This window comes from Neoarius graeffei, chromosome 27 (genome assembly GCF_027579695.1).
Source record: "Neoarius graeffei isolate fNeoGra1 chromosome 27, fNeoGra1.pri, whole genome shotgun sequence".
NCBI lineage: Eukaryota > Metazoa > Chordata > Actinopteri > Siluriformes > Ariidae > Neoarius > Neoarius graeffei.
The window spans coordinates 6920508-7064686 of NC_083595.1; the positions used below are offsets into that span (position 1 = coordinate 6920508).

A 144179-nucleotide genomic window follows, 5' to 3' on the forward strand; every position below is an offset into this window, starting at 1 on the left:
AAGATCCTGTTAGACTCCTGGAGGCCTGAGTGCTTCATCTCCATGTGTGGTTCTCCATTGCAGGTGGTATTTTGTTCTGCTAAGCTCTTGAGAGGGCCATCATCAGTGTTTGACATTTGATATCTAAACCTTCATCGCTCTGCATTTTGCTCACAACACTGGGCCAGTCTGTACATGAACACACTGCTAATCATAAGCACATTGTGTGGACGGGCAGCAGCTCCAGGCAGCTGGCAGTGCCAGTCGTGTTACATGGCAGCAGCTTGGCCACCAGCTTGGCACACTGCTCGTGTTTATTTCCACGGCAGCTACATTTCCATGCGCGGGTGGAAAGTTTTTGGAGCTTTCGCTGCTTGGCTGGTTTGTTTCAAAATGTGTGAAAAAGCTTCATCCAGCAACGTGTGTACGTTTTCCAGTGTGACTCCAGTGATTTTAGTCTGTTAGTCTATTTCTGCTCCACTTTCCAGCAGTGGCCGTAGTGTCATCGAAATCTTGTGTTCAGGCTGGAAGATTAACACTTTTCTCTCACTCATCAAGTGCGACTTCCATTTTTGGCTGCTCTTGTTGATTAGCCAAAAGATCATTCTTTCTTGGCCTTCTGTGAATGCAAATAATGACAGAAAGATTACTGGAGCAGTGTTTGTGTTAACAAACCGGGTTTCTGGGATCAGGACCATAAATGTGTGCTGTGCTGCCAAGTTTGGAGAAGCAAACACTTCCATGTGTAATAGACATTTGAAAGCTCGAAACCAGACTCACAATTACCCTGCTCAGTCTAGTCCAAAAAAACCCAACAACAACAGTTTGTTTCAAAAAGAGGTGTTAAAAGTCCCCAGATTCTCTAATCTAAATAAATCCTCTGGTAAAAGTTGAAGTCCAATTATGAATTCTTCACTAATGTCAAAGTAGAAATGGAGAAATTCTTCAATTTGCTTAAGAAAATTTCAGAAAAGAAAAATTTCAAATTGCAGTGATTTTAGTTCCTGATGTTAAATTAATGCAATGTTGATCAAGCAACCAAGGAACATGGAACATCTTTAGCTAAAACTTAAGACCAATTCATCATAGAGGCATCACGTCAAGAGTGAGTGTAGCATCACATCACATGGCGTGTTGCATCAAAACCTCATTCGTTTCCATTTTGTTCATGAATTTCCATTCACGCCAACTGCAAAACAAAATAATCACAAATACACCAGTTATTCACTCCCCTGTTGTTGTATGATACATTATTTGATAAAAATAATTAAATGTAATTACAGTTGACAGAATAGTCCTTAAAAAATACACTCAGTAATGAAAACTGTAAGCTCTTCTTCCTTTTCATTTTGGTTTTAGGTGCTTTACAACTTAGTGTCTGTTCCAACTTAGTGTTTTGCCAGCTTTTGCTATGTACAGTAGCTTCTCCAGGGAAAAAAATTGGGAAACTTGGCACATGAAACTTGTGGACATGGCACACACACACACACACACACACACACACACACACCCTTTTTCCCACCAAACATCTCCATTGCTTCATCTCCAGCCTTGCGCAGTTTCCGCAGCTCTGTGGCCTGTAATGAAACCCACACATGATGAGCTCATAATAACAGGAAAACCTCAGTCTTGTATCTCTTTAAAAACAAGGTACGATCATACTAAATGTGCAAGTGCATACTAAATGTACTGAAAAAAAATGGCAATGTCTTGCAAAAGAATTCACCTTCCTTGGTGTTTGTCCTGTTTTGTCGCATTACAAGCTGGAATTAAAATGGATTTTGGGGCGGTTAGCACTACACAACATGCCTACAACTTTAAAGGTGCAAATTGTTGTTTTATTGTGATGCAAACAATAATTAAGATGAAAAAACAGAAATCTGGAGTGTGCATAGGTATCCCCCCCCAAAGTCAATACTTTGTAGAGCCACCTTTTGCTGCAATTACAGCTGCAAGTCTCTTGGGGTATGTCTCTATTAGCTTAGCACATCTAGCCCCTGGGATTTTTGCCCATTCCTCAAGGCAAAACTGCTCCAACTCCTTCAAGTTAGATGGGTTGCGTTGGTGTACAGCAACCTTCAAGTTATGCCACAGATTCTCAATTGGATTGAGGTCTGGGCTTTGACTTGGCCATTTCAAGACATTTAAATGTTTCCCTTTAAACCACTCCAGTGTAGCTTTAGCAGTTTGTTTAGGGTCATTGTCCTGCTGGAACATGAACCTTCGTCCCAGTCTCAAACCTCTGGCTGACTCAGACAGGTTTTCCTCCAGAATTGCTCTTTAGTGCCATCCATCTTTCCTTTAGTCCTGACCAGCTTTCCTGTCCCTGCAGATGAAAAACATCCCCACAGCATGATGCTGCCACCACCATGCTTCACTGTAGGAATGGTGTTCTCAGGGTGTTGGGTTTGCGCCACACATGGCGTTTCCCATGACGGCCAAAAAGATCAATTTCAGTCTCATTTGACCAGACAATCTTCTTCCATGTGTTTGGGGAGTCTTCCACATGCTGTTGGGCAAACTCCAAATGTGTTTTCTTAAGTAATGGCTTTTTTTTCTGGCCACTCTTCCATAAAGTCCCACCCTGTGGAGTGTACGGCTTAAAGTGGTCCTATAGACAGATACAGTGCCACATGGGAGGTGTGGCGGGGCATACAAGACATCACAAACTTCAGAGACTGTGATGCATCAACTGGAGACTGGAGTGCGCCGCTTGGAGAGGAACTAAATTGCTTCTTTGCTTGCTTTGAAACATCTCAGCAGCACTCATCTGCTCCAGCCCTGCCCCCACCACCACACAGTTCCTACACCACTCCATTCACTGTACAGGAGCACGATGTCAGATGGGTGCTCCTGACAGTGAACCCCAAGAAAGCTGCCGGCCCAGATGGTGTACCTGGTAAGGTGCTCAGAGCATGCGCCCACCAGCTCGCCCCTACCTTCACCAGGATCTTTAACCTCTCCCTGGGTCAGGCAGTCATCCCGCCCTGCCTAAAATCAGCTACAATAATCCCAGTGCCGAAGAAGTCTCCCATCACCAGCCTGAATGATTACCGTCCTGTGGCCCTCACCCCGGTAATCATGAAGTGCTTCGAGAGACTAGTTCTTCAGCACATCAAGGACCACCTCCCCCCAGACTTTGACCCCTACCAGTTTGCATATCGAGTGAATAGATCCACAGAGGACGCTATCGCCGTAGGTCTCCACTCTGCGCTGAACCACCTGGAGCAGCAGCAGAGCTACGTCCGCATACTCTTTGTGGATTACAGTTCAGCTTTCAACACAATAATCCCGGACATCCTTATCAGTAAACTGGACACTCTTGGCCTCCCCCCTCTCACATGTGCCTGGATAAAGGACTTTCTTACCAACCGGCCCCAGACTGTGAGACTTGGCCCCCACTTCTCCTCCACCCGCATGTTAAGCACCAGCTCTCCACAGGGCTGTGTGCTGAGCCCCCTCCTGTACTGTCTCTACACCCACAACTGTAGTTCGACCCACAACAACAACCTTATCGTCAAGTTTGCTGACGACACCACAGTGGTCGGACTCATCTCAAAGGGAGACGAGGCAGCCTACAGAGAGGAGGTCCTGAAGTTGGCAGCCTGGTGTTCAGAGAATAACCTCGCTCTGAACATCAAGAAAACCAAAGAGCTTATTGTTGACTTCAGGAAGCACAGCACCGACCTAGCCCCCCTTTACATAAACAACGAGTATGTGGAGAGGGTCCATGCCTTCCGGTTTCTCGGTGTCCTCATCTCCGCCGACATCTCCTGGTCAGAGAACATTACAGCAGTCATTAAGAAGGCTCAGCAGTGGCTACATTTCCTGAGAGTCCTCAGGAAGCACAACCTGAGCTCCAACCTGCTGCTGACCTTCTACTGCTCATCCATCGAGAGCCTGCTGACATACTGCATCACAGTATGGTACGACAGCTGCACTGCTGCAGACAGGGAGAGGCTCCAGAGAGTAGTAAAGGCAGCACAGAAGGTCATTGGCTGCCCTCTCCCCTCCCTGATGGACATTTACACCTCCCGCTGCCTTAGCAGAGCTAAGAACATTATCAAGGACAGCTCCCACCCTGGCTTTGATCTGTTGCCCTCAGGGAGGCACAACAGGTGCATCAGGACAAAAACAAATAGATTCAAAAACAGCTTCTTTCCAAAAGCCATAACCACCCTGAACTTGAACGTGCTCTGAATTCATAGTCTAACCCCCCTGTGCAATACTTTATTTTATAATGTGACTCTCTTCGTGAAATAATTTATAATGTGCAATACTTTAAAAAATGACTCTCTTGTGCAATACTTATCATATGCAATACCTCATTCCATAATGTGAAACACAACACATACGCCTCAGGACTGTGCACCTTACACCCTGTGCAATACTTTATAATGTGCAATACCTCACTCTCATAATGTGAAACACAACACATACGCCTCAGGACTGTGCACCTTACACCCTCACTTTTTTTTTAATTAATTAATTTTTTTTATTATTATTATTTTTCCCCCTCTCTACACTCTGTTTGCACTGTTATTGGAGTTGCTTTTAATCTCATTGTACATAGGTATAGTGACAATAAAGGCATTCTATTCTATTCTAAAAAGTATTCATACCCCTTGAACTTTTTCACATTTTTCCACCTTACAACCATGAACTTAAAAGTTTTTTATTGAGATTTTATGTGATAGACCAACACAGAGTAGCACATAATTGTGAAGTGAAACGAAAATGATAAATGGTCTTCAAAATTTTAAACAAATAAAAATCTGAAAAATGTGGTATGCATTAGTATTCAGCCCCCTGTCCTCTGATACCTCTAAATACAACCCAGTGCAATCAATTGCCTTCAGAAGTCATCCAATTAGTTAATAGAGTCCTACTGTGTGTAATTTACTCTCAGCATAAATACGCTTGTTCTGTGAAGGCCTCAGTGGTTTGTTAGAGAACACTGAAGAACAAACAGCATCATGAAGACCAAAGAACTCACCAGACAGGTCAGGGATAAAGTTCTGGAAAAGTTTAAAGCAGGGTTAGGTTATAAAAAATATCCCAAGCTCTGAACATTTCAAGAAGCACTGTTCAATCCATCATTCAAAAATGGAAAAAGTATGGCACAACTGCAAACCTACCAAGACATGGCCGTCCACCTAAACTGACAGAGCGAGCAAGGAGAGCACTGGTCAGAGAAGCAGCCAAGAGGCCTATGATCACCCTGGAGGAGCTGCAGAAATCCACAGCTCAGGTGGGAGAATCTGTGCACAGGACAACTATAAGTCGTACACTCCACAAATCTGGCCTTTTTGGAAGAGTGGCAAGAAGAAAGCCATTGTTGAAAGACAGGCATAAGAAGTCCCATTTGCAGTTTGCCAGAAGCCATGTAGGGGACACAGCAAACATGTGGAAGAAGGTGCTTTGGTCAGATGAGACCAAAGTTGAACTTTTTGGCCTAAATGCAAAGCGCTATGTGTGGCGGAAAACTAATACTGCTCATCACCCTGCACACACCATCCCCACTGTGAAACATAGTGGTGGCAGCATCATGCTATGGGGATGCTTTTCTTCAGCAGGGACAGGGAAGCTGATCAGGGTTGATGGGAAGATGGATGGAGCTAAATACAGGGAAATCCTGGAAGAAAACCTGTTGGAGGCTGCAAAAGACTTGAGACTGGGAAGGAGATTCACCTTCCAGCAAGACAATGACCCTAAACATACAGCCAGAGCTACAATGGAATGGTTTAGATCAAAGAATATTCATGTGTTAGAATGGCCCAGTCAAAGTCCAGACCTAAATCCCATTGAGCATCTGTGGCAAGACTTGAAAATTGCTGTTCACAGACGCTCTCCATCCAATCTGGCTGAGCTTGAGCTATTTTGCAAAGAAGAATGGGCAAAAATTTCAGTGTCTAGATGTGCAAAGCTGGTAGAGACATACCACAAAAGACTTGCAGCTGTAATTGCAGCAAAAGGTGGCTCTACAAAGTATTGACGCAGGGGGGCTGAATACTAATGCACACCACATTTTTATTTGCTTAAAATTTTGAAGACCATTTATCATTTTCATTTCACTTCACAATTATATGCTACTCTGTGTTGGTCTATCACATAAAAGCTCAATAAAAAACTTTTAAGTTCGTGGTTGTAAGGTGGAAAAATGTGAAAAAGTTCAAAGGGTATAAATACTTTTTCAAGGCACTGTACTCCCATCTCCACTGTGGATCTTTGCAGCTCCTTCAGTGTTATCTTTGGTGTCTTTGTTGCATCTCTGATTAATGTCCTCCTTGCCCGGTCTGTGAGTTTTGGTCGCCTGGTCTGTGAGTTTTGGTCGGTGCCCTTCTCTTGTCAGGTTTGTAGTGGTGCCATATTCTTTCCATTTTGCTATAATGGATTTAATGGAGCTCCGTGGGATATTCAAAGTTTGGGATATTTTTTATAACCCAACCCTGATCTATACTTCTCCACAACTTTGTCTCTGACCTGTTTGGAGGCTCCTTGGTTTTCATGTTGCTTGCTTAATAGTGTTGCAGAGTCAGGGTCCTTCCAGAACAGGTTGATTTACATAGATATCATGTGATAGATCATGTGACACTTTGATTGCACACAGGTGGATCTTAATCAACTAATTATGTGACTTATGAAGTGAATTGGTTGGAGCAGCTCTTATTTACGGGTTTCATACGAAAGGGGGTGAATACCTATGCACACTCCAGATTTCTGTTTTTTTCATCTTAATTATTGTTTGTGTCACAATAAAACCACAATTTGCACCTTTAAAGTGGTAGGCATGTTGTGTAAATCAAATGGTGCTAACCCTCCAAAAATCCATTTTAATTCCAGCTTGTAATGCAACAAAACAGGACAAACACCAAGGGGGATGAATACTTTTGCAAGACACTGTAGCTGCTGGAGAATTAGCATCATGGTGAATAACGCCAAAATTATACCCAAACAAAGTACCTTCCTTCTGTAAAAGATACAGAACTTTCACTTCCATCCTACTAAACCAAAACCAGGAGAAAAATACATGTGCTCAAAAGAAATGGCACCCCATGGTGTCCGGGCAGGCAAGAATTGACCAGAGTTCAAAAACTAGCAAAATGCTGCATAAACAAAGTTCAAAGATTAGCTTCGAGTTTAGAAGGAGGGCCTGCTATTACCTCAGAATAATGTGGCTCAAATGCGCTACTCATCACCAGATTTCTCTGCTTTATACTCATGACGATGGCCTCTTCTCTGACCCTTTTCTGGGAAATCCGAAACATACTAGAAAGAGACAATGTCGTTGATATTTCTGGATTTTTTTTCTTGGGAAAATGCACTTGAAAGACAACTGGACTGTTCGGGCCTCCTGGTGAAAAACATGTAGATGTTCTCTCAGAGACGTATAACAATGAGACCAGCTGAGCAATAACTGGATCACGAAAAGTCCTTCCTGTCCTGTCTTTTCCAGCACAGATGAAATGAGATGCTATTGTTTGGAGCATTGTTGCCATTGAAACGCAGAGCTCATGCTTTTTTTTGTGGCTGTTAAGAGTTAATGTGCTGGATTATTATCGGGCTTGAATTCAATGCAGACCTCATGGTGGAACCAAAGCGAATAAAGCTCTTCGGTCACTGTCTCACTCTCTCTCACTCTCTCTTTTTTCCCCCAGTGGGACAGCAGGAATGGGATCATATGTGAAACTCCGTGTGTGTGTGGACGGCTGGGATTCTTTGTGGTATCCCTGCGTGCCTCAGCTGTGATCTCACTGTAGGCCCAAGCAGCTCCAGTGACGGCTGTCAAGGTCTCTGTGTTTTCTTTTTTTGTGTTTTTCCAGGGCTCGAGTGTCCCTTTATGTCACTTTGGAACCAGGATCATTATTGGAAAGCAGAAATGTTTAATGTGCGGTAATTAAGGTTGTAAGAAACCGAACAGTAGGACCAAAAATAAACGTACAAAAAGAAAAAAAATCCATATTTTTGTGTAAAGGAGCAAAATGTGCCATCGTGCCCGTAATGGTTCCTACAGACGGCTCTATAAACAGCACAGGCTCAACCGGTTGTAAAAACTGGCCTGCACTTTTTGCACCCTGAACTGTCAGGGAGGAATGAAAGATGAGTGAGAAAGAAGAAAAGAGAGAGGAAAAGGCAGAGAGAGAAAGAGAGATGGATGACGGTGTTGAGATTTTCTGTTAGGTTCATTATGAGCAGCGGAGTATCCTGTTTTCTGCCAAATCCGAGACTGTTTGTGTATCCACTTTGGAGACAGATGTGTATAGATCAGACCTCCATAAATACTGATGTTTCTCCTTTCTTTCCCTATTTCACTGATCTGGGATAACATTTAAAACAGAGATGTGTTCAGGTTTTGACCTAAAAACAACATGCCGCTTGCTGTCATTGGAAAATAATCAACGATGTACATTATAGCATGATAGCGTTATAGCAGCTGTAAACCGTTGTTCCATCACCAGTTTCTTTTTTTCTCTCAATAACAGGAGAGAGAAAAAAAACGCAACTTGTCGTATTACTAAGAAAACAGAAAGCATGAACTCCTCTGAGCAGCAGAGCACAAGTGAATATCTGGAATCCATTTAAAAAAAAAACCACCCCTCATTCTCATGCTCAATGCACTTTTATGAACTGGCATCAGCTCACTTGTACAGGTAATGTAGTAACAGGAAGATAAATCACCTTCTAATAACGCTGAAGAGAAAACCAGAATCTCACAGGTTCAGAGAACAACAGCTGAGAAAATACTAAATTCCTCCTCTGCCTCAAGAGCAAGGTGTTTTTGTTGGCGTTCGCGTTTTATGATATCGGTTAGCAGCTTGCGGCGAGCTGTGTTGCCATGGTGTGGTGTTAATATTGTACTGGTTTACCTTGAGTAAACCTTACAAACCACTTCTGTTGGACAGGAAACGCCAGTCGCACCAATTGAAGGTCATAAACTGTGAAAATTCAGTGCGGATTCAGAAACGGGTTCTTTCTAACCGCTAACGATAAGAAGGTTTAAGATGCGATCAGTTAAAGATATTTTTTGTTTGTATATTTAATAGTTATTCCATGAAATTGAGTCGTATATGAGCTGATAGCTATAAGTCATGTATGACGAGATTGAGTGGAATAACTTTAATTCTTTCTACATTGACTGGATTTTGAGAAACAGAGCATTTTTTTTTGCAAATTTGAAATAAAAACTTTATACAAAGCATCTGACAAAATCATTTCTGCTTAGAATGCAAACAAACCGGCGAAATGACAGGAGCAATTTGTGAAAAATGCTATCATAATAATTATTGAAAAATTAAAAAGATACGTTCTTACCCTCAAATACTTTTATTCCATATTCTGTTGCTTTTTTGTATTTTGGGGTTTCTTCTTCTTCTTCAGGTTTTTTTTTTTTTTGGCGGTTGGCAAACCAACTTAAAGGTGCATTACCGCCACCGACTGGGCTGGAGTGTGGAACAGGTGATAATGGGGGAAAAACTATATATATATTTTAGCTATTTCTGTTTCTTTTAAATATTTGATCACTTTTTTTGTGGTTTTGTTTTCCAGTAGAGTTTTTATTTCATCCTCAGTTGGTTCAGTAACATGCTCCGCCATTTTGTTTTTCTCTACTCACGGTATATGAGCTGACATCCCCATAGTAGAGTAGCCAATCAGAGCGTGCGATTGCTCATATCCAGTGAATGTGGATTGAATAAATTATATTATCACTTCTACTCACTGTATATGCTCTAATTTGGAACCTCAGCATCTCTGCAAAAGGTTTCTCACGCTTTCTCAAAACTGACTGAAAAAGAAGAGTTTTTTTTTTTTTTAATTTCCTGAACTGTCCATATTTGGTCCACTGACATTATTTATACATACACTTGTTTATGAGTTATTTATGGTTTGGATTAAATACATTCATTTCAATTAAAGAACCTAGTAACTTGGGAATTTGTTCTTACAATAAATTAATTTTCCTATAACAGCATGGTCCAAAGTGTTTCATTCCTCTTCGACCATATTTTTGCCAATGATTACAGATTTATTTTAAATTAAGGTCTGTCAGATTTTTATTCATTTATAGTTAAAAGCCATGAAACTATTTAGTTCCAATTCTCACTTACATTATAGCAGCTAGAAATAGTCTACATTTACCAGACACTCTTATCCAGAGCAACATACCCAGAGGAGCCTGGGGATTAGGTGTCTTGCTCAAAGGCACTCCAGCCATTCCTGTTGGTCCAGGGAATCAAACCAGCAACCTTCTGGTCCCAAAGCTACGTCTCGAACCTTTAGGCCATGGCCATCCACCAGCTCCCTTTATTTTTTCTGTCTCTTGAATATATTATGAATACAAAACATACAACTTAACTCATACACCTACAGTGGTGCTTGAAAGTTTGTGAACCCTTTAGAATTTTCTATATTTCTGCATAAATATGACCTAAAACATCATCAGATTTTCACACAAGTCCTAAAAGTAGATAAAGAGAACCCAGTTAAATAAATGAGACAAAAATATGATACTTGGTCATTTATTTATTGAGGAAAATGATCCAATATTACATATCTGTGAGTGGCAAAAGTATGTGAACCTCTAGGATTAGCAGTTAATTTGAAGGTGAAATTAGAGTCAGGTGTTTTCAGTCAATGGGATGACAATCAGGTGTGAGTGGGCATCCTGTTTTATTTAAAGAACAGGGATCTATCAAAGTCTGATCTTCACAACACATGTTTGTGGAAGTATATCATGGCATGAACAAAGGAGATTTCTGAGGACCTCAGAAAAAGCGTTGTTGATGCTCATCAGGTTGGAAAAGGTTACAAAACCATCTCTAAAGAGTTTGGACTTCACCAATCCACAGTCAGACAGATTGTGTACAAATGGAGGAGATTCAAGACCATTGTTACCCTCCCCAGGAGTGGGCGACCAACAAAGATCACTCCAAGAGCAAGGCGTGTAATAGTCGGCGAGGTCACAAAGGACCCCAGGGTAACTTCTAAGCAACTGAAGGCCTCTCTCACATTGGCTAATGTTAATATTCGTGAGTCCACCATCAGGAGAACACTGAACAACAATGGTGTGCATGGCAGGGTTGCAAGGAGAAAGCCACTGCTCTCCAAAAAGAACATTGCTGCTCATCTGCAGTTTGCTAAAGATCACGTGGACAAGCCAGAAGGCTATTGGAAAAATTTTGTGGACGGATGAGAACAAAATAGAACTTTTTGGTTTAAATGAGAAGCGTTATGTTTGGAGAAAGGAAAACACTGCATTCCAGCATAAGAACCTTATCCCATCTGTGAAACATGGTGGTGGTAGTATCATAGTTTGGGCCTGTTTTGCTGCATCTGAGCCAGGACGGCTTGCCATCATTGATGGAACAATGAATTCTGAATTATACCAGCGAATTCTAAAGGAAAATGTCAGGACATCTGTCCATGAACTGAATCTCAAGAGAAGGTGGGTCATGCAGCAAGACAACGACCCTAAGCACACAAGTCGTTCTACCAAAGAATGGTTAAAGAAGAATAAAGTTAATGTTTTGGAATGGCCAAGTCAAAGTCCTGACCTTAATCCAATGGAAATGTTGTGGAAGGACCTGAAGCGAGCAGTTCATGTGAGGAAACCCACCAACATCCCAGAGTTGAAGCTGTTCTGTACGGAGGAATGGGCTAAAATTCCTCCAAGCCGGTGTGCAGGACTGATCAACAGTTACTGCAAACGTTTAGTTGCAGTTATTGCTGCACAAGGGGGTCACACCAGATACTGAAAGCAAAGGTTCACATACTTTTGTCACTCACAGATATGTAATACTGGATCATTTTCCTCAATAAATAAATGACCAAGTATAATATTTTTTGTCTCATTTGTTTAACTGGGCTCTCTTTATCTACTTTTAGGACTTGTGTGAAAATCTGATGATGTTTTAGGTCATATTTATGCAGAAATATAGAAAATTCTAAAGGGTTCACAAACTTTCAAGCACCACTGTATCTCTAACATCTGTACTGCTTTTGTGTTCAATTTACTGGAAAATTCCTTAGAAAGAAATGTAGCAATCGTTCATTAAAGGAAAAGTCAAATTTGTACAAAATCACCACAAATAGATAGATAAATATATAAAGTAATCGATCATGGAATTTATAGAGAAAGAACAGACCGCATAACAGTATCTTTTAACTTTTAATAATATGGGCTTGCGCTGAGCTCAGTGAAGATGCGTTCCGCCATATTGATCTACTGCATGACGTCATGCGGCCCACCACTGAAAAGAACTCTTCAGTGCTTCATGGTAATAAGGTAAAAAACCAGTACAATCGCTTCTTCAAAGTTTCACCAAATGGTTTTATTTATGCAACTTAAAGCTCATAATACTGTAGAACTTTGGTTGAGTAAAAACACGGAGCAAAAACATGGCTGAATCCTGAATGACTCCTATTTGGATTTGTCCTACCAAGCCTACTGCGCATGCGTGAAGCGGCTCGGCTCGGTTTTCCCTTTCGGGCGCTCTCGTTTTCTGTTAGAATTTGGTAAAGAAAAAAATAAATAAATATTATTTACCAGCTTACCGGGTCCATGAACATAAATCTGACAGCTGACAAGGTCGGGATATAAACGAATCGAATACAAGCCACCCGCCGGGACTCCTAATCACAGTGATCTGCTTGTAAACACTGTTTTCATGGGCCCAGTGACGTCACAGATCAGAGGGAGGCGCATTAACGAAAGATTCTGATGGGTTTATAGTTGCCCACAATCTCAAAATGGCTGACTCCTCCAACTTCGACTCCTCTGTGTCAATTCATGATTTCAAAGTTAAAAATATTTTTTCATGTTCGATATATAATGGAAATAATTAACGGAATTGATTATGTATATGTTTTTCTCCTATTACACACCTGGTTTTGTACAAAAGTTGCCTTTTCCTTTAAAGGAGACATTCAGTATAAATGTGTGTGGGGTGATTATCTCCCAAAGCTTATGGATTCTTGCTGTTTCCCCAGAGGAGATGTTTCCCTGCAGATCTAAGATGAGTAATGTGAAGGATATCGCAGTGCTGACAGGAAATCTCATTAAGCACGGCTTCAGGATTAATGTCAAAGAGCAGATGTCAAACTGCAAGCCTGAAAGAAGCGAGAGTCTGTCTTTTCCTTTGTCTTTCTTCTCAATATCTGAATAGCGCAACAGTTCTGCAGCACTCTTAAGCCTCGGGAGCCTTTTCTTGGAAAAGTGAGATATTTCCTTTTGACTCTTCTTTCTGTTTTTGATCTAACTCTCCTCCCTCACTGTGGCTTGCATGCTAAAGTTTTCACGTATTCACATTATGTGTTCTTTTTTGCATTTTGTCATGGATCTAAAATAGACTTAATTGGGATTTTATGTTGGGAATCTGCACAAAATTCTGAAGAAACCAGACTTTGTTAGAGAACAGTGTCAATCAGGGCTATATCTATTAAAAAAAAAAAAAAAACTTTCTTAAACTAAATGTCTCATGGAGTACCATTAAATCCATTATTAAACAAGTCAAACATCTGCAGGTCTGCCTCGCGGAGGCCATCCAAAAGAAGGATTAGTCAGAGAAACAAACCAAGACTCCAAGGGTAACATTGAATGTAATGCTACCACCACCATGCTTCACAGTGGAGATCAAACCCTAGTGCCAAGGCCAAAAATTCAATTTTGGTCTCATTAGATCAAAGAACCATTTGCCTATAATACACCTTTTTTTTCAAACTCTGACCACTCTTTTATATTGTGTCCAGCTGCGCTTGTCCTGTGAATAGCTTCTCCTGAAGTCTGAACTCCTTCAGATATAACCTTTGGCCATTCCCTTGGTTACTCCTCCGACTAATCCACCAGGTTGGAACAATACAGATACATGTAAAGGTTCAAGGGGGTGAATACTTATGCAGGTTGCTGCATGTCTTTGGTGGTCATTGAGAGAGCGCCTTAGGCATCTGTGCTGTATTTCTGCTGCCGCTGCTGCTTTTGAAGGATTGTCATTGAAGAGGAATAAACCTAAGGATTAAATCAGATACAATACAGGAGTGTTTAGTTTGGACTTCACTCAAGCTTTTGGGTTATGACTCAGGCAATAGAACCTGAAAAGGTAGCTGGCTCTAATCCTAGGACAGCGAGTTCGAACATGACGCCTGCTGTCATGCTGAATCTCATGTAAAAGAACAAATCTAAACATTTACATATACATCTGTTATATACACATACAATGCCTTGCAAAAGTATTCATACTCCTTGATCTTTTTCACATTTTTCCACCTTACAACCATGCACTTAAAAGTTTTTTATTGAGATTTTATGTGATAGACCAACACAGAGTAGCACATAATTGTGAAGTGAAACGAAAATGATAAATGGTCTTCAAAATTTTAAACAAATAAAAATCTGAAAAATGTGGTGTGCATTAGTATTCAGCCCCCTGTCCTCTGATACCTCTAAATAAAATCCAGTGCAATCAATTGCCTTCAGAAGTCATCTAATTAGTTAATAGAGTCCTACTGTGTGTAATTTACTCTCAGCATAAATATGCTTGTTCTGTGAAGGCCTCAGTGGTTTGTTAGAGAACACTGAAGAACAAACAGCATCATGAAGACCAAAGAACTCACCAGACAGGTCAGGGATAAAGTTCTGGAGAATTTTAAAGCAGGGTTAGGTTATAAAAAAAATATCCCAAGCTCTGAACATCTCAGGAAGCACTGTTCAATCCATCATTCAAAAATGGAAAAAGTATAGCACAACTGCAAACCTACCAAGACATGGCCGTCCACCTAAACTGACAGAGCGAGCAAGGAGAGCACTGGTCAGAGAAGCAGCCAAGAGGCCCATGATCACTCTGGAGGAGCTGCAGAAATCCACAGCTCAGGTGGGAGAATCTGTGCACAGGACAACTATAAGTCGTACACTCCACAAATCTGGCCTTTTTGGAAGAGTGGCACGAAAAAAGCCATTGTTGAAAGACATGCATAAGAAGCCATGTAGGGGACAAAGCAAACATGTGGAAGAAGGTGCTTTGGTCAGATGAGACCAAAGTTGAACTTTTTGGCCTAAATGCAAAGCGCTATGTGTGGCGGAAAACTAACACTGCTCATCACCCTGCACACTGTGAAACATGGTGGTGGCAGCATCATGCTATGGGGATGCTTTTCTTCAGCAGGGACAGGGAAGCTGGTCAGAGTTGATGGGAAGATGGATGGAGCTAAATACAGGGAAATCCTGGAAGAAAACCTGTTGGAGGCTTGAGACTGGGAAGGAGATTCACCTTCCAGCAAGACAATGACCCTAAACATACAGCCAGAGCTACAATGGAATGGTTTAGATCAAAGAATATTCATGTGTTAGAATGGCCCAGTCAAAGTCCAGACCTAAATCCCATTGAGCATCTGTGGCAAGACTTGAAAATTGCTGTTCACAGACGCTTTCCATCCAATCTGGCTGAGCTTGAGCTATTTTGCAAAAAAGAATGGGCAAAAATTTCAGTGTCTAGATGTGCAAAGCTGGTAGAGACATACCACAAAAGACTTGCAGCTGTAATTGCAGCAAAAGGTGGCTCTACAAAGTATTGACGCAGGGGGGCTGAATACTAATGCACATCACATTTTTCAGATTTTTATTTGTTTAAAATTTTGAAAACCATTTATCATTTTTGTTTCACTTCACAATTATGTGCTGCTCTGTGTTGGTCTATGACATAAAATCTCAATAAAAAACTTTTAAGTTCATGGTTGTAAGGTGGAAAAATCTGAAAAAGTTCAAAGGGTATGAATACTTTTGCAAGGCACTGTAAATAACTTCCACTTCATTACATTTAGCTGTATTTTTCCAGCTACAAGTTTTCTCTGGTTAAATCCTAAATATTATCAAAATGCTGAAAAATTAGTTTTCCCTCTCGAGTGAGCGTATATCTCATTAATAAATATCCATGTAGATTTGGGCCTGATTGTGTTTTTGAGGGGACTCAAGTTAAAAAATAACTGTGTGAAATTAAATCTTGTAGTGGCAGCAGGCTAAGCAGGGTATTCCGGGTGTCCCACTCCCTAACAACGCTTTCCAGTTCCTCCTGGGGGATCCCAAGGTGCTCCCAGGCCAGATGAGATATATAATCTCTCCAGTGTGTTCTGGGTCTACCCCAAGGTCTCCTCTCAGTTGGATATGCCTGGAAAACCTCCAAAGGAAGGCACCCAGAAGGCATCCTAATCAGATGCTCGAACCACCTCAACTGACTCCTTTTGACATGAAGGAGCAGTGGCTCTACTCCGAGATCCCTGCGGATGTCTGAGCTCCTTACCCTGTCTCTAAGGCTGAGCCCAGCCACCCTACGGAGAAAGCTCATTTCAGCCACTTGTATCCGCGATCTCATCCTTTCGGTCACTACCCAAAGCTCATGACCATAGGTGAGGGTTGGAACGTAGATTGACTGGTAAATTGAAAGCTTTGCCTTCCGGCTCAGCTCCCTGTTCATCATGACGGACCGGTACAACGCCCGCATTACTGCTGACGCCGCCCCAACTTCGGATGAGTTGCAACCCGACTTTGGATAAGCGGAAGGAAATGGATGCATGGAAATTAAATCTGGTGGAATTCTCTGTGTAAATAAAAAAAAATCTGAAAGTTTCTGATAAAATTATAATAATTACAATACTCCTTCCTTTTATGTTTCATACCACAGCAATGTTAAGCTCTAAAATCTATATGGTGTTATGCTTTCTCTTTTTTTCATACTTTTTGTCTACTCTACTTGCTTCTACTTTCAAACAACTTATATTCTTATGAATTTGCAATCGTGGCACCATATTGACCCCATTGGCATGTCAACATTGCGACAGTCCTGTCCAATTATTCCTCTGTCATGATTCTGCAAATGTAAATCAGATAACAAAGATACAGGAAACTCCTTCATCATTGGCATTCTTCTTCAAATTGTATATTTTACGTATGAGCCAAATATCTGTTCTGTAAACGCCAGATCACAGAATTATCATGTTTTGAGAAATCTGATGTTGGTTGTACGCCATTTGGATTCAACCCCAGTCTCGGCATATGTTCTCCAGACTTTGTTCATTTTTTTTACACAACGCTCAGTGTCTTATGTATGAAGTACTGTATGCAGTCCAAAACTAAAGCCTGTGTAGCCACACAGAAGGGGCTCTGGCCAACATCTTTCATACATTCCTGCTTTTGTAAACCAGGTGAACAGCAACTTTAATGTGTAATAATTGGAGGCAAGGAAACGTCTACATTTGAAGACACCAAGGTCTGGTGTTCTTGGTAGTTTTGGAAGGTTTGTTTTACTTGTATAGACACAAAGGTAACCATGTGATTTGGCTGATTGGACAATTTCATTAAAAGAGGTGGTGTTCTTAATAAAGTAGCTGGTGAGTGTATACCTGAAATTTAATGGCATAAGGAATGAGCTAAATGGTTAAATGGTGTAATTTAACTGTTGGATAGTGCTGTTATTCACACTTTCACAGTTCAGAGCTATCAGTTAGCCACACGGTAGCATCAGTGCTTGGGTACCGCTGGAGTTCTGGAGTTTTTTGGTATCTCGTGTCACGGACTGGTTTCACTTTAGGTCTGGCTGCACACAGCGGTTGAAATGCTGTCAAGCCAAAGCTTGCCCAAGTTCAACTAAATGTTAAAAATAAATCTTTACTAGTATTATAATAAATGGTAATTTATCGAGGAACATTTTAATAAAAAATTTTTTAGACTTTACATCAAACAGCATTTTTTTTGTGTTGCGGATTACACTGGATTTATTTATGACTCAGAAACTTTATGTCTTCACAATGACAGTTGGAAAGGTTTTAATTTGCCATAACAGCATGCACAGACTCTTGTTAGAGATGCACGCATTGTAGATTTACATGGCAACAGGAAGAGTTTAGGCCGTTTTGTCCTTGGCGTTCTTATTTTTCATGGAACATCAATATAATGGCTTGTCATCACAAGTCTGCATGGCTGTGTTTGTTTGAACATCAAGTCCCACTCCTGGAAAACAGTCAGCTGTCCAGCTTTTCAGAAAGGAATGTACTGTTGATCTCCTTCAAGCGTCTTGAAAGTCATATATTGTGATAGAATACTGCTTACAGAACAAAATACTAGTATCGTCAGCTATCCATCACTAGCGATGATGACTGCTTCATTAGGATGCGCAGAAACGGAGATGAGCCACGAGGCCCGCACCAGAGCGCCTCTCCTAATGAAGCGCTTTGCACAGTAAGGTAAGACAAATGATGTCATGCCCCCATCATGTTGTCTCTCTGGACCTCCAGACCTGATGCCAAGTGGTGCACAAAAGTGCCACAGACCTGACAGGTATGGAAGTTGCCCCGCAGTGACAACTGACTTGCCAAGTGATGCCATCTGTTGGCCATTTGAGTGGCTCTTCTGCATGCCATCCGGTGGTGTGCCATTGACCCTGTTGGGTTCATCTGCCACATTGCACCGAAAAGCACCCTGCTGCCAGTGCCTTATTGGTGATGTACTATTTACCCCATAGCTGGAACCCAGGCAGGTGCTACCACTCCGGGTCAGAGTGGTATAGGCACTAAATACTAGTACATATATTCGTTTATTAACTCCAATCGCAGCCATGACGGCTGAATTACAGGGTATTGCGCAATTAATCATAACAATAAACAATTAAGCATAACAATAATCTAAATACTTGACAGTTACAAAATTCTTCAGCTGTTCAGTATTGCATACAGACTGTATAGCAGTCCTAGCCGATCTTAGATTATACCTTATATCATGTTCTACAATTCTGCTTTGTATCAGAGGAAAAAGGGGATTCCCGGGTTGTATCTTTTTCATAAAACGTTTGCAAGATTCAGTGCGACGGTCCGCAAGTGTAGATAGACCGGTTTGTGATAAAACATCGCTATAATGTACACCCGGTAGAATTATTGCCAACGCACGTTTTTGGACATCTTCTAGTGCCTCGGAGTGAAAATTAGGAAGAGCGGAATAAACGATGGATGCATGTTCTAATATAGATCTTATGAGTGAGCAATATATGGTAACAATATCAGTTACCTGAAAGCCAGAACGTTTTAGATTCCTTATTACATAAAGCCGCTTGTTGGCTTTCTTCAATACGTAGTCTACCGTACGTGGATGTCCCATGTCAAGTCATGAGAGATGTATACACCAAGTAGTTTAAATGACTTAACGCATTCCACAGTAGTGCAGCCGATGGCAATCGGGTGCCAAACGCAGCTGTTGTATTGAAGAAGGTCAACAACCATTTCCTTACACTTAGAAGGATTTAATTTCATGTCGTTAAGCTCAGCAAAATCTTGAATGTCCCTTACAATAAAGTTGGTCAGGGATGGAGAATTTCTTGGAACTACCTCAATGATAGATAAGTCATCAACAAACTTTATGCGGAGCGGCCACTGAGAAACTAGGCTATTGACCATAACCGCAAAGAGCAGTGGTCCCAATTTTGTACCTTGAGGAATTCCTCCATGAGGGTATTTGGTAGAAGATACACTGTTACCGATACGCACAAATTGGGATCTGCCCTGCAAAAAGGCTGCTACCCACTTTAATAGACTGGAATGAATATCAAAGGTTGCTAGCTTCTCAAGTAGAATATGGTGGTTTATAAGGTCAAAGCCCTTTTTAAAATCTGCAAAAAAATACCTAATGCTAGAGTTACCTTTATCAAGCACTTCTAATGTTAGGTGCAACAAGTAAACTATTGCTTGCTCAGCTGACCTACCAGAAACAGCGAATTGTTGGTTGTCTAAATTATTGAAAATTTTAGGGAGCAGTCGAACTAAAGTAAAACTTCCCACCACTTTAGCTAATTGTGAAGTAAGAGATATAGGTCTAATGTCATTCTCGATTGCCTTAGGTGGTCTCTGCTTAGGTATAGGGCAGACAGCAGCGCACTTCAGGAGACGTGGAACAAAACCATCCCTGAGAGAAGAGTTGTAGATGTTTGAGATGATTGGGGTGAGCTCAAATGCAAATGTTTTGAGAATGATATTTGGAATACCGTCGGGACCTGGCACCTTTTTTACGTGGATCTTGTGCAGCGCAACATACGTCTCGAACTCAGAAACCAAAAGACTCTCAGGTGGGGCGTCCGCAATGACGTTGTCAACATCCGATGGTTGCAGGGGCAGGAACTCAGCTGTTAATCCTACGAAGAAGTTATTGATTTTGTCACACAAACAGTCCAGAGAATCATCAGCATCGTCAATCAGCTGATCATACCACTTACGCTCATGATAAGACGCACCCGAAAGGCTTTTAACCTCTTTCCACCACTTTCCTATAGCTGTATCCCTCAAGTTCTTCACCTTTGCCTTGTAAAATGCCTTCTTACAGTCCTTGATCGCTCGCTGGACCTTATTGCGCCACAGATGAAACATGGGCGAGTCTTTACCTTCTCGGATAAAGTATTTTTGTCTTTTTTTAACCAAGCATTTTATCTTCTGAGTGATCCATGGTTTGTCATTGCTATATACCTTCTTCATTTTTAGTGGCATAAAATGATCCACGGCGTTACCAAGTGTTGTAATGAAAGTATCAAACTTATCCTGACATGACACAAGACGATAAACATGATCCCAATCATAACTTGTAATCCACTGCCCAAATGATCTCAAAGAGCTCTCCCTAGTGTCATGTGACGCCACAGATCTCTTGGAGGGTTTGGGACGATTCCAGTTTTCTTGTACAGTATCAAGACACAGAAATGGCCACTTGACCTTGGGGAGTTGTCGCGGATCAGAAAAGGCCTTGGGAGAATTTGTTAACATCCAATCCAGGATACCCGGTATCACGTGTCAGGACCTTAACAATTTGCGCAAGCCCACACATACGAGAGAATATGTTAGTTGATATTTTTGTGGAGTTGGGATTGAAATCTCCAGCTATGCAAATCAAGGCATCAGGGTGTTGCGATAGGAAGTTATCAACAGTGCATTGGATGTGGTGTATAAGTTATTATTGTCTTGAGCGGTGGCCTGGGGCGAGTAGTAGACAAGTCCAAGTAGAATGCAAGAAAATGCTCTAGGAAGGCGCTTAGGCCTTAACCGAACCCACATAGTTTCAGTGACTGAGAAGTCTGCCAGATCGAGCTGGGGTAGTCTTGTACAAGGGATGCAGCTTTTGACATAGACCACAACCCCACCCCCATGAGTAGCGCGGTCCTTGCGGAGCATGATGTATCTGTCCATTTGAACCGCACAATCAGGGATTTTGACCGTAAACCATAAAGTATAGGCAATGAGATACAGTATATGCCGTTTGTGTGTGTGTTTTAAGTTTTGAAGGATTTTTCAGACAGTCTGGTGGTTTTTGAGGTGGAAATGGAAATAACTAATTCACAGACCATTGAGAAGGGACATCACGAGGTTTGAAGAACTGCCTCTCGACCTGCAGTTGAAGTTTGTAGATCTCTACAAACTTCAACTGCCCAGCAGAAACTCAGCAGAAGCCCTCAGCTGGAATCAGTGTGACAAAACACACACTTTGAGAATCATGATTTAATTGCGCACTTTAACATATTTCCTTTGTAAGCTGGAAATCAGATTGGCAGGATGTTGAAGTACAACAGTGAAGACCCTTCTCCAGCTGTGGAGGATTACTCAACATTGCTTTCACCAACACTTATCCACTTTAACCATGGTGATATCCTCATCGCTGTGTTTTTGGAGTTATGCCATAGATGTTTGAGTTGAGGCTGTGCGTCAGGAGAGTCAATGGTGATGGAGAGCCTCAGGGTTGTCACTGGAAGACATCTGATGCATCAGAGTGGGAGATAAAATTCTTACACAGGAAGAAGCCCAGATGGTGTATCAAGATACTGTTGTATTCTCCATCAGTATGAAGTAGCAACATTCAGGATATGAACAGACTCAAGCTGAAAAAAGTTCTCAGGTGATACAGCCATCGTTGGACATGTGTCAGAGGGGGATGATCTGGAGTACAGAGGTCATCACCAACTTTGTTGCCTGGTGCGAACTGAACCACCTGCGCATCAACGCCAGCAAGACAAAGGAGGTGGTGATCGATTTCAGAAGGACGGTTCCTCAAATTGCACCAGTGAGCATCCAGGGTTTGGACATTGAGATCGTGGAGGAGTACAAATACCTGGGTGTTCACCTCAACAACAAACTGGACCGGACTAACAACACAGATGCCCTGTACAAGAAGGGCCAAAGTCATCTCCACCTCTTGAGAAGACTGAGGTCTTTTGGTGTGTGCAGGACACTGCTTAGGACTTTTTATGACTCTGTGGTAGCATCAGCAATTTTCTATGCTGAGGTCTGCTGGGGCTGTGGAAGTTCAGAGAGGGACAGGAAGAAACTTATGGCCCTTTTCCACTACCCTTTTTCAGCTCACTTCAGCCCGACATGGCTCGCATTTCGACTACCTTAGAGCAGCACAACTCAGCTTGCTTCAGCCCTGCTTAGCACCCAAAACTCGCACGGTTTTGGAGTGGGGCTGAAGCGAGCCAAACCGAGCCGAGTGGGGCTAGGGGCGTGAGGAGACACTCCCCTGTGCACTGATTGGTGAGGAGGAGTGTCCTCACATGCCCACACACGCCCCGCGAGCACGCTGGGATCTGTAAACACCGTAAACCCGGAAGAAGAAGAAGAAGAATTACGAATTACGAGAATTTCTGAAGCCTTATGCGCCTCGCCTCATCTATACGCTCTTGCCAGTATCTGTTGGCGTTGTCGGTGACAACAAGCCACAGCACCAAGACCAGCAACACTAACGACTCCATGTTTATTGTTTACTATCCGGGTCGTGAGACTACCGCTTAAAAGATCACTGATGTCACTGTTTGCGCCGCCTAACGACATCACGTGACATCCACCCACTTTCGCTAACTCCGCCCAATGTGTCCACCCACTTCCAGCCAGCACGGTTCAGCGCGGTTGTAGTCGAAATGCAACTCCAACAGTGCCACTCAGCTCGACTCAGCCCAACTCAGCACGGCACGGCTCAGCCCAACTCAGCTGCGTTGGTAGTGGAAAAGCGGCATTTATAAACTGGTCAGAAGGGCTGGCTCAGTCTTGGACTGTCCTCTGGACTCCATTGAGGTGGTGAGTGAGAGGAGGATGTTAGCCAAGTTGACCTCAATCATGGATAACCCCTCTCACCCCCTACATGAGGCTGTGGGGGCTTTAAGCAGCTTGTTTAGTAGTAGACTGCTACACCCACGGTGTAAGAAGGAGCGGTACCGCAGGTCATTCATACCTACTGCTGTCAGACTGTATAACACCCACAACTTGTAACGTAGCACCAATAACCTGTTTGTCGTGATATTTGCACTACTTCACCACTACTACCTCTGCCATCTCTCATCGATGCAATTATTACGTGCAATAATATAGGCCCTAAACTATTTTTATGCATACTTTATATATATATATATAAAATATTATTTATGTATATATGTGTGTATACAGTATATACAGATTCTACCTGTAATGTGCAGTTTTTCCAAGCCTCTCAATAAGGCAATTTTTCTATACTTTTTCATGGTAGATAATGCAAATAGCCCTCTGTATTTAATCCTTCGTTTGTCTAATTTTTATTTCAGTTTTATTTGTTATCTGTTTGACATTTTCTTGCTACTGTAACACATGAATTTCCCCGATGTGGGATGAATAAAGTGAATCTAATCTAATCTAATCTAATCTAATCTAATCTAATCTAATCTAATCTAATCTAATCTAATAAAACACTTACAAAAAAGAGGTCACATAACCACCAACTTACTCAACCACCAAGCAATGGTTGGAAAAGGGAGCCAAAAATTGGAAGTTTTCCTGGAAGTAATAAAGTGACAATCAAATTAAAATGAGAATATATCCAATTTTTTGGAGATATACCATCATGTTGGTTTCCATAACACACAAGTCAAAGTCCTTCCCATGCCAGGACCTGGTCTTCCCAGGCAGTCTCCCATCCCAATACTAACCAAGCCCTTAGGGAGCATTGGGCGGCGCCAATCTCCACTTCTATAGCCCTCGGCCTCTCGCCTATTATACAGCTAGGGTTACAGTGGGGGGCAGGTCCTCTGGTAACTGCGAGAGTTTGACTCCCCACTCGCATCTGTATTGCAGCGTGCCTTGCCAGACAACAATAGGTACCATTTTTATGATGGTCTTTGGTACGGCCCAACCGTGAGTAGACCTCGCGATCTTCTGATCGAGAGATGGACACGCTAACCACTAGGCCAGCTCACAGTACTCCATAACACTACATGTAAAAAAAACCCCACCAATTTTAATTTCAAGACCACTTCAAATAGCCATTTTATCTGTTTTAGTGATTCAATCAGACACTTTCAGTCCTGTGAAAATGACTATACATTGTGTTGTACAATTAGAAATGAAACCAAGGAAGTTATAACCTGACCTCGAATTTGAACAAGCAAAGGCAGTTTCAGATTTTTATCCGAATGAAGTCAAAAGAAAAGAAACAACTAGTAAAACAGCCAAAATACTAACAATTTGTAAACATGTTGCGAAATTAAGGAGCCAAAATAACAGGCCAATGAGTTTTAACCTTGTCATCAGGCTTGATGGTTTACAGCTTCCTCAGGAGCTACTACTTTTAAGGGAGGGAATGTTCTGGCAGAAGATTACAAATGGCCCTGTCAAAAGTAATGAAGAGGGATAAATATTAAGACTTTACATCATACTTAAGAAAAGATGTCCACTTGTCAAGAGTTAATGATGCTTTAGCTGTCTCTGATACTTGTGATACAGAAATCTTTTCAGGAATATGAAATGCTTCCATGTATATATTAAATAACACTTGAGTGTAGGATTCTAATCTGCCTTGGTATGTATTTTTATACAGATGTAAATTCAAGAAAATGGGAATTACAAATGACTAACTGTGTTCCTTAATTAGCATGATGACAAGCAGACCACTAACTAGGACAATCTGATCCAGGCGACGTTTAGCAGTCAAGATGGCAACCGAATGAACAAATATTTTCAAATCCAAATGAATCACAGAATCCTTCCTTTGATTCTTTGTCTTTCTACTGCCCAGAAGCACTAGTACACCAACTCTCACTCATATGCAGAACTCGCCAAAAGCTGAAGCCCGACTGGCTCGCTGACATGTCAATCAAGCAACTGCAAATGACTGTAGGAGCCTGAAGCAAGAGGACAAGATTTTGGCAACCGAGAACTGGACACAGCAACTACTGGTCTGATCTGGAAGTGCTATTAGAGAACAAATGAACAAACAGGGCGGCACGGTGGTGTAGTGGTTAGCGCTGTCGCCTCACAGCAAGAAGGTCCGGGTTCGAGCCCCGTGGCCAGCGAGGGCCTTTCTGTGTGGAGTTTGCATGTTCTCCCCATGTCTGCGTGGGTTTCCTCCGGGTGCTCCGGTTTCCCCCACAGTCCAAAGACATGCAGGTTAGGTTAACTGGTGACTCTAAATTGACCGTAGGTGTGAATGGTTGCCTGTGTCTATGTGTCAGCCCTGTGATGACCTGGCGACTTGTCCAGGGTGTACCCCGCCTTTCGCCCGTAGTCAGCTGGGATAGACTCCAGCTTGCCTGCGACCCTGTAGAACAGGATAAAGCGGCTAGAGATAATGAGAATGAGATGAGATGAACAAACAGTCTTGAATTTGCAGTTGTTTGGCATTTCGATGAACAAACCAGTTTTTTAAAGGCATAGCCTACTAAATGGAACCATAGTGCGCTATTTATATCGATGCTATTGTCCATAATAATTTCCTGTAAATAAAAGCAATTCAAATGCTTTCACAAAACAGTGTACATGGTGTCTTTTGTAGTTCTTGAAATCCAGGCTACTTCTCGGCTGTTTTCATGTATCATCTTGACAATATTGGCCGATAATTTATTTTAGTATCGGGCAAATTTTAAAACAATTTTGTAATTTTAAGTTTGATAACAATAAAATGAATGTAAGAGCTGAATGATTCAGAGGAACGAACTGTGACATATCGGTCTTTCCGAAAGTACAAGAAAGAACGAACAAACAGATGAAATGAACAAATCTTCTGAATGAATTGAACAAAAATGAACTCATGCACCTGTATGAATAAGAATTTCCTTGTCATTTCAGGTGAAGTTTAATGGAAACAGTATAAAATAGACATGTGCCACGTAAATCACAAATAAAAAAAAAAGACAATTTACGAGGGCGGCACGGTGGTGTAGTGGTTAGCGCTGTCGCCTCACAGCAAGAAGCTCCGGGTTTGAGCCCCGTGGCCGGCGAGGGCCTTTCTGTGTGGAGTTTGCATGTTCTCCCCATGTCTGCGTGGGTTTCCTCCGGGTGCTCCGGTTTCCCCCACAGTCCAAAGACATGCAGGTTAGGTTAACTGGTGACTCTAAATTGAGCGTAGGTGTGAATGTGAGTGTGAATGGTTGTCTGTGTCTATGTGTCAGCCCTGTGATGACCTGGCGACTTGTCCAGGGTGTACCCCGCCTTTCGCCCGTAGTCAGCTGGGATAGGCTCCAGCTTGCCTGCGACCCTGTAGAACAGGATAAAGTGGCTAGAGATAATGAGATGAGATGAGATTTATAGACCTGTCTATATTTGGTGTTTGGGTACAATTTGATTTTCCACATTGTCTTTATCTTTATATTAATCATCCTCAAAATTAAAATAAAATTATGATCCACTATTTATTAATCACTGTATTCTATAACAGCATGTCCTGGAATGTTTTGTTTCTTTCATACCACAGCAATTTGTGGAATATATGAAGCTAAAGATCCCCGTCACAGAGTCCATGTTTTGATGCCTCATTGTACCAGTGTAACTCTGAGTTTTGAAAAGACCTCTGTAGTTTCTCATCTTTCTCAACAAGCTTCGTCCAGCAATTGTAATTTCACAGCAGTCGTCCATAAACGAGTTAACGACCTTCTACTATGAAGTGGAAAAATCTCTGAACTCTTTTCTGCTCCATTCATCCAAATTGTGGATGGTGTAACTGGCGATGTGAGCTTGAGCTTGAGGCTAAGGGCTGGCCCATATGGGTTACATCTGCGAGAGCTTTTCAGATCACAAAACCCGCTGACCTAAATGGAATCTAGCCTTTACAATTTCATATTTGGAAACATTTACTAGAGCGCCACGTTTTGGTGTTATTTTTGCTTGTTTATTTTGCTGCGTTTTAAAGACACAAAAAAAGTGAAGAATTAAAGTAGAAAATAAGGTTACGAATTTAGCATGGCATACCTGGAGATTGACCACCTTGCCATGTTTAGCTGCATCAACATGTCCAAATGCTACTGAAGGTCATGATTAAATGTGAAAGGTAATAAATCCTCAAGTCTAAAATGAGCCAGTTGTGAATAAATGATAAAATAAATGGAAATTCCAAAGAACTGGATTGCTAAAGCAGAATGTATTGGAGCTCTGACCTATAATAGCCAGCGTTCATCTTTCAGCCTGCACACGCAGTGGAAAAAAAAAAAGAGATCCAGGCCGGACCCCTTGCTCCCGGGCCCAGTCCATAATTCTTTACTCGACTCCAGGTGGATATAAAGCCCCATTAACACACTCCTCTCTCTACTCTGTTGGCTGAGGTGCCTCCAGATCCACTTAGCTGTGAGGAATGGATACCATCTGTCTACAGGCACTTATAGTGCATATGTTTCTATAAAGTTCCTTTACATATACAACCAAGTTTACTAGCATTACTTTTTATATGCTCGTATTTGTACAACATTGTAACTGGACAAGCACATTAGAGTAGTTTTGATATGCTAGTTTAAGCAACGAGAAAGACAGTTGTCCATATCATTTTGATATGCTAGTTGTAAGTTCACTTGCAGAGAAGTACAGTAGAATACGTATTTAGATACAGTGTCTTGCAAAAGTATTCATCCCCCTTTGTGTTTGTCCTTTTTTTATTGCATTACAAGCTGGAATTAAAATGGATTTTTGGGGGGTTAGCACCATTTGATTTACACAACATGCCTACAACTTTAAAGGTGCAAATTGTTGTTTTATTGTGATGCAAACAATAATTAAGATGAAAAAACAGAAATCTGGAGTGTGCATAGGTATCCCCCCCCAAAGTCAATACTTTGTAGAGCCACCTTTTGCTGCAATTACAGCTGCAAGTCTCTTGGGGTATGTCTCTATTAGCTTAGCACATCTAGCCCCTGGGATTTTTGCCCATTCCTCAAGGCAAAACTGCTCCAACTCCTTGAAGTTAGATGGGTTGCGTTGGTGTACAGCAATCTTCAAGTTATGCCACAGATTCTCAATTGGATTGAGGTCTGGGCTTTGACTCGGCCATTCCAAGACATTTAAATGTTTCCCTTTAAACCACTCCAGTGTAGCTTTAGCACTATGTTTAGGGTCATTGTCCTGCTGGAACATGAACCTTTGTCCCATTCTCAAACCTCTGGCTGACTCAAACAGGTTTTCCTCCAGAATTGCTCTGTATTTAGTGCCATCCATCTTTCTTTCAGTCCTGACCAGCTTTCCTGTCCCTGCAGATGAGAAATATCCCCACAGCATGATGCTGCCACCACCATGCTTCACTGTAGGGATGGTGTTCTCAGGGTGTTGGGTTTGCGTCAAACATGGCATTTCCCATGACGGCCAAAAAGATCAATTTTAGTCTCATTTGACCAGTCTTCTTCCATGTGTTTGGGGAGTCTTCCACATGCTGTTGGGCAAACTCCAAATGTGTTTTCTTAAGCAATGAGTTTTTTCTGGCCAGTTTTCCATAAAGTCCCACTCTGTGGAGTGTACGGCTTAAAATGGTCCTATGGACAGATACTCCCATCTCCGTTGTGGATCTTTGCAGCTCCTTCAGTGTTATCTTTGGTGTCTTTGTTGCATCTCTGATTAATGCCCTCCTTGCCCAGTCTGTGAGTTTTGTTGGGCGGGGCCTTCTCTTGTCAGATTTGTAGTGGTGCCATATTCTTTCCATTTTGCTATAATGGATTTAATGGTGCTCCGTGGGATATTCAAAGTTTGAGATATTTTTTTATAACCCAACCCTGATCTATACTTCTCCACAACTTTGTCTCTGACCTGTTTGGAGGCTCCTTGGTTTTCATGTTGCTTGCTTAGTAGTGCTGCAGAGTCAGGGTCCTTCCAGAACAGGTTGATTTATACAGACATCATGTGACAGATCATGTGACACTTTGATTGCACACAGGTGGATCTTAATCAACTAATTATGTGGCTTATGAAGTGAATTGGTTGGACCAGCTCTTATTTAGGGGTTTCATATGAAAGGGGGTGAATACTTATGCACACTCCAGATTTCTGTTTTTTCATCTTAATTATTGTTTGTCTCACAATAAAACAACAATTTTCACCTTTAAACTGGTAGGCATGTTGTGTAAATCAAATGGTGCTAACCCCCCAAAAAGCCATTTTAACTCCAGCTTGTAATGTGACAAAACAGGACAAACACCAAGGGGGATGAATACTTTTGCAAGACACTGTATGCTAGTCTAAATACTTTTTTATATGCTAGCACTTATGTTATAATTTATAAGTAAACCTGAAGTACTTTGAGATGCTTATGTAAGTACTTGGAGAGATGTACAATAGCACACGTTTTATATGCTAGCATTTGTCAGTATACTTTCAGAGAAGTACGTTCAAATATTTACATATGTTAGCCTAAGTAGTTTGAGAGACGTACACTAGCATGCTATTTATGTGCTAGCTTTTACAAGTACCAGCACAACGTGTAGCATTATCTCAATCAGAATGCAGAGTAAGATTTTGTCAAACAATTTAAGTGACAGACAGACGTAAAGATCAACGAGGCAGGTTTTGGGACAGCCTTGGGGAAAAAATTGCAAGGAGCAGTTTGAGAGTGAGAAGAGTCGACTCTTAGCCAAGTCTTTTATTTCCACCTGAAGGTATCCTGAAGGCATACAGGAATAATATGGATGTTATTACCTACACGTTTGGACCAAATATGAAAATGACATTGTTTATAATCTTTGCTCTGTCATGTAGCTACCGCAAATATATAGCCTATCCAGCCATGAGCATGCAATTCCCTGCTGTTTTGATTGATTGAGTGATATTCTCCGGCGAACCAGCAGGACAGGCCTGAGATATTTTATTCGGATAAAGTATAAGCGGGTGGAATGGAGATGGATGAGGCTTTACTTCAAGTTAATTGCTAGAAGCACATGTTCAGAATATTCATACTATTTCGGTCGGGTCATAAGAATCAGCATTAGAGGCCAAAACACCAAGACATGCTGAGTACATAACACAGACCAGGTGCTGACCCTTGCATACCTTATTACAAAAAAAAAAAGCTAACAGTGCTAATGCTGAATGAAAAGGAACAGTCCACGTTATGAGATGATGTTAATGAGATGATGTTACTTAGAGTCTGTTCACGATTAGCCATGAGAACATCATTTGGGCATAGTATTTCTTTTATCTTGACAGTTGTTAGGACATTCAACCTTTTTTTATTAGCATTGCTACTAATGAATGCAAGTTAATCCAGATGCTCGATGATGTCTGATGGCTTTTATCTTGTTAGCCACCACCAGATGATTATAAGTACTAATGGAACATTACACAATAAATCCTTTTTTTCAGTTGGAAAAGATAACTGAGTGCTTTCAGTGCTAGTGTGGCTAAGAAAGAAAAAGAAGCGATTAATGGTGTGTGAAAAGTCAAATAATAAATTAGACAGTCTAAGAGCAGACAGAGAGGTAGAACGAATGTGTGAACTGGGGTAATGTTGGGCTATTTGAGTCAGGGGATTAATATCTGCATGAAATGTATTACAGATGGTACTGACAGTTCTTCTTTTCTTCACCCTTGTCATCCTAATGTACTTCCTTGTTATGGGTCTAGCACAATTTGTTTCAGACATATATTTCATTACAGTGGACGGCATGGTGGTGTAGTAGTTAGCACTGTTGCCTCACAGCAAGAAGGTTCTTATAGTTTTACATTGTAGCCGATAAGTCAGCCCCTGATGGTGGACTCAGATCTTCGGCTTCAAAGCCACTGCGTTTTTAACACACTAATGAAATTCCATCCATCCATCCATCCATCCATCCATCCATCGATCCATTATCTGTAACCGCTTATCCTGTACAGGGTGGCAGGCGAGCTGGAGCCTATCCCAGCTGACTATGGGCGAGAGGCAGGGTACACCCTGGACAAGTCGCCAGGTCATTGCAGGGCTGACACATAGAGACAAACAACCATTCACACTCATATTCACACCTACGGTCAATTTAGAGCCACCAATTAACCTAACCTGCACGTCTTTGGACTTTGGGGGAAACCGGAGCACCCAGAGGAAACCCATGCAGACACGGGGAGAACATGCAAACTCCACACAGAAAGGCCCCCGTCAGCCACTGGGCTCAAACCCAAAACCTTCTTGCTGTGAGGCAATGGTGCTAACCACTACACCACCATGCCACCAAAGTAAAACTACCATTAGCCTATAATGAAGTCTGGATTCTGATTGGTCAGAAGTAAGTACCTTCATTACACCACCATGTTGTTGATTATTTTCCTATAACAGAAGAACGCCAAGTGGTTTTTTTCCTTACTTAATGGAGGAATATAAATAGTAGTATCTATCTATCTATCTATCTATCTATCTATCTATCTATCTATCTATCTATCTATCTATCTATCTATCTATCTATCTATCTATCTATCTTCTATCTACACACAATACTGTCTTTTTGAAACATAACCTATCACAGCAATTACACAACAGCCCTGATAGAAGGAGCAGCTTGTTTTGGAACATTTGTGTACTAATGAAGAAGAAAGGAGTCTTGTTTGACAGTTTACATGAAGTTTTTAACAAACTGAATGAACTTCCAAGTATATCCAAGTTCATTTGTACTCAAGAAGGTACAGCCTGCAGCTCCAGTCAGCAAAAACACTGAGTTACAGAGTGAGTGATAATAAATTTGCAGCCCAGTTGGCTGATACAAACTCCAAGCCAAGCCAGAGAGGAAGGAAGAGGGTGATCTAAGGAACCAGAAATACCACCTTCCCGTGAGCTCACGGAATATGGCATTTATGCAAGCCAGCCAGCATGTGAAGGACTGTCAATGGATTTAGTTTTAAACGCCAGTTTCCCCTCACTCGGTTCCTCCGTTCACATCTCCATGTCTTCTCAATGCCCTGAGCTGAAGGACAATGGTACTACTGTGAAATGGCTCATAGATGGAAAGATGTGTAGACCAGGGAGAAATTGTTATATGATTCCAGTGCGTTTCTGTCTGTCTTCCTTTTATTCTCACATCAATACATCAACCAGAACGAAAACAGTAGTTTCAGCACTCATCATCATGATGTCTTGCAGGTGCCAAGATTTGACACAGGCATGATGTGTGTACTCTGGTTATTCACAAGACAATTAATTCAGTTCGAAGCTCCTTGTCCTTCATCCTGGCCTGTCCTACTGTTTACAATCTTCTTGTTGTTCTTGTTTGCACCATGTGGCCATGTTGTTCTTCACTTGTAAATCACTTGTTGAAGCAGGTTTAACTAGAGCTTGTAAAGTTGCAAGATGTAACTTGTGTGAATAATAATAATAAAAATCTAAACTCATTGATAGTTAAAAGGTACAAAGAAAATTACACATTTCTCTGGATTTACACGTAAGTTTTGAGTGTTTCTGGTTTTATGAGTACACTATGTCCTATTTGTCCTTCTGCCTGAAAGAAGTAAGGCATTCAACACATAACTTGAGATTGCCAGAAGAGCTGCTTTGGATGAATGAAAACATTGATACTGAATGACATCTCAGCTTAGAGTAACTAAACTCACTCACCATGTTCCACCAGTCTTCTTTTGAGACAGATGATACATGTGGGATCTTGCAGAATGAATACTGATCTGAGGCCAGTGTTTCCTGCCTTTGATGAAGACTAAAGCGATAGTATTTCAGCACCTTTATCCTGAAACCAAAACATCTATCATGAGCCCTTATGCAGGTAACAATGCATTACCTATGGTGGTTTACAGTATACACTGACCAGCCACTTTAATAGGAACTTGTTCTTGATTCTAAGATTCCTGTTCTAGGCTGCAGGAGTAGAACCCAATGTGATCTTCTGCTGTTGAATGCTGAGCTTTTCTGCTCACCACGGTTGTAAAGAATGATTATATGAATTACTATATCCTTCCTGGCAAAACATCTCAAACCAATGTGGTCATTTTCCTCTGAGCTCTCTTATCAACAAGACGTTTGTTTCCACCCACAGAAATGTCGCTCACTCACTCACTTACTTGAAGTTTTTTGTTTTTCGCACCATTCTGTGTAAACTCTAGAGACTGTTGTGTGTGAAACCCCCAGGGGATCAGCAGTTTCTGAAATACTCAAACCAGTCCATCTGGCTCAAACCAACACCCATGATGCCACAGTGCAAGTCACACTTTAAGATCACAATTTTTACCCATTCTGATGTTTGAACATCTCTCATCTCATTATCTCTAGCCACTTTATCCTTCTACAGGGTCGCAGGCAAGCTGGAGCCTATCCCAGCTGACTATGGGCGAGAGGCGGGGTACACCCTGGACAAGTCGCCAGGTCATCACAGGGCTGACACATAGACACAGACAACCATTCACACTCACATTCACACCTACGGTCAATTTAGAGTCACCAGTCAACCTAACCTGCATGTCTTTGGACTGTGGGGGAAACCGGAGCACCCGGAGGAAACCCATGCGGACACGGGGAGAACATGCAAACTCCACACAGAAAGGCCCTCGCCGGCCCTGGGGCTCGAACCCAGGACCTTCTTGCTGTGAGGCGACAGCGCTAACCACTACACCACCGTGCCGCCCATGTTTGAACATTGTGAACATTAACTGAAGCTCTTGATTTGTATCTGCATGATTTGATGCATTGTGCTGCTGTCAAGGGACTGGCTGATTAGAGAACTGCATCAAACAAAACAGGAGATGGATGGGTGTGCCTAAATAAAGTAGCCAGTGGGTGTATATCAGAGTGCTGGAAATATAATAGCAATCATTTTAGTAACAAGACCTCATCAACTTCCTGTAATAATCTAAAGGTATAGAAGCACAATGAGAGTGGTGCAACACCTGGGTGTGAAGCAGGAATACACCTTGGATGGGGCTCTAGTCCATCATGAGAAATCAGAACATTCACACCTAGGAGGGCAATTTAGAGTCATTGGCATGTTTTTAAGAGGTACTGTGAAACTGAAGGAAACCCACATGAACATGGAGAAAACATGTGAAACTCCATGGAGAAACACAAGCTCAGGATCGAACCAGACACCCTGGAGCTCTGAAGCTAAAGCCTCACTCATAACCCACCATACGTGCTGCTACGGGCGGTCTACAGTAAAAAAAAATTGGCAAAACCGTGCTTGAGACTTGCGTGTGTTCAGCACCGTTGAAGGTCGTAGACTGCCCGTAGAGACTTTTGGTCCTGCACATGCAAATTCTACGGGTCTTGTGACAAATCAAGAATGCATACACTACATACGGGACCCGTACTCCTTTTGTACGCCTGAACCAAGTCAGCAGCACGGCTAGTAGGAGCTTTTTGCGATGACAGTAAGACTCATGAGTGATGCACGGTCATTGTATGAGTGACGTGCCTCAGAAATACTACACAAGTATCCACACTTGCTATTTGTGTGGCGCGCAAGACAGAAGTACATCTCACTTTCTACCCCATGTGCGGTGTGCACGCAGCGTACGCAACCTGCACGCAGCGCACGTGACCCGCACTCGACACGAAGAGGCAAGACTCTGTGTATATATATTGGGGAGGAACCAAGGAACCAATCGTGTAGCGTGTAGCATTGTAGAAGGGAAGAAGACCACCTCATTTGCTGTTTTTATTTGAGTATATGTTTAATTTACCATGCAAACGTCAAATAATAAAACATGAGTATAAGGGAATAATGCATTTTATTACACTGTAAAAAACCCCAACTAAATAGCCCAACGGTTTGAGCACTGAAACACACTTTGACTCTGAGCTGCTGCCCTGTTCCTGCTCCTGCTGAGTGGTGGGACGGGGTGTCGGGATGTCCTTGTTCTTATCACTGAGCATGGCACAATGGCCTGACAGCAATGATGGGATTGCAATGTCCTCACTTCTGGGCATCGTTAGCTGAAACATACATGAAAATCAGCATATATAATATTAATTGCATAAACATATAGATACTGAAATGAATGTTTAAAGCATGTGTATTTACCTGTGGAAATCCCTCTGGCGGTGTGCTGTGCCTTCTGCTGGCTTGAAGGCATACTTTTCCCTGTCCGTGCAGGGCTTGCCAGTGCTTCTACCATCATCATCAAATTCTTCCTCCTCCTCCCCCCCCTGCTGTTTCAGGCTGGGTTACTTCACTTTTGCTCGCTTCTTCTTGGGTCCCATTTTCTAAACTCATCTCATCTCATTATCTCTAGCCGCTTTATCCTGTTCTACAGGGTCACAGGCAAGCTGGAGCCTATCCCAGCTGACTACGGGCGAAAGGCGGGGTACACCCTGGACAAGTCGCCAGGTCATCACAGGGCGACACATAGACACAGACAACCATTCACACTCACATTCACACCTACGGTCAATTTAGAGTCACCAGTTAACCTAACCTGCATGTCTTTGGACTGTGGGGAAAACCGGAGCACCCGGAGGAAACCCATGTGGACACGGGGAGAACATGCAAACTCCACACAGAAAGGCCCTCGCCGGCCACGGGGCTCGAACCCGGACCCTCTTGCTGTGAGGCGACAGCGCTAACCACTACACCACCGTGCCGCCCATTTTCTAAACTTTAAACTTAAAATTTTTTAATTTTTCCCACAAAATATCCAATGTTCTTCAGCTGAAAGACAGATGCAGAATGCTGCAGACACGCTGGTTTTATACCCACTCCTGGCTTGCATCACACGCAAGTTATGAGTGATTGTAACGTGCTAATCACATGCATCACACACGCTTCACAAGTGCGGCCCGAACTCGTAGGGCAGGAAACTGGTAAAATGCAAGTCTCACACACTCCACACTCACTGAACACACACTGATCACGTGCATCAGATATACGCTTTCCACGGGCTAATGGTGCAATTTTTCCTATGCCTGGAGGAAGTCAGGTGTGTAACCTGTACTTGACAAGTACTTTGCCCGGACTCCTCCCCCAACCTTTCCCCCAGGTTCACCGCGACCCTGCGGCATGGCTGCGAACTACCAAACCCTGCGACCCGTGCGTGTCCAAAGCACTTACGGCAGGTTGTGAGTGAGGCTTGAGGTTGCAACACTGCCTATTCAAGTAATACCTCCTCAGTTAATAGTTGTTTAAGAAACATCGCTTGAGTTGATATGAAATGCAAGGAAATGGGGCAAGTTGACAGCAGAACAAGTCAGCCTTCTTCCTTCAAGCATGATGGGCTTCACTCCAGATAAGCTGAAAATGTTCCTCAAGCCATGAGAAATCACTTTAACTGGCCACTCCATTTCAACAAATTGCCACACTTACGAAAACATGTATGAGCTACATGTGCCCAGTGCTCTCTCATGGATACAAAATGTATCTGGATGGTTTCCTTGCCCAGCTTTTCTTCTAAAATCAGGGGTATTAATAGGGAATTGTACCCCTGACAAAACTGAAAAATTCCCCACTCTTCTGTGAAGGCTTTCCAGTAGATGTTGAAACTTTGTTGCCAAAACTCGATTCCATTTAGTCTCAAGAGCATTAGTGACTTAAACACTGATGTTGGGCAATTAAGTCTGGCTCACAAATGACACTTTAAGTCATCTAAAAGGTTTGACATGGGTTGAGGTCAGAGCTCTGTGCAGCCCAGTGAAGTTCTTCCACTCTGCCCTCAGAAACTTTCTGAAAAGAGCTTTGTGCTTAAACACTAAAACTGCCTTCTGCAGTCCGCTGCCACAAAGTCTGATGCAAGCATTATCCACCATGTTGTGTCACATTTAGACATCAGGGAAGCTGTAATCAGGGTTGACCAATATGGATATTTAATGAATAGATTTGTTGGAAAGGTGGCCACAAACAATTTGAAATTTGACCAGATTTAACCAATCTATTCCCAAAGTTGAACCTCAAACCTGCTGTCCTTCCCCAGCTTTTTGAGAACCTCGTCGAGACCTTGTCAATCCCAGAGATATGATCAGGGGCGCCGGCAGAAATTTTGGGCCCCATGAAAGATTAGAATTTTGGGCCCCCCTAACTTTGTCCACCCTTGTCACAATTGCACTATTGTCATTATTTGACTTTTGATAGCCCATGGACCTTGAGTTTGTGGCTTTGTTATTACATTTTATGTATTAACCTACCAGGGACTAGATGAAAACTGGTCAGTGACTAATTCTGGTGCATTTACAATCACAAATGAAAATTCAAGATTTTGCCACATGCCTTCTTGTGCTAGGACAATTGGTAGTGAAATGTGTGATGTGACTGCTAATAAATCATTTATGGGTTGTATTGCTGCTTACCTCCTTCTCCAAAGGGGGGTTCAGTGGTTTGGTAGGGCGGAGGTCCCCCTGAGGCTGAATCTGTGCATATTTAGGGCACCCCATTAGTTATGAAATTGGTTATTAGCACTAGTTATTAGCACCAGCATAACGTAATATTTCATCTTGTTTATCACACAAGTCAGTTCAGTTATTAAAATGGAAAAATGTCACTGTACAAACTGTAAAAGTGTTCTCTTGATAGGCTAATCCAACCACATTCATACTGTTCATTTACCATTCGCTAATATTTTGAACACACGTGAGCGATAGCTACCTTTCTTTGGGAAAAACTGAGTGACCAGTTGCCTGCCTCTCCAGTCCCTCTCAGCTTTCAGCTGCCTTTCTTTACGTTTTTGACAGCCACTCTTCATATTTAGCGATCATAGACTGTACGCACTCCACTGCTGGCTGGCTGGCTGCTGCACTGCGACACAGCAGCAAGTAGCGTTGCACTGATCAGCACACAGATTTAACGCATCGCACTTCTACCAGAACTGGACCGTACCATTTTGCAAAAGGGGGAGGGTTAAATGACGATATGTTGAAGAACTCAAGAAATAGACAACCTTGTTCAATTAGCTCATATTACCAGATGGAATATTGCATTGTTGTTATTTCAAAAATCTTATTAAAATCATTAAAAGCATATTATCAGCCCCTTAAAGGGCCCCATGGCAGTGCTGGGCCCCTAGAATTGTTCTAACCTTCCCCCCTGGCGGCGCCCATGGATATGATGCACATTTGGCATTTTACTGATCTCATGAACAACTCAAATTATACTCCTAGGCAACTCATCGTCGTCATCATCACTGCCAAACCTGATCCGGGCTTGAGGCGAAACATGTTTGATTGACTTGGCCAGAATTGCAGCAGGAGGGTGGCCAGTTCCTTTCTGCACACTCTCTCTCTCTCTCTCTCTCTCACTCACTCACTCACACACACACACACACACACACACACACACACACACACACACACACACACCTATGGGCAATTTAGAGTAGCCAGTTAACCTAACTGCATGTCTTTGGACGGTGGGAGAAACCAGAGTACCCAGAGGAAACCTACACAGACATGAGAGGAACATGCAAACTCGAACCCAGAACCTTCTTACTGTGAGGCGATAGTGCTAACTACTGCACCACCATGATGTCCCCTAGGCAAATCAATTACATTTTAAGTAACCTCTTTATCCTTGTCAGGTTCATGGTGGTTCCAGAAGCCTGTCCCAGGAACACTGGGTGTGAGGCAGGAATGCGTTCTGGCATGGCAACATGCACACACATCCATCCATCCATCCATCTATTATTTGTAACTGCTTATCCTGTGCAGGGACGTGGGCAAGCTGGAGCCTATCCCAGCTGACTGTGGGCAAGAGGCGGGGTACACCCTGGACAAGTCGCCAGGTCATCGCAGGGCTGACACAGAGACAAACAACCATTCACACTCACATTCACACCTACAGCCAATTTAGAGCCAACAGTTAACCTAACCTGCATGTCTTTGGACTGTGAAGGAAACTGGAGCACCCAGAGGAAACCCACACAGACACAGGGAGAACATGCAAACTCCACAAAGAAAGGCCCCCGTCAGCCACTGGGCTTGAACCCAGAACCTTCTTGCTGTGAGGTGACAGTGCTAACCACTACACCATTGTGCAGTCCCCAGGCAACTCAATTAAACTTTAAGTCACCCCTTTATCCTTGTCAGGTTCATCGTGGTTCCAGAAGCCTGTCCCAGGAACACTGGGTGTCAGGCAGGAATGCGTTCTGGCATGGCAACATGCACACACATTCACACACTCATTCACACTGAGGGGCAAATTGTCTTAGCAAATCCACCTACTGGCATGTGGGAGAAAACTGGAGAACCATGAGGAAACCCACATAGCTGCAGGCAGAACATGCAGAGATGCTCCCCACAGACAGTAATCCAAGCTAATGATCAAACTTGGAGCTGTGAGATGGCAATACTGCCTGTTGCACCATCATTCAATCCGAGTCACCTTTTCCCATCAACCTGTGATGGACACCATAGCAACTAAGTCTTTTGTGTGTGTGTTTTTTTTTCCTGGATAGTCTTTTTTTTCAGTTTTTGCTTTCTCTTTCAGCAGATGGTTTGTGTGAAGCATGGGGACTTTTGAGGAGGTTTTATGACTCCATTGCATATCTGGCATGAGCTTTGGCCTGTATGACTCATGAGTCAGCCTGATGTTGGCTTTGAATCGGTGTTTCCTCATTGGAACTTGCATGGGTGGTTCCCCATCTTCATCTCTTCCTGTCCCACGTGATGCCAAGTTACCGAGAAGCGTTCCCCCGCTTCTCCACCCTCCCAATCTGATTTCATCCAAATGTTTCACAACTTTTGCTGAAGTCAGCAAAAAAGAATACCGCGTGTTTCCATCTACCAACTAGCAAAATAAAGTCAATGGGGGCCAAGCAAAGGCCTCGACCCAACATGTATTTATTCCACGTAACCCCCAATTGTAAGAACTTTTTGTGATAGCTAAAACTTTTTCTCCCTGACGTTGTTTCTGTGACAGCTTTTAAATATGTTGATGATGTCTTCCTGTCTGCATGACTAGTGCTCAGTGGAACAGGGTGGCTACAGTATGTACGTTTCCATTTTTCCATCACCTTCTTTTTTCTCACTCTTTCTGCCCCAGCCTGTTCTCTTGCTCTTACTGAAACAAAAGACAAAAAAAGCTCAACAGCCAGCAAGATGGGAAATTAAAGCCATACCCCTTTCTCTCTTCATTCAATATGTGTGTGTGTGTAAAAGTAAGTGCGTGTGGGTGTGTCCGAGCATGTCTCCGTGTGTGTGCTGTGACATCATCATTCCCCTCCCTCCTCCGGGTCACTATAGATTACGACGGACATGCTCGGGGTCTATCAGTCTCTGATCTGAGCACCTCTTGAGTCTTACACTTCAAACAGTAGAAGAAGCGTTTGGGTTTGGTTTTTTTTTCAGTGAAGTGTGTTCTACCTGTGCTCAGAGCACCATGTCTGTGCCAGGGCTCCTCCGCTGCATCCTCCTGCTCTCCATCGCCGGGATTCTACTCCTCTCAGATTCTTCTGCGAGGAGAATCAGAGGCAAGTGCACTCGGGTCAATTTTCTAAACATTTTGTCTAATTTTCATTTTCAGCACAAATGCACTTGAGTAACTCTTAATGGGCATTGCAAATCGCATTCATGTGTGTGTAATTTTTTTTCCTGAAACCTTTCTGTGCATTAAAAGCGTGCATTAGAATAAGAAGCATCACAACACTGGCCTTGCAGGTGCACTCAAGAGTGTGTGAGAGCTTTTGCACAACTCCCTGCACCATGTTGCAGAGTGTGGAAGAAGCATGTGATTTGTCAGATGTGCGACGGCAGTAATGTGCAGGTTTTTTTTTTTTTTTTTTGCAATGGGATAGAAGTGTAAATAAAAGTGCGTTTTTGCAGAGCCAGCACGTCCAGTGTCCAGCTGTTTATGTGTTGGCTCAAGTGCAAGACAACAAAGTGCGGAAAAATGTCCTGAGGCTTTAAAACAGTGGTGAGCGTAAGAGCAGTGTTGTCTGTTTCTTTGACAAATGCAGTGATTCCAAGGTGATGTTTAGAATAATAAAGCAGAGAATTTACAGACTGAGCCAAGCCTGCTGCGTCTAATGCACATGAAAATGTGTGTGTGTGTGTGTGTGCGTGCAAGTTTTGCCAAGTGTTCACAAATCTGTTCCCTCACATGTGTGTGTGTGTATCCTTATTTCATGAGGTTGTTTAAAACCTGTGTGTGTGTGTGTGTGTGTGTGTGTGTGTGTGTGTGTGTGTGTGTGTGTGTGTGTGTGTGCATTTACGTGCATGTGTATATTCCTACTTACATAAGCATGTCCAAAAATGTGTGTGTGTATCCTTCATGAGGCTGTCTAAAAATACATTGTGTGTGTGTGTGTGTGTGTGTGCGTGTGTCCGTACTTCAAGAGCATGTCTAACAATGTGTGTGTTGTGTAAATGTGTGTACGTATACTGTATGTGTTTGATCTCTTCATTATCTCTGCCTACAGTCAGTGGTGCCCCTGTGCCTTGTCTGCTGATTGGGAGGTTGGAGTATGTCCCAGAAGCTGTCTTCGAATTGTGTGTGTGTGTGTGTGTCCTCAAATATTACAAAAACAGAAAGTCAGTGGAAACCTCTGAAGATTGTTCTTCATGGGTGTGTGAAAAGCAAAGCGTCAGTGCACGTAAAGTGAGAGTGTTTATAGCTGAGAGGAGACGAAAGAAGCGAAAAGCAACAGTACGTTTACGTGTGTCACACGGACGAGTGCTGTTCAAAAGAGAAGGAAAACACAGATTAGAGACCTAGAAAACTTGACAGCATTGGAGTGTGTGTGTGTGTGTGTGTGTGTGTGTGTGTGTGTGTGTGTGTGTGTGTGTGTGTGTGCTTGAGAAGTCAAAGTCCTCAGAATCCCTGTGTTTTTCATTCCATTGTATAAGGAATTAAAAGACAGATGAGAAATGAAGAAAAATATGCTTGTACTGCACACATGCTGTGCTGTGGCCAAATACAGTATGTTAGAAAGAGACCTCATAAAACACACACCTTTTCCTCATTAAACTGCACTGCCTTTTTTAAAACCATCACTCGCAATGCAGGTCATTACTGTGGACACCTGGTATATTCCTGGAATATTTATGGAATGTTTATGAAAATTTATCACCCAAAGCCAAACATGCATCGCCAAGTCTGGTTTTCTCTCAGGGACCTCGGATTTGTCGTGGTGTTCCTCTTAAATCTGGAACCGCATCTGGAGTCAAGACGTATATGCAGGGCTGAGGGTTTGAACAAGCATTTTCACTGCTGTAGGATGAAGCTACACTGAATGAGCGAATGAACTGAAAGCCAGCAGGGAAGATGGAGCGGCAGATTATTGTCCTGAAAAGCCCGTAAGCGGTCCATAAAAAATCAAATTTGTTAAGGGGTGTTGGAGAAAAATAACATGTAAACATGGTTCTTAAAAAAAAAAAAAAATTACATTGCTTGGGAGGAAAAAAAAGAAAAATGAGCATAGTTTTAAAAGAAAGAAAATGAAACAAACATTGTTCGAAAAAAAGTAATTTTTAAAATTAGCAGGATTTAAACGAAAAATGTTTCAGAAAAAAGAAAACAAAATGTTAAACACTAACATGTTTAGAACCAATAAATAAGTGGAAAGAAACACCACGGTTAAGAAAAAAGAAAACAAAAAGAATAGTATTGTAAGAAAAAAAGTAGACAAGAAGAATGAACATGGTTCAAAAAAAAACGAGGAAAGAAAGATTTCATTTGCTGAAATGTTCCAAAACCGTGTACAGTCCGTGTGAGTTATGCAAGCAGTCGTTAAACACAGCACAGGCCAGAATCAGTGTAATGACTGAATGTTTCTCTTGGCCTCCATTCTGAAGCCATTAATGGTGTTAATTGTTGGAAAGTGAACAAGTCTTCATCGGCACGTTTGCTTCTTTCCCCAAAAGGAGGCAGCCAGTTTCAGCTTGTATATTACACATGCACCGGCAAAATGTTCTCAATCTGCCAGTTTCATTTCATTTCCCGAGAGTGCTCAACGTTCATTTGTGCCCCTAACTATGTGCTAAGCAAGATGGAAGGAACAAATACTCAGTGTCTTTTTCTTCTTATACTACAGCAGTTTGCCAAATGATTGCAAAAGGTTTGTAGTTACATTTAAGTTGCATCCAAAAAGACATGTTCATTCCTGTTCTCACTTCTGTCATCACATCACATTATCTCTAGCCGCTTTATCCTTCTACAGGGTCGCAGGCAAGCTGGAGCCTATCCCAGCTGACTATGGGCGAAAGGCGGGGTACACCCTGGACAAGTCGCCAGGTCATCACAGGGCTGACACATAGACACAGACAAGCATTCACACTCACATTCACACCTACGGTCAATTTAGAGTCACCAGTTAACCTAACCTGCATGTCTTTGGACTGTGGGGGGAACCGGAGCACCCGGAGGAAACCCACGCGGACACGGGGAGAACATGCAAACTCCACACAGAAAGGCCCTCGCCGGCCACGGGGCTCGAACCCAGGACCTTCTTGCTGTGAGGCGACAGCGCTAACCACTACACCACCGTGCCACCCCACTTCTGTCATGCCCGCTATAAACAGTTGATCCCTCACCGGCTTGTCACATTAAAGAGAAACCACAAAGCGTAAACTCCTCTGTCTTGAAGATGTCAGAAAACATAGGTAAAGTCACAGCATTAATGGTAACAGCATTGACATTGGAGACTCCTTCCATAAAATGCTAAAAACAGAAAACGATTCATCAACAATCACATACGTTTATATGTTTATTTATTTAGTGGTGCAGCCACCATACAAGAACCGTATCAGAACGAATGCATTGATACCTGTGATGTGCAGCTGCACTACTGTCAGAGCTGCTGTAATAGAAAATGAATCAGCACCTTCCGGCCAATCAGAATTCAGAAGTGGTTATAGGAAGTGTAGAAACTCATAGGCACTCAATGAAATAGTAGTGATATAGTCAAGACCACCTAAACCAAGACCAAATCATGACCATGACCAAGGTGTATCAAGACCAAAACCAAGACTTTGAGGGGTTGAGATCAAGTCAAGACCAAGGCAGGGCGAGACCGAGTCAAGACTAGGACCAGACTAGTGCGTGTGAAGGGGGTGGGAGAGGGGTGACAACCATTAACAGGAGGAAAATTTTCAAATTAGCAATGAGTCACGTTATTGGTCGCATTTGAAGCAGGAAATTTTACATCCAATCACAGTAACAATGTTTACAAATAAATCAGACAATGCACAGGAAGTTTAGTGAAATCCCCACAGTTGTGGCCTTGACCAGTCTTGAAATAAAATCCCGAGTCTTCTATGGCTGAAACCGAGACAAGACCGAGTAATGCAGTCGATTCCGAGACCTTCAAAAAGTGGTCTTGAGACCGGTCTTGAGTACATCACGATGAAATAGTCTCAATAAAAGTCTAGATAGTCTAATTTAACAGATGTTTAATAGATGTAAGTTATTAAGGAAACATGATATTTACTTGATCTGATGGATATTCTTTGAAGAAATTCAAAATTCCATCCAATTCCACAAAGTATTTTTTATTTTGGAATGTAACTACAGAAGCCAATACAAATCAGATACCACATGATACCATGTGGCGTACATTACAGAGCTAAAATTCTTACAATACAAGTAACCTGGTTGAGCATCTTTATGGTGTGTAAACAGTGATCATGTACACCTGAGCACGTACAGCTGTATCAGCGAACGTGGTCATTAAAACATGAGCAAGGTGCCATTAATTGTGCACACACAAAGGTATGCACAAGCGTGGAGAAATTATATTGGTGCGACCAACATAACTAAAAACCAGGCAAACTAAATTGTTCCATGTCACCCCTGATTACGTAATACTAAGTCGGTTACTTATATCAGTATTAGAATTGACAAGTACCAAAAACAAATCCTCAGACTCAGTGCTGATGCATCCCTGAACAAAACCATAGTTATAATTGCATCTGAAGAAGCTTTTTTAAATGAATTTCCTCAAATCTCCTCTCATTATTGGTCCAGTGTGAGAATCTGATCTTGATTAACACTAACAAACACAAAGTGTATGATTGATGGGAACGATGATCCAGAGTTCCCAAGCTTGTAATGATCTACTCTGTAACACTTTCTGAAAATCCGCGACTGGGCCACTCCCACATCAGCTTAAGGAAGATATTTTTGGGCCCATTTATCCCAGTGTAATCAGTCAGGCTTCTGATTGATGGGGGAAAGTGGTGGAAAAGGAAAATCTCCATTCAACCACCATGGATTATTGGATTTAAAACGGGGAAGTGAGAGCGAGTCCAAGCATTCACCTTGCTGAAAAATTATCCTTAGAGACGCTAAGCTTGTAGCTGTCAAAGGACTCAGAGGAACTTGTGAATCAGTAAAAGGATCAGCTTCTTCCAGTGTTTTATTTGTAGCTGTGTCAGATTTGGGTGGCTCATAATTCCAATGTAAGATTTATCAGGAAAGTTGTTAGAACCCTCAAAGATTCCTTGGATTGTTCTTGTGGAGGAACCTGTGGAAGAACCTATGTAGAACAGACAGGGTTTCAGAAAGAGGGTCCAGATATAACTTCTTTAGAAACCACTGAACTCTTACTTGTCCAATATGCTGAGTAGAATGCTGTGTAAACACTTGATTCATGATGAGACATCAAAAAAAGTTCCTTTCGACATATTTCCTAATCTAATAAATCAAGAAAATGCAACAAATCGACAGTCCTGTGGGAAGGGAATCCATATTTGCTTAAATTTTTCTTTGATAATTAATAATTTCTTTAATTTCCACTGTGATGTATTAACACAACCCATAAATCTCGGTTTTTATGACAAGTATTAGACATTTCTTTTCAAATCCATGTGCATGAGTCTAAACTGTTCACTGATAGCATTGTATGAATGTGTTCTTTTTCTACCACAGTCCGAAGACAGAATATGAAGGTTCGGATTAACGCCACTGGTGACACGATTGTCCTGAAGTTCCTCCGACCCAACCCTGATATCAAGCTTGAGGGCTATATTCTGGGCTATGGCTCTAGCATGTTCTCCAAGCAGTTCATCCAGCTTCCACAGAATGGACAACCCTATGAGACGGAGATTGGTATGTCTTAGATCTAACGATGACATCCATCAAAATAACCAAGTCACGAATTGGTGTTCAAGTGTTTATTCTTCACAAGATGAGGGTCAAAAAATACCACAAACCACAGAATGGGGACAGTGAGTTTTTTGTTTTTTTGTTTTTTTAATATCATGCGGCATAAACACAAAACCACAACACATTAGTCTAGCAGGACTTTAAAACAACTGCCTTCTGGACTCCCAAAGTTGGAAAATGCTCTGATCAAAACCACAAACCTTTACTTTAGGAATGGACATAGTTATTCTTGGAAAACAGTAAGATAAATGAGGCTGCAGTAGTTCAAGGCAACCCACATTTGTTTTGTAGCTGCTCTTTGGGAAGGTCAGGTGGCTGAATGGTATGCTAAATATTGGTTACCATTTCCCTCTGGGTGTTTTCTGTAGCTCAATAGATATTCCATGACTGAAGTTGTTCATGACATTTGTTCATTTTGTTTAATTATCTGCAGCTCCTCAATGTAAGGTTAGATATGGGTCAAAGGATCTGTCCCATGAGTTCACTCTTGGCCAGGGATGTGTGATTAACGATTTGTGGTGATTTTCTTTACAGAAAGCAGACCAAAAATTAGGAAACATGTTCTTAGTAGTTCTGAGGAGAAATAATTTTGCAAATTTTAAAGGCCTTTCCAAGGGGTTGACATGTTAAATCACTCCTTGTGCAGTTCCACAAATCTCTTTAGGACCCTTTTATCAACAGCATACTTAGCTTTTTTCATTGCTTATTTGGTTCTATGTTCGATGTTTCCTCAGCAACGTCCATTCTGCCCAGGTTCCATCATTTGACAAATCCCAAACGTTAATACATACCGAGCTTACAAGACTTTACTGCTTCTGATATACGAGTGTGGACAAGCACAAGGACCTGCAGGCAGTTCAGGCTACCAGGCGCTTTTCCAGAGCATTACCTCAGCTTGGTTATCTTTCATTGTTGTTTGGTCACTGCCTTGCCATTTTTTCCCCCCACTCAATCAGCAGACACTCGGTTCAGCAAGGGCGTGACAGAACTTGTGGTGGACAAAGGCCTTTTAAAAGAGATTTTAAAGTTCCCAAGCAGAAAAGACCATGGGTAACTGAGAAGGAATGGCAAATCACCTGGAAGAGTTCCTTAAGAATTCTTTGGATGTTTAAAGGTTTTAATTTTCTAAAGGGGTTCTCTAGAAAAGCTTCTAAGTAAAGAGGTTCCACATTGAACTTTCAAGGAGGGGGCTCATGGGTACTTGAAAGGAACTGGCTAAAAAAACTGTTTGCATGGTTAATAGTTTTAGGTTTCTAAAGGGGTTTTACTTGGAATCTTTTCTAAAAGGAAAAACCCATGGCTGTAGGGTTCCAAACTGAAATTTCAAAGACTGAAATGCTCATAGGCACTTAAGCGGGACTGGCTAAACCATGGGATAGAACTCTTTTCTTTTCAGGAAAAGAGTTCCTCTAGAATCCTTTGGATGGTTAATGGTTTTAGGTTTCTAATGGGGGTTCTACTTGGAAACATTTTCAAAAGGAAAACCCTCTTTTCCTTCTAACACTCTAAAGAATTATATTTACCTCCGCCAAGGAGGTTATGTTTTCGGTAGCGTTGACTTGTTTGTTTGTTGGTTTGTCTGTTAGCAACATTACGGAAAAAGTTATGAACAGATTGCTCTGAAATTTTTTCCAGAGGTGTGACTGGGCACAAGTAACAATCCATTAAATTTTGGCGGTGATCCGGATCACCTTCTGGATCCCGGATTTTTTTAAAGGATTCTTGGCGGAGGTCTGCGCTCTTTGAGTGCTTTTCTAGTTTTTATGTAATATTATAATATTTGATATATTTATGTTAGGCTTCTAAAGGGGTTCCACTTGAAATAGTTTCCAAAAGAAACACCTACTGTTCATTTAACCTTCCAGGACTGAACAAAACAAAGATGTTGGATAGAAGCTTGTGCAGAATGGTCAGTACCCTGTAAGCTTTTGACCCTCACACTGTGCTCAATTACTGATCTAAAAACACACAGTGGGATAGTTATCTAATACAAACAGCAGAACAAAATGCCTAAATAGAGCCATAAGGCTGAAGTCAGGATCAGATACATGTGCAGCACAGATGACTGAAAGAGCTTTGGCTTTGACGTAGAATTTTCTATTGAACACAACTGCAAAGTGGTACACTTTTAAATCATGCAAACTGGTATTACAGTCAGAACGTAATGTAGTTTTGATCCAAAAACTACTGCGTTGGGAATTGTTCTGAATTTTGAGCTTTCACGGGGATTGGCCATTTTGCTAGACTTAGAGGTATTTAAACTTAACTGACGACCAGTATAAGCCAGAAATGTAACAGCTTCCCTCACTTTGCAGTTTCTTGGCCATAAATCAACCTGAGACATAAATCACCCTGGTTCTTGCCAAACAGCAGCTCTTGTACGTGAGCTGCCAAAAATTCTGTTGTTCCACAGTTTAATGTATATCTGTAGTCCCTGAACACACTTTACCACAGGCGAGGTTTCTTTCCCCGAGAGCCACACTTATGGAAATGCATGGAAACACTTAGCAGCTCGAATGACTTGAGGAGCTATTTCACTTCAAGTACATATCAAATGTCAAATCTCTTAAGCCTTCCAACCAAATTAAAGCAGCACAGTTCCTGAAGAGATAAGCCACTTACTCATGTGGAGAGGCTCTCTGGTGAATGAACGCTTTGTTGTTCCTGAGGGATAAGACATTGTTGCTGCATGCACTGGTGACATTTCCGTTTTAAGAGTTTACAATAATAATTTCAGTTGGTGTACACCAAATGAAACTTTATAAAGAAGGACATAATGCATACAGGCAGTTAACACAGGCTGGACAAATTAACAATACCATCACACCAAACTGGGGGGGAAGGAGGCATCGTGCTCACCACTCATGCTAACCATTCCATTCTTCAACAACCAATACAGACATCATTTAGGCTACATCTAGACGACAACGGCAACGAGATTTTATTTAAAAAAATATCGCGTCCACATGGGCAACGGATCAGTAAAATATCAGGTACATATGGCAACGCAACACTTGCTGAAAACGATGCAATACACATGCCACACCTCTATGTGCGCTGTAAGACGGTCCCATCAGAGACACCAGAACAATAGAAGAAGCAGGACGCATGCACATAAACCCCTTCTTCTACCCGGCGTGAAGTACTCACAGGAACAAACACACAGCAACAAGAAGATGGCTGCCACTACGCGAGGAAATCGTGCCTTCTGTGTGTACAAATTAGTTTTATTAGTGTGCATAGTTTTATTTTAGATTTTTCCACTCTGGAACCCGTTCTCAAAAAATATCGTTTTGGGGCACCCAAAATGCCGGTGCCGTGTGGACGCCAGGCCAAAATGATAAACAATTTTATCAGATTCACCTGAATCTGTTGCCGTGTGGACAGGGCCTTAGATCTCCAAGGTAACAATGGATAGCTTGGCAAAATGGATGTTACACGATTACCTAAATTGTTGATATTCCATGTCTCTCACTCTTAGATGCTGAACCAAAGTACCTAGTGGCTGTCCAGCCAATCAAACCCAATGATGTGAAGAAACAATGCACAGGTAAAGTACCACAGTAGTGACCTGGATGTCCATATTCAGAGTGACGAAAATCTAAATGTTGAATTTTGATCTTTACCTATAGGTAAAGTCAACCTGGACAAGCCTCTTAACCTGGTGATTGGGACTGTCTCCCCAACCTCAGTGCTGCTTTCCTGGGGGCCATATACAAAGGCAACTTATGAGGGCAACATCATGAAGGGCTGCCTGGAAGATGGGTGTGTTACATGTGCATATGATCCTACACATACACTGCTAATATGGGCTCACGATTGCAAATTTGGAGGAATTTGCATAAGCAGAAGTTGTCATCAGTTAAGGGCAGAGTTGTCAGTCACTGAACTGCCCTCAAGTGTCCCACCTAGTTAACTTCCTGGGAATGAGAATGTGGTGTATCTTTAAAACTCATTTAAATAAAACTGTCCCTTAATATGGTTTTAAACATGCACCATAATGACATTCTCAGGTGAAAGTTACATAATCAAGACATAAGCCTTTAGGGTACAGACCTGGTGGCAAGCAAAGGTGTCGTCTAGTAACTGCACACATTCTCAAAGTGGTTGTCCTTTCGGAGGAACCCTTAAAGTTTCTATGTCAATACCTAAAGGCTACGTTTACATTACGTCGAATCAGCGGATCATCAGATTAATGTTCTTAAAACGATTCGCGTTTACACTAAAACCGTTAGCCGTGCACATAGCAACGCCAATACGCGGATACGCTCGGCTCCGCAGGCATCCTGCGCTCCAAATCACTTCGCCCTGAACAGCGAGTGCCCTCTGGAGGGTGCGCACTCCGGCCCTGCGCAGCTCACACAGCGTGCGAGTGAAGTGCACAAGCCACGATTCGGGACTGAGCCGCTGTGTGTGTGATCCCAGCGCATATCACTTACTACTTGCAAGTGGAAGGATGGCAAGCCTAAAGACAATCATAACTACACAATGGGCAGTATTTGCATCAGTATTTGCAGTATTTTCATACTTTTATACTCTTTAATGAAAGGTGATACAAGGCGGAAGTCCGCGCCGTTTTTCAGCAGTCGTGTCACATGACCAACGCCAGCGAATCAGGAAGGTGGATGTCACAGTGACGTTGTCCAATGAGACGCCAGCTAGAGCTCAGCACAGCGTATCCGCATATTTTGAATGTTTACACAGCACCGGATCAGACACGATCTGGATTGAATACGTGGACCCTGGCGGATTCCCGTTTCCAGGCATTTCCAGGCGGTTTAATGTAAACGGACAGTGCATCCGCGAAGAAAACGAGACAGATATGGTCTAGTGTAAACGTAGCCACAGAGTGTTTCCTTATCAAAATGATGCCAATTATCCAATTAATTAACTGAATTAATTTCAATTTACATAAAAAAAAAATCCATTAACAACATTGTGTTTTCCTGCCTGACAGGTTCTATGTATTAAGAAGAAAATAATGGCCAATAATAATGACCAATAAGTTAGAAAAAAGTGTTCCTCAATGGTTCATTTGATAATGAAGGTTTCTTAATGAAGGATTCTACTTGGAATCCTTTCAGATGGGAAAACACGTTGTTGAAGGGTTTCTACATGGAATCCGTCAGGGATCCACCAAATGGACAACTGACAAAGCCTTGATTCAATTAAATGTGCTCTTGCTTGTTCAAAGTCCTACACATTGCGTGTTTTTGTGACCACAACTAGCGATAATAGTGATAGTGTTGAAATGCTTTATTCTTCCCACCGCCAGTACTGAAGCGTTTGAATAATTTTCAGCATTGAAAATGCAAAGGAGACCCAATCGGGGCAATTTGCTGAGAAAGAAAAGGCATATAAATTCGTTATACATGCTTTGTGCATGACAGAACTTTGTGATTTATGATGCATGACTTCTCAATTGAGAGGAGCTCGATTTAGTGGAAAATGATCATACGGCATATGGATTCCTGCCACTGCAGGTGTGTCTTCAGCACATCTCGTCTTCTCTGTTTCTCACATACACTGCTATAGTATTTTTCTTTGGCACAATGGAAAGGGAGAACTGTTGGAACCTAATATCGGAAAACATGATCTGCACCGATGTGGCAAAGGAATGAATTTTTTTGCACGAGCCCTGCTCTTATTAAAACCTAATGTCATGCATGTCCCGGCTGCCATTTTATGTATTACCAAACACGGGCATGGCGAAAATAGTGCCCCGGGAAGCAGAGGAAACCCAATCTGTCAGACTCAGCACTTCTACCCAGGCTATAACTGCACCCAAGTAAAAAGGTTAGCTAGACCTGAATTTAAATATGAATGAAAAACAATCAGATGTAGTGTTATTTTATACCTTTTCATGTCTTTATTCCTGTGACCATCTATGCTTGCATTACACATCCTGGAGAATACAGAATGGAGATCTTATCCTAATCCAGTACTTGATAAATTTAGCTCCTCCAGTTTATGTAACTGGTGTATAATCCCAGTAGCGAGACATAGACATAGCCTCAAATACGATGAAGCTGTGACCCTGTCTGTCCTGTCTGTTCCTCCTGTGTAAAAATGCATTGTAGGTACTACACAATCCGCTACAGAGAAAGGAACAGGAAGTGGATCTATCAGACGTGCCCCACCAGCGACACAGTCATAGACAACCTGAAACCCAACACTCAGTACGAATTTGGCGTCCGACCCAACAAAGATGACCGCAGCGGCATGTGGAGCAAACCAGTCATCCACAGCACCAACATGGCGGGTATGCATGCTAACTAATCTATCCTGCAACAAGCTGTCCACAAGCTTATCCCAATCCTGACCACAAATGTTATCTTAGCTAACCACAACTGTCGAAATGCCTTGTAATTTACATCCAGCCTTCAGTATGTCTGATTTATATTGAGTTTAAGGAAAAAGGGTTTTTTTTGTTACAGAGTGACATAATCCCATCTAAGCAACCCACAAGAACTGTTTTGACTCCACAAACCACAGGCAATCCTTTAAATGTCGGAAGAAAACCCGCAAAGAATACTGAATGACCTCGTGGCACGTGCTGCAAATCTGAACCTTCCGAGGCACTAATCTCCTTTTGCTTTTGTCTTCTAGATAAAATCATGCACAATCCCTACAAGCCGAGTCAGACCAAGCCTGAGGTAGGTTCTCATTCACCTTGAGAGAGAGGGTTGTATCTGTTCAAACAGAGCAAGAGATTGGGCCAAATACAGGAACATGCAAAGAGAACCTTAGGGCAAGGCTTGGCAAGATGATGAAAATATTATAGACGTGTCAGAAAACTTTGTTTCCTAGAGCTTTACCTTTTTACCTCTAAACTCCACCTCAAAGCACTGACATGAGAGACTCCTTACAGAAATCTTCACCTTGTCAGCAGTTACATAGGTTGTTTTTTAATGCAATGCATTAATATGAACATGTCAGAGATGCTGTTATAGAAAATAAATCAACAGCTTCTGACCAATCAGAATCCAGAATTCAACAGCTCTGTGGTCTATTAATACATTAAGACACTATTTTAAAGCGCAAAAGAATGCACATAAACCACAATTGGGTTTTCTTTTATTTTTATAGAAACCAATGATGCCGGGACCACGCACAGTGTTTCCACCACGGCCGAGTAAGTCCCTCGACTTTTATTCTCTTAAACATAGAAGAATGAATGTTTATCTGTCCATCATTTTAGGGTGAAAAGCATTAATATTTTTATTAATTTTTACATTAATTTTAAAATTAATTACATTAATTAAAATTAATACATTCATTTTAAAATCTATCTATCTATCTATCTATCTATCTATCTATCTATCTATCTATCTATCTATGCACCCATCCATCTGACTGTTTCTATCTATCTATCTATCTATCTATCTATCTATCTATGCATCCATCCATCCATCTGACTGTTTCTATCTATCTATCTATCTATCTATCTATCTATCTATCTATCTATCTATCTATCTATGCATCCATCCATCCATCCATCCATCTGACTGTTTCTTTCTATCTATCTATCTATCTATCTATCTATCTATCTATCTATCTATCTATCTATCCATCCATCCATCCATCCATCCATCCATCTGACTGTTTCTATCTATCTATCTATCTATCTATCTATCTATCTATCTATGCATCCATCCATCCATCCATCTGACTGTTTCTATCTATCTATCTATCTATCTATCTATCTATCTATCTATCTATCTATCTATCTATCTATCTATCTATGCACCTATCTATCTATGCACCCATCCATCTGACTGTTTCTATCTATCTATCTATCTATCTATCTATGCATCCATCCATCCATCCATCCATCTGACTGTTTCTATCTATCTATCTATCTATCTATCTATCTATCTATCTATCTATCTATCTATCTATCTATCTGACTCTATCTATCTATCTATCTATCTATCTATCTATCTATCTATCTATGCACCCATCCATCCGACTCTATCTCCCATCCATCCAACTCTATCTATCTATCTATCTATCTATCTATCTATCTATCTATCTATCTATCTATCTATCTATCTATGCACTCATCCATCCATCCATCCATCCATCCATCTGACTGTTTCTATCCATCCATCCATCCATCCATCCATCCATCCATCCATCTGACTCTATCTATCTATCTATCTATCTATCTATCTATCTATCTATCTATCTATCTATCTATCTATCTATCTATCTATCTATCTATCTATCTATCTCTAATTAATTCTGCTCTATTAGCTCTGCACAACAGGACCCAGCCAAGACTCCAACCTCTTCACACAAATCCTGCTTTTCCTGGAGCTCCAAAGACATCTTTTGGTAATTTTCCTTTCTTTTTTTTACTGTTTACTCTTCTTTCTTCTTTCACTCACTTCTCAGTCTTCTGAGTTTTGTTGCAATTATGCATTACCAAATTTGACACTACTCCTTTGACACCACACACATACACACATTTTTATTTTTTAACTCAAGCACTTTCATTTGTGATTCTAATCTCCCAGTTATGAAACACTGTATTATTTCCCACAGTGCCTCCTCTGGTTGAGCAGGAAACTGCACTTGCCCTTGGGTACAATGAGCCCAAACAGTCTCAGCTAACACTGGGTAAAATAGCGAACCTTTTACTTATGCAGTCACTCAGCTTTGTGCTCGCTCTTGCTGCTGGGATAAGGGAGGGGACGCAAGTGTGGGGTGGGCGGAGACTGAAATTGCCTCCCCGATTGGCTGCATGTTGGCATGATATGTACAAATGAAGAGCTAGAAAGTCCTGATTCCATGGAGAGGAGGATTCCTGTTTGGCGTAAGTTTTTTTTCCAGATTGCCATGCAGAGGAAAGCGTACTGGTTTTGCATGATGTCCGCTCTTGAATGTAAAGTGGTTTGAGCACTTTTTCACCCTGTGATCATCATCATCATTCAGCCAGAATATTCTGTCAAAATGCATCCATCCATCCATCCATCCATCCATCCATCCATCCATCCATCCATCCATCCAACTGTAAAGTATTCACAAAATACTATTGAATTTTTATGGAGGTTCAGAGAAATTCATACTGCATCCTAATTCTTCATTGATTCATCTTCCACATTCCACAGAAACCTAATTCATTATGCTGCATTTCAGCTGATGGCCATAGTTCAGTCTGCATGAGACCCATGCATGCCAAAATAACCCCAGAGATTTCTTCCAGTCTCAGCAGGGAAAGGCAGTGATTTGGAGTCCTGCCATGTCTCCCTCTATCTCCAAGACTCAGGACAAAACAACAGACTTTCTTTCTTTCTTTCTTTCTTTCTTTCTTTCTCAGACCAGCTAGCTGATGAGACCACGAGCTTATAAAATAACTTGACTAATACAGGGTAGGGTGCAAATGCTCCAGTATGAAAGAAAGTGGTGATATACAGTGGTGCTTAAAAGTTTGTGAACCCTTTAGAATTTTCTATATTTCTGCAAAAATATGACCCAAAACATCATCAGATTTTCACACAAGTCCTAAAAGTAGATAAACAGAACCCAGTTAAACAAATGAGACAAAAATATTATACTTGGTCATTTATTTATTGAGGAAAATGATCCAATATTACATATCTGTGAGGGGCAAAAGTATGTGAACCTTTGCTTTCAGTATCTGATGTGACCCCCTTGTGCAGCAATAACTGCAAGTAAATGTTTCCGGTATCTGTTGATCAGTCCTGCACACCAGCTTGGAGGAATTTTAGCCCGTTCCTCCATACAGAACAGCTTCAACTCTGGGATGTTGGTGGGTTTCCTCACATGAACTGCTCGCTTCAGGTCCTTCCACAACATTTTGATTGAATTAAGGTCAGGACTTTGACTTGGCCATTCCAAAACATGAACTTTATTCTTCTTTAACCATTCTTTGGTAGAACGACTTGTGTGCTTAGGGTCTTTGTCTTGCTGCATGACCCACCTTCTCTTGAGATTCAGTTCGTGGACAGATGTTCTGACATTTTCCTTTAGAATTCCCTGGTATAATTCAGAATTCATTGCTCCATCAATGATGGCAAGCCGTCCTGGCCCAGATGCAGCAAAACAGGCCCAAAACACGATACTACCACCACCATGTTTCACAGATGGGATAAGGTTGTTATGCTGGAATGCAGTGTTTTCCTTTCTCCAAACTTAACGCTTCTCATTTAAACCAAATTGTTCTATTTTGGCCTCAGCCATCCACAAAACATTTTTCCAATAGCCTTCTGGCTTGTCCATGTGATCTTTAGCAAACTGCAGACAAGTAGCAAGTTTTTTGGAGAGCAGTGGCTTTCTCCTTGCAACCCTGTCATGCACACCATTGTTGTTCAGTGTTCTCCTGATGGTGGACTCATGAACATTAACATTAGCCAATGTGAGAGAGGCCTTCAGTTGCTTAGAAGTTACCCTGGGGTCCTTTGTGACCTCGCCAACTATTACACGCCTTGCTCTTGGAGTGACCTTTGTTGATTGACCACTCCTGGGGAGGGTAACAATGGTCTTGAATTTCCTCCATTTGTACACAATCTGTCTGACTGTGGATTGGTGGAGTCCAAACTCTTTAGAGATGGTTTTGTAACCTTTTCCAGCCTGATGAGCATCAACAACACTTTTTCTGAGGTCCTCAGAAATCTCCTTTGTTCATGCCATGATACACTTGCACAAACATGTGTTGTGAAGATCAGACTTTGATAGATCCCTGTTCTTTAAATAAAACAGGGTGCCCACTCACACCTGATTTGTCATCCAATTGATTGAAAACACCAGACTCTAATTTCACCTTCAAATTAACTGCTAATCCTAGAGGTTCACATACTTTTGCCACTCACAGATATGTAATATTGGATCATTTTCCTCAATAAATAAATGACCAAGTATCATATTTTTGTCTAATTTGTTGAACTGGGTTCTCTTTATCTACTTTTAGGACTTGTGTGAAAATCTGATGATGTTTTGGGTCATATTTATGCAGAAATATAGAAAATTCTAAAGGGTTCACAAACTTTCAAGCACCACTGTAGTTTGTCTCTTGACAGACATTTGAACACCAGTGGAATTGATGGCATTAATTTGAATGCTGGCCACTCAAATGTAAACTACAGTGACAGGGTGGGATTGCAAAAAAAAAAAAAGAATCCATAAGGACGGCTCAAGGTCGTGGTCTCAATAGTCAAAGCTGCTTTGCTCCTTTTCTCTCAAAACAGACTCAGGCAGCCTTGCTAGAAATGCCTCTTCGCAAGCTGGAGGGATTTCTCTCGGCTTGCCACCTCTCCTGTCCACTCGAGCCCCTCACCAGACAACCACTGTCACCCCTCAGACCCCCCGTGAAGGCAGCGGGCGACTTGGCCTCTCCCAGACCAAGGCACCAAGTGCCACTCGCAAGACTTATAGTTCATCTGGTAATTCTGGTAATTAACCTTTAAGTTGGTTTGTTTCTAATGCTAATGGTTTATTTGCAGGAGTTATGTCTCATTTACTATACAAGGGCTACAGTCTTTTTGTGAGGTGGCTTTTGTTTTGTTTTGTTTTTCTGAACTGGACCAAACTATGTAGTTGGAGGCAACTTCTCAGTACCTAGATTTCCAATTTAAAAAATTGCTCAAGGCTTTACAGAATGCCCCATTGGTGTCCATTGATATATCGTTACTTTGGATAAAAATAAAATCTACATCCTGTAATCCCTTTAATTCATCCTCCAAAAACAGATAAAACCATCCGAGAGACAGCCAGTAACAATAACGGGTACGGGGCTGACCTCACTGTGGTAATCTTCTTGCTGATTTCTCTTTTTGTCAGATAAATGGCTGCCACCCAAGTGACTGTCTGAGAGGTCCACAGTAGTTCGTGCCAGGACTAATATGTGACCTCACAGCTGTACTAATCTATTCTCAAGAAGTCTCACTTCACTTCACTTCACTTCACTTCACTTCGTCTTACTTCCACAGGAACAGCACCAAATGCACCTTACTGTGGCCACATCTACACCACAAAATATGCACTGAAGCATTAATCACATCCATGTACCAATGTTTTAGCCTTTACCAAAAGCAAAAAAAAAAGCAAAAACATTTTCTGAGCTAGAAAGCTGTATCTTATACTCTATCATCAGGTTACTAGGTACAGTAGTGCTTGAAAGTTTGTGAACCCTTTAGAATTTTCTATATTTCTGCATAAATATTACCTAAAACATCATCAGATTTTCACACGAGTCCTAAATGTAGATAAAGAGAACCCGGTTAAACAAATGAGACAAACATATTATACTTGGTCATTTATTTATTGAGGAAAATGATCCAATATTACATATCTGTGAGTGGCAAAAGTATGTGAACCTCTAGGATTAGCAGTTAATTTGAAGGTGAAATTAGAGTCAGGTGTTTTCAATCAATGGGATGACAATCAGGTGTGAGTGGGCACCCTGTTTTATTTAAAGAACAGCGATCTATCAAAGTCTGGTCTTCATAACACATGTTTGTGGAAGTGTATCATGGCATGAACAAAGGAGATTTCTGAGGATCTCAGAAAAAGCGTTGTTGATGCTCATCAGGCTGGAAAAAGGTTACAAAACCATCTCTAAAGAGTTTGGACTCCACCAATCCACAGTCAGACAGATTGTGTACAAATGGAGGAGATTCAAGACCATTGTTACCCTCCCCAGGAGTGGTTGACCAACAAAGATCACTCCAAGAGCAAGGCGTTTAATAGTCAGCGAGGTCACAAAGGACCCCAGGGTAACTTCTAAGCAACTGAAGGCCTCTCTCACATTGGCTAATGTTAATGTTCATGAGTCCACCATCAGGAGAACACTGAACAACAATGGTGTGCATGGCAGGGTTGCAAGGAGAAAGCCACTGCTCTCCAAAAAGAACATTGCTGCTTGTCTGCAGTTTGCCAAAGATCACATGGACAAGCCAGAAGGCTATTGGAAAATGTTTTGTGGATGGATGAGACCAAAATAGAACTTTTTGGTTTAAATGAGAAGCATTATGTTTGGAGAAAGGAAAACACTGCATTCCAGTATAATAACCTTATCCCATCTGTGAAACATGGTGGTGGTAGTAGTATCATGGTTTGGGCCTGTTTTGCTGCATCTGGGCCAGGATGGCTGGCCATCATTGATGGAACAATGAATTCTGAATTATACCAGCGAATTCTAAAGGAAAATGTCAGGACATCTGTCCATGAACTGAATCTCAAGAGAAGGTGGGTTATGCAACAAGACAGTGACCCTAAGCACACAAGTCGTTCTACCAAAGAATGGTTAAAGAAGAATACAGTTCATATTTTGGAATGGCCAAGTCAAAGTCCTGACCTTAATCCAGTTGAAATGTTGTGGAAGGACCTGAAGCGAGCAGTTCATGTGAGGAAACCCACCAACATCCCAGAGTTGAAGCTGTTCTGTATAGAGGAATGGGCTAAAATTCCTCCAAGCTGGTGTGCAGGACTGATCAACAGATACCGGAAACGTTTAGTTGCAGTTATTGCTACACAAGGGGTCACACCAGATACTGAAAGCAAAGGTTCACATACTTTTGCCACTCACAGATATGTAATATTGGATCATTTTCCTTAATAAATAAATGACCAAGTATAATATGTTTGTCTCATTTGTTTAACTGGGTTCTCTTTATCTACTTTTAGGACTTGTGTGAAAATCTGATGATGTTTTAGGTCATATTTATGCAGAAATATAGAAAATTCTAAAGGGTTCACAAACTTTCAAGCACCACTGTATGCTGTTGAGTTCTTCATTAATGTTCTGTAGTGCAACTGCAAATCACAGGTTTATATGAAAGCACTTGTTTCATTAAGAGTTATTATGTCACTATTTCTGTAATGATGTAGTGAAGTTTTCTGTAAGGTGTTTATTTAACATTTCTCTAAAGAGTCTCCACTGTCAGTGCTTTGTAACTACACTTTTTGGGCATCTTCAGGACATTCAGGAGTTTATGCTTCATAATTTCCTGGTAACTTGACACACAACCAAACATCAGTTTCCGATGGTTCGGTTTGTAATTGTAGCTTTTCTTACAATGTAATTCATATAAAACGGGGGGAAGCCATGGCCTAAAGGTAAGACAAGCAGGTTTGGGACCAAAAGGTCACCAGTTTGATTCCCTGGACCAGCAGGAATGGCTGAAGTGCCCTTGAGCAAGGCACCTAACCCCCAACTGCTTGTTGTATGTCGCTCTGGATAAGATCGCCTGCTAAACACCTGTAATGTAATGTAAAAAATCCAAATCCAAGTGAGGTTCAGTTAGTCTTATACTATAATCATGAATAACACAGATATACAGTACATCTCTCAAAAAGATTGATGTTATGACTAGAATCTGTTAGCCATTGACATTTAGTCTAGCTACTCTGTCCAAAGGACAAGACAAATACAATTAATCATTTATTCATTTTAGGAAGCAAAATTTGGCTTGGTTGAAGTCTTGATTTTGTTGCATGATCTCATCTCATATTGACACTCTTCATTTGTTACCCTTAAAGAACCCTACAACAGAGCATTTCCTTTTAGGTCAAGAACTCTTAATCATCCAATGAACCTTTTGAGGTCCATCATGTTCACCATCTATCCATTATCTGTAACCACTTATCCTGTGCAGGGTCATGGGCAAACTGGAGCCTATCCCAGCTGACTATGGGTGAGAGGCGGGGTACACCCTGGACAAGTCACCAGATCATTGCAGGGCTGACACATAGAGACAAACAACCATTCACACTCACATTCACACCTACGGTCAATTTAGAGTCACCAGTTATCCTAACCTGCATGTCTTTGGACTGTGGGGGAAACCGGAGCACCCGGAGGAAACCCAGGCAGACATGGGGAGAAAATGCAAACTCCACACAGAAAGGCCCCCGTCAGCCACTGGGCTCGAATCCAGAACCTTCTTGCTGTGAGGCGACAGCACTAACCACTACACCACTGTGCCACCCATCATGTTCACCAGTTTAGTGAAATAGCCTGACAGGTTCTCAAGAAGGGTTTTTGGCTTCCCAGGTTCTACCTGGAACTCTTTCTTATAAGAAAGCCCTTTGTTGCAGGGTTCTACTTAGAAGCTTGAATGGTTTTCCTAGAGGGACAAGCTTGTTGACTTGGAATTTTGTTCATAGTTCTTTGCCTTTCATACTGTCTACACACACAGTAACCAGAGATGCTGTTGTCTTTCTTTATCCAGGTAAAGGCTTTCCAAGAGACCAAAGCTTGTCTGTTCCACCCAAACCCTTCGATTCAGTCATAGTAGTGAGCAGCAGGAACCGGACGGCTGTGGGCAGATCTCCTTTCTATCCCTTCTATAATGGCATGCGGCCTCCTTCTTTCCCCAGGGCCAACGATTCATCCAGAAGATACGGGGGTAAAGGAACCTCTCTAACCCCCTTTGCACCATATTAATGCCTCACTTCTTTCCTTTTAGCTTTTCTCTCTCTCTTTCTGGCTTTAGCATTGTTTGGGACTAGAGCTGTTCTGTCTCATTGAGTCGAGCTGCTGGTTGATCTCCGAAAGCAGCAAGCCCTGCATACCTGTGCACATTTGGCAATGCATTGCCCCCAGGCCCCTATTACAGCAATGATATCCAATCCTGGATGCATGACTTTGGCCTTTGAAAAGGAATAAAACTGCTGTATATCACTGAATATCAGTGCTGTATCTTGTGCTATAAGACCAGAATCCCATTTTGATCAACTAATATCAGCTAAGGAAGTATCGATACCATTTGTTTCAAACACAATAAGAGTATGAGTGTTTGGGTTTTTTTGGTACTCCTTGATATTGATACTGGTACCAAACTGAGTAATCTACTTAGGATTAATCAATCAATCAGGCACATCATAGAACATCTGATTTAGCTCTGTGTATGTTTTGCTGGTTTATATAGTGACCGTGAAACATGCACAAATCTGTAATCTTACACTTGGGTTACACTTTAGAACATTAGCTAGACGTGTATTAGCTAAGTACGTTATTTAGCATGGCTCGAGTAAGGGTAAAGTTTCTATAAAATAAAATAGCTGCAAGTGAAGTATTTTTGTGTGTGTTTATTGCATCAGAATCCCTCGGCATTCACTCCAAGGTGTTATTTTCACTCGCCTAGTATCGTCTGCGGATAATTTTTTTCTCGCCTAGCCAGAGTTTGCTGTTAGCAATGAACTCTTTGTGCTGGATTTTATGTTTAAGATGTGTTCTAATTAAGTAACATGTACTGGAGGAAGATCCTGCAGTTCCTCCGTTCCCTATTTTCACAGAGCCCAGTTTGCAGTCTGCTTCGCTTTCGTCACATCCAGATCGCTGTCATTTCATGTCATGTCATCTGTTCATTCAGGTAGCATCATATACTAGGCTTACAAGAGATTTTCATCAGAGCATTTACATGTAAATCAGCACCAGTATTGATATCAATACATTCCTACTAACTACCGTACTGAAGCTGTTATGAGTTGAACAAAGTGAAAGAGGGGGAAACACTAAACCAGTGCAGTAATGTCTCTTAAAGTCTGGAAGTGATGAATGCTGCCTCCAAGCCATTTTTTTTTCCACTCTGCAACATGTGCTGTGTCTGTGTGTGTGTAGACCAGCCGTAATGCTTGCCTATTCCCTGACAGTTTTACACAGAGTGCAAGTGTGTGTGATTTACAGTGACGGGCACAGACCGACTGCTTGCCCGCCATCTGTATGGATTCCTTTTCTCCCCAGGCAGCTCACCAACCACCTTTGTTTCTTACTTAAGCCCATATGTCCCCAGCTCAAACCTCAGTCCCATTAGGCTGCTCATGCTAACAAGAGTTCTGCCACAAGAACCAGTGTGTTTGTGCTGTTTCTGCATAACATCCCTTCTTTTCCCTTCAACAGTGAACGGACAACATCATAAAGGAATGTCTTTCCCCAAACAAGTCACGTGGTCCAGAGCCAGAATGGGTAAAATGAGCCGACCCCGTGTCCCTGTGTTTTGTCAGCCAACATTAACCCGCATTTCTTTAAGCTGGTGTCTTTACCCATCGTTTCATTATCACTGTCCATTCAAGTGTTTGAAGCCCATTTGCTCGCCAGCCTGTCATGTTTCTCATACATCCTTGACTCAATGTTGGTGTTTTTGTTTTTGTTTTGTTTTGTTTTTTCTCTCTCTTGCAAGCTTCAGCAGATGCAAATGCTTCATGGTGTGGCTGTTGTTGTGGTCATTGTTGTGATGTTGACATGTAATGCTTTGTCCCATAATGCTAATCCTATCAGGAATTGGCGATAATGGCCACTGGATTTATAACTTCCTCAACCTGTTTGTTTGTGGTTACCAAATATTTTTGGGCATAGGCGCCAGCTCTGTAGATGCTCCACGATATTTCAGGTTGAAAAAATATATTTCTAGACCCATTTAAACACTAATATTACATGTTGTAGTTACCTAAGATTGAAAGATTTAAAGCCTGCGTCCCAAACCAAATACTAGTATACGATGCTAAAATACAGTTGTACTCTTTTTATGGTAACCTATGGCAGTGTTGTTGTCATAATTTAATGCACTATGCTGTGCGTACTGTCGGTAGCTGGATACATCGTTTACGAAACTGTACTGCGTCACACATTTGTCACCACTATTGATCATCCTAAATGAAGTTCAGGAGTTGGCGCCTATGTATGGGTTTGTTTTAGGAACTACTCTGGGAATTCTGTCCTCTGTAAATTTGTAAGGTTCTTCATGCTATTGTTTCGAATATATTGTATGCATGTGGAGCTGCATGCCTACTGTGTAGTGTTTATGAGCTTCATTGTGTTGTGTATTGTCTTGCTATATTGCATAATATTATAATCTATTTCAATCAAACACTGTGTAAGCTCATTCCAGGTATATAGTTAAGTAGATAAATAATGCTCACAAAATGATAGAGTTACCTGCTTGTAAGAGGTTTCAGTAAACAGTGGAATGCTTGCCATGTCGCCACACGGGCGATTTCAGTCTGCTGTCCAGAACTAACTAAGAAAATGATACCCATGACCTTTAGACTGAACATAACTCAGTGTTGCTTGTACATTGTATTTTATACAAAGTACTTCTTCATGAATCCATCTTCTGTAGGTTTTTATCTTGGTGTTAGGGAGGAATGGATAGGCTGGATGTGACACCAGTCCATTGCAGGGCATCATACGTACACTCATTCACACCCAGGGGCAATTTTGTCAAGCCAGTCCACCTATCAGCATGTTTTTGAGAGGTTTGAGGAAGCTGGAGAACCTGGAGGAAACTCACAAGGACATATGGAGAACATGTAAAACTCCATACAGAGAGTAACCCGAGCTCCTGGATAGCAAACAGCAACACAATCGAATAATTTTTGCAATTATGTGACGTCAGCGTTTTCAAAAGTCTGCACTTTGTCCACATCCATATCACAAAGCGAAAATGATGTTTTCGGATCGATCCACTTTGATGGTCAATAACCGTTAAAAAAAATAAATAAAGATTTCTGTGATTGGTCACAGAGATACCAGTTGTTCTGCTGAGGAACAATTCTACTTAATTCATTCGCAATCCATCCTGGTCACCCTCAATTTGCCACCAGATGCATGATACCCACGCACTTCTGTCCAAAACCATCGGGGCGGCTCCTCAGTGTGCCCCGGCTGAGTCTTCGGAAAATACTTTCCTCATGGACGTATGGCGTCGGCTGGTCTTCAGATTTATTTTAGGAAAATGAAGTTTTTGCTTGATTCGTGCCTGGCTTTTTGGACCACTTCTCTTTTTTTCTTTTCGCCACAAGATACTAGGAGCTGGACTCTGTTAAGAAGCAAGCGATTTTATTGCTGCTTCTGAAACAGATTGAACAAATTTTCCACGCTAGGGTCCATTACATCAAGCCAGTTTGCTTTAGGCTTTGCTTTGCTCATACGCTACACTGGAAGAACTGAAGTCCTGAACAAAAAAGGACAAATTTCTACTCAACCAACAGCGTTTGGGTTTCACTCAGAATTAACCTGTCAGTCTTTGTTTTTCCCGTAAATCTAATTTACTCGTGTTTAACATTGTTTAATTTTCAGCTTGTCTTTGTTATTTGACAAGGTCTGCAAGATCAGTTCTGCAAAGACAAACACCAAGTGACATTTTCTGTTTAAATGAGACGTTTTGACTTTACAGCAGTTCAACTTTGAGCAGTCATAACAGATTGAAAAAACAAAGCATCATGAACTTTAGACTTCCTTTCCAGAACAGATTGTTGGAAGCATTTGAAGGCAGTGGTCTTCTATTATGAATTATTTCATTTTTAATTAAGTTTTGAAACTTTTAAACCTTCACATTAGTTGACGATTGAAAAAGAGTTGGATTGGTTCCTCTGATTGTTTCATATCTGGCCCCAGCACATTCATACTTCACTATTTGGCGGTTAATCGATATAGTTTTGGATAAATTTCAGGAAAACGCACGGTTTGTTTTGTAAGTAAAGTGCCGTCTCTCTCATAACATCAAATTGGCTGGTCATTTGAAAAACATAATGACAATAATCAATCAGAGATCACTATGAAACAATATCAGTATCGACAGCGCTCTACAAGACTGCACTCATTAAAGCATATAGGATGTTATTCATGAAAAATAATTCACTCACCCTTAAATGTACAGTACGCCTAAGAACATATCATTTATCATACGTAAAAAAGTGTTGTTTCGCTCAGCTCGTAGCTTCATTTATGCTGGATTCTGATTGGTCTGATCTGATCCGTTTTCTTTTACAGCATCTCTGGCAGTCGTGTAGCTGCTAAACACGATTGTTTCTATAGTAGCAGCTTATTCGCAGGGACTTGTTCAATTAAAGTCCATTGTAAATATGGATATGGTGAAACGTTAACAAGTTTTCCAACACAGGAAAGTCTTCAGGACAAAGGAGATCCCAGTATTGAGCTGTGTTTTTCTGTCTTAGTGACTTCAAGAAAACATAACAGGATGACCGATAGCTGTTACAACAGAAGTGATAACAAGAACTAACGTGTTTCGTGGATGTCCCACAACAAAATTAGGAAAAAGTACCAAGTGTCTTTTTTTAATAAATAAAAAATGTAATCATTGGCAAACTCCTGTGGAGAATAAGGGGTATAAAAGGAATAAACACTTCAGAAAAGCATAATTCTTTCATTTGAATGAGGAGTGTCAAAGCAATTATCCATCCCAGAAATGGTCCAAGTGTTCCACTGTTTTTCTTTTTGTCTGTTTTTTTTTCATTGTTGAGATAAAATCGAGCTGTAGGAAATCTAAACCCCAATTTTGCAACACCATCATAGATCCTTTCAATATATCATATGAAAGATTGGGCACATACATTGCCTGGATCTGGTTCAACTGTTTTCCATGTTGGCGTTAATTTTTTTTAAACTCCGTCTTGACTTATAACTGCTTGGTTTTGTTCTTCAGGTTCTCCTGCCCGACCTTCTTTCCCCATCAATAAAAAGCCCAACCTGGTTGGCAAGCCCAGTGGAATAGGTGAGTGTTTGCCAGTGATTAACATGCAGCTTTCAGCATTTCATCTAATCATCACTGGAAACCAACACTGTCAACGTTTTATTGTAAAATGTACAGTAATTTGCGGCAGCAGAGGTTTCATTGACGTGAACAGTTCACCCATTTTCAGTTTTTCCCACCTAAAACTTTAGATATCCCACTATGCATTGCGTTTTCACATATTGTACTGTAAACTGCTTGAATTGCCCAGTTGTATACAGTACAATCCTGTTACCTCAAATAGTTTTCTGTAAAATAAGCATTGTGCATTTTAATATTTACACACTTGTATCTTTTGTCATTCTGTGAAAAAAAACAAGCAGACATTCATGTTTCAAGCTTTTTGAATGTTGAAATATTATCTTTATAACAATTTATTAATATTTTGGTTAGCCCCAGAAATCTTGGCACCCTCCATGGAAAAGACTTATGAATTAAGTCTTAAGAAGTGCATTTTCTCTGCAAAACACAGGCTTTAATTATTATTATTATTATTATTATTATTATTATTATTAGCTGAAATTATCATCATGGTGCTTTGTGGAATTTATGCTATCAATCTTGACAGGAGGTTTTCCTTCAAGGATAATTATTATAATAACAGTTATTTTGGTACATGCCAAGTGCTATTATATTAAAAGAGAGAAATTATGAGAATGTTTTTGTGACAGGACAATAGTAGTTTATCTGATTTCTGTTTTAATTTTTTTAAATTTTCAAACGACAATTTATAATCAAGTTCAGAGCAACAGCCAGACCAGGGGCTTAGAAGTAACCAGAAATAACATTTCATGAAAAATGATCAAACTGTCTGAGTGTAAAATTTTAATAAGTGTCTCCAGTGTTTATTTTATGCAATTATTTCTGCTCATTTCTTTATGGAACACCAATAAGTTTATTTATTTATTTATTTATTTATTTATTATACCGTGCCCTCCACAAAAATGTTTTTGTTGAAAATAATAATTTCTTGATGAGAGATCTGTTTTCCTCTGAATAAATTTATTTTAATTAAAGGCTGGATTTTTCTCATTTTTTCAGTGTGAGATGAAGCAACTTCACCAAAAAGCTGGACTTATTCTAACCCTTTTTTTTTTAAACTAATGTTTACAAGGGGTACCAGACAAGTTGATTGACCTGCACCAGGACAAATCATCTATCCTGAAGCCAAAAGTCCCCAATGTGACTGCCAAACCAGTCAAACCCAAAACAACCACTTCTCCGGTGATTGGTAAAAAGAAAACTAGTCTAAGAAGAGTAAACATTTTGAATTTTTTTAGCATTATGAGTATACTTTTGTGAATTGCTGACGTTACAACTTTCATGTTTTATTTCATCACATGATTTCACAGCAACACAGTTTGAAACGTGGGAGAATTCGTCTGCCTTCAGCTCGATTCCAGCATCCAAAGTCGACGCCATGGGCAAAGAGCGCTTCATTGGTAAAGAAATGTTTCTAGTGCACCAGAAGATGCAAGTTATCCATGCTAGGATTTAATATTTTGTTTAACTTAGCTCCTGAAGTTTTCCTTCATCATTTCCAAACGCTATCATGTTGGAATCAAAATTGGATGTTTGAACAAATCCAATTTTTTGTTTCTCAGCTCCTCATGTAGTGTATAAAACTGATAAGAAACCAGACGAGCCATGCTCCATCACTACGTCCCTGAGCTACTTCCCTGAGGAAGAAGGAGGGGAAACCACAGTGACCGGTCCTCCCCGTACAGCTCCGTCTAACCTTACTGTGGTCACAGTGGAAGGTTGTCCCTCTTTCATTATCCTCGACTGGGATAAAACAGACAATGAAACCACAGGTAAGTGGATTAAAACCCATCTCCCCACCATTTATAGAGGATGTGTATTGTGTTTTTCAGTCTTCTACATTATTATAAAGGTATAACATCAGGTTAAATGGAGTAAATGGGAAAATCCTGACTGGGTTAGGGTTAGGGTTAGGGTTTATCTGTTATTTGTCCCTTTAAGAACTGACAGAGGTTCCTTTTTAAAAGAAGTTGAGTTCTTGAGAACTTGATGTCTTCAAAATGAATTAGTGTTGGGTACCAAGTCAGCCTACCGTGAATTGGCCTAGTGGTTAGCGTGTCTGCCCCTTGATCAGGAGATCGTGAGTTCTACTTGCGGTCGGGTCATACCAAAGACCATCATAAAAATGGTACCTACTACTGTCTGGCAAGGCACGCTGCAATACAGATGTGAGTGGGGAAGTCAAATCCTCGTGGTTACCAGAGGACTAGCCCCCCACTGTAACCCTAGCTGTATAGGCGAGAGGCTGAGGGCTATCGAAACGGAGATTGGTGCTGCACCCAAACGCCTCAAAGAGCTGGTTAGTACTGGGACAGGAGACTGCCTGGGAAGACCAGATTCTGGCGTAAGAGGGACTTTGATTTGACCAAGTCTGCCTGAGATATGATCACTAATTTTACCTCGGCACTCAAGGTAATTATTCTGTGAATTCACAAGCTACAGTTCAAGACCTTGGTGCAATATTTGATCCTGGTTTGTTATTTGATTCCAACTGTATACGGTATTATTCCTCTGGAGATAAAATGTAACAAACACACAACATGTGCTCTGATGTTCATCCTTCAAGGTCAAAGATGACCATGACTTCAATTTGGTTGAATTTGAAGCCATGACTTGCGTGTGACTTGGATTAGAGTGAGAGAGCATTGTCTCTCTCCAGCTGTCAGCCTCATGCTCTCTTCCCAACCTAACTGGGTCCAGGAGCAAGACAATACGTATTGCACTGTGCCCTGATTGTGCTCCACAAACACTTTGCTGGGTCCGCCTTCCTGCCCATTGAAACACCAGGTGGTGGTCTCCTCCATGCAGTCTGCTGGGTCCAGTTTTCAGTCGTAACTGTCAGGGTTTTGGTCAAGATGGGGATTGAACATCTTAAACCTCAGGCCACCCTCGGAATGAGACAGAGATTCAGGGCAGAGATGCAGAGACTTAGCGTTTTCAAAAAGGAAGTCTTTACTGAGAGCACCAGATCAAAAATCAAAATAAATCTTTAGCATGTATATTCCAGGTCCAAAAAGGTCAGTCATTAAAATGCACAAAAAAGAGAAAACCCAAAAATGGCAAAACAGTACTTGGCACAAAAGTTCAAAAATAATATCCACTCGAGACAGTCAAAAGCAAAACAAACCTCTTCTTAGAAAACAGAGGGAGTGGTCAAAAGGCAGTTCAGAACAGTGGAGCAAACAGCTATAGTGAAAAACCCAGGACAAGTACTCACACGGTGGCTCACAGGAGAACTCAGCAAAGTGGAAAGAAAACAAACTCATATATATAGGCCAGCCAATCAACTCAAAGTCAAAGTCCTTCCCACACCATGTTACAGCACCTGGTATTCCCAGGCGGTCTCCCGTCCAAGTACTAACCAGGCCCGGTGGCGCATCAGGCGGCACCGATCTCCGTTTCCGTAGCCCTCGGCCTCTCGCCTATAGCTAGGGTTACAGTGGGGGGCTAGTCCTCTGGTAACCACGAGAGTTTAACTCCCCATGCACATCTGTATTGCAGCGTGCCTTGCCAGATAGTAGTAGGTACCATTTTTATGATGGTCTTTGGTATGACCCGACCGTGAATAGAACTCACGATCTCCCGATCGAGAGGCGGACACGCTACCACTAGGCCACTAGTCGGTTCAGCCAATCAACTACTTGCCATCAATGATTCGCTTAGCCAATAGCATGAAGACAAGTGTAACCCAAGAAAAACAAAAGAAAATATAATGCAGAATAGTGGCATCTAGTGGCCAAGTAGATGAACCGCAGGCTGAAAAGGTCCACAGAACCTGACAGAACCTCCCCCCTAAGATCGTCTCCTGACGATCCCAGGCCGATCAGGATGCGAGCGATGGAAGTCTCTAATCAAGGAGCGGTCAAGTATGTCTCTGGATGGCACCCAGGAGCGCTCCTCCGGCCCATACCCCTCCCAGTCCACCAGATACTGAAGAGACCCACGGACACGGCGGGAATCCAGGAGCCGGTTGACCATGTACGTGGCCTGGCCATCGATGAGCCGAGGAAGAGGCGGTGGCCGAGGAGCCGGAGACAGCGGTGAGGTGACCACTGGGCGGAGACGGGAGACATGGAAGGTCAGGTGGACCCTCATGGAGTAGGGCAGCTGTAGAGTGTAGGCCACAGGGTTGACCTGGCGGAGCACCTTGAAGGGACCAACGAACCGTGGCACCAGCTTCCGGTTCTCCACGCTTAGAGGAAGATCCCGAGCTGAGAGCCAGACCCTCTGGCCAGGTCAGAAGGTGCCCCCCCTCTGATGGCAATTGGACTGCTGCTGGTACTGTCGGGAGGCTCTCAGCAAGGCACGTCTGGCTCTACCCCACGTACGCCGACACCGCCGCACAAACTGCTGGGCAGACGGGACCCCTGCATCCACCTCCTGTTCAGGGAACAAAGGTGGTTGGTAGCCAAACTGACACTCAAAGGGCGACATACCTATAGCTGAGCACTTCAGCGTTTTGTGAGCGTATTCAGCCCATGGGAGTTGGGAGCACCAGGAGGTGGGATTGGTCAAGACCATGCATCTCAAGGCGGCTTCAAGGTCTTGATTCAGTCTCTCTGTCTGCCCATTAGACTGGGGATGGAAGCCAGATGAGAGGCTCGCAGTCGCCCCGATTAGCTTGCAGAAGGCTCGCCAGAAGCAGGAGGTAAACTGGGGTCCACGGTCTGAAACGACATCTTGGGGAAGACCAAAGACTTGGAACACATGGTCGCATATTAGTCTGGCAGTTTCAGAGGCAGAGGGCAATTTGGGCAAAGGCAAGAAGCGACAGGCTTTAGAGAATCTATCAATAATAACGAGAATGGTGGTGTTACCTTCAAAGGTAGGCAGACCAGTGATAAAGTCAAGAGAGATGTGCGACCATGGTCTGCGAGGAATGGGCAAGGGGTGGAGCAGGCCCTGGGCCCTCTGGTGTGGATCCTTTCCCTGGACGCAGTTGGGACAGCTGGCCACAAAGGTCTGCACATCCTCCTTCATATCTGGCCACCAGAAGCGTCGCTGAAGGAACTCCAGTGTTCGAGATGACCCAGGATGGGCTGCCAGTTGGGAGGAGTGACCCCACTGGAGAACCTGACCACGTACAGACCTGGGAACAAACAAGAGACCTGCAGGAACATTATCAGGGCCAGGGTCATTGCGCAGTGCTTGCTGAACTATAGATGTGATGCCCCAGCGGACTGGTGCAATGAGCCGAGAACTTGGGATGATTGTCTCAGGGGGGCTCTCTAGACTGCCTGGCTGGAACTGGTGTGAAAGTGCATCAGGTTTGAGGTTCTTAGAGCCTGGTCTGTAGGAGAACGTGAAGTCGAATCTGTTGAAGAAGAGAGCCCATCTTGCCTGGCAAGGGTTCAGCCGCTTAGCCTGCTGGATATATTGCAGATTCTTATGGTCAGTCCACACTAGGAAGGGATGATGAGCCCCCTCTAGCCACTGTCTCCACTCTTCCAATGCCAGCTTAACTGCCAGGAGTTCCCGGTTGCCAATGTCATAGTTCTCCTCTGACTGAGACAATTTGCGAGAGAAAAAGGCACAAGGGTGGACCTTGCCGTCAGAGGATCTCTGGGATAAGACTGCTCCAACCCCTACATTCGAGGCATCCACCTCCACAATGAATGGTCGAGTGGGGTCAGGATGACGGAGGATGGGAGCGGAGGTGAAGCGCTGTTTGAGGGCCCTGAATGCCTGGCCAGCCTCCGGAGTCCATGAGAAGGGGGAGTGGCATTTTTGAGTGAGCACAGAGATGGGGGCAGCAATGGAGCTGAAGTTATGGATGAACCTCCGGTAGAAATTTGCAAAGCCCAAGAATCTCTGCGTCTCCTTGATTGTGTTGGGAACTGGCCAATCCTGTACTGCTTTCACCTTCTTAGGGTCCATGAGAATCCTCCCCTCAGAGATGACATAGCCGAGAAAGGACACCTTGGGAACATGAAATTCACATTTCTCAGTTTTAACAAAAAGGTTTTTCTTGAGGAGGCGACTGAGAACCTGTCGGACCTGCTGAATGTGCTCGGAAGGGGTCTTAGAAAAAATCAAAATATCATCTAAATAAACAAAAATAAATTTGTTCAGCATGTCATGAAGGACATCGTTAATAAGGGCCTGGAACACAGCAGGGGCGTTTGTGAGCCCAAAGGGCATGACCTGGTATTCATAGTGGCCAGTTGGGGTGTTAAATGCAGTCTTCCACTCATCTCCTTCACGAATTCGGACCAGATGGTAGGCGTTGCGAAGGTCCAATTTGGTGAAGATGGTGGCATTTTGCAGGAGTTCAAAAACTGATGACATTAGTGGCAGGGGGTAACAGTTACGGATAGTAATCTTGTTGAGTCCTCTGTAATCGATGCAAGGCCTTAGGCCTCCATCCTTCTTGCCCACAAAGAAGAAGCCAGCTCCGGCTGGAGAAGAGGAGGGTCGAATGAAGCCTGAGGACAGTGACTCCTTGATATACTGTTCCATGGCTAGGCATTCTGGCGCAGAGAGTGAGAAGATATGACCCCTAGGTGGACAGGTGCTGGGCAGCAGGTCAATGGCACAATCATAGGGTCTGTGAGGTGGTAGGGCCACTGCTTTTCCTTTGCAGAACACTTCTCTCAAGTCATGATACTCGGGAGGCACTCGGGACAACTCGGGAGGGGCTTAGGACAACTCGGGAGGCTTGAGAAACTCGGGACAGGTACTTGAGACAAGACAGCTGGCATGGCAGGTGGGGCCCCACTGGAGGATTGTGCGTGAGCCCCAGTCTAGATGAGGGTTGTGGCGAGTCAGCCAGGGGAATCCAAGGATTATGGGAAATTCTGGGGACTGGATTACGTGGAATGACATTTCCTCCTGGTGACTGTTGATCCATACATGAACGGTAGAGGTCATTCGATCTACCAGACCCCCACCCAAAGGTCGTCCATCTAAGGCAGTCACTGACAGAGGGGGGTCAAGGCCAGATGTGGGAATCCCCAGATGTTGTGCTAGAGAGAAGTCCATGAAATTGCCGGCAGCCCCAGAGTCAATGAAGGCCCGGAGAGAGTGCCGCTGGTGATCCCAGGAGAGAGTTACAGGAACGAAGAAGCCAGTGGATGGGAGACCAGGAGACGATGTCACCCCCGTCACAGATCTCCTGGGGCTGGATGGGGTTTGGCCTTTTCCCAGGAGTTCTGGGCAGGTGCTGCGAAAATGTCCAGGCTTTCCGCAGTAAATGCAGCAACGCTCCCTCCTTCGCCTATCACGTTCTGCCTGAGACAGTCGAGTTTCCCCCAGCTGCCTGGGCTCCGGTCTTCCATCAGAGGAATCGACTGCTGGGCTGCTACGGACTGGAACTGCTCGGTAAACGGAGCTTTTTGGGGCTTTGTTTCGTTCCTGCAGCCGATTGTCCAGCCGGATGACTCGAGAGATCAACGACTCGAGGTCTTCAGCCTCCTCCCACGAAGATAGCCCGTCCTTGATGTGGTCAGCCAATCCACTGTAGAGGGTAGCGAGCAAGGCCTGTTCCCCCCAGCCGCTTTCCACTGCTAGGGTGCAGAACTGAACGGCATAGTCCGCTGCTGACTGACGGCCCTGGCGAAGTTGGAGAAGTTTGTTGGCTGCGGTGCGACCGCTGACTTCTGGGGAGAAGACCTTCAACATCTCCTTGGAGAAGGACAGGAAGGAAGTGCAAACAGGGCTGTTGCTTTCATAGAGGGCTGTGGCCCAGGCCAGGGCTCTTCCAGTCAAGAGTGTGATGACGTAGGCCACTCGGGAATGCTCGGTAGGGTAGGCAGCAGGCTGGAGGTCGAAGGACAGACGGCACTGGGTTAGAAAGCCCCTGCAACCTTTAGGGTCTCCACTGTACCTCTCTGGGGCAGGCAGGCGGGGCTCACGGCTGTGCACAGGAAGAGACGCAGTTGGCTCGTTGGAAGATGTGGCTGTAGGGGCTGGAGGAGCTGAAGAGGCTGAAGGGGCAGGTTGTGTAGGTTGACGAAGTTGGAGGACCTGGTGGATCTTGGTCAGCATGCCAGCTTGTCTTCCCATTTCCACACCCCACTGGGCTAAAACCACTTCATGATGGCACATGGTTTCCTCTCGGCTGGTGACGGCTGCTACCAGGTGCTGGAGGGTGCGTGCCGGGTCGTATGCGGGGGCAGTTGCAGGTAAGGGGTCAGGCACTGGCACAGAATCGGACTCGGGAAGTGGTTTATCCTCTGCTCTGTCCATCGCTGGCTGAGTTCTTCTGTCAGGGTTTTGGTCGAGATGGGGATTGAACATCTTAAACCTCAGGCCACCCTCGGAATGAGACAGAGATTCAGGACAGAGATGCAGAGACTTAGCATTTTCAAAAAGGAAGTCTTTACTGAGAGCACCAGATCAAAAATCAAAAATAAATCTTTAGCATGTATATTCCAGGTCCAAAAAGGTCAGTCATTAAAATGCACAAAAAAGAGAAAACCCAAAAATGGCAAAACAGTACTTGGCACAAAAGTTCAAAGTTCAAAAATAATATCCATTCGAGACAGTCAAAAGCAAAACAAACCTCTTCTTAGAAAACAGAGGGAGTGGTCAAAAGGCAGTTCAGAACAGTGGAGCAAACAGCTATAGTGAAAAACCCAGGACAAGTACTCACACGGTGGCTCACAGGAGAACTCAGCAAAGTGGAAAGAAAACAAACTCATATATATAGGCCAGCCAATCAACTACTTGCCATCAATGATTCGCTTAGCCAATAGCATGAAGACAAGTGTAACCCAAGAAAAACAAAAGAAAGTATAATGCAGAATAGTGGCATCTAGTTGCCAAGTAGATGAACCGCAGGCTGAAAAGGTCCACAGAACCTGACAGTAACCCTGACCAGGGTGAGCAACGGGTTTCTAGTGTTTGCTCAAGGCATCACCCCAGGCTAGTGGAGGGAAGGAAACGCCTTACTACTCCATTGCATGGCGGTCAAGGACGGCACATGCCAACTGCCCTAATACTTAATGCCTTAAACATGTGCTCTGTTATTCTAAAAGCTTTAAAACATGCTTTTATAACCTCTAGGATGCATGGTCATGGTTTGCTCATCTCTAATTAAGCTTCAACGAAATCAGAATACTGAACATCTTGTCTTTATCTCGCCAGGAAAAAAAAGTCTGCAGTTTTTTTCATTTATATTAGCAGCCTTTTAAGTTTCATATCAACTAGAAATTGTTTTATGAATGTTGTTATATACTGACATCCTTGGTCTTAACTTTGATTTCTTGTTTTGCTTTAAAATTTTTTAATTTTCATGAATGCAAGTCGTGGATTGTTTGGAAATTTTGGTCTCAGAATGAAATATTAAATATACTACAAATGCAGATTATTATTTTCTTTTTAAAGCAAGACGGCCTTTCAATTTCATAAAATCAGTGAAATTTAGTTCCTCCCCTTCCTTCAGAGGAAGTCTGTGTACGCATGCACAGGTTTACCTTCTTCTTCTTCTTTTGGGTTATATGGCAGCTGGCATCCACAGTGTATTACTGCCATCTACAGGTTTACCCTGACGCTGCACTGGCAGTTCCATCATTCTGTCGCTAAACGAACATTGCTGATTACACCAAGGTGCTCGCTGACCGCCGATATTTATTAGTTTGGCCCTGCGTTTCCTTTCCTTCGCAACATAACGTATTTTCTTCTCACTTTCCATTACTGTAGTCAGTCTTTCACATTTCATTCGCACACTCACGTCCTCCATTTTTCTCTCCTGTTTCAAATTTGTATCTCACAATGCCTTGCACCAACAGGGAAAGCCCACCATGTGATGCATGATGTAGTGTCTTGAATTGGGTCATGGTGAAACAGGAAAAAATAGCGGAGAATTTAGGGCCAAATGGCCCTAAAGTCATTAATTGTTCTGTTAAAAAAAACTAATAAAATTGGAAGTCTGTGATTTGAATTCAGTAGCTTTCAGTCACTAAACAAAAATAATTGGGTGTCGGGGAAAATTCTTTTTATGACCCACGCTTGAAAAATCTGAAAGGCAGTCTAGCTTTAATTAAAATCTTTAGCAGCCAAAATGATGAATGCTTTTGACCTTGTTGGTTGACAGAGTACGAGGTCATCTCCACCACAAAAGGGCCTGATGGAGAAAAGGTCTCCATCCTGACCACCAACCAAACACACACAGCTGTGGAGAACCTCAAACCTGAGTCCAGGTATATTCATGGCACACACACACACACACACACACACACACACACACCGTGTCATAATCAAGAGGGAAAATCATCCACTCTTAGTTGAGGAATGACATACATGTAGAGTTATGACCAATATCAGCAACAATAAGGCTGAAAACAGTGCTGTGATCTGGCCTGATTTTGCCTGAGAGAGTATTAAACAAGTCTCCATTTTACCTGGGACATGGTGTGTGTGGAGATCATCAGTACCTCACACATGGAGGATGTATTAAAGAGGCCTCGGAGTACTGCAGAGTATGTGGATCAAGTATCACAGCTTAGTGGATGAAGAGTAACACCAGCACGCTTCACTGACATTAGACACTATATCCAGTTTAATAAAAGCAGATCAACTGGACTTAGTTGAAAGAAAGTGCTTGGACATAAGCAGAGCATCCACATTTATAGCTTATATTTGCTCATCTGTCATTCCTTATAATATTTCTGTTCATCTTACCACACAGTTATGAGTTCACAGTGAAGCCAAAGAATGAACTGGGCGAGGGGCCACCCAGTGAGCCGGTGACCTTCAGCACAGAGTCGGGTATGTGTATTAAACTCTGGAACAATGCAGCACTTCCACCAGGAAAAAAGATTACTTATAGAAAGACTTTAAGAAAGAAGTACTAAACTGGAGATGCCACAATACCACTTCTTCTTTTCCAATACCAATCCTGAAACCTTACGTCTCAGTTGATACCAATCCAATATTTTTTTTTTACTTTAAATTGATGCACTTCACTTAAGATGGCCATCTAAATGACCATATTCAAACTGAATAAACACTTGACGACACTAAAAGAAGAAATACCCAGCCACCAACGTGACATAAAGCACAGTGCAATCAATGACGTGACATTTTATGTTGTGAGTTATGAACATTGTTTCTTATGTTACATTTACATCATGAAACGTGTTACGTGCTTTAAGTTTGTGACATTACATGATGTTATGTTACATCATGTTATGTTACATTGCATTATGTTTCATTCAGCTAAAATCTCATCTCATCTCATCTCATTAGCTCTAGCCGCTTTATCCTGTTCTACAGGGTCGCAGGCAAGCTGGAGCCTATCCCAGCTGACTACGGGCGAAAGGCGGGGTACACCTTGGACAAGTCGCCAGGTCATCACAGGGCTGACACATAGACACAGACAACCATTCACACTCACATTCACACCTACGGTCAATTTAGACTCACCAGTTAACCTAACCTGCATGTCTTTGGACTGTGGGGGAAACCGGAGCACCCGGAGGAAACCCACGCGGACACAGGGAGAACATGCAAACTCCACACAGAAAGGCCCTTGCCGGACACGGGGCTCGAACCCGGACCTTCTTGCTATGAGGCGACAGCACTATCCACTACACCACCGTGCCGCCCTCAGCTAAAATCTTTTTTTTTTTTTTTTTTTCAATTGTTTATTTATTGAGTTTTTTTTCTTTAATATACACATACAACACACTCAGAACAAACAGTTAAGCTAAGAGAGAGCAACTACATTAATATAGCTATTAAGCAATATAGAATGTGTGAAGACATTGACAAGGGGGAAAAAAAAACAAAACAGAAATAATACAAATAAATAATAAATACAATAGCAAGAAAAAAAAAAGTGCATTATTGTTATTATTATTACTATTATCTTAGAGAAGAAAATAAGGTACACAGAAATGGCACACATGGACGTAAGTCATATATAAGGCCAAAGTGAGATGTCACTCAAATTAGGTCAAATGATGATCAAGGGCGCCAATGTTTGTACAAAGAGATCCCCTTTACCTTTCAAATGGTAAGTGTGTTGTTCCAGTTGCATTGTGTCATTCATTATTGATTTGAAGAGGTTAATTGTAGGTGGTGTAGCTTGATTCCAGTTAAGCAATATGCATTTTTTCGCTACATAAGCTATTATGCCAATTCTTTTATTGGAGATAGAGTCTAGTGCACCGTCTGGATCTGTACCAAATAGATACAGTAAAGGTGATAGTTTGAATTCAATTTGCATGACTTTGGTTGTTAAATTGTGTACCTCATTCCAAAATTGTTTTAATTTACTACAATTCCAGAACACATGAATAAGTGAACCAATGCATGTTTTACAACGATGACATTCCGGGGAGACAGTGGGAAACATCTTGCTGAGACGGACTGGTGTTAAATACATTCTGTGCATAAATTTATAATTCTGCTCAATTACCTTGTTACAGGATAAAGAAACAAAAACATTACAACATATTTTGGTCCAGAGCTCGTCATCAAGATCTTGTTCCAAATCTCTCTGCCATACAGTTCTAAGTGACATCAATGAGGAGCTATTATAGTCCAATAGTGCCCAATAGATCACAGAGATCTTTCCCTTCAGCGTTGTGGAATTGACCATAATTTCTTCGATGTCAGATAAAGTAAGGGACATTTGCCCTGTATTTTCCAATGTGGCTATATAATGACGAAGCTGTAGGTATTTGTAAAAGTCTTTGTTTGAAATTTCAAATTCAGATCTGAGGTCTGCAAAGGATTTTAGGGTGCCCTTCTCAAGTACATTTTGGAACTTGTGTATTCCATGATCTTTCCATTTAGTAAATAATGATTTCCCGATCGAGGGTGGCAGGTCTGGATTAGAGGATATAGGGGCTAAGACAGAAATGGTGGTAAGTAAGCCACAAAATCTCTTCACATCTTTCCAAGCCTGAAGAGTGTTTCTTATTACATATGTTCTTGATACTGATTTTATTGCTTTTATGTTATTGATGAATGGCAGAGTAATGATTGAGCTGGGAAAACAAAGTTCTCCTTCAATGTCTGTCCAATGAGCAGTGGTTCGATTCTGTATCCAGCTAATTATGTCCTTAGTCTGTGCCGCCCAGTAGTACAATTGAAAATCTGGGAGGCCCAGCCCGCCCTTTTCTTTGGATTTAGTTAAAGTTTTCAAGGAGATTCTTGGGGTGGAATTCTTCCATATAAAAGAACTAATTATTTTGTTAATTGACTGAAAGAATGGTTTGTTTAAATAACAAGGTAGGGACTGGAAAAGATAATTAAATCGTGGCAGTACATTCATTTTAATCACATTGATTCGTCCAATAAAAGAAATGGGAAGCAGATTCCAGTATTCCAATTCCTCTTTGATTTTGCTAAGTAAAGGAGTATAGTTTACCTGAAATAAGTCTTTTAGGTTTTGACAAACATTAATTCCCAGGTATTTAAATCCACCTTGTGTCCAGGTAAAAGGAGATATTCTTTTTAATTCTGATGAAATGTCTGTGTTAAGTAGGCAAGCATTGGATTTTGTTAAATTAATTTTGTAGCCTGATATTCTTCCAAATTTCTTAATTAGGTCTAGAGCTGCTGGGATTGATTTTTCTGGGGTGGACAAATACAAGATCACATCATCTGCATATAAAGAAATTTTATTGTTTTTTTTGCCAATATCAATGCCAAAAATATCTGTACTTGATCTTATAGCTTCTGCAAGAGGTTCAATAGCCAAATTGAATAAGAGAGGGGACAAAGGACACCCTTGACGACAGCCCCTAAATAGGCCAAATCTGTCAGACAAAGTGCCATTGACACGTACCTGTGCTTGAGGGTCCCTATAAAGACTCCTGATCCACCCAAGAAATGATTCGTCAAAATTAAATTTTTTCAAGACAGCAAATAAATATGGAAACTCTACCCTGTCAAATGCCTTCTCGGCGTCCAGTGAGATTAGCAGTGACTGGTGTCCAGACAGGGCTGAGTAGTCAATGACATCTAACAGTCTCCTAATGTTATCTGAAGCATATCGTGCTTTGACAAAACCTGACTGATCGGGATTGATTAACGTAGGCAACAGGTTCTCCAGTCTCCGTGTGATGAGTTTAGATATAATTTTGAAATCAACTGTGAGTAAAGAGATTGGACGGTATGAGGAGCATTCAGCACTGTCTTTGTCTTTCTTGTGTATCAGTGATATTACAGCCGTTTTCATAGAATCTGGGAGCCGCCCTTTCTTAAAAAAGTCCTGTACCATAGGCATAAAAAGGGGCTCTATATCAGGCCAAAATTTCTTGTAAAATTCAGCAGGATATCCATCCAGTCCTGGGGATTTTCCTAATGGTAGAGACTTAATGGTATCCAACACCTCTTCTGATGTAACAGGGCGACATAAGTGTGCGTTATCTTCATCTGACAAAGAAGGTAGTGATAGTTTCTCTAGAAAAGACTGAATGTCTGACTCTACTGGGTTTTCTGATGTATATAATTCTTTATAAAAGTTCAGGAATGAGGACTGTATACTTTGCAAATCATATCTTAATTGGCCATTTGCCTGACGTATATGTTTTATGGTACGGTCAGTTTGTTCTTTTTTGAGCTGATAAGCTAAAAGTCTGCTGGGCTTATTTCCATATTCATAATAACGTTGTCTTGTGAAGAACAGAAGTTTTTTAACTTTCTCTGTTTGGATGATATTGAGATTAGCTCTAACAGCTTTGAGGTTCCTCAAGTTTTCCTCTGTGGGTGATTGTTTGTGGGATTGTTCTAGGGTAGTAAGTTCTTTTTGAAGTTGAGAAGCACGTTCATTGGCAGCCTTTTTTATAGCGCTTGTATATGAAATTAGATGTCCCCTAATGACTGCTTTAGCCGCGTCCCAAATTACAGCAGATGTAACAGGAGAGAATGAATTTTCCTGCCAATATTGACCTATCCATTGCTTTATTTTTAAACAAGCTTCAGTGTTTGAGAGAAGTGAGGCGTTAAATCTCCAGTATTTAGTCCGTTCTCTCTGGTGCCCTAGGGCGAGCTTAAGATATACTGGAGAATGATCAGATAGAAGAATTGGGCCAATAGTACAGGACATGACAGATGACAGAAGGTCTTGAGGTAGAAGAAAGTAATCTAATCTCGAATATGTTTTATGTCTGGTGGAGTAAAAGGAATAATCTTTGGTGGTAGGGTTAAATTCCCTCCAGACATCAATCAGACCTGCATCATTGCATGCCAGCTGTAGGGCTTTGGATGCATTTGGATTGGATATTAAGTGTGATGATTTATCAAGATTGCCATCCATGTTACAGTTAAAATCACCAGCAACTATTCCTAGATCTTTATGGTGTTGAGAGAATAAAGTAATCATATCTGACATGAATTTAGGGCAGTCATCATTTGGTGCATAAATGTTATGCAGGATAATTTCTCGGCCATATAGCAGTCCACAGACCAGGACATATCTGCCTTCCTGATCGTGGTGCTCTTCTGTCATTATAAATGGCAAGTTTTTATGGATAAGTATAGCTGTTCCCCTTTTACTGCTTGTATAGCTTGAAAAGTAAACCTGTCCAACCCAATCTCTCTTCAGTTTTTTATGCTCTTCTTTTGACATATGCGTCTCTTGCAGATAAGCTACATCTGCTTTTTGGCTTTTCAAGAACGTAAGAACTCTCTTGCGTTTAATTGGGTGACCTAGGCCTCTGACATTGAAAGTTATCACATTAAGTGAGTTTACCATGTGTTAAGTGAGTAGTGTTGCGTCACATATTGCACTTATGAGACAAGAAAGAAAAAACAGAACATACATAAAATATAAACAACAGAGTAAGTAAACCAAAATACAGACAAAGTAAAAATCTCTCTCAGCATCCCCTAACCCTCCTCCCCAGCCCAAAAGCCAAGTCCCCAATTGACAAGGCAATCCAATTACAAAAACAACCCTGATACTGTCTAACAGAGTGTAGCCTACATTAAATGCCTGTAAACAACACACGCAAAGATGTCAGAACTTTTTTTTTTTCCCCACCCCAAAGAAATATAGGGGATCCCATAAGCCATAGAATGAACATTTCAGACCAAGTGGTAGAGTAAATTGAGTTATACAAGGAAGAAAAAAAAAAAAAAAAAAAAAAAAAAAGGGAGAAGAGAAATAAAAACCTTGGTCAACACAGCAAGATGATCTGAAATAATAACATTTGGGTTAACTTTATCGTTGTGCATATATATAGAGTCCCATGTAGTTTACAGTCCTTGCTTGGCTTAGTGGGATCGCATAAGAAAAATAAAGCTCACCCCTCGTTGTCGTTTGCACCAACCTGGGAACCCCCAGCCATGGTGCTACGGTAGAAATCTTCAGCCTCCTGTGGTGAGGAAAGGTGGCGGATTTTTCCTTCGTGGAGTACTCTCAGCTTGCACGGATGAGGATGGAAGCCGCGGAAAGTTCCCATGTCCAGGAATCGCTGTTTCACTCCATCAAACTTGCGTCTCTGCTTCATGGTTTCAACAGACACGTCCTGGGTGAAGTACAGCTTGGATCCGTCGTGTGTGATTTCGCGATTCTTTGCTGAACGGAGTGCCAGCTCTTTGTCTTGGAATTTAAGAAAGCGGATAATAACAGCTCTGTGCTGGTTCGGCCGTACTTCGCCCAGAGTGCGATGCGCTCTTTCCAGTACGAGTGGCTGACTTGAGTCCAATCCAAGCCATACAGGTAGCATATCTTGCACGAAGTCCAAGAGCCGACGTGAGCCCTCTGCGCTCCCTCGAAGACCAAAGAGCCTGATGTTCTTACGTCTCCCACGATTTTCCAAATCTTCCGTCTTTGATTCAAGTTGTGCAATTCTTTCGGTAGCAGCTGCTAGTGATGCTTCCAGGCGATTTAGCTTGTCTTCTGTGCCAGATATACGAGTCTCGGCCTCGTCAATACGTTTTTCGTTGGCGGTAACATCTCGACTGATATCTGAAAGATTGTTCTCTACCGATAAAATAGAGTTGGCCATTTCGTTCAAACGTCCATCTATTGCATCGAGTTTAGATCCAAATTCAGACCGAAGGGCCTTGAGCTCGGTTAGCACCTCTGCTATCGCCATGTTGTCTTGGTTGCTGAGAGTTTCCTCCGGTGGTTTCTTCGAAGATTTTTTACCTGCTTTACGTGCTTTTCCGAAAATTTCACACTCTTTTACTGGCTGGGGGTTTGACATAGTCAGAGCAAGGAAGATAGCGGGGTGAAAACTATTTGGGGTAGTTTTATGTGCGAAGTTAACAGGAGCTTCCAACTATGCTGCCATTCTCTTCAGGGTCGAGCGCCCCCCCTCCTAAAATCATTTTTTAAAAATATTTCTGGCACAATCTGATTGAACCAGACACTTTTTTTTTAATCCACTGATATTCTGATCCAGCATTTTCTGTCACCATTACTGTATATCAGTTTGGTGTTATCTCGATACTAAACTGCCCATTATATGGTACAAATGCTCATCATGCATGAGTCTTCTGTACTTTTAGTTAAATGACCTAGAGGATGTAATGCGCTTTTAAAAACTGATTTACGGTATGCAATTCCAGGTTTTGCGTACATTTTCAGAAAAGAAAATATCCAAAATATTTAAAATGTATAAAACTCTGCTTTTGTTATATCCTCAGACCCTATTAGACCCTCAATCCTGACTCAAAACCTTCCAAACTTTAGTTAGTTAGTTAAGGTCAGGTTCTTGCCCAAACTGATAATCACATCATCAGTTTTTCTCTGATGAATCAGACACAAGGTATGCCACCACTCTTGCCAGAGCATTTGGGGGTTAGGCACCTTGCTCGAGGGCACTTGAGCCAGTCCTGCTGGTTCAGGAAATTGAACCAGCAACCTTTTGGTCCCAAAGCTGTTTCTCTAACCATTTGGCCATGGCTTCCCCCAAACTTATTAACAACAAACTATAAATGTATCGCAAATGACTTATGGCAACCATGATGATCACTACTGTAACTCTTGGTTCTGCATGGATGAAGGGAGTTAGGGAGGAAAGAAATATCAGTGCCAGCTAGAGACCAAAAGAAGGGGATAAACAGAGTGATTGGGTGTCCCTGTGTGAAATAAGATGTTGGCAGAGACTTCTTGAAGACAGGGGTGATGCATTTTTACCTTCAGCCCTTCCTGCAAATGAATGAGTGTCTCCTAAAGTTTTGGGAACCCCAGTAGACTTGTCCATGCCAGTAGATCTGTCCTCAACAGGGAGCTTCAAAGATTATTTGGAAAAAAAAATACACTGCTTTCTGGTTGATAGAATTTATTGTAGTTTAATACTTGAGGCACACTGCCCACCTCTGCTTAGCCAACATGGAGCTGGAAGTCTAGTCTTGCTAATTTTCCTCTAGCCTACACATCATTTTAATGGCTTTGGGCACATAGTTGCTATCAAATGAACCAATGATTGCAAATATCTCATCTACGTTTTTTTTTTTTTTTGTTCTGCAGCGGATCCCAGAGTGAGCGAGTATGTTGCAGGTAAGTCTCTGGAGCACAGTTCAATATGAAGAGAGACTGAAAGGAAACACAGAACCCTTCAGTTCTTTGGAAACTCACTTCAAACACAAACACATTCTTCCTTTAAAATGTGTCTCTAATCCAGGCAAAACATCTGAAAGCATGTGAGAACTGCCTTTTGGCCTCATCTAACCTCAAAAAGTCTGACTCTAGAACAGAAAATCCTCACTCTAACATGCCATAGGACTCACATGACAACGGAGAGACCTTAGTCTAAAATATAAAGACCCCAATGTAGAAATATAAGCACATAGCATTTGTCACAGTGCAATGTATGCTGAAGAACAGACTGCTGTTCTACTTCAGAGCCTTTCTGATAAAATTCGGTTGTGGGGTTCTAGAATACAGAGGAGTATTTTTTAATGGTTTATTGTATAAATATATAATGATAAGTGTATTTATTTTCCAAAAAAAAACCTTACCCTACTTCTAACTCTCTTTCTAATAGATAAACACTGTTAAAGACTTACATAGAACTTTTGGTTCTAGGTTGAAACACCTCAGTCTAGAACCCAAGATCCTCCACTCTAAAGACTGCTTTTCTACTTGGAACCCTTTTAAGATGGTAAAACTCTGTTCCAAGTTTCTACATAGAACCTTTATGGGTTCCCCCAGACCCATAACTGAAGAACTCTCGAAAAAGAGTTCAAGTGTTCTGTAATAATAATTATAATAATTATAATAATTATAATTAGTTCAACTTATATAGCGCCTTTCTCACACCCAAGATCACTTTACAATCACACACACAAAAAAAACAGTCCACCAAAAGAGGGTCAGGATGTAATTCCAATGGCGTAGCTACCCACAATCCCACCAAAAGGCGCACAAAAGTAAGTCCCACACTGCCTGCATAGTCAATGCAACACCATCGGGCAACATTGCCCAGAACACTGCACCATGGATCCCCAAACTGAGCACAGAAGCACTGCCATACAAAGCGCTAATATGTCCCAAATCACCTGCATAGTCACCGCGATGCCACCAGGCAACATCGCTTGGAACACCGCACCAAGCACAGAAGCACCGCCGCACAGAGTGCTGGAAAACCCCGATGTTAACAGAGCAACGAGCTCACTGCAGTCCTACGACGGACCAAGGCCTAGAGGGAACCGATGCCCAAAACTGGGTCCGGAGCTAGACCACAACCAGCGGACAAAACGTTCAAACAAAGAACATTCAAACAAAGAACAAATGTCAAACTATACAAACACAAAAAGAAAAAGAAAAAACTCCAGTGAGAAGCGGCAGCCAAAATGCGCACAGTGTACTCTCAACCAGAAATAGAAACTGTTTAACTGTTTATTTAAAAAAATAAGGGTTCTTACCTTCCAAAAAGAGCTCTACTTGGAACTGTTTCTAATAGGGGAACACTTGGGGATTCAATTGTGTGACACTGGATACTGTAGAACCTTTAGGCATACCCCACCCCCCTCCCAAAGGTGCAAGCAAAGAATCCTTCTAAATGTACTACCTAGTACTCTGTGCAGCACTGGAACTACTGAAACATTTATCTTTGCTGAATGGGATTAAATGTAATCAACTGGTATGTTCTTTGGTTGTCTCAGGCAAGGATGCTATCTGGACGCCATTCCCATTTGAGACGGACGCATACTCAGAGTGCAATGGCAAGCAGTATGTTAAGAGAACATGGTATCGCAAGTTTGTCGGCATCCAGCTCTGCAATTCACTTCGCTATAAGATCTACCTGAGCGACTCTCTTAACGGTCAGTGCTCCAAAAATAGTTTACAAGATATTTATTAGGAGAATCCAATACTCCAGAATACATTAGGTGTGCAGAACTCTGCTCCTTCGACTATGTGTCAGGATTTAGTTCTAAATCTAATTTGATCCAGCCGGCCCATCTGATTTATTAGGAGTATTAGGGTGATAGATTCTCTAGGAACATGGTTGGGACTAAATTCTGCTCATGGGTAGATCTCCAAGAGTAGAGGTATAATAGAATTTTGGAGGAGCAAGGCTGAAAGTGAACTCTGGATGAAGGTATACCTTCAGACCCTTCAGACTAGGCTCAAACCCAGTTTCTGGGGGTAGTAGATCACTGGGAACATTGTTGCCATGAAACTTTGAAAGAGGTTAGGTCTCCAGTACCAGTATTTCAGAAATGTCCTAGTCAACTTTGCACCTTGTAGACTGACAGAAAAGATTATGTTTTCAGATACAGTGTCCAGTGTAGGGATTTGTATGCAGTATGCAGGAAAATGTTTGTAGCTAAACACTGAGAGCTTGGCAAGATTTAGCTAACAACTCACAACAATCTGTACTCAGGTAAATTCTACAACATTGGGGACCAGACAGGCCATGGAGAGGACCACTGTCAGTTTGTAGACTCCTTCCTGGATGGACGGACTGGGACACAGCTGCCTGCAGACCAGCTCGAATCTCGATCAGGTACCAGCATCTTGCAACAGTATCTCAGTGAATCTCAGACATCTCAATCAGAAACCTTAGTGCACAAGTACAATCAAAATTTGAAAACCTTAGCCATTCAAAAAATATAAGAATTTTGGGTCAGTGCTAATTTCCAAGTGGAGCTGGAATTATGGCATGAAAAATGCAAGTGCATTGGAAAAATTCTCATTGGAAAAATGCAAGTGCGTTAGAAAATTCTCATTTTGGATGTGTAGCTAACCATCCAAAATTCAAATTAAGAATAACATAAAATTCCTTATAAAGACATTTGATCCATCAAATCATGCAAAATGATTTTTCAAAATGTATCATGATTTTTTTTATAGTCATCAAACACAGAACCACCCCCATCGAAATACTGATAATCTATAACTTCAGTTGCTAACATTCACATCTTATTCTGCCTAAAACAGAGAACTTGGTTGGCTACTGGTTCAACTGTTATGGAATATATCACCACTAATGCCAGTTCTCTGTCTAAACCTGATGGATAGCCAGTGACGTTGCACTGTTTAAGCATAGCAGGAAAGCAGGAGTGGGTGCAAAATTCCAGGAAAAAAGGCCAATGTAAAAGCCAAAGTAAATTTTGGGCAAAATTATGAAAGTCGCCATTACTCCTGAGCTTATGTCTGTCACAGACATAAGGTTGGATAAGAAAAAAGATGCCAAGTCTCTAATGCTGGACTCACAGTGTTCAAGAAGAGAAATCATACAAAATACAATACAATAAATAAAATGCCAATGATGCCACTTGACAGCTCTGTAATGTTGACAATTTTGAAAAGCAGTCAGTGAGCAAAAATCTGCTCAGTTTTATGCCCTGATCCTTCAAAATGAAAGGAATTTGTCCACATAGCGTGACGCTGCCACTGTTAGTGCTGCTGCTGCCACTGTTCCGTTCATGGTGCTGCCTCAATTCAGTTAGTTCTGCTGCAACTGTTCAGTCTGTGATGCCGCCAATGCCCAATTATTGCTAATTATTAAGCATGCTGCTGCCACTCTTCAGTTAATACCAGGGTGGTTTTGTGATCCTTTTTCTCTCCGTAACAGCCTAGTGTGCAGTTGGATTCACACTTGTGAAACAAGCCAGCCACTCACCACTTGCACCCTACTGCATGTGAATATGGTTACCAAGTAGCCACAGCATACTGATGATAACAAAGAACCCTGCTTACTAGGCTTCTGATGTACACATTTGATCATTACACTGCTCACATCACACAATATCCAGTTCACTTTAATTTTGGAATGAACCTCTCTCTAGTGAACTCATAAGATTTGTTTTGTCTTTCTCAGGTTACTTCAGAGCTGTGAGGCAAGAACCAGTTCACTTCGGTCAGATTGGAGGCAATTCGCACATCACTTATGTAGCATGGTACGAGTGTGGTACACCAATCCCTGGAAAGTGGTAGAATCCCAAAATATGTCTGAAGAAGTGAGAGAAGTGACTTTTATTGGCTGAGATGGTCACATGCTGGTTATTTTTCACCAGTGACTTGGTGGTATGTGATACCTCAACCTCTGGCACCTAAGTCCAAAACATGTATAAAGGTGTACAGTATTGAAGAGTCAGGGACTTATTAGCAGGTTTGTGTTGTATATGAAAGAACCATGCCTCGCTGCCTTATTTATCACTATTAAACAACAAGCTAGGAAAAAAACAAAAAATAGAATAAGGAACCATACTAAAAAATGACATCAACTTCATGTAAGTCGTGGATCTTTCAAAATATGACTTTGGTTTAAATATTGGGAAGCTGGCTCCCTTAAAGTATTTTGGTAATTTTGTGTAATATTATTTTTATTATTATTATTGTGTAAAGTTTGCGGTGCCTTGTTTCTGAGTGAGAGGGACTGGAAGACGCAGTGTTCTTCATTCATATCAAACCAGTGAGATATTTTCCACACTCATTAATTCATCCATCTATCCATCCATTTGTTCATCCATTCATTAAGTCATTCATTCATTCATTCCTCATTCATTCACTCATGTTACATGTTACAATTCATTCATTTATCACCTTTTCTTCCTAAGCCCTGCTATAGTGGGGGCTCTAGACTGTAAAGACCTTACACTTGCAATTTGCACAACATAAATCTATTTATATGTATATGGAGAGAGTATTTTTTCATTAAACATATTAAACAAAAAGGGGCTTTCTTCGAGTTTTTGAAGCATGCAGTAATGTCTCTATCAGTGCAAAGGCCATCAAATGGGTTTGAGGCCAATGAAAGCAACAGGAACTGTTTCTCATGGCTCAGAGTGACAAGTATGTTTTGTACAGTAAATTCTTCTACCCTGCCAAAGGTCACTTAAAGTGTATATAGCTATAAAAATCAATGAAGCTGTAAAAGATTAAATTGCGTTGTTGATTTGGATGCAATGTCCCAATGTATTATTTTTCAGTAATAAAAAACAGAACATTTGTTTTCCCCTATTTTAATTTAAATAATCTTTGTCAGTTGTTTTTCTCTCTTTTTTTTATTGGCTCTTTGTACAGCACACATTTTGAAAGCTTGCTTGAAGGATAACAGTTAAAGCCCAGGCCTCTCGAGGAATTTCAGCCTCCACCTCCTACAATGTTGGAGCCTGCCAACTAGAAACATCAACTGAAATGCACACATTGCTGCACTTTTCCAGCCCTAGAGAGAGAGAGAGAGAGAGAGTACTGCCAAACCTAAGACAAGGATGTTTCTTAGAGAAAACCACATAACCAGGAAAACAAAAAGTTCAATGAAAACTTCAAAACAGCCACAGTGTGACTTCATTAGCTTTCCAATTCAATATTACAGTCTCAGTACAGCAACAAACACTGTATTAACATGGAATAGGGGTGTGCGTTGAGACTGGGATCCCACGGGACCCAACAAAATAGTTGCAGGAGCATGCATTTTTAGTCTCATGTGGGCAGGAGCAGGTGGTTTTTACTCTCAAGAGTGGGTTTCTGATATAAAGCTCACCAAACAAAGTATGGCCAAATTCATCAATGTAAGTGTGGTTCATTGATTCCTTCATTCATTTTCAGGAAATGCTTGGCCAAGGTCATTGTGTTTTAAAATATTAATTTGGCTATATTTGAGGTTATAGATCAACTAAGATCGTTAGAAAAGATCACAGGCAGGCCAAATAAAAAATTATAGAATGGCGTGAAAGGAATTGGTCTGTGGGAATGGACAGATTAGGGGAAAAAAATGCACTGCTACATGGAAATTACTTGGATGTTTTGTTAGGTTTTGATCTGTCTGTAGTGAAGGAGGTCGAATTGACAAAGTATGGTCTAGGAATGTGGACCTCTGACGCCCAAGAGGTTCTGCCTCATGGATCAATCCGGGAGCAAACAGTCGCTGACATGGACACAGCTGTTCGGAGATGTTTCAGTTTATTGTAGGGCAAACATAAGTACATATTCACATTCAAGAGTGTGTTGTAGCTGTGTGATTGGATAATGATGATGTGATTGATGAAGCTAAGTTATCTATGTATGACAGGGTAACGTAAACAGGTGATGAAGCATTACATCACTGGTTTAGACTACACTACTTTATGAAAGAAGAGAGACATTATGTACTGTACCATTACATCACCCATTAGGATCATAGTCTTATGAAAAGAAGAAAGACATTACTGGTCAACATAAACTTTATTAAGCAGCGAGCAGAATGTGTGATCTCAAGGATTTAACTAACCAAAACATATAGCAATCAGAACAGCCTGTACCAGTTTCAAGTATGCCAAACATATATTTCTATCACATTTTTTAACATTAACAAAGAAAGCAAGAAAGAAAGAATCCAACAAACACACCAAGATACAAACTCATAGCACATTATACAATGAATAGGGCCGAGTTTCAGACACAGTTCAGACGTCTGACTTGAATAATATAGGAGTTCTCTGCATATATCACATGGGTTTCTGATGGAGTGAGAGTGTTAAATATACAGTAGAAGATATAGTGGAGAAAGAATCATCACTTCTGAAAAGCAATTCAACTTGGTAACTGATTCATGGTGACAGCACAGAGACATTTCCCACATGCATAGACAACTATTTAATATGAATATCTTCACCTACTTGTTGGTCTGCCTCTCTGAGTCCGAGTCTGAGTCTCTCTCTCACACACACTTGCTTGTTTTGGCACCCGGTGCCTACGGGCCTTGAATAATCTATTATAAAATGAGACATGATGAAAGCTGCCTGTGTTTACTGAATGGAAAACCAGCTGGGGTGTGTGTCTGACTTGGTCTGTGTTGTGTGGTTGTTTCTCTTAGTAATGAGTTTGTGCATGTGATGTAGAGCCCACGAAACCTGTAGACGTAAATTACTAGACCATTTGACCAACATCCATAGTTCTGCCTTCTGTCTGTTGCCCTCATAAATATGGATTTAAAGCATAAAACTGTTTTAGACACTTCAATTTTGGCACTCCATCCATCCATCCTGCTTTTCCACCAGGGTCACATGGGGAAGCGAGAGCCAATCCCAGCTGACTTCAGGGCACCTTGGACAGGTCATCGATTTATCACAGGGCTAACGCAGAGATGAACAACCAATCACATTCACATTCACACCTATTAAGAATTAAGAGTATTCAGCTGACCCACATAGGCAGGAGGAGAACATTCAAACTCCACACATAAAGATTCCAGTTGTTCATGAGGTTCAAACCCTGAAACATTTTGCTCTGAGGCAACAGTGATAACCACTGCACTACCATGCCATGATTGATTTTGGCAGTCTTTTAAGGATAATATTTGTCACACTGTACAAGATCCCAATGAAATCTAGGTCAAATTACAGATCACTATGACCACTGATCTCAAGTTGCATCCAGATAATTATTTTACTATATCATTTAGTAAAATACCCCCTCACACACACACACACACACACACACACACACACACACACACACCCCTCATGCTTTTTCTAATGCAGCAAGTACTAAAAGTTTATGACTGTGTAATCTATACAGAAGCGAATGTTCCCATCATTCTTTCCTACAAAACAACTTCAGGTTATTCAAAACTGATAGTCTGATAGTTTGAGTTTCTGTCCAGATTTTGATTTCAAAGCTTACAGCTGACACAACAAGAAAGGGCCAGACTGATGCAGTGGCAGGTGGCTGTTGGCTCAGCTTGAGTTAGACAAAGCATCCTGGCAGAATTGTCCCAGTTTTTCAGCTGCAACTGTGGCAATACTTTTCTCTAATTGTTACAGACAACCTGCCAAGCTTCACTTCCAAAATGTACAACCCTACATGGTTAATAAGGCAGTCAAATTAGAGGACACTAACACTCATGTTAATTAATGTTATTAAATCAGCTGTGACATGTGCTACCTCTGCATGTCACAGTGCCATACTGTGCTGATCAGTGTAGCTTTTTAAAGTAGCTGGAAGTGAAAAGTGGCAGCGGAGTGACCACAAACCATACTGATTTGATTTTACTGATTTCAAAATGTACCTACATACCATGCTTTGTTCATAACTCACAAGTTGTGTAAAACCAAAAGCACTGTGAAAACTTTACTTGGTCCTGCTTTTTTAGAACTAGTACTGTTTACAAGTTGTTTCTGTTGCCAGGGATATTTATATGATCTGATGCACAGATACAGTTCTCATAGCTTTTCATTATAGTTCGACTCTATCACTGGTAAATGCTTAATTAATGGCAGATATTTAGCATCAAAAGGAATTTTTATCACTTGAAACTCTGTTGCCAGAAGCTTTCAAGTCCAGATGTTGAAAAAAAAAACCCATTTCCCTCCAATTAGATTGGAGCACTTGTGACATCCAGAATAATAAACTAACTAGCATTATACCTATGAGATAATGCTAAGCATTACTCAATAGCTTTGATTTATTGCTAATATATCCATTTTTGGATTATGTGTCCTTGTGATGAGACAATCTCCAGTGCTCCTTGCTTGGGCTATCCCATTCTCCTAAGGATTTATGATGGGGGATTCCTCTGGAATGTTCCGTCATCTCCATTCAACCTAAAGCAGCCAAAGAAACATGACAACAAGCCTGAAAAACCTTAACAAACCTTAGATTTCCAAAACAGAGCAACTCTGGGATGTAATCAAAAACACTGTTTCTCAATTCAGCAACACACACACACACACACACACACTTCTATTTTGGACAGAATATTTTTCCAGAAAACAGGCCAAAGCATGTGGTACAAGAAGTCATTAATCATGAAGGAAGGAGACAGAAAAAAATTGCAGAATCCATAAGAAAGAGAACGAGGGAGAAGATTGTCCTGAAGGTTTTGCATTTGCATTTCTCTCCCCAAGAGGGAAACTGTTTCAAGATGAAGGAAAAAAGTGAGGTTCCTCTATCTATTCTGTTAGATATGCTTCCATGTTAATAAAAATGCCAACGTAAATGTAATGCTCATCACATTAGCCCTGCTCTATGGCTGAAAATGTAAGATGGCCCAGACACACACACAGAGAAGTATTCCGTAATGAGAAATTATTTGGTCCAGTGGCCTCAAGGTGGTAAGGAACTGAACACAAGCCAAAGTGGGATCAAATAAATCAATACTTGCCAAGCATCAAGATCCCTGAATACCACAAACTTGAACAAAGCAGCATTACCCTTCAAACCAGCAGAATTTAAACTAACCATTAAAAAGATTAAAAGCCTAAAGTTAAAAGAGACTTAAGAAAGAAAGAAAGAAAGAAAGAAAGAAAGAAAGAAAGAAAGAAAGAAAGAAAGAAAGAAAGAAAGAAAGTGCTGGCCAAATAGATCCTTCACAAATTTTTCATCTGGTGTTTAAAACCAAACCACTTTCCAGGAGCAAATTTGGAGGGTCACACAAATAAAGACTTGTACAGAGATGGGAGCAAAAGTTCAATCAGCAGATTTACAAAACAGATTCTCTCCAAAATCCTCTGATAATCCTTCAAATCAACAACAATAAAAGAAGAAATCAATCACCTGAATTAGAGTTTTCAAAAGATCATACAGGGTTCTTTGGTAATTACCCTTATAAACATCCAAAAGGGCAGCACAGTGGTGTAGTGGTTAGAGCTGTCACCTCACAGCAAGAAGGTTCTGGGTTTGAGCCCAGCAGCCGGTGAGGGCCTTTCTGTGTGGAGTTTGCATGCTCTCCCTGTGTCTGCGTGGGTTTCCTCGGGGTGCTCCGGTTTCCCCCACAGTCCAAAGGCATGCAGGTTAAGCTAATTGGTGGCTCTAAATTGACCGTAGGTGTGAATGTGAGTGTGAGTGTGAATGGTTGTCTGTGTCTATGTGTCAGCCCTGTGATGACCTGGCAACTTGTCCAGGGTGTACCCCGCCTCTCGCCCATAGTCAGCTGGGATAGGCTCCAGCTTGCCTGCGACCCTGTAGGACAGGATAAGCGGCTACAGATAATGGATGGATGGATGGATGGATGGATGGAACATCCAAAAAAAAAGATTCTTCTACAAGTTTAACATACGGTTTGGGCTAACAATTTCCTTAGAAAACTTCCATCAAGGCATATGTGTTCCTCCTAGTGTTAGATTGGCTCTATTAGGAATTCTTGCACAGTGCTTCTAATGAAAAAAGCTGTCATTGGAAAATTTAAAAAACCCTGATGTGGTGTATGTGTGCGCAAAGGGAATGTGTACATTAATGGAATACACGTGTATACACTGACATTTGGAATGTGTCCACAAGTGTGGCATTCAAGTCAAGGCACCCAGTCTTTTTTTTTTAATTAATATATATTTACACACACACACACACACACACACACACACACACACACACACCAAGAATGTCTGTCTGTTCAACAGTCTGGTTTGTTTATGAGAGATGTGAACAGAACATATTCAATCTGGGTTTAATATCATGAAGTTTAGTGTTCTTGCAATTTAAGATAAACATGTAAATGAATGAAAACAAAGACAGAGTGAGTTTGTGTTGAAAGTTTGTACTCTTGGGAAGCAATTTCAGAGATGCTTCCTGGCTCTGCTTTTGTTTAGCCTCTTCTACAAAATACAAAAGTACAAAAATTGTCAGGTATTTGGATGTCTGTAGTCTGGAATTACTCAGAAGGGGTTTTGTGTAATATTGTTTGAATAACCATCATGTGTTTCTGGAAACTTGATAGAACAAAGGAATGAAAATTCATCCCCAAAAAAAACCTGAGTGTCCTGGTAGCACAGCAAAAGAAAGAATGGCAGAAATGACATGAATTGATAATGACAGAATGTACAGGGAACATCACAAGGGCAAAAGTAAGGCAGAAATCTTTCTTTGTAAAAATACTTTTCATTCTGGGGCAGCATGGTGGTGTAGTGGTTAGCGCTGTCGCCTCACAGCAAGAAGGTCCGGGTTCGAGCCCCGTGGCCGGTGAGGGCCTTTCTGCGCGGAGTTTGCATGTTCTCCCCGTGTCTGCGTGGGTTTCCTCCGGGTGCTCCGGTTTCCCCCACAGTCCAAAGACATGCAGGTTAGGTTAACTGGTGACTCTAAATTGACCGTAGGTGTGAATGTGAGTGTGAACGGTTGTCTGTGTCTATGTGTCAGCCCTGTGATGACCTGGCGACTTGTCCAGGGTGTACCCCGCCTTTCGCCCGTAGTCAGCTGGGATAGGCTCCAGCTTGCCTGCGACCCTGTAGAAGGATAAAGCGACTAGAGATAATGAGACGAGATGAGAGATACTTTTCATTCTCTTAAATCACAGCAGAGTGAGCCCTCTGCTTAATCACTTCTAAGCTACAACACAATTTTTTCTCAACTTCTTACTTTGCCTTTTGGATGAGATAGTCTCCTTGATCCCAATGATCCTAGGATAGTCTCCCTAACCAGGATAAAGTGGTTATTAAAGAATAAATTATTGTGTTTTGTGTAAACCAGTTGAGTTCTCATTTCTTATCTTTACCTAAAAAACATTTTATTGCTGTTTGCAAGTCTTTTATAGCTAAATGATGTGCACTGATTTAGATGACCATCCAAGACAAACCAGTCAAAGATTTTGTCATAGTTCTCTGATTTCTACCATCTCCATCTCCTCTGACTTGCTTCATTACATTTACAGTAGAGGATGCTACTGAATCTAACTCGCTTCTCAAACGAAAACACAATCAAGACTGGAGTAGGGTTGTACATCAGAGGCTTGGCCAAAAGTCAAGGCGAGTGAATCCTCTGACTTAGTCCCACCTGAAGTGATTCTAAGTCCCACCATCAAACTGCCAGGCTCGCTGGCTTAATCTCAACTCATTGCAAGAGCTGGGATATTTATACTTGACATTATAGCCTGCCGTATGGACACACAGAGCAAAGGCGGTTTCTGTAGTATTTTGGTGAGCCACAGTTAAGGTTTCAGAGAGACTAGATGGTGAGTAGAATGCTGCCTTGTAGTAGACTACAACAGGCACTATAAAAATCTTGTGATGCCGTTTAGCTTAGCCAATACCCTATTAATGTTCCAGTCCTTCTTTAATGCAGTCTTCTGTCACTGGACCTGGAGGACCAGATACACTGACTGGAGTTGGCGTGCCATCCTTTCACAATAGTCACAGATCACTGAACAGTAGAGTAGCTCCAGACAGTCCTGTGTGTTTCTCTTCACCAAGCCAGATGAGCCATGTTTTTTATTCATTCCAGGATATTAAAAAAAACCAATGCTGATGCAGACCTCTGTCATTGAGTAAGCACTTCAGACAAAATACAAGCCTTCTACCCAAGTGTATGCTCACTCAAATTCCATAGTATGCTGGTCAAGAAGTCATTGCAGCTGGTATCAGACTTTTCAGCAATGTTCCAAAAAGCTGCTACAAGTAGGCATCATAGTGACACCCAAAAGTTGTTAATATTAATGTGGTAATGGCTCATTCTTCATAACTATGTATATAAGCATGTCTGTCTGTCACCATCGTCATAGTTGAGGGTCAGCAATCCAGGACACTATCAACTAGCTTCCCTGAATTCTCTTGGGTGATTATAGCACACCAGAGGGACCCAAACCCTCATCTGGTGGTGGGTACACATACACACCTGTAGGTAACTTAGACTGGCCAGTTGACCTAATCCACATTGTCTTTAGACTGTGGGGGAAACCGGAGCACCCGCAGAAAATCCATGAAGACACAGGGAGGACATGCAAGCTCCACGCAGAAAGGCCCCTATCGGCCACTGGGCTCGAACCCAGAACCTTCTTGTCGTGAGGCGACAGTGCTAACCACTACACCATCGTGCGGCCCCGTATAAGTATGTACAGTCATGTATTGTTTGTGTTCAAGCCATGAATCCTTGCCAGCTACCTGCCATTATGTCATAGCCACTGTCCATATCTCTCTTGTCAGTCACTGATTCCAGAATCTGAAAGTAACACCACAATGCTGGCAGTGGCCCATCAGTTCTTTACTGCATCTTTTCTTGAACCCTTCTCAGGTTTTCCTAATGTTTACCAAGCTGAAGATCAAGTATGTTCAGGCATGTTTTCATGAGAATATTGTGCCTGACCAAGGTATATAGTCCTATCTCACTGCTGTGGAGGGTGTTTCTTGAAGTTAACATTAAAGTGCATATTCTGGACCAATTTCATTTTTTTTATATGAAAGTATGTCCCTTTACACACTCATCCAGAAGGGTAATTTTGCACAAGGCCATCTGTCTACAGCAGAAAAAAAAAAATAAAGCACATCTGGAAAAATCCCAAGGGAGTCTGGAGCCAGAATCGTGACATTATCTGTGGAAGCGCCAGCAGGCTGTGCGAGCTTGCACAGTTTCAGTGCCCAGCCTATGTACAGTGCCTTGCAAAAGTATTCATACCCCTTGAACTTTTTCACATTTTTCCACCTTACAACCACGAACTTAAAAGTTTTTTATTGAGATTTTATGTGATAGACCAACACAGAGTAGCACATAATTGTGAAGTGAAACGAAAATGATAAATGGTCTTCAAAATTTTACACACATAAAAATCTGAAAAATGTGGTGTGCATTAGTATTCAGCCCCCTGTCCTCTGATACCTCTAAATACAATCCAGTGCAATCAATTGCCTTCAGAAGTCATCTAATTAGTTAATAGAGTCCTACTGTGTGTAATTTACTCTCAGCATAAATATGCTTGTTCTGTGAAGGCCTCAGTGGTTTGTTAGAGAACAATGAAGAACAAACAGCATCATGAAGACCAAAGAACTCACCAGGCAGGTCAGGGATAAAGTTCTGGAGAAGTTTAAAGCAGGGTTAGGTTATAAAAAAATATCCCAAGCTCTGAACATCTCAAGAAGCACTGTTCAATCCATCATTCAAAATTGGAAAAAGTATGGCACAACTGCAAACCTACCAAGACATGGCCGTCCACCTAAACTGACAGAGTGAGCAAGGAGAGCACTGGTCAGAGAAGCAGCCAAGAGGCCCATTATCACTCTGGAGGAGCTGCAGAAATCCACAGGGAGAATCTGTGCACAGGACAACTATAAGTCGTACACTCCACAAATCTGGCCTTTTTGGAAGAGTGGCAAGAAGAAAGCCATTGTTGAAAGACAGGCATAAGAAGCCATGTAGGGGACACAACAAACATGTGGAAGAAGGTGCTTTGGTTAGATGAGACCAAAGTTGAATTTTTTGGCCTAAATGCAAAGCGCTATGTGTGGCGGAAAACTAACACTGCTCATCACCCTGCACACACCATCCCCACTGTGAAACATGGTGGTGGCAGCATCATGCTATGGGGATGCTTTTCTTCAGCAGGGACAGGGAAGCTGGTCAGAGTTGATGGGAAGATGGATGGAGCTAAATACTGGGCAATCCTAGAAGAAAACCTGTTGGAGGCTGCAAAAGACTTGAGACTGGGAAGGAGATTCACCTTCCAGCAAGACAATGACCCTAAACATACAGCCAGAGCTACAATGGAATGGTTTAGATCAAAGAATATTCATGTGTTAGAATGGCCCAGTCAAAGTCCAGACCTAAATCCCATTGAGCATCTGTGGCAAGACTTGAAAATTGCTGTTCACAGACGCTCTCCATCCAATCTGGCTGAGCTTGAGCTATTTTGCAAAGAAGACTGGGCAAAAATTTCTGTGTCTAGATGTGCAAAGCTGGTAGAGGCATACCACAAAAGACTTGCAGCTGTAATTGCAGCAAAAGGTGGCTCTACAAAGTATTGACGCAGGGGGCTGAATACTAATGCACATCACATTTTTCAGATTTTTATTTGTTTAAAATTGTGAAGACCATTTATCATTTTTGTTTCACTTCACAATTATGTGCTGCTCTGTGTTGGTCTATCACATAAAATCTCAATAAAAAACTTTTAAGTTCGTGGTTGTAAGGTGGAAAAATGTGAAAAAGTTCAAGGGGTATGAATACTTTTGCAAGGCACTGTAGACCAAGTGCTCCCATTTCTCTCTCATTGTCCGGTCTTTTGGGAAATGATGAGTACTAATCCCATCATGATTGGTGTTGCTACTCCCTCCTATGATACATCTGTTAACCATTTTAATAATTGCATGATAACGTTGAAGAAATTTGCAGAAAACCACCAGGTCGTTTTCTCATAAACAAACCAGCGCTGACGTAGGATTCAGAGGGAGGCGTCCTGCAGATGACGTCACGAAAATCAATGTTTCCCTGGAAATTCAAATGCAAAGTTTTTTCAGAGGTGGACCAATTCGCCTCAAATGGCTTGATTTCAACTGAATTTTTCTGGTATTGTGCAAGGTAAAAAAAATTGCAGAGAATGCAGACTGTTACAGATATTTGACCAAAGTTTAATATAAAATAGGAGAATTACATTGATCTTACTCCTGAATTTACCCGTGATATGCCCTTTAAGACTCACCTCTGATGGGCAGGGCATGCCTTCTCCACTGAATCAAATATACTCAAGCCTCCTAAGTCTTATGTCCTATGGATTATCTTTACAGAAGTAGTTCTGGGGATAGACAAGTGCTTCATATGCCATAAGGAGATATCTGCCTTAGCCCATATATGTGGAATTATCAGAAGACCAAAAGGTCATCCCTACTGACAATGTATGGGTGCTGTGTAAGATGGCTGCCTCTCCAGTAGCTCTGTAGTTTTAGCTCTTTAAACCTCTTTTTTTCCACCTTTTTTCTTACTTTTCTGCTCTTCTTACGAAGACATAGTGTGTTTTACTATATAACATGGATATATTTCTTAATTTCCCTGAAGGAACCCGCCTAAAGGGATCAATAAAGTTTTATCTAATCTAATCTAATCTAATCTAATCTAATCTAATCTAATCTAATCTAATCTAATCTAATCTAATCTAATCAGACACCATAATACAAGCTGGGTGAAAGAGTGTGATGACCAACTCATGACATCTATCTTAGACTTTCGTTGAAAATGCTCCAAACCCTATTAACCAATGGAGCTTGTTCCTGTGAAAATCACCAACCCAAGAGGCACGTATCAGAATTACAACTGAAAAACTGCAAGCGTTGTTTTTATACTTATATGTACAACCCCAATTCCAAAAAAGCTGGGACAAAGTACAAATTGTAAATAAAAATGGAATGCAATAATTTACAAATCTCAAAAACTGATATTGTATTCACAATAGAACATAGACAACATATCAAATGTCAAAAGTGAGATATTTTGAAATTTCATGCCAAATATTGGCTCATTTGAAATTTCATGACAGCAACACATCTCAAAAAAGTTGGGACAGGGGCAATAAGAGGCTGGAAAAGTTAAAGGTACAAAAAATGAACAGCTGGAGGACCAAATTGCAACTCATTAGGTCAATTGGTAATAGGTCATTAACATGACTGGGTATAAAAAGAGCATCTTGGAGTGGCAGCGTCTCTCAGAAGTAAAGATGGGAAGAGGATCACCAATCCCCCTAATTCTGCACCGACAAATACCATAGTGGCGCAATGTCAGAAAAGAGTTTGACAGTGTAAAATTGCAAAGAGTTTGAACATATCATCATCTACAGTGCATAATATCATCAAAAGATTCAGAGAATCTGGAAGAATCGCTGTGCGTAAGGGTCAAGGCCAGAAAACCATACTGGGTGCCCGTGATCTTCGGGCCCTTAGATGGCACTGCATCACATACAGGCATGCTTCTGTATTGGAAATCACAAAATGGGCTCAGGGATATTTCCAGAGAACATTATCTGTGAACACAATTCACCGTGCCATCCGCCGTTGCCAGCTAAAACTCTATAGTTCAAAGAAGAAGCCGTATCTAAACATGATCCAGAAGCGCAGACGTCTTCTCTGGGCCAAGGCTCATTTAAAATGGACTGTGGCAAAGTGGAAAACTTCTGTGGTCAGACGAATCAAAATTTGAAGTTCTTTATGGAAATCAGGGACGCCGTCTCATTCGGACTAAAGAGGAGAAGGACGACCCAAGTTGTTATCAGCGCTCAGTTCAGAAGCCTGCATCTCTGATGGTATGGGGTTGCATTAGTGCGTGTGGCATGGGCAGCTTACACATCTGGAAAGGCACCATCAATGCTGAAAGGTATATCCAGGTTCTAGAGCAACATATGCTCCCATCCAGACGACATCTCTTTCAGGGAAGACCTTGCATTTTCCAACATGACAATGCCAAACCACATACTGCATCAATTACAGCATCATGGCTGTGTAGAAGAAGGGTCCGGGTACTGAACTGGCCAGGCTGCAGTCCAGATCTTTCACTCATAGAAAACATTTGGTGCATCATAAAACGGAAGCTACGACAAAAAAGACCTAAGACAGTTGAGCAAGTAGAATCCTACATTAGACAAGAATGGGTTAACATTCCTATCCCTAAACTTGAGCAACTTGTCTCCTCAGTCCCCAGACGTTTACAGACTGTTGTAAAGAGAAAAGGGGATGTCTCACAGTGGTAAACATGGCCTTGTCCCAACTTTTTTGAGATGTGTTGTTGTCATGAAATTTAAAATCACCTAATTTTTCTCTTTAAATGATACATTTTCTCAGTTTAAACATTTGATATGTCATCTATGTTCTATTCTGAATAAAATATGGAATTTTGAAACTTCCACATCATTGCATTCCATTTTTATTTACAATTTGTTCTTTGTCCCAACTTTTTTGGAATCGGGGTTGTATACACGTGCTTGCTTCTTGTATCGTGAGCTGGCCTAGTGGTTAGCGTGTCCGCATCTCGATCTGGAGATTGGGAGTTCTACTCGTGGTCAGGTCATACCAAAGATCATCATAAAAATGGTACCTACTGCTGTCTGGCAAGGCATGCTGCAATACAGATGTGAGTGGGGAGTCAATTCTCACTGTTATGAGAGGGCTAGCTCCCCACTATAATCCTAGCTGTATATGAGGCTGAGGGCTCTAGAAGGGGAGATAAGTGCTGCCCCATGTGCCTTAAGGGCCTGGTTAGTACTGTGATGGTCGACTGCCTGGGAAGACCAGGTCCTGGCATGGAAGGAACTTTGAGCTTGCTTCTTATTAGTTCAAAGCACGTGTGTTTAGCACCTATGAGGCATTTGCCTGTCACACCTCTGCCAGTGCCAGTAGGCCAGCTGCAGGGTCATAAGCAGGGAGCCACCCTTCACAGATGTTTTGCCCCTTTAAGATCCTTGGTTCCCCCAATTTGGGTCTTTCCTTCAAAGCCATAACCAGAAGCTACTTTCCTCCGTCTCCTCAACCAGTTCCTTGAGCGCCCTCTTTTCCCTGGACCCAGTGACTCCTTGAATTTCAATAGCTGCTGCATAGATTTTCCAATGAAGCCTCTGAATCCAACTTCCACAGGCTAGGTGCATGCTTCCACCCTGCTTCTTTGCATGATGCAGCAAGTTCGCTGTACTTCTCGGTTTTTTTCTCTCAAAGGCTGCCTCTGTAGCCTCCTCCCATGGCACAGTGAGTTCTACCATGATTACTGTGTTGGTGGAGATGTACCACAGGACAATGTTTGGCCATAAGGAAGTTGTAGTTATTTCAGGTGGAAACTTCAGTTGTTGGTCTAGGTCAACCCTCATGTGCTACTCACCTCCAGGTGTCAGTACAGACCACTCCCTCTGTTTGGCATTTTCAGCTTTTTCTCCTCGCCTGACGAAGTGGATCTGTGGTTTGGAGGATGATGGGCTTGTCTTGTTGGCATTGAGTCTGCATTCCTCCAAGTATTCACAGCACTTGATCATGGCACCACCTGTACTGGCCCTGTGTCAAGGCTGATTTGCAGCCAGTTAGAATGTGCTGTATACTGGGATTGTGGGCATCACAGAGATGGCAGTTTGTTTCTGAGCCATACCACAGATGTACATTCCAGGGACTTGGGAGGGTGTCATATGAAGCCCTGATGAGAAAACTCAGTCTTCCCTGTGAAATCTTCCACATGTCAGCCCAAGTTATGGCCCTGTTGGTGACTGCCTCCAAAATTGTCCATCTTCCTTGTTGTTGCTGGCTCACCACCTTGATCTTGTATGCCTCATTCTCCATTCTGACCACTTCTGAGACCATCAGATCTTTCCTCTCCTTTTTGAGGCTTAGACCATGTTTTGGGAGCTGGTGCCCAACCCCTGGTGTGGATTTGGGGGGGGGGGGGGACCTGGTCAAAAAAAAAAGTTTTAGTACGTCTACTTGGAATTGTGACTTAATTGTATTGCAGATACCGAGATATGCACACCGATTTTAATTAATAAGGTTAAAAAAATAAAGAAAATAAATCGTTATGTGGGATTGAGTTGAGTTTATAGTATAAATTTATATTTAATAGTAGGTCCTAGCTTAGGTTTTTTCACTCGTGACACCAATGCAGTGAAACGCAAGCTGGGCAAGTCCTGTTGGATTTGAACAGGGCAGAGAATTTCGTGCATCGACATAACATACTATATTCCCGGACTGCATTGTAGACTACATGTAAAGGGTGTGTGCCATCCTTTTATATTTATGGTATCATTTACACACATGTTCACAAGCCAAAATGATAAGATACTGCAGCACGCTTACTGCCTACACACACGTGTCGGCTGTCCGGCTACTGCTCGTATTCATTGATAGGGTATCCCTGTACTTACTATACCCTGTGTATGTACATGGTACATGTGCTGTTTTGGGGGGTGAGCCTCACTTTGATTTTTCTGACAGTGGCTGGATAGGTCTGTGAGAGATGTTGATTTTTGCTATGGCTCTGAAGAAAATCTGCTTGAAATCCCCTGAATCTTGGGAACTAAGACTTATTATAGGACTTGTTCACATGCAACTCACACAATCATTGTATAGTTATCTCAGTTTATTAGACTCAGGAGCTCAGATTGCAGTTACTGACTTTGCAACTCTTGCAGTCTTTGTTTATAGTTATCTTTATTAAGCTCTGTCTTAAGTGGCCACTTACATTACCTCAGTTTACTTGGGTATATTCACTGTCGTAAGCCCTATTCGCACGGGATAAGTATTACCTGTGGACCTCTGGTAATTCGGAATAATTACAGAGAATGTCTGAGTTCTTAGTCCTGTGCGAATGTGCCATATGTACATTGAATGTCCTGAGCAGGAGCTCAGATTGCAGTAGCTAAAATAGTAATTATTAATATGAGGTGTTTTGTGGTCAGTGTACTACACTGTAGTGTGTCATGTGGTAACACATTATATGACAATGCAACTTTCATAAATATTACCATATATAAGTTGTCATTATGTTCTATGCACATACCTGCAACTCTGACAATATCATTTTCAGTGACTAATAAAATGGTTTTGAAAGTTCAGACATTTAAATCATGTTTTTGATACGGTCATTTTCTTTAAGGGATTTCATTTACAACATGTCTCTGACAGCTCAAAATACATCTCCAGGTATTTAAAAACTGCAGAGTTTCCAGGGGCTTCTGGCAGCACCCAGACCCCCGGTGTTGCTGGGTTGATGCCCCCCTTCCCATTTTCCTGGATCCACCCCTGCCCTGCCCTGCCTTGCTAGAGCCACCCAACTATCTCTTGATGTAAATAACTGATGGCCTGGTTGACAGTTTGTTCAGCCATCCATTTGCACCCTGTTTGAACTGAGGCCTTAACTTTTTGTACAACTGGATCATGTGAATCTCTCAACTCAAACATGAGCCTCATCCTCTCCAGTTTGTAGCCCACGTTTAGTGACCTCAGTGATAGCTGGAGTGTGTGTTTTTTTTCCAAACAGGACCGCACCTGAGAGGCAGCGAGGTAGACCTAACCATTTGCAGATGTAGTTGTTGGCTTTAAGTCCGTCCTCGGTGCTGTCAACGAAGAGATCTAAAACATTGCAGGCATTTGGCTGAATTACGTGTAAGTTAACAAATGCTTCAAAATAAAAAAAAAAAGATGTCAAAAATATATATACAAAAATATAAAAATTATTGATTTAAAATTTGAAATTTAAAATTTGACTAGAATTGAAATATTAAGATGTAAATGCAATATTCATTATAAAACTATTTGTGGCAGCGGGGGCGTGGTCAAGTGCCGGTCTGTGACAGGAGGGCGGAGTCAGGGAAGGTAAGTGGCAAGAATCACTACACCTGAGAGCAATTAACCTGTGTTTGTGTGTCTTCCCAGTGACCGCGCCCTATATGGGGAGGGAGAGCGAGGGCAGAGGGGAGTCTCTCCCGCACCAGATGACTTGCGTGTGTGTGTATGCGTGTGGCTGGGAGAGTGTGTTTGCGAAACTGAAAAGTCGAGCAATAAACGCTATCGTGAACCTGATCTCTGTCCTGCCGTCCTCTGTGCTCCACCCACCAATAGTGAACCGCTACACTATTCTTAAAATGTTCAGTCTTGCAAGGGGGCAAGCAAACTTCCTGGAGTTCCTTAATGTGTAAGTGCAAATGTTCCTTGCGGGGAGGAGCTTGTAGAGCCTATGCCGCGGGTTAGAGGTAATCTCACCAAACAGTTTGTATGCCATTGCCTCTCTTCTTTCAACAAGTGTGCAAAGACCAGATTGCCCAAGGGCTTCTCTGTAAGACAAACCAGGGTAGATGATTTTAAGAGCCTGTTTCTGCAGCCTTTCTAGGTCGTCACTTAGGTACTCTGGTAAGGCACGGTGATAGACTTGGCAGGCATATTCAAGGATTGATCATATACAGGTGATGTAAAACAGTATTAACTCACTTGGTGCAATGGAGGATCTTTTGAGTTGCCTCAAGAAATACAGTCTAACAGAGGCCTTCTTAACTACCTCCTGTATGTGTACATTCCACTTTAAGTCACAGCTAATGTTCAGGCCTAAAACTTTGACACTGTTCACTGTCTCTAAGGACTTACCATTAACTACTATCAGCTGGAGATCGGGCTTGTTCTTTGCAAAGCTAATCCTGAGTTCCTTGCATTTGGTTTCATTCAGCTGAAATCCTTCTCCACTACTTCTGAGATCTTGGTGTAGTCTACGTATTTCCACATGTCGATTGGTGCATCGAGGTCATTGATCATAATGAGAAACAACCAGGGGCTTAGTTTGGTCCCCTGAGGGATGCCGGCAGACACAGAACACCATTCACAAAAACAGTCTTGTGCTAATTTGACACGCTGCTTTTGGTCCATCAGGAAATCAACAATCCAGCTCTTGATCTGCATTGGAATATCATATGTCGAAAGTTTCCTAGCCAGTATGTTATGGTTGATTAGGTCAAAAGCTTTACAAAAGTCGAACAAAACCACTCAGATCATGGCTCCATTTCCATCGGTGCCAGTGTACAAATTATGCAACATGCTAATGAGCATATGCGTGATACACGAGTGAGGCACAGTTCCAAATTGGCGTTCATCGAGCTTCTGCAACACCGCTGGTTTGATGTGCTCTTCAACCATGTGATCTTTTGCGATCTTAGACAGGATTGGCATGAGCAAAATGGGGTGCAGATGCTTGTTAACATCTTGTATAGGCCTCTGTTTTGGAACTGGAACAATGTCTGCCTCTTTCCAATTTGGAGGGATACAGCTCTCTTGATAGGAAGAATTGTGAATTTCTGCAACTGGACCTGCTAAGAGTTTAGCATTCTCCTTTAACAACCATCCTGGTATCCTGTCGGCCCCTGGACTTTGGTGGGGTTAAGCGCTGATAGCTTGCAAAGAATCGTCAACTCCAATACAGGTGGGATTTCATTTCTCACAGAGCTGTCATCATCTTGAAAGGGATTGTGGGTAAGCAGTACAAACCCCTCTGTAGGAGTTAAAAAGGCTGTGTTGATGTGGTTTGCCAGGTTGGTAGGCAGTAAGTTGCGCACTCCCTCAAGGTGACAGACGGACTTCAGCACATTGTCTTTGGTTCCAGAGGAGTTAGTGATGCCACCCAGTCGCTTTATTTCTTTCCACCAATCTGACGGGGAACACTCCTTTAGATGCTGTACCTTTCTCTCATAGTATTTGGATCGACATTTCTTGCATTCACGATTGATGCGGTTCCGCAAGTATCTAAATTCAGTATGATTGCCTTGACTGAGAGCTCTTTGGTGTTTTTTGATCATGTTCTTGAGAGCAGAGCTGATCCATGGTGGTTCTGTAGGGTACACTGTTTTAGTTTTCAGTGGAAGTGAAGAGTCAAAACCAGTCTTGACGATCATTTGGAGCATTGACAGCTTTCCGTCACAGGAGTCCACGGCACTAATCATGGCTGGAACATCAACCTCCTCTAGATAGGTCCGCATTGCATGACGATTACTGATCCTCAAATCTCTGGAGATGATTGTTTGTTTTGTTTGGGATGTTTTAATTCTCTGCTTTGGCTTCACTTTGACAGAAACGTGGTCAGACAAACCAAAAGCTGGACACTCAATAGGTGGTTCATAGTAGTCCTTTAAGTTGGTGAGGACCTTATCAAGAATGTTCTGCCCACGGGTAGGGAAATGGACGATTTGCTTCAAGTTGAAGTTGGAGTTTAACCTAGCGTTGTTCAATTGATTCAAGTCACCAAGCACAAATAGCCCACAGTTCGGAAATCGCGTCTCCAAATCAGTCAAACACTTCGTTAGATACTCCAGCATTTTAGAATTATCGGCCTTCAGTGGATGATAAACAAGTGCAGTGATAATGTATGTTACACCTCGTGGGAGTCGAGATGGACGCATTTTAACCCACAAAACTTCCAAAGCACCACTTTTGTCTTCGAGATCTTCAAAAACAGTGAAAGGGATCTATTCCTTAACATACATACACATTCCACCATGAGAAGCATCCTGCCTGTCTCATCGAATAAAATTGTAACCATCAATTGCCACCACGGAATCCTGAATATGTTGTTGTAACCAAGTCTCTGTTATGCAAATTAAGTCGAAATCTGCATTCTGAATAACATGGCTAACTTCATCCATTTTGGGGGAAAGTGACATAATGTTAGACAAAAAAAGTGATGGAACAAAATGGAAAGTCTGTCCATCTACCATCTGTGGACCTGACTTCGTAGCAATGTTTATGCAGTTCTCAGGGTTGCGGGAACGCGATTTAGCCTGAGCATGTCTGACATTCCTAGGTTGAACACAGGATGTTATAGCAACGGCTCCTTTCCTTCGCTTGTACATGTCAACCAGCTCTTCTTCCTCTATATCGTGACCACTTTCTTGTCCTCAGGGTGTTTAAATGTAATCTTGAATTGATTAAAGACATTTCCTCATGGAAATACTGTATAAAAATCAAAAATTTCTATGGAGCTCTTTGGAAGTGCAGCCATGCACGGTACATACAACAGTAGCTATGCTTGCTAGCTAACAGCAGCCTAACTGTTACTTTAACTTCATGATGCATAACTTCATTGGCCACATCAGACTATAGAGGCTGAACTGGTAGCACCAGATCTTGAATTTTCCAGGGAGAAGGCTTTGGTCTATCTTCCCCAAGCCTTCTGAGAGCTGTGTCAAGAACGAGTGAGCCATATGCTTATCTGAGAGCCTCCCTAGACTTTGCACTGGCTGCTCTGTCAACAGTGGGATCTTTCTCTGTCAACAGAGACAAAACAGGATTTTGTCAGTCCTGGCTCCTTTTTGGATTGACAGGCTCTGAGACTTGCCAGATTTCATTTTCATTCTCACCCAGCTGAGGAGCTCCTCCAGTCTTTTCAAAAGTCGTATATTGCAAGCAGCTGTTTGTAGGAGTATGGTGACATCATCCATGTAGCTTCTTAGGGCAGGTAGATGCTGTCCTGATTGGGATTTCACATCTCGGGCTATCTGTCTTGCGCTGATCAAGATGATTTCAAAGATTGCTGTGAACAAGATGGGTGAGATCGAACAACCCATTACTATGCCTTTCTCAAGCTGCTGCCAGCCAGCTGTGATTTCATGAGTTGTGTAGAAGGCATAGAAGTTGCTGAAGTGGGCAGAGACCAAGTTTTTAATACAGGTTGGTATGTGGAAAAAACAAGAAAGATAAAAAGAAAAGAACAAAAATGTGGACAGCTTATATAACAGTGAAAGGTCTAGCAGCTTGATAGACTTGATTAACTGTGATAAAGGGCTAATGCATGCTAAATCTCCAAAATCAGGTATAATATTACATAATTGATTAAAATAACCCTGTGTTATTTTGAGTAATCAGATATGGAGATATTACATAGATTACACAGAATTAGGTCTGGAAGCATGTTTTGGTCTGAAAAACGTTCTTAATAAAAGGATTTTATTTGCTTAACTTTATGCAGTTCTAAGACGTACCAGCTACAGTTTTATATAAAAGACCAAACTACTAGCGCGCACAGCTGTGTCCACAGAAGCACTGTCCAATGGAGTGATGGGGAACAAGTGATGCAGGGGATCTCCCAAACCTTGAACTTTAAACAAGAAAACTAGTAAAAACCTGATACATGCTTCAAAGAGAAGTAGGTTCCAGATGCTAAAAGAAGGACTTTGGCAGCATGTGTAGAACCAACACTTTCTCACATAGTCTACAATGTAGTATCTAATGTTAGGAAACTCAGAATCATATCTACAGATGGCATGAAGATATATTTGCGTAAGCCGGTCAGCGGAGTCCCTTTATGAGTCCAGCAGCAACAATGGGTCGAATGAAGCAGGAGCTGATACAATAATATTTCTGGCCAATTCAAAGTAGGAGTCCGAAGCAGAAACTGGAACTAGCTGAATTATACTTTACTGGGCACTAATCATTGGAAAAAAATAATAAAGCCTTTGACTATGCATGCATAGAAACAGTTCCCCAACACTGCAAACAGGTCTTCAGGATTTGTCTTGTCATTTGAGATGAAAGTAATTGATTCCCTTAAAAGAGGATTCTTGGACTTTGCTGTCAAATGGTGAAAGAGTCTCAGGTCTTTGGGTGTTTTATAGCAGACCTAAAGTGAATACAGTGCTTGGACCTGAAAACATTCACTGCTGTTCTGCAGAGCTGAAAACTAAAACCACAAAATAACTAATTAAAAAAGAGATCTCGGTCAAATAAATAAATAAATAAATAAATACCAGTCAAATATCTCATCTCATTATCTGTAGCCGCTTTATCCTGTTCTACAGGGTCGCAGGCAAGCTGGAGCCTATCCCAGCTGACTACGGGCGAAAGGCGGGGTACACCCTGGACAAGTCGCCAGGTCGTCACAGGGCTGACACATAGACACAGACAACCATTCACACTCACATTCACACCTACGGTCAATTTAGAGTCACCAGTTAACCTAACCTGCATGTCTTTGGACTGTGGGGGAAACCGGAGCACCCGGAGGAAACCCACGCGGACACGGGGAGAACATGCAAACTCCGCACAGAAAGGCCCTCGCCGGCCATGGGGCTCGAACCCGGACCTTCTTGCTGTGAGGCGACAGCGCTAACCACTACACCACCGTGCCGCCCCCAGTCAAATATAAATAATAAAAATAAATACATCATCACTGGTTATATTTAAGGAGGTGGTTAATACAACATGAAAAGAAACATAAGTCAAAATAATTTTAAATAGAATAAATTAATAAATCTAATTCAAGTGCTTGGTGAAGAGATTGGTCTTTTGACTTCTTTTAATCAGATACGTAATGACAAGAAAATTGGGTGAGTATATCTAATGTAATATAAACCAAAAAAAATGAAATTAAGCCAAAAAATGGCTTTTTAATGTGGATGGAAAGTCAAAAGGATAAGAAAATATGTTTTTTTCACTCGTTTTAGTGTGGAGTAATACTGAAAACAGAGGGAGAGGGAAGATGAATACAGCAAAGCACACACCACATGGAGGAACTCCAGGTTTATAATTTATGTTCAGTTGGTTTCCTGGCAAATGACGGAGTAATGACTGGGTTAGCAATCAAGAAGATCACATGTGCAATGTGCAGTGAGTGACAGGACACAAATGCAAGAACTCAGTGCTGCTTTTATTTGGAGCTATCCAGGAATAATTTTTATTGTCCATAGCAGTGAGTACAGGCTAGTCCATGATCGTAATCCAAAACAGAGGAAGCAGAATATATATTGTTTAAAAAAAAAAAAACTAGACAGAGGAAAACTGACAAGATGCAAATGTATAACACCACTTTAATTATGACCTGAAACCAAGGTATAAGTAGGCAAACATGGACTAACACAGAACAGATGAACACAGTCAGGTAACAAGAAAATGACAGGATGGGGATGGAGTCCCTGGTGAAAAATAAATGTACTTTATTGTATTTAAAGTTTCAATAGTATATTGAAAATGTACTTACACAAATTGTACTTTTTGTAAATATATAAAAAGTATACTAACATCACGCTTTCACGCTAACACTTTTAACACACTTTAAAATAATTATGCTATATTACACTTTATAGAAATATATTATACTAAAATATACTTCAAGTGAAAGTTATGTGTAATTCAGCACATAAAAGTACACTAAATACACTTCAAGTTGCACTTTTCTACAATTTAATTACAATTAAAATATATTTAGAACAAAATTAGTTGTTCCAAAATAGCATGCCTCAAGTTAACTAATCATAAACACACTTGAAGTATAGTGATGATTAGTGTGGCTTCAAGTACACAAAAGCATGCTAAATTTTAGTACACTTAGCACATTTATTTTTCACCAGGGGTAACAGGCCCAAAAACAGAAACAAAAGCACATGGTCTTCATTGATATGGAAATCACGACATGTATTGAGATAGGGAATTCATGACAATATGCACAATATCGGACCAAACAGTTTGAGGGACTTTTTGAGAGGAACTGCCCATTGGAGAGCTCCCCTGAGAACTATGTATCTTCCAGGGCTTTTTCTTTTTTCAGTTTGCATATGCACAACCTGTACAAACACTGAAGTGACCTAAACCGGCTTGCAATTGTGACAATAGCAGGAAATGCGAGTGAAGGTTTTTCATATTTTGCTTAGATGTGTCAAAATCATGCTGTATTTCCTTTATCGCATATACGTGTTCATAAAGCCTGGACTTTGCTGTAGGTCCAATTATCTGTATTTTTTCCACATTTTTTTAACACTAACATTAAGAGGAGTTGTTGTAAAAACCTAACGTTTTACAAAGATTTTTTAAAAAAATGGTGGTTGCTGGTGCTGCATCAGCTCATGTTTGACCAATCAACATACATCACTCATGGTTCTTCTTGTGCTGGAAAAGAACCTACCCTGAAGTAGGAGCTAAAAAAAATCCCTCAAAACACCATTCTAAGACCTACAATCATTCTCATTTCCTGCAATGTGGACACACATAAAAGGGAGAACTTCCTCCACCAATTCTAAGAACTACGGATAAAGTTCCTCCAGTTTGAAAGCACCTAATCTGAACATAGGAATTCACATCAATATATTTGTAAGTAAAGTTAATATTGGGGTTAATAGGAAGTGTTCCTACTCTCTAGACATTTCACCATGTATCAAGTCAATCTGCTTTAACCACTTGTTACGAGGCATTTTGCGCAGATTGTTTTTGTGACGCGATAAAGTTGACGTGAACATGGATGATTTTTCCTTCCATACCATCCTATCGGTTTTTCTCAGATGTAAAGAAGAAATGCCACAAAAATCTTGCAACCTGGCTAACATGCCAAGATGGCCGTTTCTCCAAGCCAAAGACAAATCCACAGGGAGCGCAAACCTGACTTGAGCTTCACTCCAGGAAAGATGGATCTGGAGCTTTCAATTAAATATTCCACATCTGGAGAACAGGTTGATCTCTCTCTCTCTCTCTCTCTCTCACTCACACACACACACACACACACACACAGGACACAGCAGCAGAAGGCTTTGATAACCTGCTCTGAGTTTGCAGAACTTTATAGAAGCATAATTATGAATAATGAGCAGCTATGCTACAGAGCCTGTTCAAGAATTTTGGAATCTGCACAATTTCACATCATGTATATGAGCGAGTGAAAGAGTGTATGTGTATCCGTGTGTGTGTGGTAGGCTTGTCCATCCATTATCCATAACCACTTATCCTGTGCAGGTTCGCAGGCAAGCTGGAGCCTATCCCAGCTGACTGTGGGCAAGAGGCGGGGTACACCCTGGACATCGCAGGGCTGACACATAGAGACAAACAACCATTCACACTCACATTCACACCTACGGTCAATTTAGAGCCACCAATTAGCCTAACCTGCATGTCTTTGGACTGTGGGTCCAAACCCACACAGACAGAAAATGCAAACTCCACACCAAAAGGCCACCATCGACCACTGGGCTTGAACTCAGAACCTTCTTGCTGTGAGGTGATAGTGCTAACCACTACACCACTGTGGGTAGGCTTGTCATGTTATCATAATCAGTGGTAGATCATCCATAAGCGCAGGTGACGCAGAACCCCATTGTATATATCAGACATTCAAGAAATCTTTATTAATTAATTCCTCATTCACAACTCGGTACATTTTAAATTGTATTGAAATGCTAATGGCCTCTTTTGAGTGACTAATTGACGTCATATTGTCATTTGATAGATAGAAGCTGATGTTCCATTGAGGTAAAGTGGGATTACGAAGTGGATGATGTCTATACGCACTGGCGAGTGGCCTAGTGGTTAGCGTGTCTGCCTCTCGATCAGGAACTCGTGAGTTCTATTCACGGTCGGGTCATACCAAAGACCATCATAAAAATGGTGCCATCTGGCAAGGCATGCTGCAATACAGATGCGAGTGGGGAGTCAAAGTCTTGCGGTTACCAGAGGACTAGCCCCCCACTGTAACCCTAGCTATATACAGTAAGAGGCTGAGAGTGACGGAGATTGGCACCACATGACGTGGGAAGGAATTTGATTGATTTGAATGTCTATACATCAGAAATGCGTGCACACCACAGTGACCTTGTTTCCCACACAAAAGCTTAGAAAAATAAAGTCTCTTGCTTTTCTAATGTTGAATTCTTTGAGCTAGTTTCAGATCTTTTGTGTTTTTTTTTTTACCTCCGCCAACTTTGTTGAAGGAGGTTATGTTTTCGCCTCCATTTGTTTGTCTGTCTGTTCCCAACATAACTCAAAAAGTAGTGAACAGGTTTTTGAAATTTTGAGGAAAGGTGAGCCATGTGCCAAGGAACAATTTATTTCTTCCTGATGCAAATCCAGATATGTACAGTGGTGCTTGAAAGTTTGTGAACCCTTTAGAACGTTCTATATTTCTGCATAAATATGACCTAAAACATCATCAGATTTTCACACAAGTCCTAAAAACTTTTAAAGAGAACCCAGTTAAACAAATGAGACAAAAATATCATACTTGTTCATTTATTTATTGAGGAAAATGATCCAATATTACATATCTGTGAGTGGCAAAAGTATGTGAACCTTTGCTTTCAGTATCTGGTGTGACCATCTTGTGCAGCAATAACTGAAACTAAATGTTTGCGGTAACTGTTGATCAGTCCTGCACACCGGCTTGGAGGAATTTTAGCCCGTTCCTCCATACAGAACAGCTTCAACTCTGGGATGTTGGTGGGTTTCCTCACATGAACTGCTCGCTTCAGGTCCTTCCACAACATTTCGATTGGATTAAGGTCAGGACTTTGACTTGGCCATTCCAAAACATTAACTTTATTCTTCTTTAACCATTTTTTGGTAGAACGGTTTGTGTGCTTAGGGTCATTGTCTTGCTGCATGACCCACCTTCTCTTGAGATTCAGTTCATGGACAGATGTCCTGACATTTTCTTTTAGAATTCGCTGGTATAATTCAGAATTCATTGCTCCATCAATGATGGCAAGCCATCCTGGCCCAGATGCAGCAAAACAGGCCCAAACCATGATACTATCACCACCATGTTTCACAGATGGGATAAGGTTCTTATGCTGGAATGCAGTGTTTTCCTTTCTCCAAACATAATGCTTCTCATTTAAACCAAAAAGTTCTATTTTGGTCTCATCCGTCCACAAAACATTTTTCCAGTAGCCTTCTGGCTTGTCCACGTGATCTTTAGCAAACTGCAGACGAGCAGCAATGTTCTTTTTGGAGAGCAGTGGCTTTCTCCTTGCAACCCTACCATGCACACCATTGTTGTTCAGTGTTCTCCTGATGGTGGACTCATGAACATTAACATTAGCCAATGTGAGAGAGGCCTTCAGTTGCTTAGAAGTTACCCTGGGGTCCTTTGTGACCTTGCTGACTATTACATGCCTTGTTCTTGGAGTGATCTTTGTTGACTGACCACTCCTGGGGAGGGTAACAATGGTCTTGAATTTCCTCCATTTGTACACAATCTGTCTGACTGTGGATTAGTGGAGTCCAAACTCTTTAGAGATAGTTTTGTAACCTTTTCCAGCCTGATGAGCATCAACAAGGCTTTTTCTGAGGTCCTCAGAAATCTCCTTTGTTCATGCCATGATACACTTCCACAAACATGTGTTGTGAAGATCAGACTTTGATAGATCCCTGTTCTTTAAATAAAACAGGGTGCCCACTCACACCTGATTGTCATCCCATTGATTGAAAACACCTGACTCTAATTTCACCTTCAAATTAGCTGCTAATCCTAGAGGTTCACATACTTTTGCCACTCACAGATATGTAATATTGGATCATTTTCCTCAATAAATAAATGACCAAGTATAATATTTTTGTCTCATTTGTTTAACTGGGTTCTCTTTATCTACTTTTAGGACTTGTGTGCAAATCTGATGATGTTTTCGGTCATATTTATGCAGAAATATAGAACATTCTAAAGGGTTCACAAACTTTCAAGCACCACTGTATGTGGATCCAGGAATTTTTTTGTCGTTTCCCAATGTAACTCAAAAAGTAATGAACGGATTTGGATGAAATTTGGCGTACAGCTTTTGTGTTATCTTAGGTTCAAATTATTTGATTTGGATGTTGATAATATGTGGCATGGCGGAGGTATCCACTCTACTTAGTATCCTAGTTTTTTAGATGTACTGTAGTTGGGCTGGATGACTGTATGTTGTTGAATCTCAATTGCTTATTATGAGGTTACTCAAAAAAAAAAAAAATCAGTAAATAGTAGCCTACAGCATCAGGGCTGCGTTAACCCTTGCCGAGGCCCTGGGCAGACACCCCCCCGAGGCCCCACCCCCACCTGTTGTCAACTGCACTCAGCAAATTCACCCCCTCAGACGTGCCTGTCTAACTAGACACAGAGACTTAAATAATGACAGTGGCACAATTAGAAATACTATTGAACGATAAAACTTTAATTCCATCAACACCTGTTTAATCGAGAAAAAGCAATGGTGAAATAAGCAATTGCATGGTGAAAAAATCCATCAGACATCACGGTTAACAAGTCTGGTTAACTAAAGTTTAGCCTCAAGAAGCCTTTGAATGAGTGAGTCAATGAACAACATGTCAAGAACATAACCGAGGCCTACAACATTTTCCTTAGTATTTAGAACAAGAACATTCATTTGGTATATAACCGTTCGTTTTCATTTTGGAATCCAGGCGACTTTTAACTTGTGAAAACAAAGAGCGATAACAAAGAGAGAAAAATATCTTGCTTCCCAGAAATAAATCTCAAAATGTTAGGCTATGTGAAACATTTCATCCTTTCACACATGTAATGTCCCAAACAACAGTGGCACACAGCTTTGCGCATTCAGTTTGACAGCCATGGGTCAACTTACAAGGACACTTTCCTACTTTTCTGGAAAGCGAAGTCATTAATTAAATCATTGAACTCAAGCTGGCGTAGCGTGTGAAGACATGGTGGACAGTGATCATATTGACAATGACGGGTGATTTATGCGACGGGACAAGGTGGGCTTCCTTACGGGTGGCGAAATGCATCAAAAATGTTATCAATATGATCAAAACTACTGAAAATATCATTTCATATTTTCCTATCTCGCTACCTCTGAGGCCCCCTAGTGGCCAAGGCCCTGGGCAGCTGCCCATGAAGCCCATTAGGATAACGCGTCCTTGTACAGCATAAACGGCCTCTTTTGAGTGACTGAACTGATGTCATATTGCCATTTGACAGATAGAAGCCAATGTTCCATTGAGGTAAAGGGGGATTATGGAGCAGATAACGTCTGTACATCAGAAATGCATGCGCCCTCAAAAAAAAAAAAATCAGTATATAGACCTTGTTTGCGATGCGAATGCTTCGAAAAAAAGTCTCTTGCTTTTCTAATGTTCAGATCCTTTGTGTGGTTTTTACCTCCACCAACTTTGTTGTCTTTTCGCATCCATTTGTTTGTTTGTCTGTCTATTCCCAAAGTCACCCAAAAAGTAGTGAACGGATTTTGATGAAATTTTGAGGAAAGATGAGCCATATGCCAAGAAACAATTGAATAGATTTTGATGCAAATACATTTTCATATGTATGTGGATCCAGCATTTTTTTTTTTGTCTGTTCCTAACAAAAAGTAGTGAACGGATTTGGATGAAATTTGGTGTACAGCTTTAGTGTTATCTTGGGTTCAAATGATTTGGATGTTGGTAATATGTGGCGTGGCGGAGGTATGCACTCTACCGAGTGTCCTTCTAGTTTTTTAGATGCAGTGTAGTTGGGCTGGATGACTGTGTTGTTGAATCTCAACTGCCTATTATACGATAGGGTCTCATCTCATCTCATCTCATTATCTCTAGCCGCTTTATCCTTCTACAGGGTCGCAGGCAAGCTGGAGCCTATCCCAGCTGACTACGGGCGAAAGGCGGGGTACACCCTGGACAAGTCGCCAGGTCATCACAGGGCTGACACATAGACACAGACAACCATTCACACTCACATTCACACCTACGCTCAATTTAGAGTCACCAGTTAACCTAACCTGCATGTCTTTGGACTGTGGGGGAAACCGGAGCACCTGGAGGAAACCCACGCGGACACGGGGAGAACATGCAAACTCCGCACAGAAAGGCCCTCGCCGGCCCCGGGGCTCGAACCCAGGACCTTCTTGCTGTGTACGATAGGGTCACTCAAAAAAAAAAAAATCAATAAATAGTAGCCAATAGCATAAACCAACTGTGACAGCCTCTCAAATTCTTTTTAACATTCATTATTAATGTTATCCTGCCACATTATAATCTATTGCCATAAACAGCTGCTGCTTTTCTCCTTTATCCCTTCAAGATCATCATGAAACTGGTCAAAATTAATTCCCACATTTATTTCCTGACAAAATCTGTTTAGCACTGGTAGCACACTGGTTTTGAGTGATTGGGGGAGACACTATACATTTAGGAGGTACTCACATCCAAAGCTAACAGTAGAGAACATATTCAGGTGGACTTGGCATGGTGCGAGGGGATGATATGGTCTCATGAGTCATGTTTCTGCTATTTTTAACAGCTGTACTGTTTTCCTTTGAAAAAGCCATATGATAGGTTCAGTCCAGATTCCACTCAAATGGCTGCATGTTGCTGCTCGCAATTATAGGAAAGATGTTTGTCAGCATTTCAATGATGATTAAAGCAATTCAGCATCAGTGTGTGATTTGGAGTTTTTATTATTTTGATCATATTTTCTATAAAATATGCCTGTATCAAGACATGTATTCGAAACAGAGTACTTTCTTTTTTTAACCAATATGTCTTACAGATGATGAAGTGCTCTTTGTGGTATTAGCATATTTTCCACTAGACTAAATGTTTTTCCATGGCGTTCAGTTTACGACACTGAAACGAGCGAACAAAATGTCACGAACTGAGAAAGCAATTGAGATTAAATGACAGAAACGCGGCCTGGTAAGGCGGCTGCGGTGCAGAGCAGAGCACGCCCCTCTTCCTCAGGCTCAAAAAAAAAAACCCTCAAACTCTTGGGCCACTCCAGAGGGTCACATGATTGTGGCGAGCTCTTGCATGCTAATTGGGCAAGGAATGACAAGCCAAGTCCTGTGTGATGTGAAAGAACATGCACACAATAATGACTGTATAAATGCAGTATAATATTCGTTCATCATGATAACACCTAGGGAGAAGAGAGAGGACTGGGGCTTGTGGGTAATAAAGCTGCACTGATAGGAGACCTTTTTCTGAAGCCAAACAGGAAACCGAAAATTCAGCTGAGCACCAAAGCACATGCTCCATCTATGGGGAAAACGTTTTCTCAGAATTTAAGAGCTGCCACCCGAAGTTGATTCTTTTCCTATTACAGTGTGTCATGAAATATTTTTATTCCTATCATACCACAGCAATTTGCCACATCTTTTTTTAAATGTATTAACTAATGACACTCCATACTGGGCGGCATGGTGGTGTAGTGGTTAGCGCTGTCGCCTCACAGCAAGAAGGTCTGGGTTCGAGCCCCGTGGCCGGCGAGGGCCTTTCTGTGCGGAGTTTGCATGTTCTCCCCGTGTCTGCGTGGGTTTCCTCCGGGTGCTCCGGTTTCCCCCAAAGACATGCAGGTTAGGTTAACTGGTGACTCTAAATTGACCGTAGGTGTGAATGGTTGTCTGTGTCAATGTGTCAGCCCTGTGATGACCTGGCGACTTGTCCAGGGTGTACCCCGCCTTTTGCCCGTAGTCAGCTGGGATAGGCTCCAGCTTGCCTGCGACCCTGTAGAAGGATAAAGCGGCTAGAGATAATGAGATGAGACACTCCATACTTTTTATCCATTTATTGTTGTAGACGCTAATTCCTCTGGAAAGCCTGAAGTTATAGCTTTACCTCTGTTACAAAACGCTGGCACTGGAGCGTCCTTCCATAAATTTTAAATAAACACAAACCTCCTCAGAGAAAGTTCCACAATATCAAGAATTACACACTTTTTAATATCCGTATTAAAAAAAGCAGCGTTCACCGTATAAATCCCTGTGATTTAATTATTACTATAGAAACGATAACGTGTTATATTAATGAGCACATTAATATCAAATGCATTGTATACCAATCACAACTGAGAATTCAGCAGCACTGTGGTATAAATAAAATATTGAATGTGTCGTCACTGTATTCTAAAGGTTCCTCACACTCTTATTCTCTAGTTGGGCGACTCATTGAACCAAATTATAAAGTGAGTGCTGAGCTAAGGACTTGTACTTCAAGAATAAATATAACAAAACTGGCTCAGAGTTAATGGATCCTGTAATAGGTACAAGCTTCAAACCGCACCAAACAGGCAGATGTGATTAAGTCCATTCATATTAATCTGAGCAGCTGTGAGCCGATTTATAACCGATTTATATCTAGGCATTCTTTCAGTTGTTGGTGTAATGGAGTTTGCACAGAACCTGAGCCCTGACGAGCTGACATAGCTATGGAGAGAGATGAAAATAGTGATGGTCCAAGATGGAAGCAATTATAATCAGTTAGGAATTTAACCGCGTTGTCTGGGCGGCCCAGCTGGCAGGGCTGCAACGGGCCGAGGCCTCATCTCAGCTTTACCAGCACAGACCACACAGAGCATCAAGTTCATGGAGGAGAACATCGATCCCTGAGGAACACTCTGAGGTCCCACTAAGAAAAGTGCTTCACTCCTCTAAATCTGCTCCTGGGTTGGAATATTGTTCATTAATGGACTCTGATTGGTCAAAAGGTGTTGATTAAAGTCCCATAATAGTAACTCCGGCAGTAGAACCTTTAATGTGAAGCATTACCAGGTTTCTGTTGACAACATTAATACATGTAAATTATTTTTAAAAAAGACTGGTCAAATTTAGCATTTCAAATTGAGCAGGCCATCAAAAAAGTCAGTCCTGGACATGACAGAGTCCTTTATGCAACTCTAAGCAGAACACTTTCCAGTCCTTTTTTTGTTTTCCAAGTGAGACTTACTTCAATCTTGGGCCCAATGGGCGCATCATCACACTGCAAAAAAAATAAAGAACTGTCAAGTTGTCATGATTAAAAAGTTAAAAAGGAGAGATGTCGAGATGAAACCCGAGGGCCTTTCGAGCCTTTCTTATGTTCCCGGATGGCGGTTTAATTGGACAGGACTAGGGGATGAGCTAATGGTAGTGGTTTGGGGGTTTCGATTAAATTGGCACGGCCGTTTTTCCCCAAAAGGCTCGGTCTACCTCAGAAAGCCATTACACACATGCATGATGAGTATCCCAGCAGGAGTTCTGGCATTCTTAAAGATGACAAATAAGTTTTGTGCATGGAGATGAACGGTGTGTTGACAGCCCATGATCCTGGAAGCGTGCTGCACTGTTGTTAGAAAAACAGCACACCTTCCAGATCCTCTCACAGGCTCTCGTTAAAAAAGAGAGAGAAACAAAAAATAATAAAGAGATTTTCAGGTAACAGGTGCAAAAATGTGAAAGTGCTGAAAGTCAGAGATGATGACAATGACGTCTGTGAACCTATAAATCAACTGGTGTACCGAAGCCTCACTCTATTGGAGAATATTGGCACTACAAGATAATACATCATTTACAGCTGCACTCGCAATACACATGGCATGCGCTAAAGCTAATTCTTATTGGGCAAGGTGAACTATTCTTCATATTTGGGGACTAAATATGGCCACAGATCCTGAAAAATGTCTTTTTTTTTTTTAACCACAGGAGCGGGCCTTTGAGATATATTCACGCCAACGTCAATGGAGAGGAAGATAGACTAAAGGGCTTTGTGCAAATCTCTGCTGTTTATGAGCACATTAATCCCTTGGCCCCAGAATCCATTGAAAACTCACATTAATGGACTCACAAAACGTGAATCGTAATTCCAGCTCACCTTTGCTCATGACAGGTGCAATTTTCCTGGCCTTGCTCAAACTCCTATCCAAACCATTTTTTGGGTCCAGGTTTCCAAAAAAAAAAAATCGAAGCTACTATTTCTGAGCCAGTTTTGGATTCTTGTCTACAGAGGAACTCTGAAAGATGCCAAGAAACTAAACTCCATCACACGTTAGTGTTTCGGCTTCAAGTCCTATGTCTAAACACAACGAACGGCCATTAAGACGTCAGACATCAGAACTAAACGAAGAAAAGCATGCAGTTTAGCAGCTCAACATACAACCCCGATTCCAAAAAAGTTGGGACAAAGTACAAATTGTAAATAAAAATGGAATGCAATAATTTACAAATCTCAAAAACTGATATTGTATTCACAATAGAACATAGACAACATATCAAATGTCAAAAGTGAGACATTTTGAAATTTCATGCCAAATATTGGCTCATTTGAAATTTCATGACAGCAACACATCTCAAAAAAGTTGGGACAGGGGCAATAAGAGGCTGGAAAAGTTAAAGATACAAAAAAGGAACAGCTGGAGGACCAAATTCCAACTCATTAGGTCAATTGGCAATAGGTCATTAACATGACTGGGTATAAAAAGAGCATCTTGGAGTGGCAGTGGCTCTCAGAAGTAAAGATGGGAAGAGGATCACCAATCCCCCTAATTCTGCACCGACAAATAGTGGAGCAATATCAGAAAGGAGTTTGACAGTGTAAAATTGCAAAGAGTTTGAACATATCATCATCTACAGTGCATAATATCATCAAAAGATTCAGAGAATCTGGAAGAATCTCTGTGCATAAGGGTCAAGGCTGGAAAACCATACTGGGTGCCTGTGATCTTCGGGCCCTTAGATGGCACTGCATCACATACAGGCATGCTTCTGTATTGGAAATCACAAAATGGGCTCAGGAATATTTCCAGAGAACATTATCTGTGAACACAATTCACCGTGCCATCTGCCGTTGCCAGCTAAAACTCTATAGTTCAAAGAAGAAGCCATATCTAAACATGATCCAGAAGTGCAGACGTCTTCTCTGGGCCAAGGCTCATTTAAAATGGACTGTGGCAAAGTGGAAAACTGTTCTGTGGTCGGACGAATCAAAATTTGAAGTTCTTTATGAAAATCAGAGACGCCGTGTCATTCGGACTAAAGAGGAGAAGGACGACCCAAGTTGTTATCAGCGCTCAGTTCAGAAGCCTGCATCTCTGATGGTATGGGGTTGCATTAGTGCGTGTTGCATTAGTGCGTGTGGCATGGGCAGCTTACACATCTGGAAAGACACCATCAATGCTGAAAGGTACAGTATATCCGGGTCCTAGGGCAACATATGCTCCCATCCAGACAACGTCTCTTTCAGGGAAGACCTTGCATTTTCCAACATGACAATGCCAAACCACATACTGCATCAATTACAGCATCATGGCTGCGTAGAAGAAGGGTCCGGGTACTGAACTGGCCAGCCTGCATTCCAGATCTTTCACCCATAGAAAACATTTGGTGCATTATAAAACGGAAGATACGACAAAAAAGACGCAAGACTGCTGAGCAACTAGAATCCTACATTAGACAAGAATGGGTTAACATTCCTATCCCTAAACTTGAGCAACTTGTCTCCTCAGTCCCCAGACGTTTACAGACTGTTGTAAAGAGAAAAGGGGATGTCTCACAGTGGGAAACATGGCCTTGTCCCAACTTTTTTGAGATGTGTTGTTGTCATGAAATTTAAAATCACCTATTTTTTCTTTAAATGATACATTTTCTCAGTTTAAACATTTGATATGTCATCTATGTTCTATTCTGAATAAAATACGGAATTTTGAAACTTCCACGTCATTGCATTCCGTTTTTATTTACAATTTGTACTTTGTCCCAACTTATTTGGAATCGGGGTTGTATAAATATCACCAAACCACTGAATAACATGTGTTGTGTTGAGCTGAGGTTAAAAAAAAAAAAATTGTAATCAAATTTGAAAACAGCTTGCATAATTAACTCTCCAGCGCAGGAAATTGGATTTTTGATCTGTGCTAAATTGTATCGCAGCTTCTGTGAAGTGTGGTCATGGTATACTGATGAATGTTATGTGGTTTGTAATTATTCAAAGATCAAGAGAGAATAAAAGGTATATGTGTGCACTAAAGTAAGTTACAGAGTGCAAGCTGACAATGTGTTACTATGGTGAAGAAAGGAAACGGAAAAAGCAACACAACAAATCAGAAGCAGCAAATTTCAAACTCACATCAGCTATGCTGTAAACTGTAAAAGCATTGAGTTTGTGAATGTCAAAAAGCCACCTAAAGGGAAAAAAAAGAATTATTCAGAGGCAGTAATAATCAAAGAATGACTTTTGATGTGTTTTTGGTTTTGTTGCTGCGTTTTTGGTTTCTTAATGCATTTTACACTTTGAGTCACTGTAAGTCATAGGTTTGGGTTTGTGAGAAATACCAAGCATTAATGGCAAATAAAACTCTTGGAACGTGCATTTAAAAAAAAAGTTAGCTACAAGAGCACATGGAATAAATCTTTCCCCCAAAACACAAATCACACAAGACGCATCGTATTCTTTCTAATTGCAGTAACACCTGGATGCTCTGAAATGCTGTTCCGAGTTGAGATCCAATTGAGGGAAGGGAAAAAAAAAAAGCTCAAAACATCATGACAGATTAACCATGCTAGCACAAGAATGTCATTAATCTTCATTATTTTCACTGTTCAGTCTAATATCTCCCTGATAAAGTGGACATGAATGGATATTACAAGTGATAACGAATGATCACAGTGGAAAACACTGTCGTTAGCATCGGACAGCATTTCCAAAAAAAAATAAAAAATCATTTTAATAAGATAAAGAGATGAGAAGATAAAGAGCATGGTGAAGGTCTGACCTCCTCCTGACTTCATAACAGGTGCTTTATTTCCCAGCTGCCTGCAATTAACCTGCAGAATATAGTGTGTGAAAAATACTAACAGATTTCCAGAACCATCTCAAATCATCTGGTCCAGGAGATCAAGTTAAATGCTGTTTATGAGATTAAATGGAGAGCTAAAATCTAATATCTATCACCATTTTGACAATGTTGAGCAATGCATTATATCACAAGGTCTCGTGGGTCACAATAAAAAAAAAAACAATGTGAACATGTGCTAAACATTGCGAATAAAGGACTTAAGTGATGACATGGCCCGTCTGTATCCACTGCGTTCTTAATAAGTGACTCTTGCTTGATGCTTGCTTAAGGGCTTGATGATCTCATCAGACAGTGTGGACAGCATAGCTGGTAAACAAGCATGGTAAAATGGCATACATGTCACGAGCATCATTATCTGAACCAAGATGGCTCATAAAGTAGAATGTGAAAGCAAGCTTTTGAAATAACAGACAAAGACATACAAACAGGAAGCCTTGTAAAAGTAAAAGAATTGCAGAAAGCCATTCCATATGTTGGCCTTTGCACAGAGGAGATTGGAATGGTTATGCTGCACCACGTGGTGGCCATACTCCATCATGACTACTGATAAGAAAAACTTTACGGTATAATGAAAGTAACATCAGCTACGGATGTGTTCACTATGTTATATTAAAGGTGATGGAATGATACTCTCCGTCACTGACAAGTTATCGCATCGCATCACATCACAGCGCTGTTGAATTCTCAAATCTGATTGGTCAGGAGGTGTCAATTCATTTTCTAATATGGGAGTTCTGACAATAGCGCAGCTGCAAATCACAGGTTGACATTAATGCACTCATTCTGGTGTCATGACAAGCTGCAAATTTTTGTCTTAATAACTTTAAAAGAGGCTGTTGAGTGAACGACTGTTGAAAGTTGCTATACATTTAGGGCAGTGGGCATGTGCCATCCTTGACAGCCATGCAATGGAGTAGTAAGGCGTCTCCTTCCTTCCACTAGCCTGGGATGGTGCCTTGAGCAAGCACTAGCAACCCGTCACTCCCCCTGGTCAGGGTTATGACCCGAAGACTGGACTCAGCAGAGTGCACGGAGGAGACCACAACCTAGTGTTTCAACAGGCACGAAGGCAGACCCAACAAAGCATTTGTGGAGCACGATCAGGGCACAGTGCAACACGTAGAACACCGTTGTCCAGCCACTGCATCCCGACCTAGCTCCAGCTGTCTTGATTCTGTCTTGCCCCTGGACCTAGTTAGGTTGGGATGAGAGAGGGAGGCTGACAGCTGTGCAACTCTCCCTCACTCTAATCCAAGTCACGCACAAGTCATGACTTCAAATTCAAATCCTGTGGCAATGGGCAAGTGGCGAAGCAGCAGGTGCAGAAACACTGGAAGCTGTAGTCACAAACCTGCACACAGGCAGCCCAATGCATAGAGTCACTCTCTGCTGTAACAAAGCAGCAGTAGAGTTTGGCAGCCCCCTGGGTGTCTGAGCAGCCCTGTTTAAAATTCGCTCTGCTCACCTCAATGGAGGAAGGGGCTAGAAAAGGTGCCCCAAACATAGTCTGCTTCATCTCACCCTGACCAGCACACTGTGGCTGGCGGGGATCCCACTCAGTGGTCAAAATACAACAAATAAGAAAACAAATACGATAGTGAAGGTACTTAAACTTAGCACATGGAACATGTGCACTCTACTGAGGGCTGGACTTCCCCGCATTAACAATCTTCAACAGAAAACCCAAGCCAGATGGACCAGCCATGTTGTTAGGATGCCAGACAGTTGATTGCCCAAACAGTTGTTGTATGGAGAGCTGTGCCAAGGCAAACACTCATCTGGGGGGGCAGAAGAAATGCTTCAAGGACAGTCTCAAAGTGTCCCTCAAAACCCTAGAAACTGATCTTAACTCCTGGGAGTCGCTTGCTCAGGATCGTCCAGCATGGCAAGTAAAGTTCACCAGTGGTGCACGTGCAGCAGACATGAAACACATTGCCCAGGACCAGAAGAAACAAGCTGCGCGGAAGGCTCAAACTATTGCCACCCCCACTACACTGCCTATCCAAATGTGGGTGTACCTTCAAAGCCCGGCTTGGCCTCATCAATCACCTCCAGACCCACAACCGCCACCCACCAAATTGAAATCATGGTCATCTTTGACCCCGAAGGACGAACATAATCATCATCATCATAGCTGCTATAACGTAGGTGACAATGGGAACTAACTTGCTTCATGGACATTTGACAACCTTTAACTGAGCTATAAATGGATAAAATCAATCATTATGCCCAACTCATAATACCAGGCAGGATCAAAATTGAAGGGAAGATCAAGTCAAAGACAAACAATTTATCCACAAAACACAGCAGAGAACTCACAAGATTGGTTGGCAAGCTGGAAGGCTTTGTGTTTTATAGCAGTTAAACAAGAAATAGGAAGTACAGCTGAAGAAGTGAGGTAATAGTCAGGGGAAGTCTCCCCCTAGTGGTCTGGAGGGGAAAGTCTGGGCTACATGTCACAAAATGATTGATTGTACCTACTTTCTTTCAGCCAATAAACATCTCTGTATGTGTATTTATGTGTGTGTGTGTGTGTGTGTGTGTGTGTGTGTGTGTGTGTGTGTGTGTGTGTGTGTGTTGGATACATACCAAATGCAGACAAATCTCAGTTCCCACATGTGGAGAACTCACATATTCATTTTTTGTCCGCCATATGGCCCCACTTTGGATTTGCTGCATCTGATCTCTTCATCAGTCAACTTTCAAACAACATGATTTCAGGACTTGGAAATAAACTTGTATGCAGTTTTTCCCAACATGCACGACTTGATTGAAAACAGCGATGGATCATTTATTTATTTATTTATTCACTATTTTAAACTGTCAAGCAGCGACTTTATTTTGACATTGAAACGTGTACAAGTTTGTTGTAGAAAACAGCGTCTAATGAATAATGACACGTTTTGGAATTATAATCGCAACTTATATGTGTACAATTTGAAAATACATTTATGGTGCAGGGGGCAAAGGGTAATGCGAAATGAGCTGGAAAGATCCATAGCTCAGATGCAAGAAGCTGTTCATAATATAACCATAGCCTGGAGATGTTGCAAAGTGATAATATTGTTTGGAGCTATCCAAACTGCATGTGCAAAATGGCTTTCTTGGCTGATGAGAACCAAAATTGACCTGTTTAGCCTTGGAAATCCAACACTGTTCCCCACAGTGAAACATGGTGGTGGTAGCATCGTGTTGAATGTTATACTTGGCCTCTTAGTTGAATCTCTGACTTTATCTTGGAATTCAGTTTTGATGGACAGTCTCTCTAGGCAGAGTCATGGTTGTGCCATATTCTTTCCATTTCTTTAAATAATGAATACAATGTTGGAAGTAGCTTGGAATATATATATATATATATACAGTGCTTTGCAAAAGTATTCATCCCTCTTGGTGTTTGTCCTGTTTTGTCGCATTACAAGCTGGAATTAAAATGGATTTTTGGGGGGTTAGCACCATTTGATTTCCACAACATGCCTACCACCTTAAAGGTGAAAATTGTTGTTTTATTGTGACACAAACAATAATTAAGATGAAAAAAACAAAATCTGGAGTGTGCATAAGTATTCACCCCCTTTCGTATGAAACCCCTAAATAAGAGCTGGTCCAACCAATTCACTTCATAAGTCACATAATCAGTTGATTAAGATCCACCTGTGTGCAATCAAAGTGTCACATGATCTGTCACATGATCTCTGTATAAATCATCCTGTTCTGGAAGGACCCTGACTCTGCAACACTACTAAGCAAGCAACATGAAAACCAAGGAGCCTCCAAACAGGTCAGAGACAAAGTTGTGGAGAAGTATAGATCAGAGTTGGGTTATAAAAAATATCACAAACTTTAAATATCCCATGGAGCACCATTAAATCCATTATAGCAAAATAGAAAGAATATGGCACCACTACAAACCTAACAAGAGAAGGCTGCCCAGCAAAACTCACAGACCAGGCAAGGAGGGCATTAATCAGCGATGCAACAAAGATGCCAAAGATAACACTGAAAGAGCTGCAAAGATCCACAGTAGAGATGGGAGTATCTGTCCATACAAACACGTTAAGCCGTACACTCCACAGAGCAGGGCTTTATGGAAGAGTGGCCAGAAAAAAAGTCATTGCTTAAAAAAATCACATTTGGAGTTTGCCCAACAGCATGTGGCAGACTCCCCAAACACATGGAAGAAGATTCTCTGGTCAAATGAGACAAAAATTGAACTTTTTGGCCATCATGGGAAATGCCATGTGTGGCGCAAACCCAACATGCTGAGAACACCATCCCTACAGTGAAGCATGGTGGTGGCAGCATCATGCTGTGGGGGTGTTTTTCATTTGGAGGGACAGGAAAGCTGGTCAGGACTGAAGGAAAGATGGATGGCACTAAATTCAGGGCAATTCTGGAGGAAAATCTGTTTGAGTCGGCCAGAGGTTTGAGACTGAGACGAAGGTTCATGATCTAGCAGAACAATGACCCTAAACATACTGCTAAAGCTACACTGGTGTGGTTTAAAGGGAAACACTTAAGTGTCTTGGAATGGCCTAGTCAAAGCCCAGACCTCAATCCAATTGAAAATCTGTGGCATAACTTGAAGATTGCTGTACACCAACGCAACCCATGTAACTTGAAGGAGTTGGAGCAGTTTTGCCTTGAGGAATGGGCAAAAATCCCAGTGGCTAGATGTGCTAAGCTAATAGAGACATACCCCAAGAGACTTGCAGCTGTAATTGTAGCACACTCCAGATTTCTGTTTTTTCATCTTAATTATTGTTTGTGTCACAATTAAAAAAAACAATGTGCACCTTTAAAGTTGTAGGCATGTTGTGGAAATCAAATGGTGCTAACCCAAAAATCCATTTTAATTCCAGCTTGTAATGCAACAAAACAGGACAAACACCAAGGGGGATGAATAATTTTGCAAGGCGCTGTAATATACTAGTGCATCTCAAAAAATTAGAATACCATGAAACAGTTCCTTTTTTTCATAATTTAATTCAAAAAGGTAAACTTTCATATATTCTATATTCATTACATGTAAAGTGAAATATTTAAAGCCTTTTTTGTTTTAATTTTGATGAATATGGCTTATAGCTCATGAAAATCAGAAATCCAGTATCTCAAATTATTAGAATATTCCCTAAGATCAATCAAAAAAAAAGGATTTATAATACAGAAATGTCCAACTTCTGAAAAGTATATTCATTTATACACTCAATACTTGGTTGGGGCTCCTTTACCATGAATTACTGTATCAATGCGGTGTGGCATGGAGGTGATTAGTCTGTGGCACTGCTGAGGTGTTATTGAAGCCCAGGTTGCTTTGATAGTGACCTTCAGCGTATCTGTATTTTTGGGTCGGGTGTTTCTCATCTTCCTCTTGACAATACCCCATAGATTCTCTATGGGGTTCAGGTCAGGCAAGTTGGCTGGCCAATCAAACACAGTAATATCATGGTCAGCAAACCATTTGGTAGTAGTTTTGGCACTGTGGGTAGGTGCTAAGTCCTGCTGGAAAAGGAAATCAGCATCTCCAAAAAGCTCATCAGCAGATGGAAGCATGAAGTGCTCTAAAATCTCCTGGTAGATGGCTGTGTTGACTTTGGACTTGATAAAATACAGTGGACCAACACCAGCAGATGACATGGCACCCCAAATCATCACAGACTGTGGAAACTTCACACTGGGCTTCAATCACCTTGGATTCTGTGCCTCTCCACTCTTCCTCCAGACTCTAGAACCATGATTTCCAAATTAAATGCAAAATGTACTTTCATCTGAAAAGAGGACTTTGGACCACTGAGCAACAGTCCATTTCTTTCTCTCCTTAGCCCAGATAAGACACTTCTGACATTGTCTCTGGCTCAGGAGTAGCTTGATATTAGGAATGCGAAAGTTGTATTCCCTTTCTTGAAGATGTCTGTTCGTGATGGGTCTTGATACACTGACATCAGCCTCAGTCCACTCCTTGTGAAGCTCTCCCAAGTTCTTGAATCAACTTTTCTCGACAATCCTCTCAAGACTGCGGCCATCCCTGTTGCTTGTGCACCTTTTCCAGCCACCCTTTTCAGCAATGACCTTTTGTGGCTTACCCTCCTTGTGGAGGGCAGCAGTGATCATCTTCTGGACAACAGTCAAGTCAGCAGTCTTCCCCATGATTGTGGTTGTGTGTGCTGAACTAGACCGAGAGATACACTGTGTTCATACTGTTTTACTCAAACTCGAAATGAAATATTCTAATATTTTGAGATGGGTTTTTTTTATGTTTTTGTACTCTATGCCATACTGATTAAAATTAAAATAGAAAAATGCTTGAAACATTTTAGTTTATGTGTAATGAGTCTATAATATATAACATTTTCACTTTCTTAAATAACTGATGGAAAATATTGAACTTTTTCACAATATTCTAATTTTTTGAGATGCACTAGTATATACATATATATATAAAACCAAACCCTGATTGATGCTTTTCCAGAACCTGGTCCTGGATTTGTTTTGATCGCTCTTTGGTCTTCATAACATTGTTTCTTTATGTATGCTCTTGAAGAAACTCTGGGTTTTGTGACACACTTTAATTACACACAGTTTGACTCGATTCAACTAATTATGTTACTAATATGTGCGTTTCACAGAACCGGGGGATGAATACTTATGCAAAGACAACTTTTACCTTTTTGCTTGCTTGTTTATTATTTGTAAATAATTTTGTAAACTCCTTTGTGAATCCTTCCCACCATAATATTATGGGATGTTTCATGGAGATTCATGACATGTAATAACAATGAAGTCCATTTTCGTTCCAGGTTGTAACATGACAAAATATGGAAAAGTTCAGGGGGGTGAAAACTTATGCAGGGCTCCAGATATATGGTAAATGTGATGCAAGATCTTACAAAGACAAGGTCTCAAACAGCCGAAAATGCATCAAGAAAGAAGATGGATATGAGAAGCAAATGCTTAAACCAGTAGCACAGTGATTAGATCGAGTCTGATAAGTAAATCAAATGTACCTTCACACACTCACACACACACATATACACACATCCAAAAAAAGATACATGAGGTAAAGAGGAGTCAGCCAGACATCTCATCCGTCCAGTGATTTAAGGGAACATCTTTTTTCCTGACAAGCAGTTAAAGATTTTCAGATGTACCAAGTGGGCAAAGAGAAAGAGATGGTTTGACTTGCCAATTCTCATGAATCTCTTTTCCTTTCACCATGGATGAATAGATCTCTTTATTTATGGTCGTCTTAATTACCAAATGAGCATCACTTGGGCTGACTCGCTTCGCCAAGAACAGTCTACTCTCCAAATTCATCTTCCTTCTTCAGATTTGTTCAGCTTCGCTCCCTCAGCACTGTTAACACTGAAGCACCTGTATCCAAGGTGGACTGGGGCCAAACCCTGTGAAGCTGAAGCCATGCTGGATTCCTCTAGAAACTCTGAGCCGAACAGACCAGACCTGATCAGTGATTCGTCCGTCATCACTCATCCAGCATTCCCAAATGACACTCTATGGCTTTCATTCTTGTTACGTCCCAGAGACAACAGATCTCCCCTTTGCTAATATCACCATGAATCCTTCAGTAGCACAGTAATGTAAATATATTTCGACTGTCATGATTTATCAGTTGTGCCAAATCTAAGAGGAAACGTATTGCAGTTTAACTTAGCACATTTGCTGTAATATTTTATGGACAGTATGTCATATAAGTGCTGCTGTATTGAGCTCTGTGAAATGCTTAGAAAGGTTGCCTTACGATCTATTTTCTCCTGTGTCTCTTTGGGTTTAAAAACACTGGGTTCCCTTTTATCTTTTATCTAACTGACTTCGGAGGAATTTTTTGGCCAGTGACCCCATTTTAAAGGTTCACAATTCTTGCACTCATAGCATCTCATGACAGGACTGGGCTTGTGCGGTGCACTGCAGCGTGTCAAAGTCAGGACATGTAGTCAAAAGCACATGTCAATGGAATTACTGATTTAAACCTCAGTGTGCGAGTAGTGCTGCAATGTTCATCTAAAAACTCATAGGACACCTCCAAATACACTAATGGTGCTTTTAGAAATGTATACAACCAATCTAATGGATGGAAAAAAAGAAACCATTCCTTCTCACAACACTTAGGGCCCGTCCACACGAGTACGTTTTTGTCGAATCCGCATAAATACTTTATCGTTTCGGCCTCGCGTCCAGACGGATCTGGCTTTTTCGAGGTGTGAAACTGGTATTTTTTGAAAACGGGTCCCAGAGTGGGAAAATCCTAAAACGCTGGATAGCCCGGAGTCGTCTGGATGGCAAATGCGGATTTTTTCAGAAACGATGACGTATAAGCCCCGCCTCTCTAACCTTTAACCTCTAGCCACCGCCGCTATACATGTCATAACAACAACAATGGCAGACTACAGGCTTGTGCTCGTACTGCAGAAACAACTCTCGGAGTTGCGCTGGCCATGATCATCCTCTTCTCGTGTTATGAGCTTGTTTGTAAACAGCGCATGACCTTTATACGCATGCTCCACGGCTTCTCTTCCGGTTTTAGTGTATTGGTGTGGTGGCATCACAGCGCCACATACAGGCCTGGCATATGTACTACAGCGTTTTGGGTCGTTTCCAGTGAATCCGTGTGGACGCAGATATTTCTGGAAATGACGCCGTGTTTACAGAGATTTTTTTCAAAATGACAGCGTATTGGGTGAGGCCGCATACTCGTGTGGACGGGCCCTTCGTTTCAGGTGTTATTTTGCCCCATTCTTCCTGCAAACAGGCCATAAGGTGTGCAACAGTACGGGCTCGTCGTTGTCATGTTTTTCATTTCAAAATTTGCCACACATTCTCTATTGGGGACAGAGGGGACACGCCTTCTTCTTCCACAGCCATGTCTTTGTAATGTGTGCAGAATGTGGTTTTGCATTGTCTTGTTGAAATCTCCTTGGAAAAGATGTCGTCTTGAAGGCAGCAGCTGTTGCTCCAAAATCTATGTACTTTTCTGCATTAATGCTCCATCAAAGTTACCTTTGCCAAGGGCACTGACACAACCCCATACCATGACAGACCTTGGCTTTTGGACTTGTTCCTGGTAACAACCTGGATCTTTTCATCTTTGGTCTTCGAGCACACGATATCCATTTCTCACAAAAAAGACCTGGAAAACTGATTTGTCTGAACACAATACATGTTTCCACTGTGTGATGGTCCATCCCAAATGCCTCCGAGCCCAGAGAAGTCGATGGCACTACTTCTGGACACAGTTAACATAAGGCTTCCTTTTTGCACAGAAAAGTTTAACTGGCATTTGTGGATATAACTCTGTATTGTAGCTTGATAGAGGTTTGCCAAAGTAATCCTGAATCCATCTGGTTCTATCAGCTATAGATGAATGAAGCTTCTTGATGCAAAGATCATGGGTGTTCAGATTTGGCTTGAGCCCTTGCCCTTTACGTACCTAAATTCCTCCAGATTCCTTGAATCGTTTAATGACATTATGCACCACACGGGGTGAAATATCCAAATTCCTTCCTATCTTTCTTTGAGGAACAGTGTTCTTAAACATTTCAATAATTTCCTCATGCATTTGTTGACAAACTGGAGATCCTCGGCCCATCTTTACTCCTCAAAGACCAGGCCTTTCCTGGATACTGATTTTGTACCAAATCATGATTACAATGACCTGTTTCAAATCACATCATTATTTAATTGTTTTACCTCATTACTTGCCCTAAATTGCCCCCATAACAACTTTTTTGGAACGTGTTGCAGGACTGAAACACAGGAATGGATGAGTATTCATCTCATTATCTCTAGCCACTTTATCCTTCTACAGGGTCGCAGGCAAGCTGGAGCCTATCCCAGCTGACTACGGGCGAAAGGCGGGGTACACCCTGGACAAGTCGCCAGGTCATCACAGGGCTGACACATAGACACAGACAACCATTCACACTCACATTCACACCTACGGTCAATTTAGAGTCACCAGTTAACCTAACCTGCATGTCTTTGGACTGTGGGGGAAACCGGAGCACCCGGAGGAAACCCACGCGGACACAGGGAGAACATGCAAACTCCGCACAGAAAGGCCCTCGCCGGCCACGGGGCTCGAACCCGGACCTTCTTGCTGTGAGACGACAGTGCTAACCACTACACCACTGTGCCGCCCTGGATGAGTATTAACAAATGAAATGAAGTTGACCAACAAAACATGAAACATCTTGGGTTCATTTTGTCTGCAATGAAATACAAGGCAAAGCAAATTTAAAAATCACTGGGTTTTTTGTTTTGTTTTGTTTAATTTGAATTTCTGATTTAGGGCTGCTCATTTGGCTAATGCTCTTATTGAAAGCGATTTCTAAGTGAGGCAGAATTCTGTCCAAATATATCAACTGGGTAATTTCAAATTGAACTCACAACCTTCTGACCCCTCAAAAAAAACCTACTGCTTTTTCCACAGAGTTTGTATGACAAAACAGATGTGCTATTTTAACCACCAGCTGGGTTAAACTCCCATCCTCCCATTTTTACAAGCGAGAGTTATGGCGTGTTGCTTTTCTGTGAAATTCCGGACACCACGCCTGTGGCTTTGTGGTGCCTTGACCCCGTGCCGTGGTCAAGAACTGACCTCAAATAAATAGCTTTAAATAAACCATTCAGACAGGAAGTACTTCACCATCTTTATTTTGGTGTGTCTGGGTACATGGCACAGCAGGCATGGACAGATGGATATGGATTTGGTTGAAGGAAATGGAAACGGAAATGATCCAGGCAGAGGACACACACACACATAACCTCATGGCTCACTGTCTCGTGCACCCACACACTCCACAAATAATCTTTTTTTACTCACGCCTTTCCCTCTCTCGTCACCCAAAAGGGTTTAAACTCACTGCTAAGCACGTTAGGGTTAAATCCACACCATACTGGCTGTGAATAAACAGTTTTGAGTTTCAAACTTTAATCTCTAAACAGGTGCAGGGGATCTGTAGCAGCTGTAATATGCGAGCACGTTAACTAGCGGCTCAAATGGCAAGCGCTGTTCAACTCTGGATTCTGATTAGTCAGAAGGTGTTGATTAATTTTCTTGAACAGCAGCTCTGAAAGTAGTGCAGCTGCAAATCAGGTTTATATTAATGCGCTCATTAATATAACTCGTTTCTATAGTAACAGCTCATACACAGGGACTTGCACGGCGGGATGTGCCACATAATAATAAAGGAATAAAACACTTCATGATGTGCTGTCATTGGAAAATAATTAACTTTGTAGTGGTCACAATAAATCTGCTTTATCACATCATGCTGTTGTTGAGTATTTTCCTATAACATGGACCCAGGTGTTTTATTGTATAAGTTATTTACTGCGTCAACTATTTTCGTTTCATTGTTATTTATCTGAGCAGCATCATGGCGCCACATTACTCTTTCCTGTCTCTACAGAAGCTCCAAGTTGCTTGTCACTAACCCCTAAAAATCCTCATTCATCATGGACGTTTCAGGTTCTCTGGGAAGGAGGACGGTCAAACGCAGCCAAAACACGCAGCAAGCTCATTATTGGTAATCGCCACAGAGACATGTGACTTTCTGCGTGAGACATGGCGCTGCAAACAGACCGAGTACACACAGTACTAAATACGATCAGGAACAACGACAGCGAACAATGTTATGATCTATCAACAGTGGATTATAATGCGTAATAATGCAGCTCAGTGTAATTTACACTTCCCTTTATGTATCAGTGATGATGTGAGAGCCAGAAAAAGAGCTGAGTGACAAAAACAGAGATTTTATTTCCAGTCAGATAAATACAGTTGTTGGGACTTTCCAGTTTCTGAGTTTCACACACACACACACACACACACACACACACACACACACACACACACATTATATATAATGAGTGTAACACTATAACTATGTTTGGAAACTGTACATCTGTTAATAACAATTTGTCACCAAACATCATCTACAGATAGCCGAAACAGGATGGAGTCAAGCTCAGAGGTTAATGAGGCAATAGAGACTCAGCATTTTGGGCTCTGAACTACTCTTTCCCTCCTCATTTTCATCTTGGTCAATTCCCCTATACCCTCATACTGCATCACAGGACAGCAAAACACACTCAGAGGAAAGTGCTATCCACCCTATTCTGCATACAGTGTCTTGCAAAAGTATTCATCCCCCTTGGTGTTTGTCCTGTTTTGTCACATTACAAGCTGGAGTTAAAATGGCTTTTGGGGGGGGGTTAGCACCATTTGATTTACACAACACGCCTACCACTTTAAAAGTGAAAATTGTTGTTTTATTGTGACACAAACAATAATTAAGATGAAAAAAAAAAGAAATCTGGAGTGTGCATAGGTATTCACCCTCTTTCATATGAAACCCCTAAATAAGAGCTGGACCAACCAATTCACTTCATAAGTCACATAATTAGTTGATTGCATACAGGTGGATCTTAAAGTGTCACATGATCTGTCACATGATGTATGTAAAAATCAACCTGTTCTGGAAGGACCCTGACTCTGCAATGCTACTAAGCAAGCAACATGAAAACCAAGGAGCCTCCAAACAGGTCAGAGACAAAGTTATGAAGACGTATAGATCAGGGTTGGGTTATAAAAAATATCCCAAACTTTGAATATCCCACGGAGCACCATTAAATCCATTATAGCAAAATGGAAAGAATATGGCACCACTACAAATCTGACAACAGAAGGCTGCCCACCAAAACTCACAGACCGGGCAAGGAGGGCATTAATCAGAGATTCAACAAAGACACCAAAGATCCACAGTGGAGATGGGAGTATTTGTTCATAGGACCACTTTAAGCCACACACTCCACAGAGTGGGGCTTTATGGAAGACTGGCCAGAAAAAAGGCTTTGCTTAAGAAAACACGTTTGGAGTTTGCCCAACAGCATGTGGCAGACTCCCCAAACACATGGAAGAAGATTCTCTGGTCAAATGAGACAAAAATTTATCTTTTTGGCCATCATGGGAAATGCCATGTGTGGCGCAAACCCAACATGCTGAGAACACCATTCCAATATTGAAGCATGGTGGTGGCAGCCTCATGCTTTGGGGATATTTCTCATCTGCAGGGACAGGAAAGCTGGTCAGGACTGAAGGAAAGATGGATGGCACTAAATACAGGGCAATTCTGAAGGAAAACCTGTTTGAGTCAGCCAGAGGTTTGAGACTGAGATGAAGGTTCATGTTCCAGCAGGACAATGACCCTAAACATACTGCTAAAACTACACTGGAGTGGTTTAAAGGGAAACATTAAATGTCTTGGAATGGTCTAATCAAAGCCCAGACCTCAGTCCAATTGAAAATCTATGGCATAACTTGAAGATTGCTGTACACCAACGCAACCCATCTAACTTGAAGGAGTTGGAGCAGTTTTGCCTTGAGGAATGGGCAGAAATCCCGGTGGCTAGATGCACTAAGCTAATAGAGACATACCCCAAGAGATTTGCAAGGTGGCTCTACAAAGTATTGACTTTTTTTTTGGGGGGGGGGGGGAATAACTATGCACACTCCAGATTTCTGGGTTTTTTTTTATCTTAATTATTGTTTGTGTCACAATAAAACAACAATGTGCACCTTTAAAGTGGTAGGTATGTTGTGTAAATCAAATGGTGCTCACCCTCCAAAAATCCATTTTTATTCCAGTTTGTAATGCGACAAAAAAGGACAAACACCAAGGGAGATGAACACTCTTGCAAGACCCTTTAGCTCACAGATGTCCATGATTGGCTAGTCTTGTTCTGACTGACAGGAGAGACAGAGAGAAATCACAGCCAATTTTGTGGTTGAGGGTAGATGATAGGGTGAACCACAACAAGAACCCAGGTTTGGGGCAAGATCTTGAACCCTCAGCTCAGTTGCAGCTTGTTTTGAACAGCCACATTTTTACCGATGTTTCTTCTCACTGAAGTGTTTTTTTTTAACCCCTTCCATTTGTACAACCCCAAACCAGAAAAGTTGTGACTGTACAGAAAATACAAAGAAAAAGAGAAAGCAGTGTACTAAGTGTACTTTCACTTGTATTTAATTGCAGACAGAATGAATCCAAGATATTTCATGTTTTGTTGGTCAACTTCATTTCATTTATTAATATACATCCATTCCTGCATTTTAACCAGAGGTGGAAAAACTGGATTGACAAAGTAAAAGTCCTGCTTAGGTTTTCCTTCTGCCTGTGCTCTCAACACAGGTGATTTCACCAATTAGCTCATCAATCTGGCTTAGGGGATGTGGTAATTAGGATCAGCTGGTTCATTGAATTGGCTGGAGCAAAAATTTGGCAGGGTTTTTACTTTCTGCACCCGGGTTTTTCCACCTCTGATTTTAACCCTGTAACACATTCCAAAAAAAAAAAAACTTTGGACAGGGACAATTTTGGGCAATTTAAGGCATGGCTGTGGAAGAAGAGAGTGCCTGTCCCCTCTGTCCCCAACAAAGAATGTGTGGCGAATTTTGAAACCAAAAATATGACCTCGACAAAGCCGTACTGTTCCACACCTTGTTTGCAGGAAGAATGGGAGAAAATAACCCCTGAAACATTTCATCAGTTGGTGTCTTCAGTCCATGAACCTCATTTAAGTGTTGTGAGAAGGAATGAGAATATTATAAAGTAGTAAATGCTTTACCATCCCAACGTTTTTAAAAATGTGTTGCAAGAATCTCATCTCATCTCATCTCATTATCTCTAGCCGCTTTATCCTGTTCTACAGGGCCGCAGGCGAGCTGGAGCCTATCCCAGCTGACTACAGGCGAAAGGCGGGGTACACCCTGGACAAGTCGCCAGGTCATCACAGGGCTGACACATAGACACAGACAACCATTCACACTCACATTCACACCTACGGTCAATTTAGAGTCACCAGTTAACCTAACCTGCATGTCTTTGGACTGTGGGGGAAACCGGAGCACCCAGAGGAACCCCACACGGACACCATGCAAACTCCACACAGAAAAGCCCTCACCGGCCACGGGGCTCGAACCCGGAGCTTCTTGCTGTGAGGCAACAGTGCTAACCACTACACCACCGTGCCGCCCACTGTTGCAAGAATCCAAATGTGAAATGTGTTTATTTTGAAAAAACAATAAAATGCATGGGGTAAAACATCAGATGATGTGCTGCTGTATTGTCTTGAGTGCAATACAGGTCAAAGATTATTTACAAATTTCAACATACCGTCACAAATTTTCTGATTCGGGGTTGTGTATACACTTACCGGCCACTTTAATAGGAACTTGTTCTTGACTCCAAGATCCCTGTTTTTGGCTGCAAGAGTGGAACCCAATGTGTTCTTCTGCTGTTGCATGCTGAGATGCTTTTCTGCTCACCCTGGATGTAAAGAGTGATTATATGAGTTGCTATATCTTTCCTTGCAAAAAAAAAAGCTCAACCAATCTGTCCATTTTTTCTGACCTCTCTTATCAACAAGGTGTTTGTTTCCATCCACAGAACTGTCGCTCACTCACTCAGCGTTTTTTTTTTTTCCATACCATTCTGTGTAAACTCTAGAAACTGTTGTCTGTGAAAACCCCAGGAGATCAGCAGTTTCTGAAATACTCAAACCAGTCCATCTGGCTCAAACCAACAGTCTCGATTCACATACAGCGAAGTCATAAAACCCGACATGGATCTCACACAGAAATGTGCATATCCATGTTTCCCAGTGTTCCATAAAAGCCCCCTGCCTCAAGTACACCATTTTTTTCTGCTTCATATCGCATCTCCTGCTGTCATCTCAGGCAGCTCATGGTTCCGTAATGCAGGAAAACTATTTCTCTCTCGGCACTGACAAGGACTAACACGTGCTGAGGCTCTGAAAAAGGCCAAAATGTTCCTCTGCACTTTGACTCAGGCGGATATGGATCTCTCACTATTTTTTTGCACACACTGTTGTCTTTGGAGGCATGGAATGGGGTTCTGTAGTGTCTGAAATGCCTCAAGGTTTGTGTCTGGTCTCTGAAACTGACCTGAATGTGTTTCTTTAGGCCTTAATACAGACAAAAACATGTCTATCTGGACTTTCTGAGAGTTTACTATGTCTCTGTTTTTGCCAACAGCTTCTTATTTCTTTCAAGGTTCTAAAAAGAATCAAGAACTCTAAAAGATTCCTTCATTTGAACCTCTGGAGGAAAAATATTCAAGGTTTTTGGAAGAACCCTATCAGAAAACACTTTAAGTCGAACCTTTTAGCCTTGTATCTTTTAGTCTTTTAGCTAGAACCCTTCAGCATCTAAATAACCCCTGAGTAAGCTAAAAGCTAAGAAGCTAAGAAGGGTTTTATGCTGTAAAGTGGACTGAACATGGATCATAATGTCCCTATACACCCTTAGGTTAGTTAGTTATCTCTCAGAGGGAAGCCATTAATGGTTTTACTGGATGTAGAGTGTGTTCTTGTCAGTCATGCTTCCAACCTACTCTATGTTTACATAAACAAATAACAAATCACTCGTGTTGCTTGTGGGCGTGTACTGTCTTGCAGATTCGCGAAGCAAGCTAACTGTTCTACCTACCTACACTCACCAGAAGCAACAACAATCTCTGATACTACATTGCAAGCTTCATTCCATTTTTGTAATCGATCTGATTGCAGGTTGGAGCTAAAGCTGTATGTGGGAAACTGAAGAAACATCGGATGACACGTGCCTCAGGAAAGGCCTTAGGAGTCCATCAAGGATATCATTTAGAATGGGCGCTTTACAGAGTCATACCTAATGTGCATAGAATTGAAGCATACACCCATACATCCACCTGCTGTTTGATGCAGTTCTCTAATCAGCAGATCCCTTGACAGCAGCACAATGCATCAAATCATGCAGACACAAATCAAGAGCTTCAGTTAACGTTCACAGTGTTCAAACAACTGAATGGGAAAAATTGTGATCTCAAAGCGTGACTTTCTTTCACCATGGCATGGGTGTTGGTTTGAGCCAGATGTACTTTCTGGTTTGAGTATTTCAGAAACTGCTGATCTCCTGGGGTTTTCACACACAACAGTCTCTAGAGTTTACACAGAATGGTGTGGAAAACAAAAAACATCGAGTGAGTGAGAGACAGGTCTGTGGGTGGAAACAAACACCTTGTTGATGAGAGAGCTCAGAGGAAAATGGACATATTGGGTCAAGCTTTTTTGCCAGGAAGAATATAGCAATTCATATAATCATTCTTTGCAACCGTGGTGAGCAGAAAAGCATCTCAGCATGCAACAGCAGAAGACCACATTGGGTTCCACTCCTGCAGCCAAGAACAGGGATCTTAGAGTCAAGAACAAGTTCCTGTTTAAGTTGCCATTGAGTGTAGAATTGTCGCTGAAATCATGGCTCTGTGAGGGACCTTTAATGGTTCTGTCAGAAGGACAAATAAAGAACTCTTAAGAATATAGGTTCTTTAACAGTCTCATTGTTATTGTCTCTTTTCTAACATGGCGAAATGATGGATCATGATTTCCCAATGCTCTTCCAAACACACACACACACACACACACACACACACAAAACCTACAGTCTGAGATCTGCGATCAGGACAGCATGGTTACTATGGAAACACACTGTTGTGTTTTGAAGGTCAAGCTGGAGTTTGTTTTGAGTGTAAGTAAAGACTCCTGTGAGTGTGCACGCGCTCGATGATTCAGAGGTCTTTCCATATCTCGTTTCCTTTAAAAGTGACTGAGCTCATGCACACAGCCGACTCTTAAATTTAAGATGGATGCAGCGTTAAATTAGAAGTCTGTCTTCTGATTTACCATTAATGATTGCAATTTATAATACGAGGGCTGCTCCTCCAAGAATCCTCCAAGAATCAACAGCAAAAATCTGCAGACAAGATGGAGACCTGTAAGCTAGCAGCAAATAAACAGTTTTTATTCAAGAGATAGCAATGTATTATCATTTATATTTATTTACGTTTTGCTAAATTTATACTTATTAGGTAACAATGATTTTTTTTTTTTAACTGAGAAAAATCCTAATCGGAAACTGAAATACTGTAAACGGCATGTGAAAGTTTTTTCCTGTCACACCTCAGATGCCCACTAGTAGGCGCCAAAGTGAAGAAATATTTCTGCTATGTGTACTGAGGTAAATATGTGTACTGAGGTAACTGAATCCTGGATATGTTGTTGTTAATTCGAGTTAATATTTTTTCATTTTTACTTTATAACAATATTTCAAATTATTATCTTGTTATTTCAACATAATATCTTGAGATTTATGTCAAATAAATGAAATATTAAGTCAAAATAAAGAAATCACGCCTTGCTGGGCTTCTGTAGTTTGTTTCACCTCTAATTAATTTTTTTTTCAGTAAAACTGAGTAATCAGAGGCTAAGATAACACTGATGACTGAATGTTAACAGTGGTCCTGATCAGCCATTCCTCTGTTATCTCTATTTCTTTCCTTCATCAACGGTAAAGACTGGACCAAAGACAGCCATCCTGTCAGTATTTAAATCCATCAAGCAGTGGTATGCTAGCTCATGTTTCCACAAAACAGGGTCACCTTCTGGAAATAAAATGGGATTGTTTGATTTAATGGTCACTCTTGATGGTAAACAGGACATGTATAGCATTCTGTATCTCAACCAATGGAGAAGACAGATTGGCTGTATTTGAGATTAAATACATATGAGTCTTGTGATTTTATGATAGACAGAAATATTAATGACTCCTGT

The 144179-nt window shown here is 41.6% G+C and overlaps 1 protein-coding gene across 11 annotated transcripts; it reads left to right on the forward strand.

The window, feature by feature from the left end:
- The first annotated feature begins 40309 nt into the window (after positions 1-40309).
- Positions 40310-89758, forward strand: abi3bpb (ABI family, member 3 (NESH) binding protein b). 11 transcript variants are annotated; one of them, XM_060911847.1, is made up of 22 exons: positions 40310-40551; positions 45948-46127; positions 49666-49734; positions 49817-49949; positions 52265-52446; positions 52794-52840; positions 53274-53319; positions 54444-54524; positions 54735-54809; positions 57398-57601; positions 61382-61558; positions 63052-63117; positions 66596-66664; positions 67797-67913; positions 68035-68124; positions 68287-68496; positions 76761-76866; positions 77355-77434; positions 85104-85133; positions 86741-86899; positions 87463-87585; positions 88903-89758. In XM_060911847.1, the coding sequence occupies exons 1-22, from the start codon at positions 40461-40463 to the stop codon at positions 89016-89018; spliced, it is 2451 nt and encodes an 816-aa protein (XP_060767830.1). In that variant the 5' UTR covers positions 40310-40460; the 3' UTR covers positions 89019-89758. The 11 variants fall into 11 exon arrangements, with proteins under 11 accessions (XP_060767830.1, XP_060767831.1, XP_060767835.1 ...); XM_060911848.1 differs by having other exon boundaries at positions 57398-57592; XM_060911852.1 differs by lacking the exon at positions 61382-61558.
- Positions 89759-144179: the final 54421 nt, after the last annotated feature.

Coding starts and splice junctions, on each gene's coding strand:
- abi3bpb (XM_060911847.1), top strand. CDS start 40,461: ATGTCTGTGCCAGGGCTCCTCCGCTGCATCCTCCTGCTCTCCATCGCC. Junction 57,602..61,381: donor TAGTTCATCTGGTAATTCTG/GTAATTAACCTT, acceptor TTCTTTATCCAG/GTAAAGGCTTTCCAAGAGAC. Junction 67,914..68,034: donor AACCACTTCTCCGGTGATTG/GTAAAAAGAAAA, acceptor ATGATTTCACAG/CAACACAGTTTGAAACGTGG.